Source organism: Diorhabda sublineata, chromosome 2, assembly GCF_026230105.1.
Source record: "Diorhabda sublineata isolate icDioSubl1.1 chromosome 2, icDioSubl1.1, whole genome shotgun sequence".
NCBI lineage: Eukaryota > Metazoa > Arthropoda > Insecta > Coleoptera > Chrysomelidae > Diorhabda > Diorhabda sublineata.
In genome coordinates this window covers 13,403,288-13,529,187 of record NC_079475.1, presented here as the reverse complement: position 1 = coordinate 13,529,187, position 125,900 = coordinate 13,403,288, and the positions used below count along the sequence as shown (strand labels likewise).

General features: G+C 32.6%; 4 protein-coding genes across 8 annotated transcripts; 3 read left to right on the top strand and 1 right to left on the bottom strand.

Moving 5' to 3' along the window:
• Nucleotides 1-4,141: 4,141 nt before the first annotated feature.
• LOC130440579 (beta-1,3-glucan-binding protein-like) lies at nucleotides 4,142-19,078 on the bottom strand. Its single transcript, XM_056773833.1, has 8 exons — nucleotides 18,866-19,078; nucleotides 16,419-16,649; nucleotides 15,607-15,767; nucleotides 12,688-12,815; nucleotides 12,335-12,492; nucleotides 11,331-11,558; nucleotides 5,507-5,601; nucleotides 4,142-4,423 (listed from the first exon to the last, which is right to left on the bottom strand). Exons 1-8 carry the CDS (start codon nucleotides 19,023-19,025, stop codon nucleotides 4,223-4,225), a joined length of 1,362 nt encoding a protein of 453 aa, XP_056629811.1. The 5' UTR covers nucleotides 19,026-19,078; the 3' UTR covers nucleotides 4,142-4,222.
• A 9,395-nt stretch (nucleotides 19,079-28,473) lies between these two features.
• LOC130440512 (PRKCA-binding protein) lies at nucleotides 28,474-67,567 on the top strand. Of its 5 annotated transcripts, none has more exons than XM_056773735.1 (9): nucleotides 28,580-28,626; nucleotides 30,957-31,027; nucleotides 33,904-34,032; nucleotides 48,092-48,332; nucleotides 56,155-56,397; nucleotides 61,885-62,049; nucleotides 62,702-62,895; nucleotides 64,980-65,232; nucleotides 67,210-67,561. In XM_056773735.1, the coding sequence occupies exons 2-9, from the start codon at nucleotides 30,996-30,998 to the stop codon at nucleotides 67,462-67,464; spliced, it is 1,512 nt and encodes a 503-aa protein (XP_056629713.1). In that variant the 5' UTR covers nucleotides 28,580-28,626; nucleotides 30,957-30,995; the 3' UTR covers nucleotides 67,465-67,561. The 5 variants fall into 5 exon arrangements, with proteins under 5 accessions (XP_056629716.1, XP_056629715.1, XP_056629713.1 ...); XM_056773736.1 differs by lacking the exon at nucleotides 28,580-28,626 and adding an exon at nucleotides 29,236-30,901; XM_056773737.1 differs by lacking the exons at nucleotides 30,957-31,027; nucleotides 33,904-34,032 and adding an exon at nucleotides 29,121-29,219 and having other exon boundaries at nucleotides 28,502-28,626.
• A 19,893-nt stretch (nucleotides 67,568-87,460) lies between these two features.
• Nucleotides 87,461-101,596, top strand: LOC130440515 (uncharacterized). The gene is made up of 2 exons (XM_056773741.1): nucleotides 87,461-87,792; nucleotides 100,932-101,596. The coding sequence occupies exons 1-2, from the start codon at nucleotides 87,698-87,700 to the stop codon at nucleotides 101,197-101,199; spliced, it is 363 nt and encodes a 120-aa protein (XP_056629719.1). The 5' UTR covers nucleotides 87,461-87,697; the 3' UTR covers nucleotides 101,200-101,596.
• An 8,554-nt stretch (nucleotides 101,597-110,150) lies between these two features.
• LOC130452833 (palmitoyl-protein thioesterase 1) lies at nucleotides 110,151-125,679 on the top strand. The gene is made up of 5 exons (XM_056792308.1): nucleotides 110,151-110,345; nucleotides 118,194-118,431; nucleotides 122,636-122,794; nucleotides 123,229-123,505; nucleotides 125,471-125,679. The coding sequence occupies exons 1-5, from the start codon at nucleotides 110,258-110,260 to the stop codon at nucleotides 125,594-125,596; spliced, it is 888 nt and encodes a 295-aa protein (XP_056648286.1). The 5' UTR covers nucleotides 110,151-110,257; the 3' UTR covers nucleotides 125,597-125,679.
• The last annotated feature ends 221 nt before the right edge of the window (nucleotides 125,680-125,900 follow it).

Sequence of the window (125,900 nt, the reverse complement as noted above, 5' to 3'; positions counted from 1 at the left end):
AATTGAGGGTTGTACCTTTGAGGGTTAATTTATAGAGATCAGTATCAATTTGTAGCTCAACTAACACGCGTTTCCATATTTTTTATTATATACAGTAATTGTAATAATGAATTTATTCTATTTGAATTTATAACATTGTGTATAGTACAGTGTTTCTCAGAAAGTTATTTTGTTCCTCAAATACAACATTTCTAGTAATTATTAGTATAAACAGATCTTAATTGAATCCTTTTGTATTCGAAATTATCTTTAACATAAAGCTCGATCTCAGCTTCACATTTATTTTTAATGTTTTCATCCCCTTGTATAGAACTTTCTGGATCGCACTATAATCTAAAATCGAGCTTTTTAATTGACATGTTTAGCGAATTGTATGATTATTAAAATTAGGCTTTAATGTATTTTCGCCTCCAATAAATCAATTGAAAATATACTGTTTTACTTATTAATCGATCCCTTAATATACGTGGTCTCATAGAATTTGATCCGTACCGGTACATTTGAATTTCGCGCGTAAATCGAATGTGTAGATTAGATTAAATGATATAGGACCGAAGGGCACGACCCTGGTAAACTGTTCACCTTCATTCTCTGAAGACGATAACTTGTTTATCGAAACGCACTTCGGTAGTGTAATTGTTAGAGTTGGTGTAAACAGTGTGTTCAGTATGAATATCACCAACGGTTCCAGAAATTCCAACTCAACTGTTGCCCAACGAAAGTACAACCAGCACCTGGCACACACTTTGTACGTACTCATTCCTTGCAAACCTGACACTGAACCTTTGTTTGTCCTGATAAACTTTCCGTTGTTTTCCTCATTTGACTGGAGTACTTTTTCAAGAAACTTTCTTCTTTGCCTCAATTTTCTTCTGATTCTATTAGTTTCGATTGCTTTGCTAAGGCATGCTTTTAGGTTTGGTCGAACAATTGCTTGTACCAGGTTCGGGTTCAGGTAAAAAGAGTGGTTCAATGTCGGACATTATAGCTTGCTTTACCTGTTTGATTCTTTTGCAGCTTTATTCGCACTTTTCCTTCATCATTGACCGCCTTTGCCCCATCTCGTCAAAATTTTGTTACCTTGATCTAATTCGTACCCCGACTGTTCACCTGTCTGGAGGCTATGCGTTTTATCTCTTCTGGTTTGAATATAAGTCGTAGTCTTTGTCTATGGACATTTTGGCATTTACAGAGAAAAAATTTCCTTTGGTTTCATGCAGGAATAAAGGGGTCATGATCTTCAGATGGTAGATTATCGGACAGTGTCCAGTAAATATAACAGTAAATCTCCTTAGCTCGTCTTTGTTCAATGAAAATGTCTTTTGAGACCAGTTGGTTCTACATTGATGATCTTCAGAAAATCACTAAATAAACTTGTAATATATTTACCGCTACTTTCTTTGTCGTTGAAGATTTTTTCTTTCCCTAGTATATAGACACTTAGAATGTCTTTGATGAGTTGAATGTTAACTAGATATGAAATAAAATTTCTGTTTAATAATCAATATTTCATTTATAGTATTTTAAAGAGAAAATAACTAAAAAGTAAATTTCTTTCTCAATAATAAACTAGAAATAGAATCAATAAATCATCAACGTATTTTAATCACAGTTTTGGAATTAGTTTCGGTTTTTTTTGATCAAATTCTCAAACTTAAATATTATTAGTCTATAAAAAAGTTGATAACGTTTTTTTTGTGCAATACTTATGTTTTTGGATGTGCTGAATCCGACAATAACTTTTCTGACAATATAGGTTTTTACGTTAAACAAGTTATCATTTTAAAATGAAAGATAATTGCATAATAAAATTTATTTTTAATCTGAAATACAATCGTTAGTGAGCACTAAACACTTTTCTTTCTCCCAGAAAAACTCCTTTTGGTACATTTTCGCTTGTAGGAAGCATCTGGAAGGTTTCTCGGAAGCATCCAATAGTAGTCTGCCATCAGTGAGACGCTCAATTTTTCCTAGTATCTTTTTCCTATCTTCTTAATATCCAAATGAAATCATTCACCGTGCTCTCCATCCAATTTCCTAAATTTTCTGGAAAATAGTCGAAGTCGGAATGAAGAAAATGAAACTCATTAGGCAACCTAAAGCTTGAAATGCTGTTAACATTCTTTTGATGATTTTTTTGTAGTTAGGCTCTTTATTATTACGTAATGACCTCTTCAAAGGCAATCCACTCTTCTCTTTGAGGATCCGTCATGGTTGTGATGAATTGTAGATAAACCATAAGCCATAATATCTAGTTCCAAGAAAACACCTTCTTTCAATTTCCATCTCATGGAAGTGACATCACAAATTGCTTCATCAATCAATTCTGCAGAAGGACTTTATGAAAAGGTATCAAAGTTAAGCTTCCTAGGAAGCCAACACTTTTTGGTCCAGTGATTTGTTCGTTCTCTATCCTATAGACAAAAAAAGCAAGGGAATTCGGTAAACTCAGATTGTTCTACGAGCAACATGCCCAAGATTTTAAAATCACCGTACACTTGCCAATCGTGGTGTTTAAATTTTAATTTGCAAAGAACCAATTCTAAGTTCTTGTATGTTTCCTTGAGGTGTACGGAATGACCGATAGGAATGGAAGCATAGAAACCGCCATTGTGAAGGAGAACTACTTTAAGGCTTCTTCTTGAAGAATCTATTAAAATACGTCTCTGTGCTGGGTTGTATGAGATCTTATATGTATTCATCAAACCTTCAATATTGGTACAATGAACCAACTCGTCATTTTGGACGAAGTACCATGAGGAAGACACTCCCGGCAAAAGTAAGATTTTGATCCTTGATCCAAGAAGATTCTTGTCTCTTACCAAATGATTTAGCTCGTTCTGGGAAAGCACTTTCGGACTGCCGTCATCTTCAAATTCAAAGTCAGACACCGAACACACGCAGACCTGTGGGTAGACCCTCTAAGAGGTGGTACGAGAGTTAGAGTTCAGCTTCTCAGGAAGATCCAGAGGAGAGCCAAACGTACAGGATTGAACAGGACCTGGTCCTATTGAAAGAGGAAGAAGAAGGATTCAGGTACAACACTATCAACAGCGCGAAGAAACCAACAAATCTGAAACCGCACAAAATGTTGATGATATTATTTTTTTAACGTACCTTTCTAGAAAACCAAATATTTTCTACACCTTCTATGTGCTTGCATACTCTGTTACATGTAGTAGATATCACCATCTACCGATCTAATTTTGGTGTCATTTTTCCTTGATTGGAAGCTTGGCGTTGAATTTCCTATCAAGTACATACATCCACAAGGATTTTATTGGGGATATTGAGCCCTTTCGGTCTTTCTTTTTCTCGAAATGTATCCTGTATCTAGTACGGTGTCTTGGCAGAGTCTTGTAGTACCACTAGAATGGTTTTTTGGACATTCCTTTTCTTTTAGACCAGCATAAGTTCAGTCTGTGTTTTTAAATAATATCGAATATCAACTTCATAATCCCAGCTGACTTCAATGGCCTGTTATGATAGACACGTAAGGCATCTAAACCTCCTGTCCAGATATTCATACTCCTTCCTGCGCTGTAGTTTTATTCTGTTTATAATCGGTGTGAAAGCTCTAATCTCGATTTTCTTAGGATTGACTGGAATTTGTGTGTTTTTGCAGCTGGTCTCTACTATTTTTATATATCTCCGAGTGATTTGTAGTAGGGAATTAAGAGGGGGTCTACGGGCGATAAAGATCTTTAGCGTAGCAAACTACATCACACTCTACTTCCTTTATTTCCTCCAGTAGTTCTTTTACTACTAAATTCCATGGCAACGAAGATAAAACAAAAGCTTGTAAGCGAGTTGACTGCCTCCACTGGTGATTTTACCCTAGTGTTTGCTATCGTTAGTCTAGACATGGTGTCTAATTATTTTTTTATAGATGGATTGATTATTTGTGTTCTATTTAGGGAGCTTTTAAAAGTGAAATTGTTGAATCAACTCTGTATAAAAATTTCTACTGTAAAGTTTCAGTTTCCATCTATGTCTTTAACAGATATACTATTCATACTTTTATATGATTGCATTTTTCATTTTCTTCCTCTTATCTTATCGAAAGGCACTTTTAACTCCTTATTTTGAAATTCATGTATTTTAATTATTGGCAAATGCTAATGAAAAAAAATCATTGGAATTCGTCTTGAAAAAGTATAATAATATAATAAAAAATATATATTGCGAGGTGAAATTGTACAAAATTAGTCTTTTCTCAACTTTATATGGCTTTAACCTTAATGTAATCCACAATAAGTTGTCCACCATTATTCCAGCTAGGCAACCATTGACTTCTGCTCTCATAGAACATTTTTACTTGCACATTATTTCGATTTTTCCAAGGTTTTAGAACATCTCCAGACTTGAAATCATTTGGAAAATCGTTGATGCCACCCACTCCGATACCGATTACTAAATGAGCCTGAAAATAAAGTCAATTATCACTCAATATATCTAGGAGTCAGTTATCACTTACAACTCTATACATATAATCGTAAAAATTGAAGTTCTCATAAACTTAAATACAAACCAGTGATTTGGTCAATATACAAAGATTGCTACTAAGCTTCGGAATATGGCAACACTGATGTGAATATGTCAAATCTGACATCGCCATCATAAAGTTTGACATGGTGAACGTACTGTGAACGTGTTGTCAGACGACAGATATTTGATACATTCATCTTGGTCAAAAAATGGATTCAAATAGCCGCTTTTGACGTGGATTGAATCAACAACAGTGTGCCGATTTACTCGGTTCGACTTTTGTTGATGAAGCATCATCTCGAGCCACCTTGTTTTCCTAATTCTATTGTGTCCGTACTTCGATACAGGATGAATTTCGTGAAGGTTGTCCAAAATCGACTGTTGTGCCAGACAACATCGATGCTGTTGGTAAACTCATATTGCAGGATCTTCATTCGACATACCTTGATATTGAGACATACTTGGGTATTAGTTCCACTCCTAATTTGTTACCGCGTAATTTCACAATCGCTCAAAAAGCTCGTGGCTATTGATGCGAAGAAATGCTGAAAAAATTCAAAAGACGTCTCTAGACTAAGCAAGAAACTAAACAACAATGGACTGTTTATGACTTTCAAGACGAGCCAAATCCAACACGAAGCACTTCGAAGTTAATGGTTACATGTTTTTTAAGAATAACTGGACATGTCACCATCGTTTATCATTAAATGGTACATCAGCATTTTTTTGCTAAAAGTGTTTGTAAAAATCCACGAAAATGCGAGCTGTCATACATCAGTTCACACGCTTTTGAAAAGTCAAAACATGGAATATTTTATCGGAATGGCCATATCAAATTATAAATATTTAGTTTTATTTATGTCCAAACTTGAGTAGCAACCCTCGTATAACAAAGTCATTTCTTCTAAGACCGAAAGTAAACTAAAGAAGATATTGATGAATTTCTGTGCAGTTAATTCAAACACATTTATTTCTTGATAATGATTTTTAATTAGAAAATTATTTGATTTTCACTTACGCGAACTGGTGGTTTACTTGTATAGCCAAAAGATGGAATGTCTGTAGAGTTTATAGCGCCATATCTTTGTCCATCTATGAATAGTTCAATTTTTTCTAAAATAGTTTTAGTATTCATTTTTTTGTACAGAATTTCATATATTTGAAATTATTTTGTTATATCTCAAATTTCTCGTTAAATTGAAAAAACTCCGACTTAGTACTATAAATTGTTGTAAGACGCCTATGGGGACAATCTCTATCTCGTGTGCGTGTTTTTGAGTGATGTAAGCACTTTAGTGAGGGCTAAGAGAGCACTGAAGATGACCAGCGCCCAGGTCGCCCTATGATTGTTCCAACTCCGGAAACAGTGACCAAATTGTGGGTACAGATATTCGAATGAGTATTCGGATAATTACAGAGGCTGTAAAAACTGATAAAGAAACGGTTAGAAAAATTTTATACGAGGAATTACTCATGACAAAAATCTGTGCTAAGTTGGTGCCAACAAATCTGACCAAAATCGCTTACGTCAAAGTTTGTGCTCAGATTTCCTTGAAAGGTTAGAGAGGTTGAAAAAGATTTGCTATGTAAGGGACCCGATTTGAGTCGATGGAAGCGGTAAAGCAAATAACGGCAGAACTCCTAAAGGCATTCACCAAAGAAGACTTTCAGCACTACTTCGATCAATGGAATAAACGTATGGAAAGATGTGTGGCGATGGAAGGGGAGTACATTGAAGGGGAGCATTCGAATGTATAGGAATTTTCATAATAAAACCCTTTTTCGTAACCAGTCTCGTTATTTAATAGCCTGACCTCGTATTGCAATAAATTAGTGATCCTTTACTTATGAATTTTAAAAACATGTTTACATAAAATCAAACCTTAAGTTATTTGAATATAAAAAAATTGTAAATTATAATATTATAAAATATACTAAACATGGATGTTAATGAAGGAATTAAATCTCCTAAAAAAATACAGAGGTATATATCGCAAATTATACTTAAGAAATAGTAAATGCTGAAATAGAATTATTGACCAAAGAAACAGCTGAAATAAATGACATTAATGGAATTAAATAAAAAAATGAATGGTATTGAACAAACATTTTTCACGATTCTGCCGAAACTACTGACAACATTAAAATGAAATTTTCTCTGTACCACGGTGGTAAGAACGCATCTTTTGCACCTATTTCGAAGCTATATGCTAATATGATAAAAATGGATGTGAATGGAGGAATTGAATCTCTCAAAAGCAAATACAGAGATGTATATTTCACAAACTATACATAAAAAATCAAAATGACCAAACCTAAGAACACCTGGATTACAAAAAGTATAATAATATCATGTGAAACAAAATAAAATCTTTATAAATCATGTAGGGAAGATGGAAATAACGAATCATCCAATATTGAATACAAAAAAAAAATATTAGATAGGCTAACCGGTATGCTGACATGGAATTTGTGACCAACGAAACAGTTAAAATCAATGACACTAATGGAATTAAATAAAAAAGTAAAAAAACAAATGCAAAACTCATAATACTCATATAGCTCACGCTCACAGAACTGTCACATTAGCCTCGGAAACTGGACGGAGCATTGACGACGACACGGCACGAAAACGGAAAAAACGAGTATGGAAAGAGAACATAGTAAGACTCGGAAATTGGAACATTACATCATGGAGCAACAAAGGCTATGAGGTGGTCTTAGAAATAGAGAAAAACAAAATAGATTTCTGCGCACTTTCAGAGACCAAGAAGAAAGGCAATGGCAGTCAAAGGTACCAAAACTACATACTGTTTTATAGTGGAGTCGACAAGAACTTGCGAGCACGGGGAGGAATAGGGTTACTAGTGAATAAAAAACTTGAAAAAGATATTAAGGAAGTACAGTATATAAGTCATAGCGTCATACAGATAACAGTAGAGCTGGCCAACGAAAGAACACACCTACTAAGTATATATGCACCGGATGTAAGCAAACCGAAAGAAGAAAGGGAAGCTTTTTTTGATGCCTTGCAAGCTACGTTAGACAAAATACCCAGTAAAGACAAAGTGTTTATTATGGCCGACTTTAACTCAAGAATTGGAAACACAGTTATCCCAGGAATCATGCATAGTTTCAACGAAGAAGCAGTGAATGATAACGGAGATATATTGATAGATGTATGCGCCCTCAACGAATTACGTATCAACAACACATATTTTGATCATAAGGAACAACAAAAGTACACCTTCGCTAACACGAGAGGCCAAAAATCAACTATTGACTACATAATTACAAACAGAAAAGTCCACCCCTCCCAGATACTTGACGTACGGGTATTAACATTGGCAAATATCGGCACACAACACGGTTTAGTATTGTGTAAATACCGCGTATCCCACATAATAAAGAAAAGAAAAACACCCAACTACGTATCGAAATTTAATATAGAGTCGCTTAAGGATGAAAGCATTAAAAACCTCTATCAAAACAGACTCCGCGAAAAAATTGTCCAAAACCCTATAAAAGAAACCGACAACGTAGAAGTCGCCTGGGAGAAACTAAAGAATAACATAAAGAACGGCGCAAAGGAATCCCTAGGAGAAAGAACAATAGACACGAATAGAACACACAATAAACCCTGGTTCACTCTAGAAATTAAGGAGCTGGCAAATGAAAAAAAGAAAGCGTACATAAAATACATTACCAATAGAACACAGGAAGAATACGAAGTCTATAAAAGAGTGAGAAATAGAACAACCAACACAATAAAAGAACTGAAAAAAACATACTGGGAAAATTTCTCAGTGGAAATGGAACATGATTTGTACGGAGGCCAGAAAAAAATATGGAACATGATACGAAAAAGGAAGAAACCAATCAACGAGGAGGTAGTGATAAATGTTATAAATCAGGAAACATGGGCAGCACATTTTAAGATCCTATATGATAACAACGGAAGCAGGGACGAAGAAGAAGAAGAAGTCGCAAACCCGCCATCCCCAAACGATCAGGAAGAAACCATCACATTAGAAGAAGTACAAACAACCATAAAGAAACTAAAGAATAGAAAATCACCAGGTACAGACAATATCCCAAATGAACTACTGAAGAACGGGGGCCCAGAAAACGAAAAAGAATTAATAAAACTGTACAATAAAATAGAAAGAACTGGAGTAATACCCGAAGAATGGAGAACTAGTATAACTATACCTATATACAAGAAAGGTTTAAAATCAGATCCGAAGAATTACAGAGGCATAACGCTACTTAGTAGTGTGTTAAAGTTATTTACCAAGATACTTGCAAATAAGATAACTGCTAAGGTAGGCATCTCAGAAGAGCAACAAGGCTTCCGCCCAAACAGATCCACTATAGACGCAATATTTATATTACGCCAGTTGATAGAGAAATCCATAGAATACAATAAACCCATGTACACATGTTTCGTAGATCTAAAGCAAGCATTCGATAGAGTAAAACTCAACGACTAAATCCACCGACTAAACCAAAAAGGCGTCAAGAAGCATTATACAAATCTAGTAAGGCAACTTAACATCAACACCAAAACAAGAATAAAAACAGACTGTGGGCTAACAAGAGAACTCAAAGTCTCATCCGGCATAAGACAGGGAGATAGCCTCAGCCCATGCCTTTTCAACGTAATAATGGACCAAATAATTGAGAGCGTAAACGAAGTTAATGCAGGATTCGAAATGAATAACCGTCGCCTGAAAATCCTTTGCTACGCAGATGACGCTGTACTTATAGCTGAAAATGAAGACGATCTACAACGCCTCCTTCATAAATTTAACCTGACGGCACAGAGACTTAACATGCAAATCTCATGCGAGAAAACACAAAGCATGGTAATATCCAAAGACCCAATAAGATGCAAGTTGGTAGTAAATGAGCGCATTATAAAGCAAGTAATGAATTTCAACTACTTGGGCGTAGAAACAACGAGCAGCAGAAACATAACGGACGAGGTAGATAAGCAGATCAAGAAAGCAACTAGAATATCGGGATATTTACGGGACATTATATGGAGAAATGAATATATGAGCATAGAAAGTAAGACGCGAATCTACAAGACCTGTATCAGACCCATACTAACCTATGCCGCAGAAACAAGGGCAGACACAACACAAACAAAGAGAAAAATGAGAACAGCAGAGATGAAGATATTACGAACAATAAAGCGTACCACACTCTACGATAGAATACCCAACACAGATACCTTAAGAGAACTGTGAGTACAAGATGTCGTTAGATGGGTAAGAGCAAGACGCCGACAATGGAGAGGCCATGTAGAACGAATGGCTCCAGAACGGATTTCCAAATGGGCCAAAACACAGAAACCAGACACAAGACGCCCAATCGGTAGGCTCCCAAAACGCTGGTACGATAGTTGGACATCGGCTTCACAAGAGGGCAGATGACAGACCTGACAGGACCTCGTCCTACTACAAGAAGAAGAAGAAGAAGATAATACTCATATAAACTATACAGGGTGTTTCAATTAAAAGTGAACCCGTCTCAAAGGTAGCTAGAAAACTGAAAAATAATTGGGTTGTGGTTAGTAAAAAATTTTCTTAACGCCGCCCGTATTCAAAGTAAAGAATATTGAACAAAAATGTTCACACATTTTTCACGATTCTGCCGAAACTACTGGCAGCATTAAAATGAAATTTTTTTTTATACCATGGTGGAAAGAACGCACCTAAGATTTCGAAGATTTAAGCATTGGTGAAGGCTTAATCTTTTCGTCTCCAGATAACAAACAAAACAATATTTTAATCCATTAATAGTCTCGAACGAATAACGAAAAAGAAATTATAAAAGTTTCACACTATTTTTTGTACTTCAGAGTATAACCCTAAGTTAGTCTAACATCTTGAAATATTGGGGTTCACTACAGCATACAAATTCTTAATTAGAAATTTCATATCTTTGGAAATAGTCGGTGAAGCATAGCACACAATTTTTTCACGTGCTCATATAAACAGAAATTCTTCAAAGCCAGTTCTGGGAATCTGTATGGCCAGCTCGATGGTCCTCTCTCTCAATTCTCTCAAACTTTTTACAGTCCTTATGTAAGAATTGATTTATATCGAAGTAACCGCTTGCTTAAAATATGTGATACTACGCATTTCAATTTTATAAGTACTTCGTTATTAATTCCATCGTGAGAGAAATCATTAAATCACCACTACCTATATTTATAATTGTTATAAAATTTTTGAACAAAAGAACTGGTTGAACCGCGCTGAAATTTTGACAATTCCCGACGTTTCCGCTTCCACTTTGAAGCCATTATCAAGAGGGGGATGGGGGTAGAGTAGTTATTGGTTCATTTGCAAGAAATGAACAAATTCCGAGTTCTTCATCTGCTTAGTCCACGCATGAATCACTCCTTTTTTTGTTGATTCCAAGACCTCAATCTTCCCACACCTTGGAATTTCATCAAGAAAATGGAAAGCATCAAGAACACGTGGACAGTACTATCAGTGATGGTTTTGAGCTAACTTATGAGCTAGTCGCCTGGACCTCATAATTATATGGGACTTAGCGGGTTTTGTCTTTATGATGCTTGTTGGAAGTATATTATTGTACTGTAGTGAAAAAATAACTTCAACTTTCGATAACTTTTCAAAAAATATGTTTCTGTTGGAAGTAATCTATAGGAATGTTAACCATTGATAGTTCAGAAGTTTCCTTTTGTTCTCAATTGTCAACCCTATTAACTAACAAAAGTATCAGTAAAAGCTGGATATTGCTTTTTATGTATGAAATAAAATATATTATTGTTATTGTTAATAAAGAAAACTTTTTTGTTCTACCTGGAGTCCATCTCAATCTATAAATGTGAAAATCATCACTTAACGGACCAGTTTTGCGTCTATAGGAGCTCAACTTCTTACTACGGGTCGGTTCAATTGGACTCAGCATTGGGCCTCCGAATAACAAAGATCCTCCAATATCTGTTCCATCGTTTCCAGTAAAAATTTTATTGCCTCGAGAATAAGCGATAACTAATCTATTGTAATTTTCATCTTCTAAATATATTTCTGTAAAGGAAATAAGAAATAGGTAGACTCCTAAGAATTTCTATCTACTTTCACTATGACTCGTTAAATGAATGGTCAGCTCAGCACTCAAAGGCCATGGATGCTAAATGCACCTAGTGCAGGGCATACGTTCTTCCACTGCTCCAGATGGGAAGAAGTGCGAAATTTTTGTACCCAGAGATTAAGTTTTAATATTGTCAATATAATGGGATGCTTGTTTGAATCACAGGAGTCCTGGAAGTACACCAAAATATAGAGGAAGAGAGCAGGAACTAGACATAACGAAGGACAGCTTTTGCAACAAAGCAATGCGAGAGCGGATACCATTGCAAAATGAGGGAGCCCAGGGGGGTTCACTTGATAAGAGTTTGACACTACCTGACAACAACGTCGGGGATCAATGAGGATTTCCCCTCCTACAGGAAAAAAATGAAAGTGTACTTTTGAATCTTCTTCCGATAACTATAATGATACGATTGAGACGATTTGAAAATGTAGCAAAATGTACGGTGGCCATTGCAGTTTAAAGATTTTGTGTCTTAGCCTCAGTTGTTCAAACAGTAGTTTCATTTTCCAATGAAGGGAGCTCAAGCTTGAGGTTTAGCTTAAAGTCTGATCATCAGATGCTCCTTCAAATTGTGTTGGGAGTCAGGTATCTGGAGGTTATTCAATGTATTGTCTCTAACCTATATTGAACTAGTCAAATGCTTAATTACTTTTCTCTATAATAATTTTGTAAAAAAACTCTAGAATGGGGACCGTTTTGTTTGACTCACCCGGGTACATCCATTCTCCAGAAGGAAGCTTTGCTTTAACTTCGAAATCTGCATAAGAAAATGTTATTTTAGAAACAAGTCTTCCGGAAATTACAGGGTTATGAAGTAGATATATTCTACCTTTGCACCGTGCTTGTTTTGATACTGCCCTAGTACACCTAAAATAATTTGGAATGACAGGAACAGGAACAGCTTATAGTGAGAATATGTCAACTATTTTTAAAAATCGCTAATTTTAACAGAACATTTCAGAAACTAATTCGATTCAACATTTAACAAAAACATTTTCCAACGATTGAGAGTCGAGTGTTCATTCTTTGGAAAAGTCAATACTTTTAATAGTTTCATCATACCCATCTGATATATCTATAGTGTTTTCAAATATGTCCTTCTCATCTTGAAGTTTTGGTTTAATTATCAATTGATTATTTCTTATTTGGACCACCTCCTTATCCTTTTTATATATAACAAATTCATAATCCTGAAAAGTAAAAGAAAAAAATATTTATTAACATTCAGCTAAAAGGAAGAATTAAAAACGCATAAAATTCCGTTTTCATCAGCTTTCAGCTTTCATCGAGGGCTGCAGACTTGCAGAAGTGAATGAGAAAAGTTATTCCATTTCAAAAAAATGAGGTCTTCCAAAGGTCTAAGAAATGAGAAATATATATAAGCGTTTTCTTATCGGGAACGTGGCAATGAAACACCAAAGAATACTCATTTTAATATATTTTCCGAGCTTTCGAATACTTATATATTCATCGTCTGAGGAATAATTAATTGAGATCTGGAGTGGCTTTAAGTTGTATAAATTCTTGTGAAAAAGCCACCGCAAATCTCAATTAATTATTTCCCAGACGATGAATATATAAATATTCGAAAGCTCGGAAAATATATTAAAATTATTCTACTTTGGTATTACATTGCCACGTTCCCAATATGATAACGCTCATAATATAGCTGCAGCAAATTTTGGAAAATGAGAACTCTTTATTAAAGTAATAATCCAAGCTTTTGGGAAGTGTGGTTTCCAATATAAGTAGAAAATTAAATGAAAATTCAAACCATATGTGTTAAATATGTAATATTTGAAATGTTTTCAATTTGAGGAATAATTCTTAGGTGTTTTCTTAACGAAGTAAGTAATAGCAAAAGATTAAGGAGCTGGGTTTTACATTGACTGTACATGTTATAATTCTTAAATACGTGAAAATATTTACTTAAAATTGATTTGATCATCAAGTAATGCACATATTTACACAAAATACCACATGATGTCAATTATTAAAACCGATAATTCAAGATATACATGTGTAATATTTACCGTTTTATCTCTAGCCCGGGTTGGAAAGCAAAGGACCGGCCGGAAATGTATTAGTTGACAATAGACCATCTTTTGTGTGATTTATGATAACTAATTTCAATCAATTATTAGGTGCGATTGAAAAAGATTGGTCATTGTCATGGCCGCCACGGGGTAACTCACTAACCTAACGGAGAGGATTCTCTAATGGTCTGATAGCATTATCTGCTATTATGCACCAGAATATCATTGGAACACCATCCACAGGAGGCCTTATTGGCTTATGGCTTGAAGTTTGTCTACTACTTATCTTCAATCCTTTTTGTTCACGGCTGCATTGCGACAGTTCGCTATCCCTAACTTCCTTCTATGCATCTAGCCATTTTAAATGTGGACGTCCTCTTCTTTTTTTGTACCGTCTCCACTTGTGAAGGCTCTTTTCACGGAGTATTTATGTCCTTACTATATAGCCTTTTAATTCTCTCCATTTATCTTGTTCCACTATTAATCCTCCAAAAATTTTTCTTAACAATTCTTTCTCCCATCTCCCATTTAGCCTGGTTTCCATTTAAGAGGTAAGCAGATTTACTAAGATATGCTTAATACCCTTGGTGATCAATGTCCTTTGTATGCGACCCTGAAAAATTGGACTGCAACTTCAAATTAAGTAAATTTTCCATTGAAGATGATGACCGATCGGGAAGGTCATTTCTGTGTCAGTCCCCGAAAATATCGATGCATCGATCGAAGCGTTCATCATATAGTTCACGTCAATTTGGACATAAGAAAATTGCTGCAAAATGGATCCCCAAATTTTTGAATGTTTTGACCAAAAGCGGGCAAGGGTAGAAGCGTCGCGTTCAATCTGTGCTCGATTTGAAAACGATGTAGACTTCTTAAACCGAATTGTTACTATGGATGAGACTTGGGTACATCTCTATAATCCAGAAACAAAGCAACAATCGATGGAATGGCGTCACTCTGGTTCTCCAAGACCTAAGAAGTTTCGTGTCCAGAAATCTGCTGGAAAAGTTCTTGCTTCAGTTTTTTTGGATTACTGACCACTATATGGGAGAAAATTAAAGAGAAAAGACGCGGAGAGCTATCCAAAGGTGTTTTGTTTTTGTAGGACAACACCGCTGCACACAAATTTCATGTTGCCATGCAAAAAATTCGTGATTTAGGGTTTGAATTACTAGAAACACCCCCTTATTCACCAGATTTGACATTGAAATTTTATTTGCTTCTATATAAGGCTAAGAATTTTTCAATATATCCTCCTATGTTTTCGATTTTGTTTACTGTCATTTCCACCAATAGTATCAACTCTTTAGGAATTCCAAGTTTCGCCAGAGCTTGGTACAGGTGTTTGCTCAATATTAAATCATATGCCTGTTCAAAGTCGATAAGTAATAGCTTCAAATTCAGTCCCTGTTCATTCTGTATTCTTTTTAACACGAAAATTTGATCGCAATTCGATTCTTTTGAACCCGCCTTGATGCTCTCCTACTAGTTCGTTCAAGTATTAATATTTATATATACTCTTTCCATTAGATATATTCAATATTTAAGATACCTAATGGAAAGAATATAGGAATCAGAAACAATATCGATAAATAATTCTACTGGAATCATTATACCAATAATGACGAAACGAAATTCTAATATATGTGGCAATTATAGAGAAATCAATTTGCTTAATACCATGTATAAAATACTTACAAAAATAATAAATGAAGAACCGAAAAAGTGGAACTAGAATTACGGTAACATCAACAAGGCCTTGGAGAAGGAAAATCAACAGAAGATGCCATTCATATTAATTAATAGAAATTACAAATTATGTCTTTACTGAAAACTTTCTACCCATTGTCGATTTATTATTTTCATACCTATCGACGCCATCTTGTCTACTTTCGATTTATAAAACGTGGAACTTAAATTAGATAATAACAAAATTTATATTTACGGGTTCATCTGGAATATACTGCTCCACCAACCATTTATCCTCATTTACTGAGCTGCTCTTGAAATCGTCTTCAAAAACTGTTGAATCCTTACATATTAATACTGAACCGCTTACAAGGGATATACTATTTTCACAAGTTGATGTTTGTGTTTTCAAAAGTTCTAAAAATATATAAGAATAAAATAATTTCGCCAGATTAGCATCGAGGAAAAATAATAACAAATACTTCGAAAGATAGAAAAAAGTTTGTTTCGGCTGCATAATTTTTTCTCGCATTTCTAGATAACTTCTTTTCTAAAGAGACACTAGCTAGAGCTCCAAACGTTTAATTCCACTAAAATATAGTTTATTTCATGATATTGACTGGTAGCTATTTGTATTCAAATGCTATATACTATGTCAACTATCAGCTATAGACATCCTGTAAACTTTATGTACTGTGCTAGGAAAAGCTGTAAAGATCCAAGCACGTCGAACGATCTGCATTTTGAAGATATAGATACTAAATGTGAAATACACAAAACTCGACTGACACCCTCGTACAAATAAAGATTAATTTACTTCGCTCCATGTAATCGGCTTTCCAGCACCAAGTTCGACTTCTTGATCTATACCCGAGCTTTCCACAAACCGTTGTCATAAGATACAGAGAAGAGGAATGTACCTCTAGATACCAGAAATTATCTTTATCAAACTGTTGGATTTCGTTTTCAAACAAGACATGAAAATGATTTCCTAGTAGAAACCTAGTCTTTCTCTATAAAATTGTTCTCTTTCACATGTAAAATTGTTCAGCATATTTATGTAATTACCTTTGACAACCCACGATCGATCATTTTTTTTATAACCTAGATTATCATGTTGAACATATACAGTGTAATGTATTTCATCTCCCACGTTTAACGCTAAACTCGGATTATCGTAAACAAAATAGCCCCTCGTTTTCTTCTTGATTTCTCCACTAAACTCTCCCGGCTCATTTTCTGCTAGTGGATCAATTCCCTTTTTCCCGTTGAATACAAACAATTGGTCTAATTCATCAGCTGAAACGAAGAAATAAATAAGTCCTGAAAATCGATTATGTGAGAGGTGTGCCTAGAAGTTCGATAAATGATCCTATATCTTAACGGAAATATGTAGTACGCGCACGCGCTTGCATATGACAATCTAGAGAGGGAGTGCCACATAGCAGAAGACTTGCCCGTTATCGATAATCAAACGTAGTCAGTATGAGAGGTGTCATCGTGCAATGTTGCAAGATCTGTTACATGGAAAAGGCTACAAGGACACATTATATGTTTGTGAAAGTGTACAGAATGGAAGCCGCGAGCAGAAAATGTATTTACAATTGATTCAAACGTTTTAGTCATAGCTAGGAAACGACTGAAGCATTAGCAAGGACATGATTTGTACCATCGTTCGCGCCGATTTGGGTGAGAGAAATATGTGTTCTCAATTTGTTCTGCGCGTTCAAAAAGCCGTTGGAGATTTCATTACCAAGTATGATCCGGATCCATCCTTACTGCGAACCATCATTACAGTGGATAAGACCTGGTGCTACCAGTGCGATGCTGATTCGATGGAATGGCGTCGTTCCCACAGTCTAAAAAATCCAAAGTCAGACAATATTGATCGCCTTTTTCGACAAAGATAGAATCATCCATAAAGAATTCGTTCTTTGGCTAAAATCGAGAAAGACACAATTTTGACTATGACCAATCCGGCGTGTTCGGCCATAGTTGAGCAAGATTGAGTAGTCGGTGCTGCTGCATAATAAGATGACCGCTCACTTTATAATCCACGTGCGCCAATACTTTTTGTGGACTTGGCGTTCATCCAAGGACGTGAGACCTTCGTTCCGAGATGGATTCCAAAAGATTTCATTTTCTGATAGCTTTCAGAAGTATTGTAAACGTTGTCAAAAGTGAGCTATGTACAATAGCGACTAGTTTGAAAGCAATTAAAGGTAATTTATTTGTACCTTTCGTTTCCTTATTTCTCTAACACCATTTACCGAACTTCTTAGACACACCTCGCATATAGTGATCTCTACCGTTTCAAACTAGTGGAGTTTGTTGAAGCTACCTTTGGCAAATAAATTTTTGAAATCTTTTAAAACGATATTATATATATAATATTATAAATATTCTCAATACACTATTGATATTTGTATGCGAAAGATCATTTATGATTGTTTTTCTTTAATGTTTGTAAAGTAATAAAAATGAGAATTGTTTTGCAAACAATAAATAAAACTAATAACAATGTCGCAATCGCATTTCTAGGTTATATTCGTGACATCTCTGTACGTTCTAATTGCTCTGGTTGAATTTTGTTTAAAAAGAAAAAGATGGAATCATGTTTATACACGTTCTTTGTCATTTTTTATCAAATAATCCGTATTTTGTGTTGAATAGTCCATCACGAATGATAGTCATATACTTTTTCCTTAAATCTTTGAAAAGATAACTTCGATTATGGGGGAATAGTCCGATCAGAATTTCTTCCAAAAGGAAAAACTAAATTTAAAACGAATGTTCGCGAAACAATATACAAAGAAAGAAACCCGGAAAATCGGAAAATAGTACTTTTCACACCCTCACGTTATGAGGCAAGTGATGACAAGTTTAAACCCTTTGCAGTGTCTGTCAAGAAGCATAAATATTGAACAACGCGTGAACATCCAGTTGAAATTGAGAAAGAAAAGTGCATGAGAAATGTTGAAATTTGTCAAAGACTATGATTCTAAAAAACAAATTCAGAATTTTCAATGGAGAATTAGTGACTCGACTCGCCTTGAAAAGGCCCATCAGTATTTTCGATTATGGGGGAATATTCCGATCAGAATTCTTGCGAAACGATATGCTAAGAAAAAAACCTGAAAAATGGACAAACGGCTTCTTATTTCACAAGTCACTTTTCATTCGTCAGTTTTTGGCTTCTAAAAAAAATTTAGTATTACGTGATCTCTTGCTCGTACCGAAAGTGGAAAATATGCGAAAAGAAAAATATATAGACTATAAATCTTAAGTTGATATGGCCCCTACAGAGCAGATATCAAAATAAACTAGATGAATTTAGTTTTAATATAATTTAATAAAGTAATTCATTGTAGTGTATTATGAGAATTAAAACCCAATGATAAGAATTTAAAACCAATTCTAAATTCAAAATTATTTCATCAGATATAGTTTTGATGAAATGTCGACCAGTTGCCAACTGATCGTAACTTATAGTGAAAGTACAATTTATGATTCACCTGGCATCGAGGCCCTAAATCCTTTTGGAGAAAAGGCTTCCAATTTCAATTCCGGCACAACATATTGACCATTCACTTCTACTATGATAAAAAAACACAGCCAAGGAAGAAACTTCATATTTTCTAACCTTACAGAATACTTATAAACTCGGGTTATCATTCAGTAGTCTTGGTTTTGATATGTGTTCTTTTATTTTTGAATGACCTCGCGATGGACGTAAATACCAGTGGCGGGCGCTGCTCCATAATATAATTATTATTTCAAATAATTAACATGTGAATAAACGATAATATCAATAAATAAAATATTGAATCGTCCGTTCATTTCACTGATTGTAATGGAAGAGGTGGCTAATCTAACTTCCGTTACGTTGATTTAAAAACCACATTTATTTTTGTATGTAATGGAATTTGTACAGTTTCACTCTTTATGTACATCCAAAATAAATTACTGATAGTAAATTCATATATCCTTGTTTATATTTTTGTATCCATTTAAGTTATTTCATCCTCATACTAGCTGAAGGGCGATAGTGATAACAGGTGACATAATGTGATATTTGAAATCTTTATTATTCAGTCGTATTGGTAAGAAATTTCAATAAATACTATATATTCATATTTCACACCTATCTAGTATATTTCTAGTTTATTTCTATGGTAAACTCTCAATTCTGTCTCTTATGTCTACACCAGAGATATCGGGTACCTTTGTGTCAGTATTTAACATATCTAACTGCTGAACTAAAAAGCTAATGATTGATTAAAAAAAAATTCTGTAATTGCTTTTGAATATTAATCGCAAACTAATTTATGGCATTATCTTCATGATTTTATATGTTTTTAAAGACACAAATATAACATGATCTGACAACAATTTTTCGTCCAGTGGAATTTCTTGTATGTAGACTTAGTTGGGGTTTGCAGAATTTATAGATTTTCAATAAGTGCAATTAGCGTCTTGAAATTTTTTATAGTTTGAATATTTATTTTAAAATCTTGCTTCAATCCTTGCCATATATAATTCTTCATAAAAAAAGTGAACTAGAATTAGTTGCACCTGAGAATTACCATTAGCACGTGTAGAACTTTTGATTAATTAATTTTTCAGCATTCGTTTTTCCGTAGAAGAGAGAGGGAGAGATAGAGAGAAGGAGAAAGAGGGAAATTCCTTATTGTCAAAACTTGTTTACAATTTGTAGACAAAAGCTTGTAAAGAACTAAGAAACAAACATACATATAACTGAATACAAAGACACAAATAAGATGAATCTAAATATAAAATATACACCAGAAAACTAAAATGAATAACGAAATTAGTTTTTCAAATGTACATATGAAAATTTTTATACAGAAATCGGCATAAATCAGGCAACGCTCTCGATAAGTCGGCAGATATCTATGCGGGAGGTCTCGTGGATCCGTTTTATTTTGAGGGTCACTTGACATGTCAAAGTTATCTGGAAATCCTCAGAAGATTTACGTTGGCAATTGAACAACGATCAAAGTCTCGCGAATATCTGTCATTTTATGAAGGATGGAGCTTCGCCTCACTACGCGTTATGTGTGCGGGAGTATCTCAATGTTCATTTTTGATAATGGATATTCAGACGAAGATTCGTTAACTTACCCGCACCGACATGTGACATAGCACCCTTTGATTTTTTCCTGTGGGGCCTACTCAAGAACCGCGTTATTGCCAGGGGACCACGCACTCTTCCCGGCCTCCAGACTGCAATTGAAGAAGAATTTGAAACTCCTCGCATAGGGAAAAGTTGATTAAGATGGGCTTCAATTTGAACAGTTAAAGTAACCCTTTTTCAAATCTTTGTATTTGATTTTAATAAATTCATGTTGAAGCCGCATTTTTGTCTCTTAATGCAAATTTGTTGCCCCACTTATCCTAACCTCTGCGTAGCATGCTCCGAATTAAATATTAGTATTAGAATAACAGTCGTTTATAGAGTACAAGACACTTTGCAGTGAATGTTCCTTCAAATTATTGTGAAATGCGAGAAAAGAAGGCAAATTATTGTGCATTTTTTTACGTTGTAAATTATTGAGCCCTGAATTAATTCTGGAGTAGGTAGGTAAAGGACGTGCTCCGCTTTTATATTTGAATAGCTGCTCAATGATCTTTCTAAAATTGGAGAAGCGTGCTTACGAATTAAGCATTAGGAGTTTTATTGTGATATGAATACTATAACTCACTATAATAAACCGGGATTCTTGAAATTATCTACAAAGCCAATTCCAAGATGGCTCTGTACTTCTATTCAAGATGATTGTCCAAAAAGGAAGACTACAATATTGTTCTTGGGGAGAGCAATATGACGATTGTAAATTGAGTTCATAGTTTTGTGCTGAGCCACTTCTAGAAATAAGACAAGAAGCTGATGTTACCATACAGAATTTATTGCCTGACAATTTCAGAAACAGAAATAAAGGTATAAATAAAATAAAGGTATAAACAAAAGTTATCAAAATTCTCTAAATAAATAATGGAATCAATATAGGGATATATTTAGAATTTTATGCATGTCTTAACCCTTAACTACTGACAAATAAAAATATGTTACAATATTAATATTATTGTGACTTTTCTGTCAACATTGTGAATATTCATTTTAAAGTCCTTTTCTCATTAAAAAATTCTTCCAACTTTACTTCATTTATGTATATCGTATTATCTAAAAATGTCATTTTAATAGCAGTTTATTTTGGTATTTCCGGTCACCACTGTTTCCGTATCAACAGTTTATTATTTTTTCATTTCATTCATTTAAAATTTTTAATTGACTTATTATTACTAAAAAAAGACTAGAGCGCCATGTGGGAAAAAACTGCATAAATGATTTATACTGGGCCTTTCCAAAAGTTCGCATGCGAATTATATCACTGCATTAAGCGGAAAAAAATTAACAATTAAAAACAATTAAAATTAACAATAAGTTTTAAGTCAATCAAAGCTTGTGGAATGTTTAAGTTCTTCCCTATCGAGCGGACGAGAGAACCATAACCCTTAATTTGGCAAGAATCTTATTTATTGATTAGATTTTTTTTATTAAAATTGTTTTTTAAGGTCTAAATAAAATAATTTTATAGTTTCAAAAATTTGGGTTCATTTTAGATGAGATATGCAATATGTATCTTGTAGGATACATTGCCAAATAAGCTGGCTTAAGTTAAACTCACATAAATTTAAGTAATAAAACCTTTTATTAATACATAAATATTACAATAATATCTTAAGCTAATTAAAATTAATAATAAAATATGTTGATTTTATGGTTTGTAGTTGATGTCTCCGAGAAGGAGTTGCTCCAGACGGATGTGAGGTGGTAGCTAGATTATCATTGAGTGTTGCTGGCTCGTTCTGCTGATCAATTGTGCTTACAGATGGACAAAAATCTCTCATTAGGAGATCTGTACAATTCATCTACCGGTACCGGTTCTTCAGCAATCGACCCATCCATCATTGTTTCATCTTTTGATACTTCTGGAGCTTGTGGTGATGTGATGATAAAGTAATACATCTTCATCCTCCAAGTCTTCTTTCTCATCTTCAGAGTCCGCCTTTGGCTTAGGAAATAATGAAGCTGACTTTTGAAGTAAACTGTTTACTTTGAAAAAGAAAAAAAAATGAGGTTGAGAAGACAGAAATGCCAACAAATTCATGAATAAAATTAATACCAAAATAATAAAACTAAATAAATTTCGAATTGAGGTGAAATAAATTTGAAATTGTTTGAATCATACTCGATTGTTTGAAATTAATATGATTTTTGAAAAAATAACACGTGAATTTAGTATAGTTATTGAAGCTATCCTAAAAACCATCAGTCGAATTGGCAATGTATCCTACAGGATACAGATGGTAAAAGGTAATTTTCTAGGTCAATATCAATTGAAATGATTCAGTTTTTGTTCAAAACAGATGTTTTTATATCAATACAGGTGAATCATAATTTTAATAAGCTGAATTCAGATGATAAATAATAGTAAATTGACTGAAAACTTACCCAACAGGAGGTCGATGCCATTTCTTTGGATGAGGCTGATTTCACTGTTCCAATTTGCAAAATAAACAAACTTTCACTCCAAGTGTGTGTTGGAAACTGATGGAAGTTACTGCACAAGGCCTAAAGTAACGATGCGGTAGATAATGGAACTAAAATAAACGCGCTAAATTTAAACAAAAAATCAGGGAAAGTCATGTATCTTGCAAAATACACTGTCAAATTAAGGGCTAAAAGTATTTAGCTGCTCCCGCATTTTTGAACTTACTTTCAAGGTCTATAATTATTTATCAACAAAAGTACTTGATTCATGAAATAGGGTTTGGCATACGTTTTAACTTGTAAAAAAAAAGAATAGCTATTATTGAGTGTAAATACTTGTATTAAATTTTTTAGAATCTTTTAAATAAAAGGGTTTTCAAATAAATTTGTCATAGAGATTATTTTTCATTTCATACTGAATTGCTGTTTTCATCGTCGTGATAATTATTTCGTTACGACTTTTGCCACTGCTCGTGCGATCGATTATAATATGCGACTAAAAACTTTCGAGTAGGTTTTAGAAACAAAGGTATTTCAAAAAATACGGCAGCAGCTAAATAGTTTTATGGCTCTCTGGTTCACTCTCTAGGGAGGAACTTGAATGATTGTGTGGTGATTTTTAATCGATTTTTTTCGTTTAATTCAGTTATATAAGTCGCATATTAAAGTTTTGAAAGACCCTGTATAACATTTCAATACAAAACTTATTTTTGTTTCTATCTATAATCTATTGAAAATATACTGTTCTGGAACGTCAAAGAAAAAAATGCTTGGATTACAATAAAAATCAATCAACGTATTGCATAAAATTCTTACTCGACTAATTACTAAATAATAATAATAATAATAATAATAATAATAATAATAATAATAATAACCTACATTCTTTCCTAGCAATTTATAATTAACACAAATGATAATGTCACACTAGCTGACCCGACAAACGTTGTTCTGCCATATAAATTATGTCCAAAAAATATTTTTCCACTTCAATAAAAATAACTAACATTACCGATGTATGAGGTACGAATTTAATATTAATATTTTCCGATGACGTTTTAATATCCAAGAAATGATCTTGTCCGAAAAATTACTTGAATTGGTTTTTTACTGAATCGCTGTAAGAAGTTATGTAGAAAAAATTGAAGATATAAATATATCTAAACCTTCCAGGCTTTTTCCTTTTTCTATTTAACTATGCAGTTTATCTACGTTGGAATTTCTGGAACCGTTGGTGATATTCATACTGAACTAAACACACTGTTTACAGCACTATTTCTGACTTTACCTTCAGTCTCTGAAAACGATAACTTGGTTATCAAAATACGCCTAATGGTGACTGTTAGTGTAGTGGTGGTGTAAACATTGTGTTCACTATGCAGTTCATCCATTTCCTGAATCTATTTTGTGTGTTATTTTCTTGATCTGTGAGAACTCCTTCAGAAAATTCTTCAAAATAAACTATATAACGAAGGTTCTGCTCCACGGAAAACAAGAGTCCCACTAAAGTTATATTTTTTAGATATTTCGAATGTCAACCAAAACTTTTTGACGGGAGCAATGAAGGGAGAAGCTTGAAGCAACGTCTATTCCCTTTTGACCAAACGTATCTTCTGACCATTTAGCACAGATTCCCGTTTGCTCACGTTGATGTTAGATGTCGAATTTTAGGTAGAGTTATTTTTTTTACACAATAAAACATTAGATTGTGAGAGAGTAATAACTCCAAAAAAATTAAGTACGCATTTTGTATCTTAAACAGATGCAGGAGTTGTTTTAAGTCAGTGTGAATTGGAAATTTATATAAAAAGAATAAAATAATTCTCACCTTGTGAACTGACTTTTTGTTTTATGATTGAAACGAAATAATACACACAATTTAAAATTCATATCCAAAGATATAAGATTCAAGTGAAACAAAACTTTTAATCTTAAATATATGAGGTCTGGCTATTAAATAATGAGACTAATTAGGAAAAAGGGTGTTATTATAAAAATTATTCTACATTCGAATGCTCCTCTTCAATATACTCCACTCCCCTCGCCACACACCTTTCCATACATTTTTTCAATTGATCGAAGCAGTGCTGGAAGTCTTCTTTGGTGAGTGTCTGGTCAGGTCAGGTCAGGAGTCAGATTTTTGGTATAAAATTTTTTTAGCCGTTCCTTTATTGACGTTTACAGTCTCGGCAATCATCCGGATGCTCATTCGACGATCTGCATGCACAATTTGGTTAATTGTGTCATTTTTTCCGGAGTTGAAACAGTCACAGTGCGACCTGGGCGCTGGTCATCTTCAGTGTTCTCTCGGTCCTCACTAAAGCGCTCACACCACTCAAAAACACGCGCACGAGATAGAGAATTGTCCCCATAGGCCTCTTTCAACAATTTATCGCACTCAGTCGAAGTTTTTTTCAATCTATAAAAAATTTGAGATTGATACGTTGCTCCTGGTGCGTATCGGGTAGATCTGAGAATCGCACAACATCCATTTTCCATCCACCTAATTGTTAAGGGTAGCCTACCCCCATTTTTTATTTGTTAATTATAAACTTCAATTTTTTTGGCAAGATTTTTATTTTGTCATTTTTTATTTTTCCATCGCGATTTTTACTTTTTTTATTTTATCCGCAATATATATAATAATTATAGTACGATAAATTCTTATTTATAATTTCAATTTCCTTTTTGTATCGATCGTATCAGTGACTGTTATACGTATCATATTGATTTTTCTATGCAACTCTCATGTTAGTTTTACTCTCACCGTAAATCTATCATTAAGTTTCATTCCAATTATTATTTATTCATAATTTATTAATAAACACGTGTTGGGAGCTCCCGCTAACAACAACCTTATCGTACCTGTACATATTGTACTTAACATTTTTTGAAAATAGTTTTAAATCAAAACTGTTTTAGTGTTTTATTATTGTGAAAGGTAAATCAAATAATAAGCAAACGAATACAATATTAAGTCACTGTTTAAGTATTTCAACTTAATTTATTTATTGGTTATATGTACAGTCAGCAATGCCAGTAAGACTTAAAGGGACCAAATTAAGTCGTCGAACTATCAAATCTAGAGTCATGCCAGATATAAGAGCACGAAGATCAGGCAAGTTACGTGGATCACAAGATCGTGCAAGAGATGAATAAAATCAACAGAGACAATTGGAACGAAGGGAAGCGCGCTGATTCATAGTAAACAGATGTAGGGGAATTGACAAACAATGCCAATAAGTTCTTCGAGCATTTACATCAATATTTATTATTTCTAGCATTCCAGTATGAACCTGATGTTGAATATTAGGCTCATTTCAAAGCGGTTATCGGACAACTATATGTGGCATATTCTCGTACAATTAATAGTAAAAATATGGATAATTATTTTTGATGTCTAAATAGCTATCAAGAATTTTAATTTAAAATATATTCGTTACTGTGAACCTAAATAAAGCATACTTCCATTGTTTATAGAACGCTTTCAATTATAAGTTCCTATATATACACTTACAGTAAATTAGTTATTTTTATTGAAGTGGAAAAATATTTTTTGGATATAATTTATACGGCAGAACAACGTTTGCCGGTTCAGCTAGTGTGTATATTATTAGTTCATTATCGTTCACAAAAATTATCGGAACGTCATAAGCAACACGTAGTGTGAATATATTTGATGTGCGTTTCCAAGCACTACTCCAGTATAATAACTTGAGCACTTGCCATGTTTATTATTATTTAATTTTTTAACATAACCAAAAATCTATATTATATATCATTATATTGAACGTTGGTAATTTTGTGAAGAAATACTAAATGATTTTGTTTGCATCACATTGAGAGTCTAAGTCTTTTGTCTGTCCTGTACACCACTGTCGGTATCTTTCAATTTAGAAACGGGGATTTTTACTACAAAACCACAATTTTCTTATTGCACGTTTCTCGTAAATCAAGTTTTAGAACTTATTTAATAATAATAACCAGTTGGTATAATATAAAAAAATTACCAGTTATTTTTTTAGTAATAGGGCTGCCATCTAGTGTCAACAGCTAATTTAAAATACAGTTTCCAATATTTTATTCCATTTGTATTTATAATTATTACATCAATTACTGGATGATCTACTAAATGAACATTGAAACCAGTTTATCAACCACGTACATTTTATCCTTAATTAACATTGTTTAAATCAGATTTTTTTTTATATCCATGTTGTAGTTGATCTATTTCGGATTATATTAGTTCAAATAAACCATTCAAATTTTAACACTTGTTTACACAACATCAAAACTTAAGTGAATATGGTCTGACCTGTAGATGACGGTATCTGCTTAAAAATCACCAATGTATCAGAAAGTAAACAATCTATACAGTATATGTTTCAAGTTTGATTAGGCGAGGTTGTTTAGTATTTGTTTGAGAGCCATCAATAATGAACGCTTAAAGTGAATTTGTAAACAAGGAAAGAATTGGTAATCGTAATTTTATTCTGGATGAGACTACTCCTTCATTATCAACAGTAAAAGATTGTGTAGCTGAGTTTAAACGAGACCGTACGACCTGCGAAGACCAAGATCGCATTGATCAACCAAATGAGGTGAGGACTCTAGAAACGTTGAAGAAAATCTACTCATCTACTCTACACCTCTACTGGATGATCGTCGACTAAAAGACCGCGACGTTATAGTAGCTTCAAAAATGCTACAGTTGATACAGACCTAGAAGAAAAGGGGAAGGCCCAGATTAAAGTGCTTAAAAGGAATATGGGAGGACTTGAGTAGAATGGGACTTGGAATGGGTTTTTCGCAGTGTTTCACAAAAATAGAACCGAAAACAACAACCAAAAGGAGAGAAGAATCGGCTCCAAAGAAGGAAAAGACCATTCCATATGCAGGTAAGGTCATGGCATCGGTTTTTGGAATACGTGTGGGATAATTTTCATTGACAATCTTGATAAAAAAAACTAGGTAAGTTTATGCGAACTTATTGCAACGTTTGAGCAAAGAAATCAAGCAAAAATTGACGCATTTGGCTATGAAGAAAGTGTTGTTTTATCAAAACAATGCACCAGCTCACAAATCCGTTATTGCAATGGCCAAAATTCATGAATAAAATTGCTACCTCATTCCTATTAGCCAAATTTAGCCCTCTCGAATTATTTTCTGTTCCTAGACTTGAAAAAATGCCTTGGTGGTCAACGATTTTTTAAAAATGAAGAAGTGATATGGTTATTCTGAGGAGCTTGACGATTCTTGACGTGTATGGAGGTAAAAGGAGAAGGATAAGAGAAAATAAATATATTTTCTTTCCAAAATTTTTGTGCCGTCTTTGTGGGACCAGGTACTTCAGGAACCATCCTTGTAACAAATTATTCATTTGCATATGCTCTATTAATATTCGTTATTCACCAGGATGACATTTCTCAAATCTTCCACTAGGTGGTTCACTATAAATAACACTCCAAAGATGTCGCCCTATATGTGAAACTTAAATGAAAATCAATAAAGACGTCTACGTCTCGACGCATGACGTTTTCTGTCATTAACCACATATGATAATCGAGTATTTATCAGACATTCGTTAGTTTTTTTATTTTCTACCTATTTATATGTATTATTGATCATTTTTACGTAAAAGTATTTTGGCTAAAATATGTTTGATCTGGAATTAGATTATTTTTTCGAAGAGGACAAAATGTAAGTAGATATTTTCCGTATACGTGGATTATATTGACTAGTTATATATGTATAAATTCAATTAAAATAATGCGTTAAATAACCTGAAGGGAATGTTAAGCAGCGTTGTGCTGATAACAAGTTATTATCAGGAAAAAAATATCCATATCCGTTCCTGTATAATCACAACATTTTAGTTCCTATGTGAATGAAAGTTTGAAGTTTGATTTATATGATATTCTGTGAGTTCCTTGTGTTTGATGAATTTTTAAAAACAAACGAGTATTTTAGGACTACCAGCATAGATTTTATGTTGATAAATTTGATATTATTATATTGCTAAGAATATAACACTCATTTAATTTGCTATATACTAACTACTACATTGAAAACTTAGTGGTATTTAAATTTATTTTAATAAGTCAGGTACAACGAACCTTCAGTTTATTTAGTCTATTATATTGTAAACCAAGCGCTTATGAACACAGTGTTTTAACTTATTTTTTTTTCTGCAGTGCCTAAACTATTGAAAATAAGTGTTTTGTTTCACGTGCGAAAATGAATCATTCTCCATATTATTCTATCTACCAAACATACTTCCATGAGGATCGCATGTAATGTAGTTTTTTTTTTCAAATTTATTTTCCGCTTTTATGTAAATATCGTCCTGACGCTTATTAACAACTTTATTTTTGTATATATACAATTTAGCATGAAATCTAGCCGTTCTCGTGCGAATAATACATTGCTTTTCATCGAATTATATTCCTCTACCAACAATTTGTGTGACCGATAGAACGATATCTCTAAAATATGTTCGTTTGATCTTTAATTAAAGATTAAACCATTAAACGCTTATTCATTTTCAGGAGTTTCACTACAAAAAATAACTAACGCAAAAAGTCAAAAATAATTTTAAATTTCTCCAGGTTTTTATAGTATTGTCCAAAGCTTATAAAATCCTGATGAAAACGTCCTTTTTAACATGTGTATGTGATTTCAATAACATCCTGCAGCTCATGGCTTAACATTTTTTAGCATATCCTCAAACTTTTGCAGTCTTTTCTTTATTATTTCCTAAAAATCCACAAAACCACAAATTGTTTCATTAACCCTAACATTATGTGCAAATACTTTTTCCACTCTAACAGTCAGTTCAAATTTCACATTATATATTCCAACACAAATTTTTCGACTTTGGAACATAAAATTTAGGTATTTCATATGACATGAAGAGGTTTGCTTTTGGATCCAAGTGACCCATAGAACGATATTCTTCAAAATTTGTGTGTTTTATCTTTAATTGAAGATAAAACCATTAAATGAACGCTTATTCATTTTCGGGAGTTGGACTATAGAAAATAATCAACACAAAAAGTCAATAATTTTAAATTTCAAGTTTTTACTTTCTTTTTGATGCTCATAAGTATTTTCTTTCAATAAACTCCAGGTTTTTATAACGATAACGTTGGCCAAAGCTTATAAAATTCCCATGAAAATGTTCTTCTCAATACGTATATGTGATTTCAATAACAGCCTGCAGCCAATGGTTCAACATTTTTTAGCATATCCTCAAACTTCTGCAGTCTTCTCTTTATTATTTCCTGAAAATCGTCAAAACCTTGATTCTAATATCCAAAAGTTTCATAAAATTCTTTAACAATATAAATTTTCACTCAAACAATCAGTTAATATTTCACGTTATGTTTTGCAGTACAAATTTCTGATCTTACAGGTCATGATCCTCGTATATGGTGTTCAGCATTTGCTCTGCTACCCCATAAGCACTGATAACATGGATATTGTATATCCATTTTGTGGTCCCATGAAAAATACCATCATTTCAAAATCTTCAGTCAGCTGTTGTAATTTACAGATTCAAACACTGTCATAGTTTTCTTTGAGTTATACTGAATATGAGATATACTTACATCGTTTAGAAGCTTTATGTTTTCAGAAGAATTGGTTTTAAATTACGATATTCATTCATTCGCATCTGAATGTTTTTTATTTTCAATTATTTCACCTCTAGAGACTATGTAAAAATATTTTTGGAAATGTTATTTACTTCATTAACTCTCATGACAATATCAATCTAAAAGTTTGTCCGTGGAAGCAAATATTTTGAATCTGTTGAGTCAGAACCAGAAACTATTGATTGAGATAGTACTACGTCAGCAAAACATTGCCAAGTGAAACTAGTGCTTAGTAAAGTGAGAAAGTTTTTATAGTTCAAAATAGATTTACGAATATATCGGCTTTCAATTTAGTTGTTTTTTTATATTTTTTTATTATGGTAAGTTTGTTATAAAATTAGTATTATAATAAGAGAAAAATAAACTATTTTTTAGATAAAAAAGAAACTGATTAATTAGAAAATTCTAATCAACATGGAATGTGCTGAAGAAGATTTATTGAAATTGTAAGTTCAATTTAATATTCGTCAATTTTCACTAATTCTTTAATACCATTCATATGTATGATTTGTTCGAACCTAGTTCGGCATGTATAAGTCCACCAACGCTCATAAGTCTAGCAACGCTGTCAAAAAAGGTTGAAACAAACCATGTCGTACTTCAGACAATTGTGTCTATGTCACGATAACACGTGCTCGTGGAATAGTCGTGTTTTCAGAATGAATAACCGATATAGTTCACTTTTGACCTCGCCGCTACCAAATCGTTCAATAGTGTGGAAGACGTACCAGAAATTTTTATAAACGGGCTCTGTTGCGGACGCGTCACGTTCTGGACAACCGGTATATTTAACAAATAATGAAAATATGGAAACAGTGGCGTTGGCACTAGTTGAGCAGCCGAACCAATCCGCAATTTTCATTGAAGAAGAATCAAACCTGCCTGGTGTGTGTGTGAGTGTGTGTGTGGGCAGGTATCTATGTGGTAGGTCTCGTGGAGTCGTACTTTTTTGATGGTCGCGAGATGGGCCAAAGTTATCTGGAAATTGCTCTAACATTTACTTGGGCAAATGGACAACGATCCAACACCCACGAAAATCCGTTATTTCATGAAAGTTAGAGCTTCGTCGCACTACGCGTTATGAGTGCTAGAATACCTTAATGTTTATTTTAAAGAATGGATGGGCAGACTAGGATTTGTTGTGTGGCCCGTAATAATTTTAACATAGTGTAGTTCATTGAAGCTCTCTAATCTTTTCAACTCTTTGAAATAATAGTTTCTGTATTTCTCCTAAAAATAGGCGTTTACTATGATGGAAACCTCTCTTCGGTAAGTGAACCTTTGATGTAAGGATACGGAAAAAATGTTGTTTCACCCCTTTGAGCACAATCTCATGAATATTCCAAAAAAGGTCGTCATCAATTCTTCAGCAGCTGAAACCATCTTTGCTTTTTGCGAGCAGCCCAATGCCTAGACTGTTTTTTCGTTTCAGAACTGTAGTGATGGATTTATGTTTCAACTACAGTTGTGAATAGATGAAAAAAATCAGACTTATTTTGATTGAATACCGTCAATAAGGCTTAATAAATGTTCATCCGATGCTCTTCTTGACCAGAGTGAGCAAACGCGGCACCCAAGGCGCGAATAAATTATCTTAATCCGAAGGCCGTCGAGTACCACTTGGTGAAGTTTTTTGAAGATATCTCTGGTTGTCGCAGCAGAGCTGATATTTTACGGTTTAAAAGGATGATGCAGTCTCCATTCAATCTACAACTTTATACTCTCTTCCTATATCCAATTTTTCCATTAAAAAAATTCACAACGACTCACCACTACACCAACACCTACTACACTGACGCGCGTTTCTATAACCAAGTTATCAACTTCAGAGACTAAAGGTAAACTAGAATCTTATTACTTAACTTATCTGTTTTATACTAAATTTTTTCACCGATAAACCTTCTCCCGCGAAGTAGTATTAAACAGTATAAAAGTCAAGTCATTAGAATTTAGTTTACCTTCAGTTTCTGTGGATGTGTCAACACATGCGTAAATATAATTTCTATTTTACATTGATTCTGACATCTTCAGATATTTACTGGTTCTTGCTCAATTTTCCAAACATTATCAACCCATCCAACATTGGTCGTAGAAAAAATTGTTTATTAAAATAAATTATGAGAATTTTATTGTCTAGAGCCACAGAAACACAACTCCACTTCTGTCCAACCCAACTCACAGAGCTGGTAAACCCTAACAGTAAAACTTGGTTCATGGAGGACGGTATGGAATCATTTCTAGCCTTCATTCATGGCTTGTCCAGGAGTTAATAGAAAGTGTGAACAATTAGTCAAATTTATGGTCAGATATGATGTTGATGTGAATTTTTATACTTTAAACAATTTCTAAACTTACCAAAATCAATCATAAATATCACCTTGCTGCCCATACACATATGGAAGTCGGCGAAAAGCACAGCATCATAGAAAGGAACAAAAAAAGAATCAGAAGTTCCACTTAGCTTTAAGAAGAACTCATTCATCGTACAAAGAATGTATATAACAGACTTTCTCGATTTTTCATCTTTCACAATAACTAGATACTTTATCACTAATGAAGAGCCCTTTTTTATATTAATAACTATGTGGCTTCAATTGCGGGAAGAGAGTATTGTAGTACTGGTCTACCAAACCTGTTTTGGATATTTTAAATGTGTTGAACGCATACCACGAAACGGATTCATTTCTTTATCGCAATCCATTCCTCCCATTTAAATAATAATGGAGAAATAATTAGGAATAAATATGAAGATCTTATGACACTACTCTAATGGTAGGGTAGCAGATGAGTACAAGCAATAATTTACGATTATTTTACTTATCTAGATAGATATCACTATCTACATTGTTTGCGACTTCTGAAAAGAGAGTTTCGAGTGCTTTGGAGCTTCCTCTCCTTATCATCATCAGTAGTGCTACATCCTTAGAGGGGGGCTCGATTTTCTCTAACCACGAAGACAATCTTTCGGGTCTCTTGCAAGGACCATCCAGATTGCTGCATCTTCAGAGACCCCGTCTCTCCATCTTAGTCTTGGTCTCCCTTTGCCTTTTGGTATCACCTTAAAGTTCTTTTAAGTGGGCACGCTGTTGTCGAGAAGTTTCTTGTAAAGTTGGTTATTTTTGACTTACGTTTCATTAGTTTTCAAGGACAGATTTGAAAAAACAAATTTGAATCTAGTTATGGAATAATAGATAGTAGATAACTCAGTAGGTTCCGATATACTTATCTAATTAGCTCATCGTGATATTCGTAGCATTATAGTAAAAAGGAAATTTGCTTTAAACTTTATCTTATTGAACCTTTGTGTGTTGGAACCCATTAGATTGGATAATCAAAATGAAATATCACCAACATCAAAGAAAACTTCAGTGGATGATTCTTTGACTCCAGATTTAGAAGTAATTCAGTTTGACTTGTATCCTGTCGAGAAATACCATAGGGAAAACTCTATGTAAGTACGATTTTTGCTATGGGTAATCCTGAAAAAGGAAATTTGACAACTGATTTTATATTCATTCGAAGAAAATAATTGTGAATTATATTTCAATATTAATATACAGAGTTTTCCGGGACTTGATGCAAAAAGTTCGAGAGTGAGTAGATGAGGTAAAAATATTGCTGCAACATAAAAAAATTTTCCAATACGACCCCTCATTTCTGAGTTTAGCCTTTGAGGCTACGAAATCAGAACATCACAGAACATATACTAGCATAAGGAATAACTTATTTTTCATCTAGTAGGCTACTGTCAAATAAGTGATTTTGGCTTAAAAATTGCAAGCGGCTTAATTTTTTAATGTCTGTTCGCTGTCAATCTTTTCAAAACCTGTCATCAATAATTATCTTGAAGTTTCAATATGGTAGAATTTTTCTTCAGTGAATATACCGACATGCATTTGATATATAGTTTGGCTTCTAGTTACTCGTCAAAAGCCAGAAGGTTCTACACTGAACGCTTTCCGGGCAGAATTATACACGACTATAGAACTTTTGTTTGGGCTTACAAGAAACAAGTTTTTTCTACATAAATAAAAAAACTCGTTTCCATGTCAACCCCGGATATGTATAGAAGTGTATGGTGCCCACTGCGAACATTTATAGTAGTTTTTTTGTTTCTATTTTGATAAGTTGGAGGCTAACCAACAAAATTTTGTATGCAGTTCAATTAGAAATGTTTGATTGCGTTTTAATACTTTCTGTAAATATTTTCAGTAAATAATAACAATTTATGATATTTTTTTTCAGAATGTCTCTTTATGACGAACGTGTACAACGATCTAAATAGTAGCTTTTTGTTACAAAATCGATTGAGAAATCTTTAGATTGTACAAGTTGTCCCTGTAAAAGTTACGGATTGTTAACTATTGGGCATGAATCGCTCCTGGTCTTCAGATAGTAGTGGAATTATTAACTTACTACATGGGCGTACGTAATCCTCCATTAAAAATTCATAATGTTCGAATATATAATTTAGAAAGTACTTATATATAAGTACTGATTTCGCAGCTTCAAAGTCCTATAACTAATAGACGAGGGGTCGTATGAGAATTTTTTTATGTCACAGAATTATTTTCACGTCACCTATTCACTCTCGAATTTTTTGAAGTCAAGTCCAGGAACACTCTGTATATAATCAACGACGCAAGTCCACAATTTGGACCACAGTGATTTTCATGTCATCTGCTCCCAAATTTTTTCCATTAAGTTCCGGAACACTCTGTATATTTAAGTTATAGCCGCATTTTTTGTATAAATTTTCATTGAAAAGGAGATTTTTCAGAGCTTCAGTGCTTTATTATGTTTCAATGGCACGGAAATATCACTTCTTCTTGTTTAAGTACACAAATGTTAAATTTGACGGATGAAAATAAGGCAAAACATCTCAAAAACTTAGATTCGGTAGATTCGAGAACTTTGAAAGTGACATTTAAAACAAGTAGAAGCAGTAAACTATTTCACGATATAAGGAAAATATGTTATATTACCAAATGTCACATTATTCAATATCTATATTAAGAGTGCCCATAGAAACTTCTTAATGAAAATTTACTTCAGGCCTTGTACGAGTTTCTCGTCATTTCCTAACAACATTTGGTGAGTTTAGGAATAGAGAGTAATTGGAGGGATCCAGATCAGGTGAATATGGCGGATGGAGCAATAATCATAATGCTGTGCGGTTAATTTTTCTGAAACAAATTAGCAAATGCATGGAATAATGCTCTTTTACAACAAATACTGTCGTTTTTTATCTAGTTCGACATAAAAAAATGTCAGCAAATACTATAATATTTGTTTTTGTAAATAATAATTGAAACAGATCGGAATCAGAATTGACCGTTCTACGTTGCTCTAATGAAACAGTGGCGAGATGTCCAATTATTCCGAAAAGCGGGCGATTTGCTTCGAAGTGCTTCGGGTGCTAACAATTTTTGCTTGATTTGCCCCGTCTTAAAAGATCCATACAGTCAATTACTGTTCACTTTCGTATTTATAAGCATTCCTCATTTGTTGCCTGTCATTTGTTGAAATTTTCAGCATTTCTTTGCATCAACCGACACGAGCTATTTTAAGAGATTATCAAATTATGGGGTATCCAGTTCGAAATAAATCTTTTTGACATCCAAATGTTCATGAATTTATGCGAGTGGAACGCAAGTATGCCTCAATCTCAAGGTATGTCTTATGACGATCTTGCAATATCATTTTACGTAAAGCATCAATGTTTTCTGGCATAATAACCGATTTTGGACGACCTTTTCTGATAAAATGAATGTTTCGAGTTTCTGTAAGCAACTGAAATAGCACTCGTATGGCAACACATTCTGCGTACGTTCACCGATAAAAATATCAAATTTAACAAATTCACATCAGTGTTGCTATATCTCAAAAGTTGAATAACAAACCTCGTATCGTGGACTTACAACTAGAAGTGACCAAGTGAAAAATTAAGGTTTTTCTTAAATTGGAATAAAAGTTTAGACGTAGTACAATCTTCATAAATATAGAAAAAATAGTAGTTCGTAATGAATATTATAATTATTATAAGATGATTAAAAAAATCAAGTATCGTTATTTATCAACGCAAGTAATTTTTTTGAGCTCCATAAACCGCAAGAAGAAAGCGTATTCTTTCTGTAATTATTGTTTGAGGTGTGGAATCAATTTATGTAAATACTTTAGCGCAGTCAGTGAAATCTTTTTTTTTTTTCGAATAATTTAAGTTCTGACATTTTGCCCCTTCTGTACATTGCTGACGAAGTGTCGCAGCCAGTTATCGCATGTAAAAATAGAATATAGTTTTGGCATTTGAGTTAAGCAGATAAACTTTTTGAAGAATATATTTCTGTTTGCTGTTGAGATCTTCTAGGTTTCAGAAAATGAACATCTTCACCAACTAGAATTGTTGTGTTTATTGCATTGAATTGTTCTATTGCTATTTTAACTATGAGGACATGAGCTTGTTTCACAGCAATTTTCCGACCACAATCTTACCAGCACATTTCTCGACTGTATATTTATTTCTGGGGTATAATGATGTACCCAATCTTCATTTATCTAAATGAGATTCAATTAATACTTGTACTTATCTAATTATCTTCTTCTTATGTGTATTAGGCGTAGTCGCCTGTTTTATCTTCGACATCCTTGCCTCACATCCTGCTTCAAGGTTGTCGCTCCATCTTTTTCTGGGTCGGCCGGTACTCCTTCGGCCCAATGGGGATTTATCGCACGCTATCTTGACCAGTCTGTTGTTATCCATACGACATAATATGTACTTATTCCATTCTTTCTTTCTTGATAGAACCCATTCGTTGACGCCATATATTTTGCACAATCTTCTGATGTTCTCACTTTTTTCCCTGTCCAACAGGGTTCTACCGGCTATCATGCGTAGCATTTTCATCTCTACTGTTTTCATCATTCTTTTGGTTTTCGCCGTTTCTGGCCGTGTCTCTTCGGTGTAGGTCATTATGGCCTTGTATATACTCGATTTGGCACATATTCCGATATATTTATTTCGCCATATGGTTTCGTTGAAACATGCTGCTATTCTTAAGGCTTTAGTTGTTTGCTTACTTCGTTTTCTACGTCTCCAAATCCTGAAATCTCGATTCCTAGATATTTGATTTCATTACTTGGTAAATTATCTAGCTTACATCTTACCGGAGTTTTGGATTTATATGTGCAGTTAAACACATGTAAAAGCCTCTTAATATCATCCTAATTTTTTGCGACTAGCATCATCATCTATACATAATATTGTAATATTTCGGACCCCCATCTGTTACCCCCTTTGCTTTCTTACTTTCTTGATTATTTCGTCCACAATGATATTGAAAAGGAAGGAGCAGCTCAAGGAGTCTCCCTTTGTGTACTGATACTTGCTCCTTTAGCACTCCGTTCACTTTGGCTTGGATTTTGCTGTCCATGTATATATTTTCAATGATTTTTATTAAGTCATTTGTTTATCGTATAGTAAATGTACTATGTCTTTTAGTTGTACTCGATCGAATGTTTTTTGTAGATCTATAAAGCACATAAATGCTGGTCTGTTGTACTCAATCGATTTTTCTATGATCTGCCTGATGACGAATCTATTTATCAGATTTATATAAAATTATGTCAGATGACGTCAACAACATAGCCGTGGCGAAAATATTTTCAGCATTTTTGAAAATCAATTAAAAATTAAAAATTTTTCGTGTATTTGTTGTATCCCTTCGGGAAAAAGGATGAGATTTGAATCCCGAGATAACCCGTGAAAAGTAGAAGCTCATCTTGATCTGTTGTATACTTAAATACTTTTTGAAAAATTTCATAATCTAAATGTTGAAAAAGCAATCACGTTGAGTGTCGTTCGGAAACTCCACCAAATTATAGTGGAATTGCCTATGATGGCATCCTTTCTTTAAGTGGGTGGATGCCATCAGCTAACACGAAAATAAGGATTTTCTGTTAAATCTCTGTGTCATCGAAAATCAAATAAAACCTGAAAAATATGGGAAATGAACGTACTAATGAAAGTAATAGAAATTAGAGACTTTTATAATTTCTATTTCAAATTCGAAATTTCCACCTAAAATGGAACGTGGTGTTCGGAAAGTAATCAAAATCAAAAATAAGAATGTAAAAATAAAAACGATTTAGGCACGTTCCGTGGCGTGGCCATCGACCTATTAAATTTTTCGTCATATTTTATTCTAATTTTATCATTAATTATTGTGAAGTACAAATATAGATTATGTGAGACCTTTCAAGCATACCAAGCATCTGATTTCGAAGTGATTTTATAGAAATTTTAGAAACGGAACGGGATAACCCCTGTAACAGACTAGGAAGGTTCATATAGTTCAAAGCTTTAGTATTTTTTCTTCAACGTTTTTAATTCAAACAAAATCAGTTGTCAAATTGTTTTTTTTTTCAGTTTTTATTAGAATATTTTAGCGTCTACTGCTTTCAGCACGGTGCACTCACACCTGTAGTACGAAATAGATCATTATGAATAGTTGATAATAAAGTACCAAGATAAAACGAAGAAAATTTTGTATTGGTAAGAATTCGTGATCATGATTTAAAAGGTATAGAAAATTGAATAAATAATAGTGACGCGATCCTATTATTGAAAAAATCGGACTAAGGGTATAATACTTTTTATAAAACGTTTATATTGGTTTCAATAGTTCTTGAACATAATTTTCAATAATTCTGGGCTCAAATTAGGAATAAAAATTTCTCGATAAAAATTCGCTTCGATTAGTGCAATTTCGTTACAAATTTGCTATTCCGTCTTGATACAAACTGATCCAAAATAAATTTGTTGAAAATTGATTTTTATAAGTTCAATTCTGTCAAAAATTTAAACTTATAAATTTAATTTCATCAAAACTTAAGTTTTTCAAATATAATTTGATAAGAAATATGTTTTTAGTTAATTAAGTGTATTATAAGGTTTTATAAAACTAATTTCTTCAAAAATAGGTTTAATTGAGTTCGATTGTGTCAAAAATTCTAATTCATGAATTTAATTTCCACAAAAATTCAGTTTTCCAAATATATTTTGATAGAAAATTTGTTTTTATTTTGGTTCGTGATTTGGTTTTACAAAATTAATTTTTTTAAAATTGGTTTTTTTCAACCGAATTGTGTCAATAATTTGTTCAAAAATTGATTTTTGCAAGTATAGTTTGATGAAAAATTCGTTCAGTTTGATCACAAATTAGCTTTTCCATGTTCAAAAATGTCAATAATTTGCTTTTCAAAATTAATTTGATCACAAATGGGTTTTTCTTAGATCAATTTGCTTAAAAATTCAATGTTATGAGTTTCATTTGACCGAAAAATTATCCTTTTCAAGTATATTTTGATCAACCCAAGCCTAACCTAACCTAACCTAAGCTAATCTAACCAAAAATTATCCTTTTCGAGTTTATTTTGATCAACCCAAGCCTAACCTAACCTAACCTAAGCTAATCTAACCAAAAATTATCCTTTTCGAGTTTATTTTTATCAACCCAAGCCTAACCTAACCTAACCTAAGCTAATCTAACCAAAATTATCCTTTTCAAGTATATTTTGATCAACCCAAGCCTAACCTAACCTAACCTAAGCTAATCTAACCAAAAATTATCCTTTTCGAGTTTATTTTGATCAACCCAAGCCTAACCTAACCTAACCTAAGCTAATCTAACCAAAAATTATCCTTTTCGAGTTTATTTTGATCAACCCAAGCCTAACCTAACCTAACCTAAGCTAATCTAACCAAAAATTATCCTTTTCGAGTTTATTTTGATCAACCCATACCTAACTTAACCTAACGTAAGATAAGCTAATCAAAAATTATCCTTTTCAAGTATATTTCGATCAACCCAAACCTAAACTAACTTAACACCTAAGCTAAGCTTACCAAAAACTATCCTTTTAAAGTATATTTCGATCAAAAATTTTACAATTTCAATCTCATGAAATTTTTTTATTCACGTGAAATTTTGTAAAAACGGTTTTCCTGAATATAATCACACGTCTAGTACTCGATTTGATCGATTAATTACACTCACAAATACGAGGTGTCGTTATTAAATAACGAGAATGGTGATACAAACAATTTTATTTAGATAGTTTTTTTCTGTCAGTTCGTTCAAGACGCGCGCAGGTTTTTCGGATTCAACAAACTCAAATCTTGTTCCGATTGTGAGGATTTTAGGTACCAATTTTTCCCACTCTTTTTGATTGTCCTTCTGGAAGGTCTCGTACTTCATCGATATGTTGAGAAGTTAAGGGCTGAGGCACAAGAGCAGGTTTACATTAAATTTACCTGTGTCTTTGAATAGATTTCTTCTGCGTCCATATACTCTAATAAGGCCTATTGGAATACTCGCAAGTATGTTGCCAAAATTATTAAAGATCGTTATATAGAATCTTCTCACTAACATCTTGTAAGTACAACTATTACTCCTACGTTCAATTTTTTTTGGTGTTTGAATGTTTTGTTGGAGTGGTGCTTGTGGTGGTGACTCAAATAATTGCGTAGTCTCTAGAGTTTATGTATTTTTGAACATTAACAAACATAAAAAACCTTTATAGAAAACTCCAAACGTTTGTCATCTTATTTTAAACACAAAGGGTTGAAATTTTTTTGGACATATTTTCAAATTATGCTGCCTATAGAACTGACTTGGGTTAATCAGACAGTCCTTGACTGGGCATGAGAAAAAAACGCAAACCTAAAATAAGTACAATATAATCAACTAACACTCTCTATTATATATAAATAAAATATAGATGTGTAAATATTTATATCTTTACATTTTAGTTGTCTGACCACATTTTAACACTAAACACTTTTAGGTTTGAAAATAACTCTGTACGTGAATAAACCGAAAACGCTTCTTCACGATTGAGCACATGATACTCGTATAATGAGATTAACAAATTGCTGTTGCTAGACATCCAACCCAGATCAACTACGCATCCACTATATTATGTCAAATGTCAATGCTGTTCTGTGTTTGTTTGGACATTCCTTCCCGCACCAGCCAGTTTCAGTACCATGCTTCAGGCTAAACAGCTGACATTCGTTAACCTTTGGCACCTGCGTAGTTTTTCTGTAGTAACATTAGTCTCGTTATTTAATAACCAAACCTCGTACACCGATTTATCATCTTCATACACCGAATTCATTAAAACAGATTTGTAAACCTGGGAAAATGTAGTTTTTTTACGTTAAAAAATTGAAAAGTAATTGAATATATGAAATATTTTGTAGGACTTACTAAACGCACATCACAGTTCACAAGATCATAATTTTGAATGGCTTTAGATGCTTAGTACAAAATATTATATAGTTTATATGTAGATGGGATATTCAGAATTAGCAATATATAATTATACTAATTAATCTGTTTGATTGTGTGTTTTCCTACTTTCTACAACAACCCATCATATTATTCTTTATAGCACAGCAATCCGATGAAAGAATGAAAAAGTCAAGGAGGAAAAAGTGAACGTAGTTAGATTTCAATTTCAATAGTCGATACCATGAGCGTAGAAATGCTTGGAAAAATCTAGCTAGAATATGAAAACATGAATATTTTTCATATACAGGATGTCCCACGACGAGTTAAAACTATCTGTTTATGGCAAAATACTTATAGTGAAATCATGAAAATTTCTACGTTTGGGTTTTCAGGTACGGTATTTTTAACTAAAATATTTTCAAAAATGGTCGACTGTAACCTCGATATTTTGAATGGAACACCCTGTATATTAATACATTTTTGGAATCTACCTAAAATTTTAGTATACTTTTGTCTAGAAACTTTTTTCCAAAAATGCATACTTGCTCATAATGAGTTATTGATTTTTTTTAAAATTTGACCGTTGCAGACGCTTATAAATTATTTTTTTTATGAGGATAACCTTAAAGATATGGAAATGGTTTTTATTCGGTTGCTCTTAGCAAGGTCAGACGTATTTGAATCTATGTTGAAAAATTTTAGATTTTATACATGGTGTGTATAAAAAGTTTTCAAGTTTAACTTCATAAATATCAAGTTTATTTATGTTTTTAAATAGACCACCCGGTTTTTTCCATTTTAATGCATTCAGTGGTAAAAAATAAGGCAACTTCATGTATATTTTCTCATACCTAAGCCTTACCGTTATTCAGATATTAAATGTTTTGTTAAAATTTTTAGAGATGCAAGTGTGGTCTAAATTTTAATTTGACCCGTTGATTCGAGCACTTAGAAATAAAAAATTATTTTTTTTATCTGGTTAAGGTCTGTAAAAAAAATCAAATCAAATTGTGTTTACTAATCCTATTCCAACTTTTTGTCGTTTCCGAAATATTTGAGGTTTTAAATTATTATTGTATTTTTGAACAAGTTTTAATTTTTTTATGTATACTTTTAGTAGGCTATGTAATAAATGACACTTATTTAACTGCCATTAGTCGATAGTTGATACTTTAGAAAATCGTTAAAATGGGTGGTTCTCAGTTTAATAACGAATAAATAAAATTTATACTACACCTGCAACAAAAATTTACAAAAAACATTTAATATCTGGTAAAGTTTGGGTATAGGTAAGTATAGATGAATTTGCCTTATTTTTCACCTCTGAATGCATTAAAATAGGAAAAACCGGGTGGTTCTATTAAAAAAAATAAATTCGATATTTATGAAGTTAAACTTTGAACACTTTTATTTGCACCTTGTATAAAATGAAAAATGTTTCAACATAGATTCAAATACGTCTAACGTTGCTAAAATCAACCGAATAGAAATCATTTTCATATCTGTATTCTCGTAAAAAAATAATTTATAAGGGTCTGCAACGGCCAAATTTTTTACAAAAAAATGAATAACTCAAAAAGTACGCATTTTTCGAAAAAAGTTTTCAGTCAAAAGTATACTAAAATTACACGTAGATTTCAAAAAACTATTAATATACAATGTTCCATTTGAAATAACAAAGTTACAGTCGACTTTCGGTAGAACCGTCGTGGGACATCCTGTATAAAAACAATTTTGTTTATGCTTCAAATATAATTCCAAAATATGAGTGGAATGATAGTGAGTTAGTGAAAGTACACAAGTTGATATGGATTGTTGATCTTAAAAAAAATAATGTTCGTGTGGTTATCAAAGAAAAAGGTTACGAACCAAATAAAGAAATATTTGTTAATAATAAAAAAAATTAATACGCATACATTCTTATTTAACCAGTTATCCGAATATAGAATCAACCTGTTCAACCCATCATGGTAGAAATCAGATACCTGTTAATTGAGTTAGGTTTTGGCTGATATTTCCACATTCCTATCTGAAGAGAATCGTGTATTGGATAGAAACGGGGAAAATGGAGGGTGATTTGTGCAGCTTTGGGAGCCAGACAATCTTGGAAGAAATTAATACTTTTACTCAATATTCGCAGTCAGTTTCGTCATAGTAACTATCAAGATAGCATTATAATATCATAAGCACATAATAAGCTTACAATGGAATTGGTATTTTGGTGTGTTCCAAATTTTTAGTTCCGGTTTTGCTTAATGATAGAACATGCTGAAGCTCTATAAAGATGTGATCCATGATATGCTAGTGGTAACGCTGAAGAAACTTGAGACTGCTCATCATTGGCGTGATTTTGTTTAGTTTCAGCACGTAAAACCCATTTATGAACGATATGGTGAACACTACCATAACTATGCTTTAGCTTTGACGTGGCTTCACGTAGTTAAGAGTTAACTTTCGATCTTGTGAATCATTTCTTTAATTCGTACCGAGTTTATTTCGTTCTTCGTCTGTAGTTTACTGTAAATATACACACTAGAACTCTCTTCTAATATATCTACTATTATAATCATCCTGAATCGACTGAAAACCTTTACTAGCTATCATCACTTCAGCTGTATGAGAAGTATCTTCATCTATCGTAATTATAGAGAGATAAATTTATTCATTATCGGCTGGCTTTTCATACTAGTTAAAATCAATAAATGTTAATCAATAATTCGCGTTGATTTAAAACAAATAATGAAAATAAGTGTCTTGAGTAAAAATCATCTAAATTGATTCCCATAATGTTATCTGTACGAAAAGAAACAACAAAATTAATCATTCGAAGTCAACAAATATGATTTCATTAATTCCTGTCAAACTTGTCAATAATATCGTAAGAAAAATATGAAATCGTCAGGTTAACATACCCAAAATGTGACTTATGAATCCCTTCACAATTTCCAACGGTTTTCATTTGTGAATAGCTAGATCTAAAGGTACTACATTTATCATTGCATATTTTACAATGAAAGATAAGTTTATTTATTGAAATCTTGATACACAATTTCACTAATACGATTATCAAACAGAACCTGAGCGTCCGAAATCACTCAAAATTTAGTGAGAATTTCTCAACGCATACGCAATTATTTCCCAACTTATATTGAGTGCTGACAACTTTAGGTTGAGGACGTAAACTTTTCAGACAACCCTCAAATGAAGTATCATCAACGGTTTTTCCATTAAATTATTTGTTTCAACATAAAATATTTCTTATCCAAGCAATTCGAAAATTTTAGATAACAGCTGTCTAAATACGGCTTTTGCACTATCACATGAAGATGCTGCGGCTAGTAACCTTTTTTTCTGATCCTTTTTATGTAATGAGTATCTTATGCAGAACAAATAGAATAGTCGAAACTTCAGCTAGATATTATCTAAACTGTATATATAGTAAACATTTTTCTTTGTAATAATTCGATTATCTTTCTCGAATAGAAATTTTTTTTGTTGAAAACTGTTGATATTTGCATTCATTTCATCCTCACACATACAGATGAAAGAAAAGTGCTTTCAAAATTTTCTAAAACGGTTTTCAAAAGAAAATTTTCTATTGCTTAATTAGTGAGGAGCTTTAGTAGTCAGATCGCTTTGAATAGCTTATTAACTGCTTTTTTCTCTAGTCCCAAGATTTGAAAGCTCAACTATCATAAAATATTTTAATGTATATTTAACTTTGTGAAGAAGTTCGTTTCGACTGGGAAAAAGCATAGATCTCAATAATAAATAAATAATTCCTTGTCGTTATGAAAAGTAGAAAATACTTCTACGTCCTTTAGAAAAAATGCATTACAACATGATCTTAGTATTCAAAAAAAGTATTTCTCTATTACCGAAGGGGATAAATACTCGTTTTGACATAAATATCATTCTTATGTCGGTATGATATGAAATTGATAGTTTTCGAATTTTTTCTGTTTAATTTTATAGTTTGTTTGATAGTTCATTATTCAAAGAGCGATTATGTAGGTAACAACTCACATAAACGAAGCTTGCAACATGTTGATAGTTACCTATGAAAAATTGAGTTGTAACTACTAATTTTGGGTAAAAATAAAACTGTTTTAGAAGCCAGTAAAGTAAATACGCGGAAGTGAATTATGCAAGTTTCCTTTCATAGTGGTCTCATATGTATATTAATTTTAGACGACGCCATCTGAAAGTTAATCGTTCTGTATTTATTTACATACTGAAATCTGCGTTTTGAGTGTTCCATGTAGTGAAAAGGATAGTTCCGTACTGCAAAGCACTTTCGGGATGCTCTGGAGTAGACAACTTTAACACATTCCTCAAATGTGACTCTAGCCACTTCAAAGTTGACATTTGACAGTTTCACTTCGATAATTTTGCATAACCTTGAATTTTTAATTTTCTGAAATTATTTGCTTTATCCGAAGTTTTATCTAAATTAATGAATAAAAATGAATGATGTTGAAAAAGAAAACATCAGCGATGAAGAGCTACTGGAATCCACGCCACCTGACCTCGCCGAAGAAAGTAATGCGGTCGGACAAATAACTATTGATGTACTTGCTGTCTAAAGGGTTATAGGATTATATATTCTATGTGCAGTATCTGCCTCATTGTTTTCGGAATCATCAACGTATTTCTCAGCCACCGCTAAGGTGTGCTCACTGCTCTGTTACAATTAAACAGTCCAAAGTATGAGGGTTAAGACAATTACCAATTTAATTTTTTTAATATCAAATTAAACTGACCAAATATCCATATAAACTGACCAATTATAAGCGAATGTTTCTCGGCCGAGCGTAGGTGGAGTTTTTCGCGAATAAAGTGCTTGCCCTAGCCCTAGCCCTGATCAATTAATGAGAACAACTGACATTTTATAATTTATTTCCAACTTTTCAAATGGTATAATTGGTTAAACGAAATTTCTCTCATGAGGTGCTAAGATCGCGTAGCTAATAGTTGGAATTTCTGGAACCTTTAGTGATATTCATACTGAAGGCACAGTTGACACAATCACCTTTTGCTTTTGTACGATTAGTTCGATAAGTGGACTCTATTTAACTGGGTTTTTATTCTTTTCTTTATGATTATTGATAACTGTATGAGACTCGTTTTATTGGATATTAAAGAACGTTGATTGATGTTCACTATACGTTCAAAGAATTACTACTGCCTAGTCAGCTATGATACCGAGCATTATTTACCCCTAAATAAAATACAGTATAATAATCCCCCATATAAAAATCGACAAGACTAACCCTCACACTTACACTTTCTAACTTCAGAGACTGAAGACTTACCTGTTTTGTGCTAAATTATCCCAAAAATAAACCTTCTTAGCCACTCTTACATTTAGCAATTCCAAACGCATCCAACAACGTATTATTGGATACATTTTCTAACGATTTTACTCTATTTATATTTATTTTATGATTAAGACTGGCAGGGTGATCGGCAATATTCGATTTTTAGGTCTGTCCATATTTCAAAGGAGCCATGTGCTCTTTAAACCAGACAATAAAGAATCTCTCTCTCTGTCCAATATACTTTCCATCACAATCACCACATCTAAATTCATATATACCACCCTTTTGCAAATTTGTTTTTTTTCCTTAGGATTGCCCATTAATAGATTGTTGGATGCTTTTGGAAGCATTGAAATAGTGACGAAGGGCCAATTCATTACAGCCCACTCAATAGTTTAGTGGTCAAGGAGTAAATGTGAAGATACTCGCTGGAATTAATTTTCGCTAGAGAAGGTTTATATTGGTAGGAAAATTTAGTATAAAACAGGTAAGTGAAGTTAAACGGTTTTAGTTTACTTTCAGTTTCTGAAGACGATAACTTGGTTATCGAAACGCGCGTCAGACAGTGTAATTGCGAGTGTTGGTGTGAACAGATTTTTCAATAATAATGGGTTTTTCACAGTATCCATTTGAATTCTATTAAATAATTTCATTAAATTCATTATTACATCTAGCTCCCACGGTTCAAAAAGGTCATGCGTTCAAATTTGATTTGACTATCTTGCATAAATCACTTCAGTCAAATTAATATACTAGTTGGGTTAGAAATGAAGAATAACTGATCTAAATGTGGAATTAATATTATTCAGATAAGATACCTTGAAAATTGTATCTCAAATCTTGGGGCTACTTTGTGAACTAAATTGAGCTCATTTTCACGATTATTTTTTTGAAGGGGTCTAACTGTGACTTCTGGCAGTGTGACAATAAGAAAAGATGATAATAATTTGATTGGAATTAGTATCGGAGGTGGATCGCCGTTGTGTCCTTGTTTGTATATAGTTCAAATATTCGACAATACAGCAGCTGCTAGAGATGGAACATTACAATCAGGAGATGAGCTCGTCTCAGTTAATGGTCAATCAGTTAAGGGAAAAACGAAAGTGGAAGTCGCCAAAATGATTCAGTCCGCAAAGGTATGTTACTATTTTTATAAGAAATTGGTTCTAATCTTATATATTAAAAAAATTGATGATTTCCATTCCGAGTCCGATCAGGCGTTCTACCCAACCGATTTGCTTAATTTTTTTTTTTCAATGAAAGGTATTGATACCCAGATCAGCTATCAACCATCGGATTTCATCTAATTTTCACCATTCTCAAGTTATACTCAAATGCGATTTCCTCCTGTACATTACTTATGGGAGTTTTTCACCTACACACGTTCTATCCTCAATATCTCAGGTTCTATTAAAGACAGAGACTTCGTTTTGGTTTAAGAACACTCGCTAAAACACCTTCTTTCTTTTGAGTTTTTAAACACTTAAATTGGTTGAGTTGGAGATGAGCTAGGCGCGGACATTCAATGTGGAGTTATGGATTTTTGATCTATATCTCAGGTTCTAGTATAGCTACAGAGTTCGTTCTTTTCTATTATAATGATTTCTGATACTTAATGGATACTTAATGGATTCGATGCGAGCGAAGCCGCGGGTAAAAGCTAGTTGTTTCTTATATACAACTATTAAACACATTCTGTGAATAAAACAGAATGATATAGTTAAAATATTAGCAACTACTATCAGTCAGTGGATCAGTATTTGGAAGATATTGGAGCAATTCTAGGAATTTCCAAATTACCTTTTGTTTATATTCTTTATACAATGGTCAACTATTTTAGTTAGATGTTAAAAAATTTCCCATTATTTAAGAATGAAGAATTTTTTTGTCATTTGCAGACCATTATTGACAAATATGTTCTGAAATATCCTAATTATAAGTAAAAATTTATATAGCACTGATTTAATCTAAGCAAAGAGAAGAGTAGTAGTAAAAGAGAAAGAGCAATTCATGTCCAATGGAAAAGGTATTCTAATAACTATTTTGAACTATTTAATATTTAAGCTACCGTCAGCTGGGGTAATATTGGCCCAAATCTAAAGCTATGTTATGGTTTTATCAGCTCCATATTTTTTGACATTGATTATATCAATGTATCTTAATGTGTAAGCAAACATTATATCATCAAATTAAAACCATATTGAGACCCCTCAATTATTTTGCAATATTATACTGAATTTTTTTAATCTTTGGGCCAAAGTTGGTTTGAATTGGGAAAACTTTGTCCCATACTTTCAAACCATATAAAACCTTTGTTTAGTATTAGTTGGGCTAAAGTCAAATAAGTTAAAATATATTAGTTTGTGTTTTTACCTGCTTTTACTTCAAAAACATCTATTAAATGATGAGAAATGGGAATAAATGAAACGGACATCATATTATTGAAAAAAATTGTATTGTACAAAAAAAGATATCGATTTACATCATATTTACATACATATATTTACATACTAATTGACCAGTTCTGACACATGGACCTGGTTCCTCTTTGAAGCTATTTTTGGAGGATTGATCTCCTGACAAATATCCATCCAGTCGTAAGTCAGGCAATCTTGTGTTACTGACCAGCGCCATAACTTGAGTCTTTTTTCCATGCATGTGTTTTCTTTGAAGCACTGGTAGAAGGATTGTTTGCTACTTCTAAGATGGCTGCTTCAACCTCTTCAAATGCAATACTCTTGCCAGCAGACACTTGCAATTTTTTCTGCCGTCTTCTCGGGCCATTTTTAGATAGAAAATTAAGCTCTTTTCTTCTCCAACTGTCCCATCAAAGCTTCTCCTATAGACTCTTTATCCACGGGCTGGTTTTCTGGAAGACGGTCTAGTAGTCTTTGTTTGATTAAGGGATGGATTCCACATTTGGCAAATCCAGCCGTCAAATTGTCTCTTCGTTTTTCTTCCAAACTTGCCATTAGTTCTTTTAGCAATCGGGGAAACAAATCTTTAGGGATCGTTGCAAATTTGGATCCTGAATCTGACTCGTTCCACTTGCGAAAGACGTCACGTCACGATCTTTTCATTGGTCCAAAGAAGGCAACGTATAATGGTTGCATTAGATGTGTTGAATTCGGAGAGAGATAAATGAACTTTATATTATTCTCTTCAGAGAGCTTAATCACATGCAAACTGACGTGAGAAGATAAGTTATCTCCAATGATAACTTTAGGACCATCTAGATTTTTAACATCTGATAACAATGTTGACTGGAACCAATCTTCGAAGCATACTGCATCAAACCACCAACTTTTAGAGCGATTATATCGAGTTCCTTTAGGAGCATTCTCAGTCCATGTGAACCACAAGTGCTCAGCTCTATAGACAACATATGGAAACAAGAGGTTGCCTGCAGCATTCCCAGCCATCATTATTGATGTTGCACTTTTGTTGAAATTGCAAATGTTCTCCACGTATTTTGCTCCTCTCTTACAGATAACCTTTTTGTTCCCAGGGTCGTCAGTAAGGTTCGTGTCATCGTAATTGAATATATTATTTAGGGGAACATCTTTAACCCCTTCTTTGAGGTTATCAATGTAATTTTCGATGAAAGAAGCATCTACTTCGGCTCTGACCTTTTTGATATTGGAACTTATCCTACGAGTCAGATTCTCATGTCTTTTTTAGAAGGCTTTTGTTAATTCATAGCCAGGGAAATTGTTTTTGAACTGACAAATGTAGACACCTCTTTTGTCCAAATAGCTTTTGACAACATAACGAAAATCCATTTCAACTACAGGGAATCCATAGTCTGACATTTTAATTAAAAGTTGTTCGAAAACATGCTCCTCTTCATCACTAAAGATCTTTTGTATGAGTCCCTTTAAGTTTGCTCTTTATCGTAGATCTAGGTATATTATACCTTTTTTCTGCAGCTCTTTGGGTTAAGTCACCTGACCTAATAGCCTCTAAGCACTCCTCTAACACTTCTGGTTTGCAATTGGCGTAATTTCTTGTTCCAAGAGGTTTTATTCAATTTCTTGGCATATTTCCTGCAAAAAAAATTCAAAAATTAGTGCTTACAATTGTAATAAAAATATTATAAGTGGTTTTGTGTAAGAAACTGCTTATAAAATACTACTCAAGTATTATACCTATCGATAATATGAGTCTTGGGATAACTTTGGCCCAGTCACCATCTTGGGCCAAAGCTACCCCAACTACTACGCTAAAGTTATCCCAACTCTGGGCCAAAGATGTCATGAAATAGTAAAATCGAATTATTTTGTATATAACAAAGGTAACAGCATTATTACACCAAAAATACTTGAAACAATTGAATATATAATATTATTATACACTTGCCTGCTAGTAGCTCTTCAGGAATTAGCGTTCACGAGTAAAAGTTGGGAGACAACAAATTTCACCACTTTCTCACAGTAAAGATGGGGCAACACTGGAGTGGTTGTGAGATATGGAACTAATCTCTCACTTCATCAACAGGTGGGCTGTGGTGCTACCTATCCAATAATGGGTAAACTAGGTCGATAACACATCATATGATTACAATACAGCACAGCAAAACTTTTTCTAACTTTGGGCCAATGTTCCCCTAAAAGTCCAATGTTACCCCAACAGACGGTAACGATTAGGACCTAGTTTATTTAAGATGAACAAATCAACAAATTAATACAAATTCAAAGCAGTTTAGCAGTTTGCAAAGTCAAAAAATGTCTACTACTATCGAAGCCAATAGCGATACTAACAACAAACTGATTACTGATGGTTTCCAACCCACCTAACCCAAAATTCAACGATACAACTTCAAATAATAATAATTAGTACTGTACTATTTGTCACGTGATATTGGTCACATTGACGTAACTTTAGAAGCAGGTAGTGCGTGATTTTTATTGAAGCTATTTTAAATACAGCGCTGAAACGAACATCTATTTTCGTAAAGGAAAGAAATCTTCTGTGGCTCACAAAGAAATATGTTGAGTTTATATTTGAGTTTTTATTACTTAACAGAGCACATGTGTCACAATTGGTATGAAAAATTTCGTTCTGGAGATTGTTCCCCCAAATATGAGCAACGTTCTGGTCGGCCTACTGAAGTTGATGATGACCAAATTGAAAGATATTAATTTAACGCAAAGAATCACCATTTGCTATTTAAACGAAATAAAACCGACCCTTTCTTGAAAAGAATCATCACTGGTGGTGAGAAATGAGTCCTGAACAGTAGCATAAATTCGAAAACGATCATGGAGCTAACTCGATGAACCAGCAGAAACCGCATTGAAGGCTTTGGTAGGATTACAAAGATGTTGTGTTTCTTGAGCTGCTTCCAAGGAATCAAACGATCAATTCTGATGTTTACCATCAACAATTAATTGAACGGGATGAAGCAATAAAAAACGGCCAAATGGTCAAACATTCACAAATAACGATGACCTTCGATCGTACTCAGTTCAGTTTTTGGCTGATAAGGACCAGAAACTTTATGAGCACGGAGTCATGAAGCTGAAATAAATCTTCTTATCACATCCTCTCGAACAAAATGATAAAATTAAAAACCTTTTGGAACCGGTTGGTGTAGATAAAATCCCAGTTCTACTAATTAAAAATAAATTGTATGAACAAATGGCTTCACCATTATACTTATCATTTCATAAATCAATAACAAAAGGTTTTAATAGTATTTTTAAAAGCTGTACTAAATATTTAGTTAAAAATTATCGTCCTATTTCTATAATTATCCATGTTGATTGTTTATGATTAGTTGATCACAGATTACAAGCACATTATTAATAAGAAGCATTAAGCAGGGTCCACACTATGCCGGGCGGATACGTTCGGGCCGGCACGACGTCCACACCGAAAACGAAGCCGACCGGGTTATTTCTACCTACATTATAGTTTAATTGTAACTGAAGCCGCTCGGGGCCGCTCGGCACGTCCCCACTCTATATTTTTGTTCGGCTCGGCTCGGCTTCCTTTGATCTGTACCTACTTTATGCGGGTTGGGATCGGCATAAATGATATTAAACTCTTATGTTAAATTGTTCATAACCTCATTGATTACCAGTCTTCCATATTTTAAAGTTTTTATTACTAATTATACTGTTATAAATTATTATCAAAATTATTTCTTGTATAAGTGTTATACATCCCTCAACTCAGTTTCTAAGCATGTCGATATTAATTTATTTCATAATAGACTTTTTCTAATAAGTTGAAAAACCATAATTCAAAAATTACATTTCAATCAGATAGTTAGACAGATATGTACTATTATTTTCTTCTTAATTATATTTAAAAAACGTGGTAATTGACTTTACACAAATATCAAGAATAAACCCTCGGCCAGTTAATTATATACATTTTATTTTCCTAGCTAGTTTTCAATTCAAATTATAATTATAGATGTTCATCAATCGTTCGTGAAGGAATTTATGTACAGAACATATTATTCTGAACAAACCATGCACAACGGACGTGTCCATAATATATTTAGAATACGTTCGGTTTCATTCCCTTTCCATATAAATAAATCGATGAGATTTCAAATGATTACTGTCATTAATCAATATTGAATTGACACCAAAGATACATTTTTATCTTGCATAAACAAATTTAAAAATAGAACATTTTCTAAAAATAAACTCCTAATTTCGTTCCTGATTGAAATAACTTTCAATATGTTGTTTGAATGTCGCAAATAGCATAATCAGAAACAATTGAAATTATTGCTTTTATTTAAAACTACTATCATGATCTTTGAGCGTGTTAGAAAAATTAGCACGGATGATGAGAAAAAATATTTTTGACTTCTTCAATGATGTAAATAAAAAATACATGTTAAACTACCAATATATTTATTATGAGGGTGATTCGATATATAAACGGGAGTTGTGCTATAAAAAATTTTATTATTAAGCTACGGAGCTGAAATTTTTTACAGTTTTTGTCCTCGTCACACTCCACATAATTTGTATTGTGTAGTAGTATAGTTCTTCCAATATCAATTGCAGATTATAAAAACCCTCGCCGACAGTTTTGTAGGCGTAGATACCTCATTTTATAAATTTATTATTTTAATAAATACTTTTAGAAATATGTATACCTTATGCGAGAAAGTATTCGTTAAAAAGCAATCGAATCATTATAAATGGGACGGTATTATAAGCCTTTATTTAGACAGAGTAAGGGCGTTTGGTTTAAATAGGGTACCAGACATGAACTGAGTCCTTTTTGTACCTCATTCGTTTTTTTATGGAAAACGAAATTTCAAAGCAAAAACCATGAAGGAAAATAAATTCTTTGCAAATAAATCAGAAGAAAAAAACATTTTCATTCTAAAGTATCTTTATAAATAATAATTGTAGTCAGAATCGTCTGAACTAGCGTCATAATTTGATTGAATTATGGTTGTAATGGGGATGATACCACATACTCATCTTTCTCTTTGATAACATATTTAACACAGTTTTTTCAAAGCTCCTGGTGGTCTGCTGCTAGAACTTTCTTCACGAGTTCCATCAAACGTCTTTATTCAGTTCTGGAGACTGATTACATTTTCGTAATTTTGATTTTACGTTCGCCCATATTAACTCTATATATATGAAACATATATTCCGAATTTAAATTTTATGGGCGCATTAAAATTGACACACCAGGCGCTAGTTTTGAATTTCCTCGAATTTTTATTGTATATCCAACTATTTTCAAATGATTCGAAATCATTTGATGATTGCTACCCAGTGCATCCCCGATGTTTTGACATTTTACATTCCAATCTATGTCGAACAGAGGCAATATTTCATCGGATTTTTAAGTTAGAAGACGTCTGAACACAACTCTATGCACGGAAAACAGCACAAATTTATTTCGAAGTCTGTAATGCGTTGTACACTTTTTTTATAAAGAGAGAGCATTATATAGCGTTTTTTTTTAATTCCAATTTTTTTTGAATGATAATAACATAAAAACTACTCACTCTCATCATATAATCTACTACTATAATAGGAAAATACTTTTTAGATCAAAAATAGATTTGTAATGGCAAACGATTTGAACAATTGTATGTTATTTATAATAATAGTAAAAACTTATTTATTAATTTGTTTTCCCCTTCAATGTAATTCCTGTGTGCAGTGATATACCGGCGGAATCGTTGAACCATTTCTTGCCAGCAGTGATAGAACTCCTCAACTGTTGTAACTTTGAAGAAAGAAATTTGATTGGCTCGTAAAGTTCCAAAATAACATTCTAATGACATATGTTTCAATATCAGGAAACAGAAGAAGTTGCAGGGACTCGAACTGGGATTCAAGTTTATAACAATCTACTCGAGTTTATCAATGGATAGGTTTATCTTTTGAACGTCCAAATCGTTTCGTTTAATATGTTATATGTTATGTTAAATATTTGAATTTAACTGTTTACACATCATCCTTATTATTAAACGACTAATCTGATTCCTCACAAAATCAACGTTTCTTTAATTTTTGAAATTTGTGGCTTCCTCAGAAATATCGTCTCAATCTTCTAAAGATGCTTTGTCCCTGCATGAAACTTGTGTTCTCCATAAATATCTTTCTGTATGTTAACTTTTCAAAAGTTACATTCGGGGATTTACCAGTTCTTATATAAAACTTGGCTGGAAATTATGATGCCAGATTTTGTAACATTCAGCGAAAACAATTTGAAGCGGTAGTTGTCAGTTTCATTACTTTCAATTCATACAGTGAATACGTTTGTAAGGATCGACTTTATTGATCTATCTCATATCTATTTTTTGAGTCCAAAGCTATTGCTTAATCTGTTTTCGTTAATCAACATTAAATCTGAAAAGTCTACAACTGGAACTTATCATATTATGAAAAATCAATTAATTTCGATAAATTAGGGTACCAAACATATGAAATATTCATATTTATCTATATTCCCTGTATTTAGGATGAAGTTATCATTAACTACAATAAATTGCACGCTGATCCTGGACAAGGCAAAAGTTTGGATATCGTTCTAAAGAAAATGAAGCACCGATTAGTAGAAAATATGAGTTCTTCTACTGCTGACGCTCTGGGACTTTCGAGAGCAATTTTATGCAATGATACTTTGGTAAAGAAAATGCAGGAATTACAGGACACCGAAGTTATGTATAGAGGGCTGGTGGAACACTGCAAAAGGATGTTACAAGTAAGTTATGTATGAGATATGAAAATAATATTAGCTATACATATCAATACTTCTCTTATGAGATTTATACCCTGAGAAATCTCTTGTAAAATTAGAAAGAAAAAGCATTTCAATTACTCTAAGTGTATTTGTTACAATTTTTTTTATCTCTACTATAAATAACTTTGAAAAACACAAAAAAACTAAAGGGGATAAATAAATATTTTCAGTCATGTTATTTAGTAGTCAACTAACCTGTAAAGTTTTAGAATTCACTGGATTTACCGGGAATGTCATCACATAATTTGCGATTGGAGATTGGCTCACTTATAATTTTCCTTCGAAATTTGAAGGCTCCGAAATTGTGTCATGGGACGCGATTGGTTGTAAAAAAATCATGGGTAACATTCTTGAAGCCACTATTACAAGTGGAAAATTTCAAAGCGAAGTTGTCCTTCTACCACGGATCCCAATGATTCTTTCAGATTCACCTATACGATTCAAAAGTTTACAATTTCCAATCCGCTTGGCATTTGCTATAACTATAAATAAATCACCAGGTCAAACAATGAGGATTTGTTGCCTAGATCTACAAAAACCATGCTTTGCTCACGGTCGATTATATTTTGCGTGTTCCAGAGTTAGAAAACCATCAAATTTATTTGTCCATACCCCTCGAAGATTAACCAAAAATAATTTACATCCAATGGCATTACCATAAATTAAGGTTTTGTATAATTTAATAAATACACATGTTATAAAATAGTTTGAGTTTCAACAAGTTTAATTTTTTTATTCACACAGCCTCTAAATTCAACTTCCCTCGTAGAATACACATACTCACACGCTGACGATTGGTCGAATTGTGATATGTAATGACGTTAGATATTTTTTTGAATTTAAGAGGTGTGTAGAAGACAACACAAATAATACAAACTTTAAATTAAAAATTCATTAATACATACGTTAATTTCATAATTCCTGACCTGATAATATTCAATTATAACCAAAACTGTTTTTATTTCTAATAAATGATTTACTCTTGAAATTAAAAGTTGGGTACGTCATGCTAACTTATATAAGACCATAATATTATGAATGATATTTATTTCTGAAATTCCGTTCTACATCATTCAGGTTATCGGCGTTTTAATATTTTATTGACATCATCAAATGCTGCGCGTCGAAGGATACAGATTGCTCTAAATAATTATGCAACTAATCACTTTTCCAAATATTTATTGCTGTTATTAATAAAAGAAAATTAAACAAAAAAAGTGAATTTGAAGGGTTCTAAGAAAAAAAAACATATATCAAAATTCTTTTAGTACTTCAACAATTTCAGAAGATAAGGAATATACATATTTTTGGCAAAATTTTTTAGTTGGATTATTGGTTTAGTTAAATATTTACTTGAGAATAAAAGTGAATAGTTTATAAAGCAAGTAAATGTAACGTTGTAAATTATGCTTAACTGTATTAAAATCTGAGCTGAAAGGATGTTGAGTCGTTGTAGAACTGAATCTTTACACATAGTTTGAACTTGCTACATCGATTCATTTTCGATCAGATACGTACATTATTAAAATTACGTATATTATAATTAACAAGTTCAAAAATGTGAAAAATAGAGATAAATATCCTGAAAATATTATCTATACCTCATTCGATTCAAAATCAACTCCAGAAAAATGTTTTTGAAGGATTCTGGTGCAGGTAAAAAATTGACAAATATTATTAACAATATAAGATGAATAAAGTATTTCGTTTTTCATTAATAACTCGGAAAATATTAATATAGGAAAAAATAACTTTTTTATAACATAAAATGTCATTTTCAAAATTTGAGAAAATTCTACTATCTTCTTAACATTTGAAAAAATCGATTCCTGTAGAAAAAAATAGTTTAATTCCTATTATTCAATTGTTAACCAACAAATTTTTTGCCAATATCCGTTGACCTAAATAATGGAATAAAATGTATAAATAATTGGCCTGTGAATTGGCCTATGAATTTGAAACTTTGTGGAGCCCTTTTGATATACATACTTCATAAGATCTTGCGATAAATTTCCATAAAAGATTATTAATTTGTTAATTAAATACCTAAATAATGTTGATGAATTTTTTTCAACTAAGATTTAGCTATGCCAATGAACAATGGCAATAACTTACATGGGTAATGAATTTTTTTCTTAGTTTGTTTTTAAAATGGTTTTAAACACACATAAATTGATAATTTTTGAGATTTTTTTTTACTATTTTGTTATCCACTGAAAAACCTGATTTCTTGGAAAAAATTTTTTCGTAATTTTAATTTTTAATTCTTTATTAGATTTTTTATCTATTGTTTAAATAAATAGTTAAGAAATAATTTTGCTTCTAAGAATCATAATTTACACCTTTAAATAGATTGGCAAAAAAAATTTATTGATTATTTAATTGTTATTAGCTTAATAATTTGTTATGAACAAATATTTACCAATAGTACATACAAAAATGCAAATGTGAGATAGAGTTCCGGGAATCAAAACTTTTTTGTCGGATATTTCTTTCTCTTTAACGAGCTTGCTTCAAAATTTCTCAAATATTAGTATTTTTTGAGTTATTAACGAAAAATTAGATACCATTTTTTTTTCCTTTTTTTGTTAATAACAATTTGAATTTTTTTCACACCAAAGCCCTTCAGATATATTTTTCTAGAGGTGTTTCCGATCGCTTATATTTTTAGGACCTTTATTTCTACATTTCACATTTTCGAACTTGTTGACTAGAGTAGTAAGATATAGATATAGATCTTCCAATATCAATTGCAGATTGTAAAAACCCTTGCCGACAATGTTGTTTGATCTACCTTATGCGAGAAAGTATTCATTAAAAGGCAATCGAATCATTTTATATTGGACGGCATTGTAAGCCGTTATTTTTACAATTTCACTAAATTGTAGCCATTATTATACCTCGTTAACTTGCTATAACTATATCAAATTAAAAAAATAGATAGACGAGTAAAATGTTTCTGCCCGTAAGGGAGTTTGGCTTAAACAGGGTACCAGACGTGAACTGAGATCTTTTTATACTGTTCCCTTTACATAAACTATAAATTGCCCTATGTATAAAATCTTGACTAGCTTTGTCAACTGATTTCAGTTCTTCTTCACATTTTTTTCGGTTTTGTGCATAATCCACAGCAACCTCTTTCGTGACTACTCGATAAATGGAAAATTTATTCACCCTAGTTAATTCGGCAATTCTTATTATGATATTTTCCTCTTTTAAACATTATAATATATTTAAAATAAGTTGCTGTGTTAAATGAATCTCACAAAACGACGCCACTGCTTATCGCAGACTCTCTGATAGGAATATTTCGAAGAAATTGTATATATACGCCTTCCTACAGCTATGGCTAATAGAAATGCATTGATGCTTACGATTTGATGTTTTCATTGGTAAACAATTGAGATAATGGGTCCACGTGGACTGACGGTTTGTTACATGTTTGATTTTTGTTTGTTGCTGGATTTTGTTTGCATTTGTTTGCATAACTGTCTTCTGAAATTGATATTTGAAGAACTATACTACCTATCAATAACTGTCCATGCAAAAGTACGAGTAAATCCCCATTTATTTTCATGGTCTCCGCTACCATAGGTATCAAGCAACGAGTACATCAACCTTGTCCCTATTCTTTATCTCTACTATTAACCTCGTGTTTTATTTCTATAAGTACAACGAATTTCTTCACTGTTAGCTTTGTAAACAAAATGTGTATATAAAGAATATCAAAACTAGTATGGAATGGAATCTTTGAATATTCTAATATTCACTAATACGAATATTTGATTCTTATTGGGTATAAGCTTTTCTCTGATCATTTCTAAATTTTTTTATATATAGTTTCTATTATAATAATACTTTATTCACGAGTGTATAATGGAAGTTATTATTCACGAGGGGAAGTTTACTGCCACGAGTGCTGGCTAGTGGAATGAAACACCTAGTGAATAATAACTCATTATATGCGAGTAGAATACCATACTTTATCTACGACTATTATCTAAACAGTATTTATTCATAGTTATTAATAACCCCTGTTACCAGTTGAAAATGAATACACCATATTATATACTTTCCTTTTCCTTTCCGGCAATAAATTTGATTTAGCAACTTCAGGGGCTTCTCTAATTTCTGGTGGTGTGAAAGAACAGTTACTTTCGTTTTTTATATCCATTTTTAGTTTTACGTAAAATATTAAACACTGAGAAATCTGAACACAAAATAAAGTCAAATTTATTTTGATTCAAAAGCAATTTCAATTTATAAATTTTTCACAAACCATGGTACGTTAAGAAACAGATAGACGTCAAACACATTCATGTCGCTGACAGCTCATTATGAATATTTCATGCCTCCTCCTCGAATTCGGTCTGGGAAATTGTTTTTTATTATGTGTACAAAACTAAATTGAAAATATTTAGTATTGCTTCACATGCTAAAATTTTGAAAACCTATTTGTTGCTTAGAAGCAATATAACTAATATAACTAAATCAAGAAAGCATCTGACATCTGTGTATTATTAAGGTCGTCAAGTAGACGTATAATTATTACATTATACAACAGTCGTGGATAAACTAAAAGTGTTTGTTTCACTGACATAGCTATAAATCTTATAATATGAATACGTATTTTTTCCAATTCCACATGCAATCTACAGAAGAATAAATTTCTGAAGAGTTTGAGTTTTGATGAGTATTAATAATGATTATTTCCACCACATTTTAGGGGTTATAATTGACTATACTGGCAGGCAGGAATTAGAAATCATTTCACGAATTGATAAAGTCATTAAATGTTATTATACAATGAATAACAAATTTATCAACAGAAAGGAAATATCTAGGACAACAAAAATGAAAGTGTAGCACTCCATATACAGATCTATACTCACATTCGGGTGCGAGACATGGGTCATAAACGACAGACAGCAGAGTAAGATACAGGCAACGGAGATGAAATATCTAAGACGAGTGAAAGGGATAACCAGGAATGATCGTATTAGAAACGAGACAGTAAGAGCTGTGTTAAAAGTAGAGCTTATATTGGATTTTATAAAAAAGAATGGAGGCTGGTGGAGCACTTCCACAGAATAAAGAATACGAGAGAAGTAGAACAAGTATGGCAGGGGCAAGACAATTGCAAAATTCTTTAAAGAGAGAAATGATACACAAGAAAAAGCAAAAAAAATGGTGGAAATTCGTACAAGGATAAGAGGAAAATACCTCCCAACACCACACGATATATATATATATATATATATATATATATATATATATATATATATATATATATATATATATATATATCCACCACATAAAAACCACACTAATTCTACAAGAAACAAAAGTAATTGGGACACCTTTAATTGAATTCTTGTGATTATAAGAACTGAAAGAAAAACCTTGTTCTTTTTTCTAAGCCTCTAAGTAACCTTATTATATTTTCAGGCTCAAATGGATTTACAGCAGGCCATTAAAGCTATGGGTGATGTATTTTCGGGTATAGCCGTAAGGGAGCCTCAAGCTCGTGCTAGTGAAGCATTCAGATTATTTGGAGAACAGCATAGAAACATCGAAAAAGTTGGTTTAGAGATGGTTAAGAAAGTGAAACCGGTACGTATCATGTAACATCTTTTGATTCTTCACCATTTAAGAGAATTTAACTACTTCTTATTTTGTGATATTCACTTAGCTATTCCGATAAAAAAATAATAATCAATTGTCTATCGACATTTTCTGCATATGATACTTATACTTTTAGGTCCTCAGATCACATATTTGCGTATATAAGTAATTGGTTTCTATTACCTGTATCATACTCTTATAAGGATCTTCTTCAGTATTTTTCATAGACTTATTCTGCCAACAAGTCAGTACACCTTTCGATTTTATACCTATTTGTTGATATATATATTTTCAACATTTCTTAGTTATCAAGATATGTAAAGAGGTAATCAACAATCCAATCATTCAATCTTGATTTGTCGCTTTACTTTGCATAATTTTATTTGCTGCCCAGGGAAGTTGTCCTGGTTAAAGTTGACTAATATTTTTCATACTATAACGTGGTGTCCTGTATTTTTCTCAGGATTTTGACGAATAGTAAAAACTGGTCAATTGTAAACATCTATTTTGAAGACCTTCTTAATGTAATCTTGGAAATATGATCTTAAAAGACGATTCGCTACGATGTCAAAGTACCCATATCTTAAAATTATCTTTTTTTATAATAATTATAAAAAATATGACGATAGAATTGTTGCAGGTACTATCAGATGTCGGAACATATTTGTACAAAGCCATTCCAGATACAAGACTCACAGTTAAAAAATACGCAGATGCCAAATTTGAATATTTGGCGTATTGCTTGAAAGTAAAAGAAATGGACGACGAAGAATGTAGTTATGCAGCTTTACAAGAACCGTTATATAGAGTGGAAACTGGAAATTACGAATATAGGTGAGGGATTATGAATTATTTTAATTATTGTAATACACAATTTTGATGAAAGTACTAAGAAACAAAGTCAAAAAATTGTACAGTCGAAACTCGATTAACTGGACTAATTTCGGATAATCGAATGTATGAAGAAAAACAGGTTTTGTGAAATAAAATAAGTATAATAATAGTAATATTAATCAATAAGTAATAATATTATTAATAAAAAATAGTAATAATTTGATAATAAGTTTAATTTGGTTTAAAATATTTGGTAATTGACATTTGACGTTAACTAGTTTTTCTCTCCATTGATGTTATATTACGAATTCATTTCAGCTGTAGTATCACTCTCTGTTTGTTTTTCAAACAATTTAAAAACTGTTTCCAGAGCCTGAAGTGCTTCATCAAGAGATGGTCCTACATCATTTTCCACGTTTAGATTTTCTTCTGTGTCATCTTCTTGTATCTCCTGTTGCTCATTTATCTGCAATATGTTTTCTACGATTTCATCATACGACATAATCTGAAAGCCTTGATCATCACTGTCACAAGTGACCCATTTTGAAATCATCATAATTACAATCCTGGCATATTTGTATCTTTAATATTAACCAAATCAAATCCTCCAAAATAAAATCATCCGTATTGGTTATTGAATTTTCATTCTTCCGATTAAGTACTCTATTCAAAGGCTTGTTTTAAGTTTTCCTTTCAATCAAATCTACTAACTAACTTTATATTTATTCCCTTAAAAAATGATAAAACGACCTCTACATCATCCTCATCAACAGATAACAATCTACGTAAAAGTTGTTTTCTATAATACTTCGTTCCATTAGTTGTATCATTAGGAGGCAAAGATTTGATTTTAATTTTTCCAATTTCTCTCTCTAACAATTTGTCGGTCCTTCTCCTTCGTCTGCATTTTCTTCAGTTAAAATTTTTTCGTATAACTTCTTCTATAATATGATCTAAATTGTCAGTGTCAGCTGACGGCGGGAGTGATTGAGAATTTAGAAGCGGAACTGGATACTTCTGGAATAACTACACGTTTTGCTGAAGTTTTCAAAGTTTTCAAACTCACTGTTTGAACTGCAACTTTCGGTGAAATAGAAAGTCTAATTTTCTTCCTTGTCCTTTCGGGATCCTCTTTTGAACTAGATAAATCACTATCCGATGGTTCATATTCACTCACATCGGGCGAAAAATCGTCGTCACTAGCTGATAAAACATCTTATAACATAATTTTTTCAACTTCCCTGCTCTTCCTCGTAACTTCCCATTCTAAACATAATACAGAATCCAAATCATGTCAATATAGAGAGTCGGTATAAATCCTAAGCTGCAATCGCTAGCAAGACACGTAAACGACGTGAATTCCACCAAAGTCAGAACAAATACTAAGCAGCCAAGGCGCCAAACAACACAGAAATCAACAAGAATACGTGTCAGCTTATAAAATATATCAGACGCTTGAGGTCGTGCAATCCGACGACGAAAAAGGTCGTTCTTTTGGAAAATAACTTGAATATTTCACTGTATTCAATATTTTTATTATTATTTGACTAAAAATGAAGTAATACAATAAAAAAAACTTTGGCCAAAAGACATCAATATTTGTGTTTTCATTATGGCACTGTGCAGGTTAAGCGATAACACCACTCTCTTACGCTTTGACATTTTCAAATATTTAAACGCGACACGTACATCAGAGCGAAGTAACTAACTAAATCAATAACGAAACGCGTGGGGCTGCGATCCCGTGGGGCGCGGGCGGGATAATACCAGTTCCGACTGGTTCATGCTTGCATACATTGGATTCTTAGTATATATGTTAAACATTTTGTAGCTTGGCGCAATATTACTTAATTACTTTAATTGGTCGCAGTTGATAGTCCGGATAATCGCGAATCCGTATAACTGAGAGCCGGATAATCAAGTTTCTACTGTTTACACGGAAAGAAAATACTAAAACAAAATTATAAAACAAATGCTTTAAACATATATCTTCTAGTATGGGCATTTCTATTCGTATTCCAGCGCTATTACAACCGAATGTCTGCTACGAGTTCTCTTGAATCATATTATTACGTAATTTGTAGATTGATTCTTCGATGTCGTCAATTAGCACGAAGTAGGTTTGCGAAATTGAGAGCAGATGTATTGGTAAAAATGGAATTGCTAGACAACAAACATATACAATCTCTAGGCGGTCATTTGGTTAAAATAATTAACGGCCTAGCAGAACTACATACTAAAACATTGCAACTTTTCGAAGGACCAGCTTTGTTTCCCGTAGAAGTGGATTTAACTAATACTGCCTTCCAATATAAATCGACAACTCCATTACCACAGGTAAGTTAATGATGAACATTGATCACATTTCTTATAACTTATCTGTATTTGGAAAAAATTTGAAAATCCACAAGCTAAGAATCTGTTATACAGGGTGTCACAAGACGAGATAAAACTATCTGTATATGGTAAAATACATATAGTAAAATCATGAAAATTTCTACGTTTGGGTTTTCGGATATGGTATTTTTAAAAACTTCTTTCGAACAATTAATACTTTTTGAGTTATAAATTTTTTTGTAAAAAATTTGACCCTTGGAGACCGTTGCTTATAAATTATTTTTTTACGAGGATAACCTCAGAGATATGAGAATGGTTTATGTTTAGTTGCTTTTAGCAAGGCTAGACATATTTTAATCTGTACTTAAAAATGTTTGATTTTATACAGGGTGTGTATAAAAAGTGTTCAAAGCTTAACTTCATAAATATCAAATTTCTTCATTTTTTTAATGAATTCAGGGGTAAAAAATAAGGATTAGTAAATACAATTTGATTTGATTTTTTTACAGACATTGAAAGATGAAGAAAAATACTTTTTTATTTCCTAGTGCTTGTATCAACCGGTCAAAATAAAATTTAAACCACACCTGCATATCTAAAAATTTAGAGAAAACAATCAATATCTGTATAACGTTAAGGTTTAGGTATAGGAAAGTATACATGAACTTGCCTTATTTTTTACCCCTGAATGCATTGAAATAGAAAAAATCGGGTGGTTCCACTTTTTATATACACCCTGTATAAAATGACAAATTTTTCAACATAGATTCAAATATCTCTGACCTTGCTAAAAGCAACCGCATAGAAACCATTTTCATATCTTCCAGGGTATCCTTATTAGGTCAAATAAGGGTCTGCAACGGTCAAATATTTTACAAAAAAAATAATAACTCAAAGAGTATGTATTTTTCGAAAATGGTTTTTTGACAAAAGTATACTAAAATTTTACGTAAATTTCAAAAATGTATTAATATATAGGGTATTCTATTTAAAATGACAAAGTTACAGTCGACTTCCGGTAGAACCGAAAGTAGGCCATCTTTGAAAATATTTTAGTTAAAAAGATCGTATCCGAATATGCCAACTCGGAATCCAATTTTTCATATACTTGTAAGCCTCGGCTGGGAATACCTTCAACAAATTACTTTTTATAGCACATTACCCGAAAACGTATTTTGAGTTTCGAAAAGAGGAAGCCAAAATTAATGACTGAGCGATGAATCTCTTGTTTGGCCAAAAAATCAGTCGCAATCTTGCAGGAATTTGAACGCCCATTATCGTGGTGAATAATCCATGAATGTTTTTCCACAAATTCAATCGTTTAGGACTAATTCTTTCTCAAAATACTTAAGTTGTACCCTTTTGAAATGAATTCATGGTGAACCTCGTATTTGCAGTCCAGGGTACGGACCAGGTAATTTTTTTATAGTATGTACCCGTTCTATTATGGCAAATGATGCCGGCGGTAGTCGTCAATCCCGAGGGAACTTCAAATTTATGAATTGGTTGAATCTGAAAACGTTCTACTTGTGATTTTATGAGAAATGTATCACGATTCTGAATTCAGTGAGTTGCCTATTTGACGCACTAATTGAGGTTAAATTATGTAACCTTTTCACACACCAGAGGTTTCTTCATTTTATATACGACGTAAGACAATAATTAAGTATCAGACTGATTTTGGTTGCCCCTAGAACAACGAAAATAATCCAATTTTCTATATTTTCTTCATAAGAACTTTACGAATCACCTTATCCATATCCATATGATATTTATTACGGTTACTACCCCCTGCCAGACGGGCCTAAACTTTAATATACTATTATTCAGTTATAGTATAAAAACTGAATTTTATATATATATTACTTAGGAACCTATTAAACAATGTTTTACTGTGCTAAAGTTCTTGTATCCTTCTGTCGAATTTACTTATTATACATTGCCAATAACATTTATGTGGTTATTAATTTATTTCAGGAGAATGAAGAAGATTATAGAGAAGTAGAAGAAGCTGAAGAAATATTGAACATGAACAATGATCAATTGATATCGGATCTTTCAAAACCTATCGAGAAAAATGATCACAACAATCATTCCGATCTTCTTTTGCCCGATCTTCCCAATGATATTCAAAATGAACCGAACTATGACGATATGGACAATTGGGCATTGTTATCTTCTTTATGCTTAGACAGTCCCCAACATAAACCACTACTATCAGGATTAGATTAATTTTATTGAAATCTAGAAAAATTATAATTATATATTAATAATAGTTTTTTATATTATTTTGATTGCAAAAAATTCAAATTAATAAATATATTTAACTAAACCATTATATGTCTCATTTCTAATAAAAACAGTTGCCCCAATTTTAAATAATAGAAAAATATGGAAGCTCATGGATAACTTGAACCATAGTAATGCAAAGATAATAAGTAGAAGTGATGTCCTGCATAAAATATATTTTTCCTTAAAATTCGTACTAAAACTGAGAATACAAATCGAGGTGTCCTTGACTTGAAGCAAGGTTCTTCCACTAGATAATTTCTACGATTTTCTTTCCTGTGATTATAGTTGCGCTGGCTGTTTATCGTTAACTCGCCTCTATTTTGCCGCAGTATTCTGATGCACAGTCTGAGAGGTTTGTCTCACTTATGAAAGTTTCGCCTTGTTTCAGCCTTATAACTGCATCCATGCATATTTGTTTTTTTCCTTTTCCACAATTTAAAATATTCTTAAACCACTGCAAATTTGGACCCAGATACCCAGATAGAAGTGTGGTTAGCCAAAGGTTAGCCAGTTCTTTGGATATATTATTGCCCGCGACTCTCTCATATCCAGCGATCAAAACCAGCCCGATCTTCAGCTAGCTCAATGATTGTCCTCCAACATTCCAGACTCAGCTTTGATTCGGTGGTACTTCCAATGCCTATAAATTGTGTGTTTTTATTTGAATTATGAGTAGTCATTTTATATAATAAATTGATATTTGAGGAATAATTTTCCAGCGCTAATAAATACAGATATGAATGATTATTCAGCTTGACTGAGGTAAAGTTCAATTTTTTAATAAGAAAATAACTCTACTAACCATAGATGCCAGGATTGTCAAATTGGCATTGACTTTCAACTCAATGTGGACCCTTCAGATTATTCGATTGATTGATATGACTTGTTTTTCTTTAATTGAATTAGTTAATAGATTGGACGAAGTAGTTGATAATGCAAAAGTTAGGAAAGTTCAATTATTTTCACGAATGTGGAAAAACAAAAGTGAGGAATGTACTTTCCCCACATTCATGCTCTTCAGTAAATTCTTTCTCCGTTATATTAATTTCCTGACTCCATTTCAGTTCAGAGTTCGACTGGTTTTTCAATAGAAGCGACGATTCTATGAGAAACGTTAATTTTATTTTCAGTGGAAACTCTGATCTTCTGCCAAGGCACTTATTTACCAACATCCATGGCGCTTTTCTATTAATGTATCTTCTGCATTCACTAAAATTGTTCCCGAATAACTTTTGAAGCAATGACTCTGTATAAAGATGAGGGTTTTCTAATTTGAAAAAAATTACAATTGTCTGACCATACTATCAAATTTGTTAATGCCAACTACCTATCTAGCACATTTTCCGTGCTGGTAATTTGACAAAAAAAAAAACGTTTTTCTGGCAAATCAATCAGTTGAACACCACCATTTAATACAAGAGTTGCTACATAAGTTTGAAGATAAATAATTATAATTAGATATGGCTTTCTTGTTTTTCAAAACATTCTCCATTCAGAACAATTCACTTTTGAACAAACTTTAAAAGCACTTTTTCTATTCCGATTTAGATACAAGTGATTTGAACAACAACAACAACCGCTTCTTCATGTGTAGAAAAACTTTGACTTCGCAATTTATTTTTGATCTGCGGGAATGAGAAGAAATCATTAGGTTTCATGACACATCAATTCGATGTTTTAAATGTTCAAAAACGTTTTTGTTTGAACTGGTGTATGAAAGCTCGCATTGTCGTGGTGGAAAATTCTGCGATTTGTTTTCTCAATTTTTTTGAACACTTCTGACAAAGAAATTCTGAATTGGCCTATTTGCTTCGAAGTTAGTCGCGAGCGGAAAACTTTTGTTGCATCTGATCGTCTTGAAATAATCAACACGAACAAATCTTTTTGATAGCTCATACAATATTGAATATATGCAAGTGGAACTAATGCCCAAGTATGCCTCAATCTCACGGTATGTCAAATGACGATTTTGCCCTAAATTTGCGGGGAAAATCCCTAAGTTTAGAACCTGAAGTCGAATTCCCAATCAGTTTAGTGCGCATTGTGCGCAAATGATTCGGAATTATCTCACCACTCCTGATGGGATGTTAATCGTATATATAAATATATATATATATATATATATATATATATATATATAAAAGTGTCCCTTATTTTACCCTTCATTAACGAATCCTCTAAGATTACCTAATTGTGAAGAAACATAAATTTTCCTACCTAATTTCTAGTTATTATTATATTCGTTGAGATTTAAAGTACATGGACCGTTCCTAATGGGAACCAATGTCACAGTTCAGTGATCCCTAGTGTCCCTTAGACACTTGAAGTTCCATCAACGTATTAAATTACTGGGTTCTTAATAGTTTGCCATCCGGGATTAGTAGTCAGATTATTAAAACCACTTTATTTATTTAAATTTTTTTTTCTTGATAAATAATTTTTTTTCAAACTTCAATAAAGTAATTTCAATTTCGACTATCAAATACACCTTTTTCTCAATATAAGGTATTGAAGAAATTGCTGGAGAATTGATAAAAATATCCATTTTGTTCCATTTATAAAAAATTAAATCACTAATTTAACGCATGCTAACAAATATTTTACATGGCTCAGTACCTACTTGATAAAAAGTTTCACAATGACTAGACTTTTCGGTGCACGTGCACCAAATTGCTGCTGAACGACCCCGTTAAAAAACATTTATGAGTATGAAAATCAATCCAAAATTAATTGTTCCTTGAAGGTTGTTTTGAGTGAAATCATTCGAATAAAAATTTTTATGACACTTGTACGAATTCGTAATAGTTTTATTTCCTGTTTTTTTTTCTCACTTATACAAACCTGTTGACGCCGCTTATTGAAAATTTGTAAATGTCAAGGTTGAAAAAATTAGAATAGGTACAAATATTTAAGTCGCAATGGGTTAATATCGATTCAGACCTCTTAAATAATTTTGTAAACAAGATTTTTAGAATTAATATTTATAGAAGTTTTAACAATATTTTAACAGAAAAACACATCGTAATACATAACAATATATCGTACTTCAAATAAATCAAAAAATTAGAAAATATCTTTCACTCTGCTTTTGATGCTAAAAACTTGAAAATCTTATCTCTAATAATGTCACTTAAATAGTTATAGTTCTTGAAATATCAATTGCAGATTATAAAAACTAGTGCGAAGCACTTGCCGACACTTTTGTTTGATCTACCAAAAGTGTAGATACCTCATTTTATATGCGTGAAAGTATTCGTTAAAAGACAATCTAATCATTATAACTTGTAGTTCTACTTCGAACTTATCATTCTTATACCTCGTTAACCTCCTACAATGAATATTAAAGTATAAAACGACAATAGACGAGTAATATGTACATGTCTGTAAGGGCGTTTGGTTAAAACAGGGTATCAGACGTGAACTGAGCCCTTTTTGTGCCTCATTCGTTTTTTTTTCTGGAAAACGAAATTCCAAAGCAAAGACCATAAAAAAGAAAAATGATTTCTTTGCAAAGACAACAAATGAAAAACATCAATTCCTAAGTATCTTCATAAATAATCATGGTAGTCAGAATCGTCTGAGTCATCATACGATTGAATTATGAAGGATTGTAAAGAGGTTGATACCACATACTCATTTTCTTTGATAGCATGTTCAACACAGCTTTATTAATTAAATGGATCTCACCAAACGACGCCACTGCTTATCACAGACTGTCTGGTAAGAATGTTTCAAAGAAATTGTATACATACGCTTTCCAGCATTATTTTTCATGAGTGCCGTGCGTATGTATGTTCCTCGAATAACTGTCTAATGGCGAGATTTTCCAGTTTGGAGAAGACAAAGGAGTCAGAGGGAACCAAATCGCGAATATACTGTCTGAGTGATGACTTTTGTTTTATGTTTGAACAAAAAATCAGTCACAACCATACTGGAATATGACGTCGCATTAACGTGTTAAAAAAACCAAGAATTGCTTGTCCAAAAAAACATTCAGGTCTTTTGGTAGGAGTATAGAAGCGTTTCATATCCAAATCATTGATCAAATATGCAGAATCGATTTATAAAAGGTATTAAGAGCCTAGTCAATTTATTTGATGTTCTCGTACTTAATGGAGGAGGATGATGACCTCACGACCTTTAGTTAATACGTTCTGCTACATTTTTAACGATTCCGTAGCCGTAATTCCACTGGAAATACAAAATTTCGAGAAAAATCATTTTTCTATCATAGAAATAATTGTCCTAAACAAGCAGCTGTTAAACACTCACCAATTGAGATGTGGCGCTCCAAACCCCACACGGACATCAAAGAAGTTGAACTTTCTTGTTGATATCATATTTAGAAGAATATGAGCGGAAAATATATTTGAAATCACACTTCATCTGAAATACACAATAAAAATGAAATTTTCATAATATGATAATAGATACAGAAGAAGAAAAAATTGAAAATATTGTGGACATATAAGTACAGAAATATAAAGGAAAGTCTGTCATATACAAGTTTTACTTTTTGATAATATATTATCTGAAAAATCCGTTATGGAGTAAAGTTAGGATTCAATATCATAGATACTAATTTACAAAGTTAAATTTATTAAAATGTGGTTGTAATGTATAAAATAATAGTAAAAGAGTAAATATATTACCAAATTACCAAAATTTCAAAATTTTCAATGAAGTTTAGTTGCAAAAATATGTTTTACTTAATTATCAAATGTAGTAGATATAACCATCGTGTTGGTAAATTTTGTTGCTGTATTTACTTACTTTTGATTGTGGACGGTTTATAGATACAAAGAAGGAAAGATTGCGTTAATAGTGACATCGTCATCATAGGCATAACTTTATGAGGAGTTTTGAGAATAATCAATTTAATTAGTAACAGTGTGTTTACGGAATTGATTGATAACAAAAATATCGGAAATCTATTCAAAAGTAAACACACAGTGAACTTATTTTCAAGAAATGCAATTCTAGGTATACAATATAAGATAATATGTCAATATATGTCAATACTTAAACTATTTAAATTTTTCGACACGAGTAATTGATCGAAATAGAAGAGGAAAATAAATTTGTTTACTCTTTTATTCAAGATATTTTCGTGGTACATAGTGACTAATAACTAGTAAAATTTTCCATTCAATGAGGTAATTAAAGACGAAATAACAATTTTATGTGACTACCTATTAATTTAAAAAAATAATATTCGACAAATTAAGAATTATATAATTATTTTTGCGTCTAATTGAATTTAAAAAGAAATTATAATGGTTGAAAATAAATATTGATTTTTAATTTAGAAACTACTCACTTAATCATGTTATTGAATTTCAATGATGTAGATTTTATGAATGCATCTATTGAATTCCGGGTTCATGAAAATGACGCGTTTCATGAAACAAAGAGAAATCTTAGAGTAGAATTACACACGCAATTAAGTCTACCTTGTAACAATTGACAAAGAAATAGCGTCGAGAAAGAATACATAGACGTAAAGTTAACTCGAGGAAACAAACAGACAGGAAAAATAAACAAAATACTAATATCTAGGAACATGTTTCAAAAAATAAGCTACATTTATATTAATCATCGTCAGCAGGCTGACAATACTTTATGCAAGCAAGCATGTTTTCTTCCCCACATTATTCATCACAACTTTTGCTCTTTTTATGTTTTGCAGTCCTTAGTATTATTTTAGCAGCCTCTTTCTTTATGGTTTTTATTCGTTGTTTATTATATTGAAGCTCTTTACTTGAGTTAGTATTTTCTTCTTCTGCATATCTTGCTTTCATTTCATTTTTCATTTTGGATCACTGTGTTTTATGCTAGCAACAAGTTCCATATCTGCTACAAAGTTAATTAATTTTTTCCCACTCTCAGTCGTTTCTTTACATTCACTCTGTTTTGCAATTACTGGGGTGTACATGTCCCCATTGTCAATTTCCGCGTTAGCGTCTGCTATAACTATTTTTATGTCCTTAATTTCCTTATCCTCACTTGCAACTTGTATTTTCAAAATTGTTGAGTTCTCCTTTTTTACATTGATTCGGAGGTAGCACTTCCTTTTTGATATTGCCTTAAAAACTATTGGTGGATCCTCTTTGGGGAATATGAGTCCTGTTCTTTCGCTACTAAAAATATATGGTTGTCGATTTTAGTTGTGAATTCATCAGTTTGTTTCGTTTTTTGCAATATTGTTTCAATGCTCCCTTCACATATGTAATTCTCACATTCCATTGTCCTAAGTTTATCGTTTTTTCCCTTATTTGCAGTTTGTTATCTTCTTTAGAATGTTTATGCTAATTTCCTTCGTATCCTGCTACATTGTCTGGTCCAATTTACATCTATTAATGTATCCATTTATACTTGTAGCTGTCAATTTTGAATTTATGTCTTTATTTCGTTTCCCAACTTCCCTTTTCCATCCTCCTCTATTCTTTATTGATAAATAACTTTTGATACCTGATCTTCATATTATTTCTTTAATTCTTATTGGTTTTTATACCTTTCTGTCCTTTTGAGATAGATTGTATCGGACGTAAAGTCTTTTATAGGTTAATAGTCTTAACTTTTCTCTTCCCTTCTCTCCTTTTGCTAATTTCACTAAGCAAACTCTGTTTCCCAACTTTATTACACTTTCTCCTACTATTTTAACTTGTAATTCTTTTCCCATTGCGTTTTTTTTTTCAAGGGGATATCCTGTGCGTATTTGTGTCCCTCGAAACCACGGCTTTTTTTCCATTTTTTAAAAGCTTCATTCTAATGATTAACTTTCATTAATTGGCGCACATTAAATTCGTTTATAAATCAAAAGAAATTTGCACAGATAAGCTATATTTTTTTGTGAAAACAAACTGAAAAATCTGATAAAAAGTAGCTGAAAATATAGTCGTGACGTAACCAGGTTAATAGAAAAAGAGGCCACGAACAGCAATCTAGACTTAAAGTAAAATAAACAGGAAGGCAGCTAAACATTTTTTCTTGTCAGTTTCCTATTTACAATTACACAACTTTCACTTTATAAATAATTTTCAAATAAAGTTATTAAAAAAAGAAATTTTTTAGTTTAGTCTTCATAGACAATTTATTCGGTGTTACTATCGGTATTGTCATTAGATAAGGCTACGGTAAAACTAATATAAAATAGCTATAGTCGCTTTCAAGGTTGTATAATAAAAACTTGAGTGCACTTGTACCGAAGTAGATATTATTTTAATGTATATGCTGGCAGTAGAGATAAAAATAAAATCGTTAGTCTGTGGGCTATACTCTAAAACCATGACCACCAGCCGGATAATGTTAATTTTAGAACATTCATTTTAAAGTCCCGTCTACAATAAAATGATGAATATAATGCCACAGCCAAAGAATATATTAAAGCTTGATAGAAAAGAAGTCCAATGCCATTATAACAGATTTATGATGTACATAATACACAATCGTCTCTTTAACTGCCACTGAAGCCACTGATTATTCTCTCTGGAAAAGCGACAGAGAAACTGAAAACAATTTTACCCTCTAGTACGATATAGCAACAGAAAATGGTCAAGGAATGACATAGAAAATGCTATTGCTAATTAACTGGGGAAAGTATTTGATCCAAAGGAAGCAGACCCCACTATGGATTATAAAGAGATTAATGATTTTTTGGGCAATCCTCTGCAAATGGTCTATATACTTAATATACTTAAGAAAAACTTAAATCTAAGGAAGGTATGATGTTGTGACTGGTAAAATATTACAAGAACTTTCAAGTAAAGGTCTCAAAATGCTACAGCAGATCTTCAATGCACTTTTAAGGACTGTTCACTATCCCGCTCAATGGAAAGTCTCGCAGATCATCATGGTACGAACAAGTGGAAAAAAACCAGAAGAGTTAACATCATATAAGCTTACCACCTATAATTTCGAAGGTATCAAAAAGCTACTTCTAACTCGACTAACACCAGTTCTAGAGAACAAAAAACTTATTCCAGATCATCAATTTGGCTTTAGAGCAAAACATGGTGCAATAGAGCAATGGGTCGTTTACAGTGTCCTCTTTAAGCTTTGATAGCTCTTCAAAGTGTCGTGGATCAAGATACCTCAAAGAATATTGATAACAAGATTCAGACTAAGCATAGAACAGTCGCGGATCTAGGGATTATTGTCGATGGCCACACCTCCTAAGTTTGAGGTCAAAAATGTGCTTTCTCTTGTGCATCAACGATCTACAAATCTCTAGAAGCAGCGTAGCTCCGCAAAGATGTAGGCGTTCGAGAACTGCTTGTCTAGCTGTCCCGAGACCGAATAAGTTTCTACTCGTTTCAAAAAATCTCGCCTGGGTTAGTGTAAGTGTGTTGGTTTCTCCTAAAACGTGTACCAGATATATCGTATAGGATGCTATAAGGAAATTTACAACGTTATAAAAGAGAAGAGACTTTGAATTTCCAAAAGAAGGTAACTTGAACTTGGAATTCGTTGGGTCAGGTATCAGTAAGATAGGGGTGGAAGAATTATTTTTTTATTGAGGAAGTTATTCGGGGACGTGTGTAGTACTGATTTAATGATAAGCAAATTATCCTAATTTGATTAATTCTAGCTGTAATATCAAAATGATTACATGAATTATAGTATTAATCGTATATCATTTATCCAGTCATGAAAATAATATGTGCGATAATGTTAAGTTTACGTTATTCTATATTACCACAAATGAATTAATCTTAATTGGATATTCAAAGACTAATATTTATGTATTAGACTCATAAACAAGATTTAGTTGTTGCTTAACAACGATTAGTTTCCTTGTTTTTAACAAATTACACAAAACAACATTACTGCGAAGTATGAGGTTTACAAAATGAAAATAAAAGTATCCAATAAACACTATCAATTTTTCATCGTCGACATTTTAAGTATCTCATTAAACAGCCGTATAATTTATAAACAAAATTATAGAACTGTTTAAATTATGTAATACCATTGAAAATTATAAGAAAAAAACAACAAAATATAAGTAAACATATATGCAACTAAAGCATTTTTTTGCATCAACCGCGCAGGATTATTAGCGAGGTAATTGAGGCTGAAACGTTGTAACAAGTTCGCATAATACTCGTCGTTGGTAGTTTTTCGTTTTTCAAGATAACCTATGGAAATTATCCCACGCGCATCCCAAAAAACCGACGCCATGACCTTGCCTGCAGATAGAACGATTTTTGCCTCTTTTGGGTCTCCCTTTTCAGTCCATTGTTTTGATTGTTCTTTTGTTTCGGGTGTAAAATGATAGACCCATGCTTCATCCTTGGTTATGTCTGTTAACTCACGCACTTTCAGACGACGTTAATCCAGTACCGCTTTATACATTTTCTTCAACATTTTTGGAGTCGTTACCTTATTTGGTCGACCACAGCGATGCTGGTCTTCACAGGTCGAACGACCTGGTTTAAACTCTGCTACCCAATATTTTATTGTTGATAACAAAGAAGCAGACTCATCATATAACGATGACCAATTTTTATTATTAGACGGAAGAAGAACTTCTACTTACATTGTTAAAGTTATAGTCGTAATAATTTTTAACGGTTTCGTAAGAATGATAATCCTAGAATTTGGACTAGTAGAAAAACCGAATGATTTGTTGATTCAAGAGAAATCTTCATTAGCTGGGGCAACTAAAGGAACTGGAAAAGGATTACCCGGGAAACTAGTATCGACAAGGCCCTTTCATTATTAATATTAGTACGGTATGCAAAAGTACAAATTTGAGAAATTATTGTATGTATATTTTAGTGTTAATGTGTTAGTGAGTGTATAAGCTGATTAAAGTGTTTTGAAGAAAATATTCAATTATTGCTTGTTTTGCTTTCAACTTTGGCACTGGAATGTTGGCCTTGGAAAATCGGTTATTTTGACCCGCGTCAAAGGAGTACCCAATAGTGGAATGAAGCTGAAACCAACAGTTCTTGCCGTGCTACGTGTTTTGTATAAAAAACCAGAGTTGCCAGTATCATCCATGCTATACGCTATTAATCACTTTTGCCACGGTTTCAATTCTTTAGGTGCGTTTAGGTCAGCCTTCACCTACCAACCAACACTGGACGCATCGTGTAGTACCGGCTTTACCCGTACTATTTGTATCAAATCCTTCGACTAATTTCAATCAACTAACCCATTAATCAATCTACTACCACGTCTAGTAGGTAAGCTTAATCTGCATATTTATCATAAGCAATATAAAATGTTGTTTACAAGGTATTTGAATATATGACTCATTTGTTCCAATAATTTTAAAAAGGAATGGTTGTTTTATCTTAGCAGAATGAAAACACGATTATATAGCTATTTTTATTGATAAAATTCGATTTAACTTGTTTTTATTTTATAAATACATGTTTTTTTAAATATACTCAGTGACATTAAAAGTGTTGGATCCAGAAGTGATAACATTTGACTACATAATAAGCATTTAACATTTTTTAGACGACGCCATCTGAAAGTTGTTCGTTCTGTATTCATTTACTTATAGAAAGTTGCGTTTTGAGTGTTCCATGTAGTGGACAGTGATAGATCCGTACTGCAAAACACTTTCGGAACGCTCTGGAGTAGATAACTCTAACATCCTTAAATGTGACTCTAGCCATTTCAATGTTGACAGTTGACATCTAGTAGAGATATACATAATCCATCTGCATCCAATCCAATAAATATTAATAATTATACTAGAGGTACAATCAACATTACTTTTTGCAAATAATTTATAAATTAATATTGACATTTCTAGTATCATTAAGTATATTATATTGTTCAATAAATAAAATGTTCATAATTCTCTATTATTTATTTTGTTTCCTCAGTGTAATTGAAAAGTTTTGGATCTCATGCGTCGTCTAAAAAATGTTGTGTACGCCACAGCTGAAATACTACTTTGTTGGATTCGTCCAACAAAGTGACACTTTCAGTCTTTGGCATACAAATAACTATTACTGCCCTATATAAATAAGAGTTATAAAGTTTTGTTGTTTCAGCGAGACAACATACGTCAAATTTCATTTAAGAAGTTAGCGTTGTGCCTTGGATTTCCTAATCATTAGATTTAAATGCCAGTTAAAGTTAGTTGGTACAAGTAGACAGCTTCAGGGTTGCCAGCTCCTGTTGAAAGAAATCCGGAGCACTTCCTTTTCTATTAATATTTTTTTTGCTACTTGCAGTTCAACCCATCTTTGAAATTATGAGAAGTTCCTCTCTTATTATCGCTGCAGTGGTTTCTAGACTTCTTCCATTTGAACTGCATGTGAGGAAACATACTCTCGACTTAGGTATACTCATTATGCAGCATACAAAGGTTTTTATGGCATCCAAATTACCTTCTTTGGCACTAGCGAAAATCTAATCCCTTTCTGTCAAGCTGAACGCTTGCTAATTTCATAAAAAAAGCTAGTTTTACAATAGAAATATTGCACTATAGATGATTTATAAAGATTATGTCGATGCCCAGCGCAGTGGCAGCTTCAGAAAGGTCTTCAAAACAGATATCCTCTGTAATGGATACACGAGTATTGGGCTGTTCTAAATATTTGCTTTTGAAAGACAATACACCAACGTGAATTAAAGAGGAGTTCAGTTCTGCATAACCGTTTATGACTGTGAAATTTGAGGCAAATGAAATCAAATGTATCCATATCAGCTTGACTAACGACTAGGGGATGGCAAAAACTGCAATAACCTGCAATATACTGCTAAAGAATCGAACATGAGTAAGCTATATGCGGGTTGAGTGTTGCATTTGACTTTGAACCAAACCGCAATCAAATGAACATTTCCCGGGCATAACTGACGAGGCTTAAGCAAAATAGGTCGACTTTTTTGCGTTAAATCATAACTATAGATGAAACCTGGATCCACCTTTAAAGACCTGAAACGACAACATAGTCATGACAGTGGATTTCAAAGGGGAACCTGCTGAGGTCGGAAAAGTGGTGGCGACTGTTTTTGGGGTAGTCAAGGGATTGTGTTCATCGACAATCTTTGAAAGTGTAAAATAATAACAGGAGAGTATCAAGCATCATTGTTTGATAAGGTAGAGGGAGAAATTGCAAAAAGCGACCGTATCCGAAGAAAAAAAGTACTTTTCAATCATAATAACGCAACTTCTTACTCTTCTGTAATCGCCATGGCTAAAACTCACGAATTGCACCTCCTGTATTTACTAGATTTGGCCTAAAAAACTTTCTTTTTTCTAACCTCAAAGTTTTCATTTCAAGAGAGATATTTTCATCAGACGAGTACGTTACCCCATACGAAAACGCCTATTTTAATTTGAAAGACGGCAACTATTATTTGGAATGATTAAAAAATTTAGATCATCGTTGGAAAAATTGTATGGACTTAAAAGGAGATTATGCTTTTTTGTTATATTGTAAACTTTTCAGACATTCGTCGTATATACACACATATTTCAATTCGATATTCAAATCGTGCAGAAAATAGCAAGTAAGAACTTAATACCAATTTATTGCGTATAGGAGAATAGATGGAGAACGAACCAACTGTTTTCTAAAAGATCCACTTTAAAAGATGATGCTAATTCTTAGTCAAAGGTTACTTTACATTGTTTCTCAAGTTGACGCTTATATCTCTGCTCTAGTTGTTTGCCTTAATGAGTTCTGTATTTGTTGTAGTTTTTAATAATTACCATGAATTCCGTTTGTGTTAGATTAGTTAGTAACAGTACATTATTAGTTTAATTTTGTTATAATTTTTATCAAAATAATAAGATATGGTACAGATTATATCTAGCACCTTGATCTATTCGAACTTGATTCACTTAAGATTGTTACTAAGCATATAGACTTGAATATGATAGTTATCGTAGTGGGATTGTGGAAAAATTAAACACAAAGTATATTTCGGTGGATTCTAATACTTTTATATTGGTCGTCTGGGAATTAATTAGTTAAAAATTTCAATTCATGAATTTAATGTTTTTTTTTATTGAGGAAACAACGAAATTTAATAGTGTTTAGTTTTGCCACAAACACATTACGACAACGCTTATAATCTAGCTGACAAAAACTTTGTTCTAATTAATAAACTCGAATATATACAAATGTTCTAAAAACATGCATCTTTTACAAATAATGTGAAAATACAGTATTTCTTTATGTTCTCAACATTCTTGACGTGTGCGTGATTTTTTGAAATTCTCAGGTTTGTGCAAATATTACGTATTGATACGTTAATTGCCATATTATACATTTTTTCATAGATTGGCGTGAAATGTAATTGAATGGAGATTCTCTGCTATGATTCATCAGTTCAATCCGCTGCGGCACCCACAGAGAAATAAAAAAAAATTACAGTTATATTAGTTCTGATTTTTCTATACAATATAAACAAAAAGTTCACAATAAACTCATCTTCTTCTAGCGCAGACATCCTTCTTCATTTTATTACCTCTCCACTAATTACAGGGTCAACACAAAAATTGACTTTGACCTTACAGCATACGATGTTGATATTTTAAGTTATAATTAGAAAAACAAATGATTATAAGATTTGAGAAAATTTGATTTTGTATTTAGAAGACCACTGAACGATTTTTTTCAAATCGTCTGCTTTTAATTTTTTATCAAAGATAGAACCATAAATATTATTTTTATTTTTACTATGAAATTTTTATCACCAAAAATTTGCGGATCAACAAAAACTCTAGCTTATAACTTTGGAAAAAACCTTTACTATCCAAAAGCTTCTGAAGTCATATTCAGTTTTTAACAACTTGTTTCATCAACTCTAGTCCAAGATGCAGAGGTGGCGTTCCGCTTCGACCATCGGCTTAAATTTTTCTTTCCAAACAAAAAGATTTGTTCTTACAGGCCATTACCGTTGAATACAGTGCTTAGTATCAGCTCTGCTATTCCCTAGGCATATATAACATAGATACATTGTATATCCTGTTCTGTAATCCCTTTAGAACTCCTATCATTTTGAAATCTTAATGCCAGTTATATTCGTGGAACAGATTCCTAGATTTTGATACTGTCATAATTTTCTGTTGTTGTATTCAGTGACTGTTTGGAAGGATTGGGAATTTATTTCCGTTGTGTATTAAAACAGATTGTTGTTGTACTGTTAATACATTTTTTAAAACGGGCTAAAAATTAGTACTTGCTAGAAAATTATTGTGATAGTCCCGTAAAAGCTTTTACCGGACTCATTTTTATTTACTTTCCGACCTAACTTTAATAAAATAAATAATAAAATAGTTAGTCTAAGATAGTGGTCAATTGGTTTCTATAGTAAACGAGTTTTGTATTATTTGAAACTATAAAATAACTTGACATATTTTGACGTTTAGTTGAAAACATGACATTTATTATAAAATGGATATTCAAAATGTAAGACTGAATAATATGAAGTTTATGGTACAACAATCCCCGTTTAAAAAAAATTGTACGTAATACTTCCCGAAAGTGGTCTTTTACTGGAAGAGTGGGCAAATTGCAGGGCGAGCCGCTAGTCGTAAGCTACTATTTTTAGACGACACCATCTGAAAGTTGTTCGTTCTGTATTCATTTACATACCGAAAGTTGCGTTCTAAGTGTTCCATGTAGTAAAAGTGACTGTATTGCAAAACACTTTCGGTACGCTCTGGAGTAGAAAACTTTAATTTCCTCAAATGTGACTCTAGCCACTTCAATGTTGACAGCTGACAGTTTTACTTCTATGATTTTGCATGAGTTTCTTCAACCACAAATACGAATCCATCAACAAATTCTATCGAAGACACAAACATATCTACAAATTGTATCGAAATCACAAACACATCTACAGAGATTCCATCTCTTGGACTCGTTTTCAGGCTCGTCCAACAAAGTAGCACTTTCAATCCTTGGCATACAAATAACTATTGTTAGGAACACATCGAATATCAATTTCTTCGTACACATCTTTTATGTCATTACAAAAACAAATCCATCTTCTTATGTAAAAAACGTTTCATGTCTAGTTCACTGATCCGTGATATTGACATCATCTAGCAAAATTCTACTGATTCAAGCTAAATCTTTGATTTATTGTTTGGAAAATTTATGTCGTTAAAATCTTCTGTAGTATTGAGATTGTGTTTTGGTTGTCCTTATCGGAATTACTTCTATTTGTATCGACAAATGATCTACTTCTTTGCGATAATTTGTCGGTGACTCAGGTACTGGTCGTGTTAGATCGTATATGTTAGATCAGGATAGATTTTGCATTTTTTCTGGCAAAAGTAGCATTTGGTCTTTTGATTCTTGGCAGATCCTTGGTATTGCAAACTTCTCACCTCATATTCCATTCATTGTTTAATTAAGAGCTGCTTGCCTTTCAAATATCTTTCACGATAATCACAAGCAACACGTGGGGCACAATATTCCACTTTTTGATTACATTAAAATTAGTACAAATATACCAAAAAAGGTATTTCCATCTCGATTTGTGTGAAAAAATGAGCAAAAATTAAACATTGGGAAAAAGAACAAGAATGTAAAATCGTGTTTTAAAGAAAATTGTGTACCTGTGAGGAAGTTTTTCCTAATAGTATTTCTATAAACGTTAGAAAAACTGTATTATCAAAAGATGTGAGGCAAACATGACTGAATTACAAACAAATAAAAGCTCTTATCTTGGCCTTATTCATTTTATATTAAAATTTACTAAAGTAAATTCCTCAGAAGCCTTCAGTTTATCAAATTGGAACTAAAAACAAAAAAATACGAATTTTAAATGAAGTCGGTGTTAAAGAACAACGTTATTCTCACACGCATTTTTTTGTGTGAATGGACATCATTTTTAAAAGATTTTAGGTAATTTTCTATAGTCAGTTGGTGTCCCTGAATAACTGTTTCATGTTGACAGCTGAAGGGACGATGCATAATATTTAACAAATCATTTACGTTTAATTTAACGTGGAATAAGTCAGGTACATTGTTAAGTATTTATAACTTCTACTGATGGCATCAAAAAAAGCAATTAACACATATTCTGTGATAATATCCAAAAAACAAGCCATAAATTTTTCATATTTTTTTTATTCAACAAGTAGTAAATTATTTATGGCGGTATAGGCCACGCCTTGCAATTCTGGTTGTATAAATGAAGTTTACAGGATGAGTTTTTTTGAATAAAACAAAATTTCAAATTCAAATAATATTTCAAGTTAACTGTCAAACATGAATCAGTGCTACCAACCGACTACCTACATTACGATGTAATTTCTCTAATGTATATTTTTAACAATTTTTCTATAAATAAATAATGTGAATACAAGCCGAAATAGAGAAAATATTATGAAAAAGTCATTCCCGTATCCGTTCCTACGGCACCTGGCTCTACGCGCTCGTTTGTTGACATAATAGCTTTTAGCTGTTTCGCTTCTAATGTTCTCCAATATTTATAAAAATATTTTCTTATTTATCTTGCTATTAATTTCCATTCATTTCTTGTTTGCTTACGCAAAATTCTAGTCGAAGTCTGTAAAATTAATTATATTTTCCAAATACTAATTCAAATCTAAAAGCTCAAGATCAATATCCTAAGGCATCTCCACACCACATGAACTACTTATTTTGTAAAAAGATTCAACCTCTCCAGTTTGCACCCGTGAATTAATTAACGTTAATTTTTATATGAAACAAAATATTGAGGAACCGAATTTAACTAAAATATTGCACTGAAAAGAACAGAGAATATTCATAATTTCATCAAAAGATTTCTCTACTCTCCAATTGGAATACGGAGTAGGTTTCGACCACGAGAGTTGGAGTGACCATTTAGATCCAGAATGAGAAAATATATCAAAGAAGAAACAGGCGTTAGACCTATTATGGAAGAAGGTGAAGGTTTCTTCACTAAAAGTAAATTAATTAAGAAAATGAAAATAATGGCATGAGTGTGACAGCCCCGCGTTCTTTTATCGCCAAGTTCTTCCGTGTATACCGCTGAATCTTTTGCTTCTTTCCCTCATTTTGCATTGTCTAATCTTTTTTGATATATTTTTTCAACCTAGTCAATTAAGCTATTTCGCCTTTAGGAGTAATGTTCCTTAACATTTACTAAATCATTTTCATATTTACCTATCCATTCATTTCCATTGGATTCTTTGTGATATGATATATTCGTTGCTTTTATCATAGTATTTATTTCCAAGATATTGTTTACGCAATATTCTAGTCGAAATCTGTTTCTACTTCATTATACGTATTCTCTAACTTATAATTCAAATGTTGATTGAAAGATAAGATCTGAAATTAACATTGTTATATAACTATAGTCACAGCATCCTCTCTTGTGATCAGTATCTTCACAAAGTGACTTTCAATATTTATCCGTGATATCCGTCGCGAGTACTAATCTAAAAAACTAGATTGGTACTAAAGAAAATCCTAGAGAATCATCGAAAAAGTTACGTTTAATTGGCTATTCTGAACTATGTAATGTTATCTTACGGTTTTATGTTAAGTGAAAGATTAATTTACTGAATTTAGGAACAGAATTGATTTAGTAAAAGTAGCAAATCAAATGTTCAACTATCTAGTTTAACTATTAGAGTTAAATTGTATGGAAAGATGTTCGTGAACCAGTTTTATATGAAAGATACACAACCTCTACACGAAATTCCTAAACAGTTACCTCTATTTATATCTGAAACAAAGGGTGACGAAGAGTGAATACAGAAGAGGTTTTATTACTGGTTTCGTGGTCGATTATTATGAAAAAAACTTTATTCAAAACATCGAAGGAGATCTAATTGTTATTGGAATTATTTTATTATTTAATTTTAATAGTCGTAGTTAAAAAGAACTTTGGAATGGAAAACATCGCACTTTCTAATTTGAAATTTTCTATAAGAATATTTAATTATTATTAACATTTAAATTATCATGAATACATAACCAGTATTAGCTTAGGAATAAGTGAATGGAATAGATCTAGAATAACTTTGCATCAGGAGACACGGATTCTATTCCGCCCACGGAAATATTTTTGAATTATTATTGAATTATAAAGTATATTCAAAAACCAGTATGAATCACCATTGCACTATTCACACTATGCACTTCTCAAAGAGAAATTTCACAACAATTTAGATCCATTCACATGATTTGAAATATTGTATTTCACCAAGAACCTACTGATTATATCGAGAAGTTTACATAAAAATTCATATTCTTCAAATGTTACATTAGATTATTTTATATTCATTTTTTGATGCAGCTTGTTACCTCAATAATTTCATTCAACAAAACATTATTTGTTCTAAAGCTACTCCATTGGATGTATCAAATTTGTTACCACCATAGTTTATTTTCACCAACTCAGTTAGTTTATCTGATTAGATGAAATTTTCAAACTTCCAATTAACAATAACATTTTTTTTACTTTGTATAATAAACCATGAATGCAGAATTTTGGGCAATCGTTCTTGACATTATGAAACCTATCGACGGGTCTGGCATGCAACCTTCTAAATAAATTAAGACCATATGGTTTGTAATCTTCGCTTAGTACTCTCCCAAAAATGTATCTTATCATTTACATTTTTTCTCTTGCATATCATTGATCTAATCTACAAAACTGCCAACAGGATCTTTAACCTCGCCGTCGATAACATCTTACTATCAATAGCGATATTGAAAACATTCTAGAATCAGGTAGAACCAATTTGATTGAGTTTAAGGCTAATGTTTTTACAAGTAAGGCTGGTGCTGCGGTTCGGGATTTGGTCCTGTCTAGACATAAAATATCACGTTCAACGTAAATTCGCCTGTTGGAGGATTTATAAGTCCTGGCATATTCATGTGGCCAAAATAATTAAGGCATCTTCATAAATATTTGTAGTCCTCATTAAGAACTAAAGATCAGACAAGAACCATTTGACTTATAGACGATCCAGAGTGAATCCGAAACTTGGACAGTTTAAAGCATAGAAGAAAAGTCGTCGATACTATCACATCACTGTTCAACAAAATCTCGCTTATAGCGTTGACATGGTAGACGTGGAACGCACATGAACATCAAGTTTACCTGCAGACGCCTGGAATGTCAATTCATCAGGACTCTTTCTTATGAAGGAGTACAAGTAAAATCAACAATCAAGGCACACTTTTTCTAATACTAGAAGCTCAATATCCACACGAGTCGAACTACTCATTTTGTCACAGGACTCACCGTCTTTTGATTGCTTTATACAAAGCAAAAATCGCGTGAATTGATTAACGTTAAGTTTTATTTGAAACAGAATATTAAGGAATCGAATTTCACTAAAATATTGTACTGAGAGGAACAGACAAGATTCATAATTTCATCAAAAATTTCTTTACTCTCCAATTGGAACACGGAGTAGATGTCGACTACGAAAGAGGTGGAATGAACATCTAGATCCAGGATGAGAAAAGATATCAAAGAAGAAACAGGCGTTAGACCTATTATTAAAGAAAGAGGAAAAAGGAGAAGATTTCCAAAGTAAATTAATGAAGAAGATGAAAACAATGAAAATAATTAATTATATTAATAACATTGTTATTATTATATAAATTAAATACTATTTCATGTATGAATTTTATTTAAAAAATACTTTGATGGTTGCGTGACTGGGATGTTACCTTATAATCAAATAATCGTGGACTCAAGTTGGATAGATATGTCATTCTATAACAGTATTTTCAATGGAATTAAATTTGTTATTTGATTAAAAAGAATGATTTCTATGACTAAGTATTTTCGGAGTGATAATTTCCTACTCAAATATTCTCTAGAACGCTAGTAGTTGTTATTGACCGTTTATTTCATACATATTTTCCACTAATAGAAGTTTATCAGATTTAATTTCTATCCTATTACCCCTATTAACTCCATTGTAGACACAGTTCATGTGTACTTGCTCTCGGCCCACGTACTAAAACTTGTTGGCGTGGAATGGTGTTAGCAACACAATCAGATATGTACTAAAACCACAATCTGCGCTTGTTAGTCCGATTTAAATAATCATCGTTGGTGCTGTCAAACTCATTCTTACCTTAGATCGCGAACGAAACGCAAACATTGATAAACTGTCAATATTTTTGTCGTTTTTTTTTAATTTCTGCACTGGAGCCTCCGAAAAAATTTCTTATTGTGTCAAATTGGTTAGATGTAAATCGAAATGAATTTTTTAGTGAAAGTGATGGACGGCATAATCTTGCAAATTTTGTGGATTGGTTATGTCATTTACAAGAGTTTGTGCCCAGAGAAAAAGATGTGAGTAGTTTTTTTTTCAAATTTTACGAATTATTCATTAATATCGGACACTTGTCCGTCTAACCGAAATAGTTTAAAATTAGTTTGAATAAATTTGGAAACAAGAATAGTTTGATTGTGGGAGAGAAAATTCAACAAACACAACTGATTTTAACAGGTTTTTTTTTCTAAATTAAATTTAATGTTCTACCTACCGATCTAATAAATACTTTTCTTGGAAATAAGTTATTAGGTGGGTTTTATGATTTTACTATCCAACAAAGAATTTTTTTATCAAATTTCTTAATTTGGTTTATTGATTTTTGGAATGATATTGATCGCAAACTCCTTTACTATAATAGGAGTCTATTAAAAATGAGTGAATCAAAATTCGAATTCTGGTTCGATATTAATAAACGTCATATTCATTTCAATTTTTTCGAATACCATGTTAATTTCATTTTAATATATTTTGAACTCTATTAATTAATTTTGTAATTCTCGTTGTCCTGTCTACTTCTCAAGTTATTTAGTTCTTTATTTTAAACAATACTAAATAACTAAAAATACTATTTTTGTAAAGATTATGATAGAGAGACGCATCGTTTTAAAATATATGAAAAAGTCCACCTCAGAAGACCTGTTCAGGATCTTAGATAGATGTTATTTTCAATTTCATGTACCTTTCCAAAAAAACAGAAACAGAAAAGAATATAATGGATATCGTGGACATGCTGAATAGTGAAAACTTTGTAAAATTCCAAAGTCTGTATTTGTTTGAACTTGAAACAGAAAATGAGAGAAATCAAAACACCAAAAAAATCCTAAAAGCAAAAATATTTGCTACAATTAAAGAGGTTGGTAGGAATAATTGTGATTTATTGAGGAATTGACTCTGGAATTCATCGGTTGGAGGAAAAAGGTAAAGAATAGCATTGGTTGAAGCCTAAATCTTCAAAAAAGACGGAATAGATTGAAGATACATTTTTGGTATTTCTTTTGGAAATTTTGGATCTCTACAGGTATTTCGTAGCTGGATAATAATTACATCAATTGCCAATATTCCTGATAGTGTTCTGTATCTAAAACATAGTTATTTCACCAAAATTTTTGTTTTTTTGTTATGCCGTAACTACGCAGGTACTTTGCCTGTATGTTGTCTTTCAATTGAATACAATGGACACTACACCGACATATCGAGCTTCTCATCATAAACAAAATACTTTTTTAATAACTTTGTGTATATCCTCTAAGATTCTGTGAAATATATTCTCAAGAAACTACAGAACTTTTCACCACTTCTAATGTGAAGAAATGTTTTCTATCTAAATATTTTACAAATCCGTGACAGCTTCTTTAGCTAGTCCGTCTTAAATTTCGTTGTCCTATTGAAACTGTACTAATTATCTCACTGATCAGAAGCTAATGGATCCTCAGAAAGGTTTTTTAAAACGGTAAAAAGACTGTCCTGACTGCTGTTGTGAAAAAGAGAAACTAGTCAGTAAAGTTGGATGCGTATTTTATGAACTACCGCACAACTCCTTATACAACCATCGGCGTCACCTCTGCAAGTCTGATTTTCAATTACCATTTATCAATTAGCTACCTGCCAACTATTGAGCCAGCAGTCTGTAACTTGGGAGTAGAATTTCAAGACGCGGTTAATAAATACAAATTGGACGAATATGCGCCTTGTTCTCCATAGTTTACTACCATCATATGTCGTTCTTGTAAAACAGCCAACAAGTTCTTATCCTGTTTTGAACTAAACCCTTATGAGATCGTGTTAGTTCGTTTTTCAAATGCATAGACGCTATGACGATATTTGAGGAGCTGGAAGTGGTTTCATAAACTGAGGAAAGCGTATCCTCAGCCGAATCCACTGAAACCAATGAAGGAAATCGACCCTGTAGTCGTTTCAAGACCTTTAAAGTCTGTAAAGCTTCCAGGTCGATTGTTTACTTTGAGATATAATATAATAATAATAAGAATACTACAGAAATGTTTTATTTTTGTTTAGTTTCGATTTTAATCGTGTAAGAGTCAAGTGATGGTAAGAACTTTTGATAGTTGTATCCGTTATTAAGAGCTAGAGAGATCACATTCAAATCTGGACCTAATCTTAAGGCTTTTGAGTTTATCTGTATATATGAATGTTAAATATGATGAATACGAAGTCTAAATTTAGTATGGATGTTCTTCGCACATGCTACCTCAATACTTGTATGTATACTAAAATGTACCGAAAACCCCATAAGTCAGAAACTCATTTAATATAATAAGAATATCTTGGGAACGTAATGCGTAATAAGAGCCATTACGTATTGATACATAGGATCCCTGAAGGCCAATATGAACACACTGTTTACACTACTAGTAATGTGTTCAGTGAATATCCTAACCAACGGTTCCAGAAATTCCAACTAAGGTGTGCTAGCAGGAAAAGAATATTGTGATTAGAAAATTTAAGAACGTAGCTGAACCAATCTGCAACTCTGCTATTCCAAACACCACGCAGGCAAACATGTTTATACCTGTATACTTAATTTTCAAAATTACTGATAAATAACATTTATCATCTCGTAATGAATATGATCTAAATCAATCAATTTCATGGCGTTCTCAAGAGTTGGTCATCGCAAGACCACTTTATGGCGAATTTTGCGTAAGGATCTTACTTTACACCCATACAAGATCAGGCTCACTCAAGAATCAAAGTCGATGGACCATTCAAAGCGACGTACGTTCTCCGATTGGGCTGTGGAAAAGCAAAATCATCTTCAGTGACGAAGCTCATTTCTGGCTCAATGGGTTTGTCAATAAACAAAATATGCGGTATCTTTTTTGATTGGAAACTTGAGTAATTATTTTGTTTCATGGAATTTATAGATAAAAGGTTATAGGTTCAAGGTTATAGTTGTTCAACCAATACCTTCTGTATCTTCTTCTAAAACAATTACTCTTAGTAGGTCTACACAAATAATATTGACAGAAACAGCGTTTTTTAAGTTTGTGTATTTTAAATTATGACCATTTTTATCGCGAATTACTATCCGATTTGACGTCATGTATGAATATTTTGCTTAGTAAAAATTTCGTCTCAAAAATTCAATTTTATCATCAAAAAATCTATTCCTTAAACTTTGTTATGATTTAATTTGCATGAGTTGCCAAAATACTGGCTTGTGACCACACAAAATATGTAACATTTTTGAATTTATGATACTTGCGATGTCTTCGCCAGAAAAAAATTCCGGAATTAGATTCTGAGTTTAATTGAATGGTTATATCAGGTGACCATTCACTAAAAGTATTTTCCAACATTGAAATATCTACAAAAATGTTTTTTTTATTCCTTTATTTGTTATTGAAAGAAGTATATGTCGTTATATAGGACGATGTTATACTAAATGATCTTCATTCGACCTTTAAACAGCTGAAGTTATAAATAAATATTCGACTTGTTTCAATATTTCAAAAAATTATAGATTACAGAAAACTTCTGATAATAACGTTTTGATTAATATGATAATTCTAAACAGTATATATGGAATAATTATGAGAACTTTAGCCTACCGATTATATATAACTCGTTCAAGAAAGTGTTGGTCAATGTCTTAAGGTCGAAAGAACCAGCAAGGAAGTATTTGTACAAAAAAAGGATAAAAGTATAATAACAGATTAATAAGTCGACATAGTAGGTTTTTGCACATATCTAGATACCGTAATATCATACAAGGATGAATCTAGTGAAGAAAAAGAAGATAAATCCAATTAAATACTATATGGAAAAGTCAGTGCTGGACTCGAGTGAATTCTTATGCTGCCGTCGGGTTATAACGAGAATTTATGTATGATATCGATCAAACAACCAAGGAGTAATAAGCTAAAACGAAACTTCATTTGAGAAATATGAACTTCAATACAACACACTTTATTCAAAATGCACTAAAAAACTAGATTATGAAGGAAGAGATGCTGATGATGACAATGTTGGAAAAGTATATTGTGAAGATAGAGGTGCAGAAATGTAAAGGAAAATTGCTCATGTAGTAACTAGCTTGTCGGATTATAATAGTGGAAAAACCAAGTGAGCCTTCAAACGAGCTATTATCTTATAGATCTATTAGCCTGCTACCTACAGTAAGCAAATCACTGAGCAACTTCTGCTAAAAAGAATATACATGGAACAAACATCCCAAAATCCCAAACTTCGTGTAGGAGCGCCACGTCGGATTCCGAGAATATCACCTCCCAACGCACCAATAAATGATATATTTCTCAATCCTTCCACAAGGTGTATCTTCTTCTCAAATCTTATAAAACAGACAATTTTGAGCTCTATTTTCAGACTAGCAATTTGAGTCAAGAATTAAGTAGCGAATACAGATCAACAACAACGTGTTTGTCCACGATATAAACCACCCACGATTTCCAATCGCTCGAGAAACTCACATGAAGAAAACATATAGAGAATTAAAGAAGACGATTAGACTCTAAGTTTCGTCAAATGTATTAGATCATTGGACAAAAATAGAAACCAACAAATTGTTTATCTATAAAGCTACCCTAAATACTCATAGGGAATCCAACTTAGGCGATGTCAATCTAAGGTACTGAAGATTTAGCAAATTCCTCCTGATTCTTCATCAATCTTATCAACACTCCCTATGTATGTGTATCTGAACATAACCGAATAATAGAACGAACAAATAGGAAACCAAGACAACGTACTAATAGCAAAAGTGGTCACCAAAGTTTCAGATATAAGATGATTATATACAAGAATGCAAAATTAGTCAATAAGAAGTAATATCAATGGAGCTACCTTTCCAAGCCTATGTGCAAATATTTGATTTAATAGCATTTAGTAACTATTACTTCCTAATAATTAATCGAATGGAGAAGAGCGAATACTTTGTATTATTTTGCAAACGAATAAAAAAATAATCAAAAAAAATTGTCAAAAATATCAGGACCTACATGTTATGAGTTGTTGCATCCGATGCAAACTTACTTAAGACATAAAGACACACATTTAGGATTATCAGTGACACCTGAAGAAAGGCTCTTAATTACTATAAGTATGTTTTTAACATTAAATAAGTACACAATACAAAACGGGAAAGACCGTGGTCATGAACATAATTGTCGAGGGTGCTTAATAGAATGCACCAAGAGTGAGTTGAATAAATAGTGCGGTAATTTCTGTAGCAGTCATTTACCACAAACATCTTATAATAGTCTTAGTTAGACGTTAGTTAGAAGTACGGATTTCAAGAAAGAAATTAATCGATGCTAGATGGAATTTACTATTTTTAAATTACTATACATATATATATAACCATTATTTTTAGTTCATAAATTCAGATTGAACTAATATCGAATGATGACGTCGCAAATGCAGACGGAAATAGATATTAGGAAATTGAAATAAAAATTAATGAGACAGTTTCTTCAAGTACAAGGATCATTCCGCTATATTAAAATAACCAGGATAATATTTATAGATATTGAATATCTCAATTTTACAAATTAACAGAAAATTGTGATTAGATTTAGATACATTTTTTGTTTATAAATTTATTACATAAAAATTAGTATGTTCTCATATTGTTTCTTTTTTAAGTAACGCTTTTTTGACGTCAGACTTGATCAAATAATAGATTACATATATCTGAGACAATTAGAATGTAATTGCTACAAAAAACGTCTGGTAAACAACCACACATTCATAATTTATCACATGTTTCTCAATTTCTAGTTTCTTTAAAAAATAAACAAGTTGCTTAATGAAGCGATTATGATTCGTATTTTGTGAAAGTTGTATCATTTCTTTCTCTGGTTGTTCATATCTATAATTAATTCAATTACACTTATAAAAAAATGAACGAGCAATATTTTAAGTGACAGGTGGACTAAAAAGTTCTTAGGCCCACATAGAAAAACCCTTTTTTTGACAGATTTTATTTTTCAATAAAAACTATTGGAGAAGTCATCTCCATCGCGAGCATCCTCTTGAGGCCTGAAAACGATAAAAAATCGCTGGAAGCCAGATCTGGAGAATAGTGTAGATGAGGAAGTCATTTGAAGCCCAAGCCATGCAATCTTGCCATCGTTTCCATAGATTTGTAATAAGGTGGTTTTAGTTTCCCTGAAGAGTCTTTGCCTGTCTCATCAATTATTGGGACAACCTATAAAGGTAAAAACTCCGAGAAACTATAACCAGAGTTGATCTGTTGAATGTATGAACCCACCTAAGAACAATCTACGAATACTAATAGGAGTTCTATAGGGGCACTGTCACAGACAATGCGGCGTGCAGGTTTTGTTGTACAGAGGACGAAACCTCCATCCACATTCTCTCGAAGTGTGAAACACAGAAAAACTTCAGAGTACTAAACCTGGGTGTGTATGGAATAGAAGACGAAGTTATCTGGCAATTAAAGCCATCCCACATTCTAGACTTTTCAAAAGGATTGGGATTGATGGATCTGCTGTAAAAACAGGGCTCTGCAGTATCGCAGCGAGAAAGGAGGGAACTATAAAAATTCTGCCAGGTCAGTCAAGCGATGAACCGGATGAACATGACTATATCCACCGAAAAAATGAAAAGCATAACCTTTGCTAAAGAGCTACGAAGTAAGCTGGTAGTTCAGGACAAAATCATCGAACAAGTCTCACAATTTAAATACCTGGGTATGGACCTGTCGAGTTATCACGACCCAGTGAAGGTCATAAGAAGTCAGATCAACAAAATGACTGCCATATCGGGCTGCTTAAGGCATACAATATGGGTGAATGAATACATGCGAAAGGATAGCAAGGTTAGGATCTATAAGACTTGTATCAGGCCAATCATGACATACGGAATAGAAACAAGAGAGAAAGCGAGACAAAACGAAAAGCATGCATCGGGTAGTCGAAATGAAAACGCTCAGGACTATAGTGGGTAAAACAAGAGACAAAGAAAAAGATACTGGTACGCCCACGTGAGAAGAATGAAGGAGGAAGGAAAAAGAGAACCCGGACGACAACCTAAGAGGTGGATAGACAGCTGGCAGTCCACCTCCCAGGAACTGATACAGAGGAACCTGCGAAACTAACAGATCGTGAGATCTTAAAAATGAATAAGAAGAAGAAGAACAATTCCCTTTTTCCCACCGACAATTATCCTGATTTTCTCAATATTCAAACATATAAAACATTAATAAATATCAATGAGTCATAGACAAAGCTTATAGTTGTGTTCCTAACGCAGCGCCGCTTAAATTCGATTTTATGTATCTATGATGTAACTGATTAATTTCACATTTAGTTTGTTTACATTAACGTAGATATATCATAGTTTGTGAATTTGTGTTTTTCTTCCCTCTTAACATCCTTATTTTGCTCTATTACGATAATTATATTTTTTCCATTATTACATTGCTCATATCTTGATTGTTTTGGTTCTTCACTTGGAGCCCAGGTACAAATCTCGAGGATTCGATACGTTATGAAATGTGTGAATCAATAGGTGATGTCACGAAATGTATACACATAATAGGTGAACAATTTGCAAACAATGCCACCAATTGAGAATATAATTATTATTACTTTACAAAAATTCCAATAACTAATTGTACTAATTTTGTTGTCCTTGACAACAAAAGGTCACAAAAACTAAGTGGTAATTAATAATAAACTAGCTTTTACCCGCGGCTTCGCTCGCATCGAATCCATTAAATAAGTATCAGAAATCATTATAATAGAAAAGAACGAACTCTGTAGCAATATTAGAACCTGAGATATAGATCTTTGAATGTAGAAAAATTGCCAAAAACCTACAAAAATCCATAACTCCACATTGAATGTCCGCGCCTAGCTCTTCTCCAACTCAACCGATTTAAGTGTTCAAAAACTCAAAAGAAAGAGGATGTTTCAGCGAGTGTTCTTAAACCAAAACGAAGTCTCTATCTTGAATAGAACCCTACTCCCATAATTAATGTACAGGGGGAAATCGCATTTGAGTATAACATGGGAATGGTGAAAATTAGTTGAAATCCGATGGTTGATAGCTGATCTGTGTATCAATACCTTTCATTGAAAAAAAAAAATTAAGCAAATCGGTTGGGTAGAACGCCTGAACGGACTCGGAATGGAAATCATCAATTTTTTTAATATATAAGATCTAATTCTTTTGATAATTTAAGTATGTAAATATTTTAAGAGGTATTTAGGTAATTATCTATTCAGTATCTTGGATGATAGCAAATATGCCTCATATATTCAGTGATGGATTGAGAAGGCGCAGTGTCCCTAGCAAATTCTTTCAACGACCCGTTAAGATACTATGTGTTCTAAATTACGTTATAGTAAAAAACAATTCAGTACTTAAAACATTCATTTGCCATCTACAGGGCAATTAATAGCCAGACTTGTATAAAATTATCTGCGCAACCGAAAATAAAAAAAAGTATCTCCAAGCTCGCATTAAAAGAAAAGTTCTATTTAAAAATGGAGTTCACATAGATTCACATAGGGGCGAATTTAATTTCATCAGTTTATCCACTGATATTATCCAATTTTTAATGTTGTAACCACGTCCTACAAATGCCAGTCAGTAGGTACTTTTGCCTTGTTTAACGAAAAATTTTGATATGTACTCTACAACAATACTGTCATATTTAGTTGGCAGAGGTCCATTTACCGAAATCATCATCTCATGAAGAATTAGTTCAAAATAAGAGTTTGAATTCATTTTAAGGCATATGCATAGTTATTTCTTCTAATTTATGAAAAAATGTCCTATATTGAAACTGCAGCAGATCAGTATCAACATGTTTCATCTCAAACACAAGCTATGTTGATATCTGTGCTTGCCGATATTTATTTTCTTCACACGTTAAATTGACCAAATTTTTCCGCAAAAAATCAAAAGTTTCCTTGCACATCCAACTCTGTTAATTATAGTGAATTACTATGGGCCCTGTTAGGCTGTAACAAGTTCAAGAAGCCAGAAATGAAATTTGCGGGCGATTGGGGATAATTTTAAAAGAAACTAATGATTGAAAACCGATACTATACAGATAATTATTTAGTTTTATTTCAATAAAAAGTATATCATATTTTTACAAAGATATACTCTAACTCTATGAATATTTATCAATTTTTAAAAGTAACTTTTTTAGATTCCATATGGGGAAAATTCGTAGTCTATACTTATCAAAGCGAGATGCTTGATTTGATTCATAGTGTTCCTTAACTCATTTTTAAGAGCGTTAATGTCGAAAATGAACTTTCCATGATGTCTACGTTGTCTTTCAAATCATTTTCATCTGCACTGACTCTGACACTGATAGGTGTTTTATGCAAACTCTCTTATGCTCTAATAAATTTTAGCTAAAGCAGATTGTGAGTTATCAATAAATAACAACATTTTTGAACTACTTACCAGTTATTTCTTTCTTAATATATTTCGAATGTACTTGCTAGAAAATTACCACTTACCACACTATTAGAAAGTACACAATCTATACAACAGAAGTTCCAAGTTTGAGTTTAGTATTTGCTTCGAAACCATCAATAGTGAAGGTTTTCAGTGAATTTGTAAACATGAAAAAAATTGGTCATCGTTATGTTATACTATACTTTTATTTTAAAGGCCTTAGCTCAACCAATATAAAAGCTGAAGTAGATTCTACTTTGGGTGATACTACTCCTTCATTATCACCAGTAACATATAGGGTAGCATAGTTTAAACGAGTCCATACGACCCGTGAAGACGACTCTTGAAATGTTGAAGAAAACCCACAAGGCGGTACTGGATGATCGTCAACTAGCGCGAGCTAGCAGACATAGTAGGCATTTCAAAAAGTGCGGTAAATCGCTTATTGACTTAACAATTTATACATGAGAAAGATGTGCGAAAGATGATTGCCGCGTTTGCTCACAATGGAACAAAAACATCGTCATGAAGGTCTTTCCATCGTTTTATAACCATAGATAAAACTTGGGTCCATCACTTCACACCCGAAACAAAAGAACAATCAAAACAATGGACTGAAAAGGGAGATCCAAAAGAGGCAAAGACCGTTCCATCTGCAGGCAAGATGCGTAAGATAATTATCATTGACTATCTCAAAAAAGGAAATACTATCAATGGCGAGCAGCATGCGAACTTATTGCAACATTGGAGCTAATAAATCAAGTAAAAACGACCGCCTTTGGTTCCTGAAGAAAAAGTTGTTTCATCAAGACAATGCCCCAGCTCACACATTCCTTATTTGGTGAATTTGGTTTGAATTGCTACCTCATGCACTCGATTCGACAGATTTAGCCCCCTCGAATTATTTTCTGTCCTCAGACTTGAAAAAATAGCTCGACGGTCAAAGATTTTCCAACAATGTAGAGGTGGTGTCGGATTCAAATGACTATTTTGAGGAGCTTGGCGATTCTTATTAAAAAAATGTCTAGGAAACATCTAAAGGTAAAAGGACAAGACCATCCTCGTAACTTTGTATGTTACATGTATTCAAGATCATGGTAACTTCTTTGTACGTATTTATTTACTTTTTCGTAATATGTATTTTTAATTATACGCAATTTATTGAAAACAAAGAAATTGTGATGAAATTATAGCTTTCTAGTCGATTAACAATCTCATATAAAAACAATAATTTCCTTTAGTTTTAGTAATAATCAAATTTATGTTAAAATAACTTGGTTAAAAAACAAAAGTGATCAATTTAAATTTATTCCTCACAGACCCCATAATGTCTGAATGTGTCACGGTCGTCTACCCGTGGATGGACGACCGAGAGTAAATACGTAATTAATTTTAGATTTAAAATACACCGGAAGTGTCAGATAAGATTATTGGAGAATATGTTTCAAAACAATCTTTGGTAAACTACGTACTAGCGAGGAAATTTAACAGATTTTACAATCTACTTTTCTACTCATGATATGATTAGTTGATTCACTGGAAATGTATTTCAATTTATTATAACCAGAGAAGGTTGACTCACGTCATACGGTAATTATTCGAAATAACATAGCTATTTTCAAATTAAAGCAAGCAGAGAATATCTATGTCAATCTAGAGTATCGGTTTTATGTATAACATATATCAGAAAAAAGGGAAGGAAACTTTAGGTACGTTTACAAATTTTCTAATAAAGGAGAACATTTAGCGCAAACTAGGTTTGAAAATGAAGTAAGGAGATTGATGCTGTAAAAATCATTCGAAAGAAAAATTTTCAGAAGAATATACGAATTAGAATAAACGAGGCAGATTGGTGACACCGAAATAATAGAGAAATATATGAAATACAAGGTAATAAAAACATGGTTCGATTCATTAAAACCGATAGGTTGAGATGGTTTGGACACATGTAAGAAATGGAGTGATCATTAATGCCACAATATACAGCAGTATAAAAAGAAATAGACCCCGTATCAGATAGACCGATCAAGTTCACGAAAACTTACAAACAATGAATGTGAAAGGATGGATAACGTTGGTGACGAGAATATCAGTTTGTAGGCGATTTTTCGAGGAAGCCAAAACTGTTGTGCCAATTGGTAAGGTATGAAATTATTCGGTGACAACATTATTTCGTTCGAAGTTATTCCCTTCCAACTCCTGCGAGTTTTTCAAGTGTTGGAACAATACTGGAATGTAATCCCCGTCAGCATCTTCGTCAGAATTGATTGTATTTAAAACTTCTTCTAAACAGAAATACGAATAAACTAACAGAGCTAAAAAAGTATTGTAAAAATCAGAACATATATTTTTTTATTATTTTGTCATATCTGAAATATTTTTGTTTATATTTCCAAACCAAATTGTTTTATTAACACTTTAACCGTATCACCGGGTCTCTGAGTCCAGATGGGAAATTTGACTCTTCGAAATTGGCATCCCTTATAGTTCATCCGTTTCCTCTCGCTCAGTAGCTGTAGTTTCCCGTCAATTGTTATTTGTAACCTTCAGTTGGCTGTGAACTGTCGCATAACGTATTTTATTGTTTATGGTATTGTGTATGTTGATGTCCTTGGAGATCGATCACTAACATATGTTGGTACTATGAAAAAAATAGAAGGGAAATACCTCCTGAATTCTTACCATCTCCAAACAGAAAAGTGGGATCAACCTTATATGAATTTGCTTTCTGTTGTGCATAAAAAGATGCACCACAGGGGTCAGAAGAAAAAACAAAACTGATTTGGTTTGTTACTACAATAAAACGAAAGCAGGGGTGGACTTGCTAGATATGAAATATGCGATATATTCGTCCAGTCTCATTTTTTACCCCCGAATGCATTAAAATAGAAAAAGCCGGGTAGTTCTACTTAAAAAAATAAAGAAATTTGATATTTATGATGTTAAACTTTGAACACTTTTTATACACACCCTGTATAAAATGAAAAAATTTCCAACATAGATTCAAATATGTCTCACTTTGCTTAAGCAGCCGAACAGAAAACCATATCTTTAACGGTATACTCCTGAAAAAAAGGGTCTGCGACGGTCAAATTGTTAACAATAAAATTGATAACTCAAAAGTATGTATTTTTCGAAAAAAGTATACTAAAAATTTACGTAGATTTCAAAAATGTATTAATAGACATATAACAAAGTTCTAGTCGACTATTTTAGTTAAAAAGGCGTAGAAATTTTCCATATTTTGCCATATAAAGTAAGTTGTACTTCGATAATTCCATTTAGAAATAAAAACAAATTCAAACATTCAAAAATAATATGTTTGAGAAGCGGCAACTATGTGAATGTGGCATTGTAGCAAAATTGAACACCAAAGTGTACTAATTCTAATATATTGTCAAGCTTTCGTTCATCCTCAGGGAATTAATTACCTCTCTTAATAACCTCCTTAGAACTATAGAATCGATTTTCCAAACTCAAATCTATGATAATTGGCTACAACTGGACTATTGGTTATCATTAACTAAAAATATGCGTGTTTCTTTACGCCCCCTTGGAACTGTTACATCAGGGCTAATCTATGTCATGAACGGTACTACTTAGTTTACTTAACTTAACTATTATTCAAAAAAGTCACTTCCTCTTAAACTACTCCTGATATATCTATGGTGCTGTAAAATTAGTTGTTTTCGGCATTAGAAGTTTATAATGATTTTCTTTTTGGTTACAGTGAACGGTCCACGTGTCTACCGCAAGGTGATGGCAAAGACAAACGACATTTTATCCATCTTTATACTACCATATCCACGAATGGAAAACCTGTGTGTTACATGGATGTCTATAAGATTTATTCCGCATCCGAAGAGGAACACCTGAGAAGCGTTTGTTCCAAAGGCGTCCCCAATAAAACCTATTTCAAGCACAAACAAAGACTGTTAGCTAACGATAAATCATGTATACCCGAAGAATGGAAAGATTATTCCATAATGGCTATTTGAACAAAACAATATGACACGGAACTTGTATCTCTTCTTGAATGAGTAGGTTGCAATAATATGAATACTATAATCGCATAAGTTTATGTACGGAATGTTTATCGTACAAAAAATTGTATTTTTGCGAAGTATGCAAGCGTTAAATAACGCCACATTAAAAAATGAATAACAAAGTCAATTGAAAATGAAAGTAGATATTAAATTGAAGTTGAAACTAACAATTTGCTTGTAAACTTCTCAAAAATTGTGCTAAGTAACCTCGAATCTTCGTTACACCATTTTGACAATGCTTATCAATCACGAGGAAACGGCGAATATGTAAATAGTTTATTATTAAAACGTGACTGATTAGTGATAACCATGACTCTGTTTTTATATAAAATATATTTATAAAAAAGACCATCTGCTTTTCATTTAATAATTACCCGCATTCTTAATTTTATCTTGAAAAGCACGCACGTGTGAAGCACAGGCAACAGGACCTATAACTATATATAAAATGAATATTGGATGGTTATAAATGAATATCAGAAAACTAACACTTATAATATTTAATATTAAACTTACACTTATAAATGATATCAGTAATCTGTCTAATAAAGAGAGGCTCAAAAATTTGCGCACTCGTGACAACCAGTTACGGAGATGTCGAGAATGAGGATGCCTCAACAGCACTCTTTGGATTAATAAACATCTTAAAAAAGAAACAGAAAGCAGAATATATAAAACAACAATTAGACCTATAATGACATACACAGCAGAGACAAGACCTGATACAACTAAGACAAAAAACTACTAGAGACTGAAAGTACTTAGGAAAATAGCAGGGAAACACTTTTAAATAGAGAAAGAAGTGAAATCATAAGATATACGTGCAATTTAGAAAATGTAATTGACTGGGTACTAAAACGAAAACAAGAATGGAATAGTCACATCAGCAGAATGACAAGCGAAAGACTAATGCGTATCGCAAGGGATAAATCGCAAACAGGCAGAAGAAGTATTGGCGACCGAGAAAGAGATGGTGTGACAATATGGATCCAGGAGGCCGAAACTGAACAAGAAGCAGGTTTTAAACCTACCATATAAGAAAGAAGAAGAAGAAGTGACAACCAGTCCTGGTAGCGCATGTGCACGCAATGTTTGCGCTGCAATCTCCCAAAACAGCAACATCCCATATTAAGTTTATTTGTAATGATCAGTTTGAAGACACCGGCTGCCCCTGTAAAGGGAAGTGCACGGGACGAACAAGAGTTAATGAAGAGGCTGTTGAACGAGATTCGTTTAATTGCAGTCCAAAGAAACTATTTAAGTAGGCTAGTCGTGAATCAGTGATTTCAGTGACGACTGTTTGGATAGTTTTGAGACTACAGATTACATAGCAACTTCGCTATTGAAATTTTACGTGACGATGAAGATTTTATCGGTCTTGTTTAATATGGTGATGAATCAATTTTTCACATAAGTGAATATAGTAACATGCTTAATGCTCGAATTTGGGGCTTAGAAAATCCTCTGGAGATGGTACAGGTGCTACGAAATTATAAAATGAATATTTTTTGTGCAATAACCCCGCGCAAAGTATACCGGTCTTTCTTTATTGATGAAACAACTGCAGCTGGGACTTCTTGCCTTGATACACTACCTCACTTGCTCTTCCCTTGGTTGGAAGAATATGACTACAAAACAGAATTTTCCAGCAAGAACAGCATCGTTATTGGTTGAAGATTATTGTATCTGAAAGTTGGATTGGTCGCAAAAGTCCTAATGACAAAGCCTTCGCTACTAGCTAACATTACCTAGTTAAGAAATAGGATAGAAGCAGATGTTGCAACAATTATTGAAGAAAAACTAGGTTATAGGCTTGGTGTTAGCCGTATAATGAAAGCTGCTCCCATTGAACACTTTTAAGCTTCTCGGTGAAACTATTCAAGTTACTCTTTCATTTGACATTTCATTTATAACTATAAGTGTATTATAATATTTATTATGAAGCGTTAGACCCCCAATATCCATTTATAAATACCGGGTGTACTAGAAATGTTTTTTAGACGACGCCATCTGAAAGTTGTTCGTTCTGTATTCATTTACATACCGAAAGTTGCGTTTCGCGTTTTCCGTGTAGTTCTGTACAACAAAACACACACTTTGGAGTGACTCTAGCCACTTTAATGTTGACAGTTGACAGTTTCACTTCGATGATTTTGCTTCCACCACAAATACGAATCAATCAACAAATTCTACCGAAAACACAAACACATCTACAAATTGTATCGAAATCACAAATACATCTACAGAGATTCCATCAACATCTAGTAGAGATGGAATATGTATATTCCATCTGCATCCATTTCAATAAAATATCAATAATTGTCCTGGAGGTACAATCAACATTACTTTTTGCAAATAATAAATTAATATTGACATTGCAAATATCATTAAGTTTGTAGCATTTTCAGTTCTTGGCATACAAATATCTATTTAAAATCATTCGTGAATTAATGGAAACTATGATATATGTTATGTTTTCTTTTGAACGCTCTAGGAAGCATTGTATTTTGGTAAATAAAGAAGAGAGAAGACGTAGACACTTAGGGTGGAAAATTTAGCATCAAAATACCAAAAAAAAAGACTGTGGAGAATATTCTCAGATTTCCATAACTTTCGTCATATAACGTAATTAACAAAATATTCAGAATGAATCTTTTGCTTGGCTAAAGTGTTGTTAAATGGTCAATGGAGAATAATTCGTCGTTCATCGTTGCACTTGATAAACAAAAAACATTTGTTTTTTATCAGTTCGATGACTTCTTACACAAACTAATCATTAATATGTCACATAGAGATTACGAAGAAGAGATTATACTGCAATAATTCAGGTACCCTTACAGAAGTCCTCTTAGTTGGTATATAGGGTTATATTTAGCTTAACACTGGAAAACCACATCGGTCCATGGCTATTCCTTTAGTTAACTCATCTTTGTTCATTTAGAATCTGTCTTTTCTATGATTTACTAGCGTTGGTCCAAGAGTGCCTGTGCTAATTAATCCTGGACACAGAATTGTGATACATAACTTTAACCACTAAATAATAAACTAGGAATTGTCCTAGACTACAAAATCCAGCTTTGGAAATTGAAGGATGAACTGAGTTTGGTTCCAAATTAGATCTCGTCACAGCTGTGGTGTCCTATTCTTCCATTTTTTATTACTAAAGTTAATATTATAATATCATTCAATATATATATATATATATATATATATACAGTGCTTTTCAGATAAAAGTATCCACCTTTAATAACTTTTGTAATACTGGTATTTAGAAAAAATCCAAAAACACGTCAATTTATGTTGGAAGGGGCAAGCATTATGGCTTATTTAAACTTACTGGAAAAGCCACCCCCTCACCCCTAGCAGCATCCTCTTTATTTTTTTAAATTACTTTTCATATTTTTTATGTAAAATTTGGATACTCCTCTTTGAGCTGATTTCAAAAATGTATAATACTTGTAGGTTAAAGTGGTTAGTTTATGAAATAAACAATTTTTCTGTTAAGAGCACAAATTTTACTTATTATTTACTTTCACCTTATTTGCCTGTACTAAAATGGGTTGTACAACAGTTCAAACTCTTTAATCTTTTTAACTGTGCTATTTATTCTACTTAAAAAATCCAAACAACAAAAAACTCTACTTTTTATTAAAGTTTGTCATTGTCAACTAGAATTTGTAGTCACTATTGATAGTGTAATTTGATACATTATTTATTTTGTTTCTTTGAAATGGTTTACTCTTTGCAAGAAAGAATTGAAATTGTAGGTTTATACTACCAAAATAATAATTGTGCAAGAGCTGCTGCTAGAATATTTAACGATTTACATGACGGAAGACATGCAACTCATAAGTGTGTAATTCAACTGATGGAGAAATTTACCACAACAGGGTCTGTTTGCAATAAAGTGCATAAGCGGGAGGGACTCGTAAATAACGAAGCAATCCAAGTGGCAATTTTAGGGCAAGTCAGCTTAGAGGCTCAACAACCCCAATCGTTGTCAACAATAAGTAGAGCGATCGGTGTTTCATCTTCTACAGTTTTCCGAGTTCTACATAAATTCAAGTACCACCCATACAAAGTTAAGTTGGTGCACGAGTTGAATGAAGATGATTTTGATCGTCGTCTAGAGTTTTGCGAATCAATGACGCAAATTATCAATAACAATCCACAATTGTTAAACAATATTTGCTTTTCTGATGAATGCTCATGGTCATTAAATGGCTTAGTAAGTAGGCATAATTGTAGATATTGGGCTGAAAGTGATCCACATATTATGCGTGAATTCCATACACAACATCCCCAAAAGTTAAACGTTTGGTGTGGTATCCTAGGTGACCACATTGTCGGACCTTTCTTCATCAACGGAAATTTAAATGGTGAATGATATCATAAGTTACTCAGGGAAGGGGTTGACCCACGTATTACAACAATAATAGAAAATGATGATAACCTTTCCGAAGATTTACTGGTATTTCAACAAGACGGAGCTCCCCCACACTATGCTATGCCTGTCCGACAATTTTTAAACGAAACATTCCCCGCTCGTTGGATAGGTAGAAGGGGGCAGATGATGGAGTGGCCACCTAGGTCACCGGATTTAACACCCCTAGACTTCTTTTTATGGGGGTATTTAAAAACAAAAGTTTATGCTACCCAACCAGAATATCTGGATGATTTACGAGAGAGGATAGAAAATGAATGTCGACAATTAAATCCAGCCGTATTAAGCAATGTCAGAGAGGCATTTCAAAATAGATTATACCATTGTATGGAAGTGAATGGTACTCATTTTGAACACTTATTGTAACTTCATAATAGATAGCACAGTTAAAAAGATTAAAGAGTTTGAACTGTTGTACAACCCATTTTAGTACAGGCAAATAAGGTGAAAGTAAATAATAAGTAAAATTTGTGCTCTTAAAAGAAAAATTGTTTATCTCATAAACTAACCACTTTAACCTACAAGTATTATACATTTTTGAAATCAGCTCAAAGAGGAGTATCCAAATTTTACATAAAAAATATGAAAAGTAATTTAAAAAAATAAAGGGGATGCTGCTAGGGGTGAGGGGGTGGCTTTTCCAGTAAGTTTAAATAAGCCATAATGCTTGCCCCTTCCAACATAAATTGACGTGTTTTTGGATTTTTTCTAAATACCAGTATTACAAAAGTTATTAAAGGTGGATACTTTTATCTGAAAAGCACTGTATACATATATATATATATATATATATATATATATATATATATATATATATATATAAGCGTAAATTTCTTTTAGTAGTTATTTAAACGATAACAGTGATTGTGGTAGTATCCTTAATTTTATGGGGACTTGGAAATGTGTAAAAATATTGGCAAGCAAGAGTAAATCCAAACGACAATGAAATCAGGCCTAGGTTCGATAATCAGCAGATTTTTGCGAAGATTGGCAAGTTGAGCCAAAGATGAACCAAACTTGGGTTTGTCGTACTTTCCTTTTTTTAAGAGCAATTTCTTTGGAATTGCAATACTTAAAACTACATTACTTGATTACTTACTTACGTAATTACGTAAAATTACTTGGAATTACTTAAAATTACTGAAATTATTTACTCAATATTACTTAATTACTTTAAATTCACTTACTTTAAATGTGAACACTGCAGTGTCTTGACCGCTTTCTTCCTTATCTTTAGATTTTTCTTCTCTAGCTTCATTTTTTTTCTTATGTGAATATTGTATTCACCTTCAGAAACACAACCTTGTCTATAGGAACAACATAAATCGCATTGGTCTTTCTTAGGAGAAAAAAGTGTCAAATTTATTGGCTCGAAAACTTCATGAAATGTAAAAGAGGATTCAACCAAGTTTTCCTTTCTCTCTGATGTACAATATAATTTGTACTCTCGAAATAATTGTGCTTTCAATTACTAAAACGGTTCTAGATACAGCTTTGTGGTATCCTTTCGACAAAAATGTGACTCTAATTTTGGGAGGAGTTCCAGAAATTGATTTATAAGCTTCCAGACAACCTTGTTCTGATTGTTCTGTTTTGTTTTTTGAGTATTATCAGTTTCTTTAATTGTTTGATCATTTCTGCTCAGATTTCTCCCATTTAGCCCTTCACGTTGGTTTTTCAACACCCAATCTCGAATCGTCCATTCACCCAGGCCAAAAGAGTTTAAAAACATTTTTTTGTACACTCGAATTCTGACTCCGTTTTTATTTTGCTTCAGGTAATATTCTAAGGAATTACTTCATCTTAATTCGGTTCTGGGTACAGTTGTCTGATGGACATGTGTCCAAATGACAAGGTTGTTTACTTCAATCTTTCTTTGTACCCAATCTAGGTATCAAAAATATTGAAAAAGTTCCTTTCTTCTGTGATAAGTATACATTTGAACTTATTTCTTTTAGTTATTTTACAAGAACATCGTGGTTTTAACTGCCTATTTTGTCGTTCAACGTCAAAAACAGTTTTTACATCTTCATTCTTTCTTCGTCCATTGTATTATTCTCCTTCCATTCTTTTTATTTTGTTACTGACAGCTACCCATAAGTTCTTATTGGCTTTTCCCCGTCTGGCTCGTTTTCGTTTTTGATCACCCTCGCTCGAATTCAATCCATCGGTGTCGTCAATTATATTCCAAGTATCCTTTCCTTCATTTTCGTCCATATCGCATTCACTTGAACTTGGTTCATAGGTTCGGTCATTTTTTTCTTCAAGTTTAGACTCTTCACTCAGCTCTAAGCCAGGGCCCATTTGTATGTGGCGAATTCCCTGATGGCGCCTGTAATGCTTCTTGCAAAATTACATTAAAATTGTCCGACGGACTGAAGATCAGGTCTGTATCTAGAAACAAATCGAGTTGTTGACTAGCCTCAACTTGAATCAATATGTCTATATCAAATTCTGTTTCGTCTATATCAAAAAAAATTTTTCCATCTTCATTATTTCTTTGTCCTTTGGATTCTTCTTCTTTTATTGTTTTGATTTTGTTAATGAAAGCTACCCATGAATTCTCATTTGCTTTTCCCTTTTTGGCCCGTTTGCGTTTTCGACAAATTTCTTTGGTATAATTTTCATCTTGATCACACTCGCTCGAATACAATCCATTGGTGTCGTCAATTATATTCCAAGGATCCTTTCCTTCATTTTCGACCAGATCGCATTCACTTGAACTTGGTTCATACGTTCGGTCATTTTTTTCTTGAAGATCATCTCTTAGCCGTGGCACTCATTTGTATGTGGCGAATATCCTGATGGTGCCTGGAATGTTTCTTGTAAAATTACATTTAAAATGACGGAAGGACTGGAGATCAGTTCTGTATTTACAGATTTACAAATCGAGTTTTTGAGTAGCCTCATCTTGAGTCAATCTGTCTATATCAAATTCTGATCAAATTTTCTGATATGCTATAAGTTCCCTCTGCGTCTGCTGGTACGACAATAACAATGGGGTCGCTGGTTTCTTCTTGAGACTGACGGTGTTGAAGTTATGGCTTTGTGACATTTTCCACCTGGAAATGTTATTTAACATGAGAAAAGTACACAAGAAATAATACAAAACACATTCATACAAATTTCTCACTAACATTTTTCTTTAGCTTCTCGCTTTGAGTTTGTTTCAGAGCTAAATCCACTAACCCACTGCCTCTTGAATTGTATTTTTTATCTGCTATCTGTAAAAGATTATAGAATGGATATAGTATTTTACTAGGTATAGCTGTAAAAGAGTTAAAAATAAGTTTAATAATGTTAAATGTAGAAATATCAGTAAATAGCGCTCTAGAACTTTAGTACACTTTTTCTCAATTACATAAAATCTGCATAAAAAATGATTCCAAAAACATGGCACGAAGACAAGCCTTTTCCAATAAAAGTTAATGTAGTGTATCCTAGATTAATATTCATTATATTATGATTGATGAAATAGGTCTTATCATTAAAAAAATTCAAACGTAATGTTCACATACAGTGTAAAGAAGCTTCCTGATACCAAGAACGTGAAAAATCCTTGTAACTCAATGGTAAAATGCTGTCAGTTAGGGGGCTATGGATCTTTTAATGTGAAAATCTACTATCATTGACTTACGAGTATTTCACACTATGGCATGGCCAATTAAACGAGGTTTTCCTTGGTAAACCCTAACTTGGACTAACAAAAACTTTCTTGATTTAGAGGAAATATTTTATTAGTCAATATTATAGAACAGAAATTATACTTATCTGATCACAATTCAACTGCTCATAGGTCTATTTGACAAAGGAGATTCACTATCATAAGGTTTGTTGATCACTGAACCTACTGAATGGCTACTGAGAAAGATGACTACTGAGAGAAAGGTTAGATGTTTCTTCGATAGAGCGCAGCACGATTGAGATTATTTTTTTTATCTCTTCAATATTGTGAGTTACGAGATTATCCGTCTAATGACGTGTAAAAGTTATTTTAGCTATTTTTTGAGATACGAAGTTTTTATTCTAGGCCATCGGTATGTTTCTCTTGTAATTTTCAACTGATCTTGACTAATGTTTTTCAATCAGAATCTGTATTGATAGACCACGGACGAATAGGGCTCGGGTCTGGAAACACATTTTTCGCATATTTTTAGACCACTGCCAAATGGCTTATTTGAAAAGATACAATCAAAAAATCTTATTTTCTCCAGCAACTGACATAACTCTTCATACATATATTCCCGTATTTGAATAATTCTGTTTATTTTTTACGAGTCCAGGTTCTTTCAATGTTTTTTCAAAAAACATTCAAAATAAGTTTTCGTACTTAACTGTATTTTTGATTGAAAATTTGACAAAACTGGACGTTTTTTGCAGTAAGCCCTACGATATACAAGTGCACAAAATTGTTTTTTTACCCGCCTCTGATTTAATAATAAATGAAATAAACATCCAAAGTTCTCTTCATGCACTTGACATCGAGACTGCGCAAATTGATGTTCTCATTAAGTACATACTTATTGATAATAAATTGTTTAATTCAGAAAAGAGTAATATATCAAGATGAATACTTTATATTTCTTTTTACTCGTTGTATTATCTAATGGCGTTTTAAGTGAAAATACCCCTATTGTTTTATGGCATGGAATGGGTAAGTTATAGGTTAAGTTCGCTTATGGGGGTTATGTTGTTGAATCACATTATGTTAGAATAAGACACCTAAGTACATTAAGAACGTATTATTAATCAAGGAATGAGTAGCTTCAATAATAACAAACGCAACTACCTCATATATAATGATTAATGGCATCCTTAAGAGATTAACTTATTGTAAACATACATAGTCGGTACATACAAACGATAATAAGGGTTTAATCTTCCTTTTTTCCTCATTTCAATACAATGTAGCGCTGCTTATAAATTCATATATGTAAAACACATTTTATTTTGCAAGAAAAGGATAATCGCTTATGAAAAATAACATGAAAATTTCAAATTCGAATATCACTGCGTCTTCAGAGACTGAATGAACCTCTTCACGTGAAAAACTGATTAACTATTCGTCTCTATTTGAAGAATTTCTATATTTTTCAAATGCATCCAGCAATTTATTGTAGGCAATAACAGACTTTCCTGTCCATTCACAATGAGCTAGGTGCTGTTTGAACCAGACATTAACAGACCTCTTAGTTTGCCCAACATATTTGTTGTCACAATCATTACAGCAAAAATCACAAATCACATCAAGTACTTTTATGGTTATGTTGTAATTGTGCAATCGGAAATACATGAATTTGTTGCAATATTCAAGGCAACAAAAAATAGTAAATTACGCACCTAGGGAGAAAATTAGGGCATTCTCGTCCGCGATTTTTGTCACCCTTTGTCACTCCACTTTTAAAATTAATAATACATTTTATCCATTGTTTTCTTATTTGGTGTAGCACTTATAATTATTTATGATAATTTGTTTAATTTTGCAACTATTGAACGTTACAAATGAAAAATCGAGTATTATGGAATCGATTATTTCATTCTCAATTTTACTTCTTATAGCTAGTCCTTTCTCTTCCAAGTTTCTCAGAACTTCTTATAATTCACTATCACCAGGATAGTCCAAATTAGTTTTTTTGTAGTTTCAATTGTGTATTTTTACAATAAAATAATTAATGTACTAGTAACAAAGTAATGAGAAACGATAGCAACGTTTTATTATGGGCGATGTAACCAAGTAGGCAGAAAATGTCATTTAATTTTTATTTCATTTAATGTTTGTCAGTTTTGAACTCCGCTTGAGGAAAAAATAGTATGTCACTTGGAGCAGAAGACCCACTACATGTTTCGTCCAGTTTATGGGCTCAACAATATTTTCTTTTCCCCTCAGGCGTATTTAAAATAAGCTAAATAAACCCTGGTTTACTAAAGGTTTACGCATATCTATAAAGAACATGCGATCTTCATTTCACCTAAGGAAATTCTCGGATTGTGTCTTCTTCAAAAATTACGCGAAACTGTACAGAAAAATTTATCATAAGACAATAAAAGCTACCAAAACATGGTCCATTGTGATTGATCTAAGAAATAAGGCTCTACATACATACATAAAAAATGTTTTCGAGTTTGCCTGATTGCACATTAAATCACCTTACCACTTTAATTAACTTTCCGTTTCAAAATGGTACTTTTCCTAATTGCCTTAAGACGGCTACTTATTGCCCATCAATTTGGGTTTATAAGTAACAAATGCACCAATTATACTATATTGTCCCTTCTGAATAATTTCTTCTTCTTCTTCTCATGCCATCTTTTCATTTAAGGTTGGCGACCACGTTTATAAATGCGTCTCTGTCCCTTGCAACATAAAACAATTCACCGAAACTGAGAGGTATTTGTCGTTGTGTAAGATGTGTCCAATGTAAGATGTTTTTCTTATCTTAATAATTGTCAACAGCTTTCTTTTGCGACCATTGCGTCTTAGTACTTCGTCGTTGGTGATTTTGTCAGTCCAGGGTATCTTCAGGATGCGTCTATAGAGCCACACCTCAGTGTCTATAGAGCCACATTTCAAAGGACTCAAGTTTTTTTATCATCTGAGCTTTCAAGGTACAGGTTTCCACTCCGTACAGCAGTACTGACCACACATAATATTCCCTGAATTCTAGATTTCTGTTTGTAACCATTGCGGAGTACTTGACAAATGCTTTTCGAGTAATGTTCTGATCTTGATTTGTTCGTCTGGATCCATTTGAGCGTTTATGACTGAACCAAGATACTTGCATTTTTGCACCCATTCTATTTGTTTTCCATTCAGTGTGAGAATAGGGTTAATATTGATATTTTGATTTTTACCTATAACCATAAGATAAGTTTTTTCAATATTTATAGTAAGTCCTACATTTTCTCATTCTCGGCTGATTCTCTCTAATAGGATTCGATGTCTACTCTAGCTTAAACAGCCATCACTGTAACAACTTTTTGTGATTTTTCTAAGGCTTTCGATTGTGTTAATCATGATATTTTAATCAACAAATTGCAGTACTACGGTTTTTGAGGAACACTTCACGCATGGTTCAAGTCAGACCTTACCAACAGAAGTCAGCTTATAAGGATTGATACAACGATGTCTCCTTGCAAGTCAATAGAATGAGGAGTGCCCCAAAGCTCAGTACTAGGCCCTATTTTGATTCTTCTGTTTATAAACGACATCCAGACATCAGTGGTAAAATATTTCTATCTGCAGACGATACTAGTTTCTTTTGGAGCAGCACTGATGTCACGGCACTTCATAGGACCATATCTAGTGACTTAATCACCTTAAATCATGGTGCGATGCTGATCTACTCTGTCTCAACGTTTTTTGTTAAACAACAACACCATTGACCTCGTTGAATCTGGAAAATTCTTAGAGCTTGTTGTGGACAAGGAGCTAAATATTGCCGCCTTATCTGAAAGTTCCTTCTGTTTTGCGCTGGGATCAGTTTCCAAAGAACTGAACTTATCCTTAACAGTCTATTATGCCCTTATTGAGTCGCATCTCAAATATGCCCTGACCTTCCGTAGGTGTGGTGCGACTCAATTTGAGCGAATCTTCAAACTACAAATTAGAAAGAAAAACAGCAGGGCTCAATGCAAGGACAATTCTGACTGACTAACAATCGATTTTGGGGGAAATTAAAGATAAGCCCTTTTGAGTTAACACTTAAAAGTTACTTATAACGCTACTTTCTAATAGATTTTGAAAGTAATCAACTCCATTGACACATTTGTTTTTCAGTTATTGTTTTCTTGTCATGCCAATTAGAATGAAGCTTTGATTCGTACAGTGCATTCCTATGATGTCAAATATATTTGTTATTTTATTTGTGCAGCTGTTTTTGTTTGAAAAAAGTGAATCATCAAGAAGAAAGTAAACAATAAAATTCGATGAATAATGTATATGTTGTTTGCAGGATAACTGTCAAAATAATTTTGAAAATGATCTTTCTGAGAAAAATATTTTTATCAACTGTATATTAATCTTTGTTGTGATACGGTTCACATATTTGGTTTTTAATAACGCAATTAATCTGTTTTTCTATATTTGATTTATAACAAGAAATAAGCACAAAATCAAATTATTCCAAGGAATTCGCTTCCTTTTTAATGACGTCTGTATAAAAGTTATTTTTACGAGGCAATAGGTACTGAAAATATTTACTATGGGAAACAGAAGCTACATTGAAATTATTTTTCAATTTATATTCCAAAATGCATGTTTATTATGGGAACATTATTGGAAATACGGGATGAATTAGAAATTGTTAGCAAAACGAGCTGCTTTGATTTGATATCCGGGTGATTTGATTAGGTGTGGAGCCTGATGAATTGAAGCAAGAAATTTAGTTGAAATTTGTTGCTTTTCCTTTTAAAAGGCATCTCAAAACTTTTTTGCACCATGTATTCTTTTTTCAAAGTCTCTAATCCAACATGGACAATCAAATAACTAATCTGTCTAGGTAATCATAATCATAATCAAATCTCTGCACTATTTATCTTGACTAATCTTATAATTATTTTTTATATTACTATACCCACTCGTTCCACTTAGTGAACAAAATAATTGTAATATCGATTTATTTAGTCTAGAGTAAGTTCGACCACCTTATTTTTTGAAATTATTGAAATTACTTGTTTTTGAGATAATTTTTAATTGTTGTAGCAATACCTAGAATGTTTACAGACTAATAAATTGCAATTTTCTTGAAAATTGGTATGAAGGTAGTATTTATAATCTTCTTTAAAATCTACCCTGTGCCGAACGATGCCCTGGGGATGCCCTTTTGCCCTGGGGAATCTTGGAGATGAAATTTTATTTTATCAAAATAATCTCGTCGTTAGATTGACTAATTCTAAGCAACTTTTACTCCACAAAGTTTTTTTCTAAAATTGGTACGCTTAGATTTATTAACGATAGAAATTGCTAATTTGTCATTGAAAATAGGCATATTTTTTTACCGTTTTTCTTGAATAACTTAAAAAGTTTTCATTTTATCAGCAAAATTATCACAAACAAAAATGTAGCTAATAAAAAAACAAAGAGATTCGTTTCTTAATGACCCATGTAAATTCAATATTAACTGAGTTACTGCTTGTTGAAGGATGGCTATTTTTGGGCAACCCCGAAATTGGAAACCTTTAACCACAAATAACTTGATGAAATTTTTGGAAAACTCATGAGAGCTTCATCAAAGCAAAAAAAAACTTTTAAAATGAGCACACTCAAAAGTGCATAAGAGTTGACTGATTTATAATAAAAATAAGGTTTCTTCCTTTTTATTTTTGGAAAAAATGTAATTATACCCTTGGCATTACCACCCCAATTGAAATTTATCGTAATCCACTTGTAAATAACTTTATTCATATATTATTGATATGATCCATGAGATTTGACCGGTTTTGAATACTTATTTTCGAAAAAATAATTGCTTAAATTGAACACTGCATTTCCGTTATCTTAAAGAAAAAAGAAATTTTCTCAAATAAACTAAAAACTATTCATGTTATGAGAAAATGTTTCCGATATTAATTGTAAGATTTTTCATGCCAAAAATTTTGAAAGTTTTTAAATCTATGTATCATAAAAATTGAAGGAGATACGCTAGTTCAAAGTTTGCAATCGTGTACCAAATGTGGCTTATGCACCCCTTTCTAAACCGGGTGTTGAAAAAAGTTTTAATTGATATGACGTTGAAGTACTTGAAATCCCCTATAAAATCCTTTTATAAAAAAGTTTCTATCTTGAAAATTGAGCAATTTATTATCGAAAAACCAATTGCTGCTTTTTCAAAATTTCGGATCACGAATTTTGGACCATTATAGTGTGTGTGTGTGTGTGTATGTGTGAATCACTTCTTAAAAATACGAAAATCATTGGAACAAAAATTAGTATATATCGTCTAGTGTATTTTCATGGAAATTTAAAACAATCTTAATTCCTTTCCCATTAAGAGCCTTTTTATTTTTTCCGATAATTGCTTCCAACTTCTTTCTATGCTTTCTATTCTTCGGCTGTTCGAACTTCTCTTTCATTTTCAAAAATTACTTCTTCTGAATTCTGTCAAAATTTGAATGAAATATTCCAAATTGTTTTCACTGCTCTTTCTTTTCGCCCAACTTTCAGTATATCTGTTAGTTTTCAATTAAAAACTGCGTAAACTATTTTCAAACCAACTTAAGCCGGTACCACACGAGGCGTCCAACATTTGCGACAACATTCGCCTTCCAAAGTTTGCTAAACATTTGACGAAGGCTGGAATCTTACCTAAACTTATCTAAAAAAATGAAAACGTGGCAAAGTGATGAACGTCATACAATAGATATAAATTCTTCTAAAATAAACTGGAAGATACTAGCAGCAGACAAGTGTGTTTAGTTCTACAAGTGTTGGTTCCAACTTATTTCCAATGTTAGGTACTCCTGTGGTGCGTATCAAAAAAACCGAATTTCCATGGCCAACGTTGGAAGAAAAACATTTATCGAATGACATGCGCATTACGACCACACGTTGCGACTCGTTATTTACAGTGAGTTATCTCAAACTTCTTGACGATGACGTGTTATTATTAAGTTGTAACATTACGTTTGTGAACTTTTTAATTGAAATTAATAAATTTTTGGCTGTAAAATGGGACTCCAAAGCCTTTCATGAGTTAATTAGTGGCAGATATTTCGTCTTTGTTGAAAAATACAACAGTATAAATAATTTTAAATTACACTGTATCTTGTAATGTATATTATTTTTTATGTATTGATTTGTACTGGAACTTTTCCAATAATTCTAATAAAAATATGCCACAAATATGATAGCAAAACAAATGTCTGGTGTTCGTAAAATCCTACTTAGGGAAAAACAATACATGTATAAAAATAAAATACCTTAAGCCGAGTTTACACGTGTCAAGTACCTAAAGTAAGTTAAGTTACTAAATTAAGTAGCTAAATTTTGTTACTTGTATAGTGAGAACAACTTGATTTAGTACTTGCGCAAGTACCTAATTTAGTAAATTGCTTAGTCAATTGAATAAAAATAATTTCTATTTACTTGAGCAAGTAGTTTCTCCCTCTGTTTTTCGGCAATTAAAACGCCGACTAAACGAGTGTAGATAAGTTGGTTTAGTCTAATTCATTAGTACAGAGTGAGGGGATTATTTTTATTTGATTTGGTAGCGTGTTAAAATGTCTCGTTAGAGTGAAAAGACAACATTAAAGTTTGTAGAAGATTATAGCGAGAGACTATGCCTATGGGACACAAGGGCTTATAAAAATAAACAAGCTCGGGATTCGGCGTTTAAAAAAATTGAGGAGATCATGCTTTTGACACATGAAATAACCTCTGCAACGTTCTATAACTATTTCCTCTGGCCAAATAGGACAATGTAATTTCCAGTTTTATCCTGAAATAGCCGATCTCATTACGATGTTGTTTTTCATAATTTGGGGAGCAATTTGAGCCAGTAGTATTTCAAATCGTTCCTTACTCATCCTCAACCGATTTCTATATTCTGGTGCGTTTTCAGCAGCTAATTCTCTTAACAAAGTTGAAGAAGCACCATATACATCTCTTCGACTCATCCATTTTCGTACCCAACAACGCTTATTTTTATTTTTCTTCATTTCTTCTGCGTTTCTGATACATCACCACATATGTCCAAGATACAATGCCGTATTGATGCACGTATTTTTTCAGCCATATTTAATTCCACATTACTAAATGACAAATAAACCGGAATTCTTATCAAAATGTAGACACTCGCTAAAAAACCGGACTTAAATTTTAGTTACTGGCTTTAGTAACTTGCTTTAGCTACTTGATACGTGTAAACTCGGCATTAGTTTTAAATCATTTGATGTCAGAGATAAACGTGTTTTTGGGTTGATTCCTTGTTATTCAACGTTTTCACAATTAAATTTGTTATCAGCAAATTCTAATTCTAATATAAAATTCATAATAATGTGATTAAACAACAGAATGTTATTTAGAATTGATTTGTTCGAAGTGGGTCAAAGATAGATTTCACATATTTACCTTGTGGTCTATTCCACTGCCACCTTGCCAGATATTCTCCAACATTAATCTTCTTACGAAGATGAGAGGTTATGTTAACTCTTCAGTCCTCTTCGTCAATTCAAGATTACTATTGAGCATGCAATGCTCTGTCATCAGACTCACAATTGTTTCAAATGTTTTTCTGTCTTAATTAACATTCAAACGTTCGTTTTATTATAAAATGTTAGTTTTAACTGATAAATTCCTTCTCCATTATTGTTTTGTAAAGAAGAAGGAAGATGCTGTTCCACAAATGTCATTAGCGCAGCTGGTTCAGCCATTTCACTTGCCTTTTTGTTACATTTTGAATTATATTAAAGTTTATTATTTTTTATTATAATCATCCCCTCTATCTACTGCTGTTGTGGTGGTGTTATTGTCTCAATCGAACGTCAAAGTGAAAATTTCTTACAGGAGATAGTTGCTGTTTTTCATTCAGTCTAGGAGCTTTTCAAAAGAAATTGAACGAATCACTAGGAGGTGTTTACATTTATTCTATTCAAATCGGCGACAATATCATTGAAGATGTCGAGAACAGTTTTTTCAAATATCCTCTAGATCAACTCAACGAAACTTGCGAGACACTCAGTGCTGATCCTGCATTGGTAAATGGGTTCAATGCAATTGGATTTTCCCAAGGAGGGCAGTTCTTGTAAGTATTTTCATAGTTTGAAGAGAATTAGTAGGAAACTTGCAGTAATGATATGATGTATGAATTATATTATGTAATTTCTACACTTCCCAGTTCGATATTCAGTAATATGAAGTCATTTTCGTAGCTTGTTTGCGGTTATAATATAGTTAAAAAATCCTACTGTTTGTTCTGATAACTGCTAATTCTGCTGTTACAATTTGGCATTGACTTTTTTCTTTCAAATGCTTATAAAAGTAACATTTGGGTTGGTGAACGATGCTTTCACCAAGAATCATATAAAAACACTCGAAAATATCTTCATATTGATGTAGAATCTGACTATATAGTATCTACATCCACTTTTATTTGGTTAATCGTATTGCCTTTCAAAAATATTATAAGTGTTCAAAATTTCTCTATTTATAAAAGGGTCAGGAGCAGTGCAAAGGGATCAGTCTACGTATGAAAAACTGCGATTGATAGGTTGACAGCACTTTTGGTATAGTGACTATATTGTTAGTGTCTCCCATGTTTTTGATTCCTTCTATCCGAATATGATAGATGAATATAGCTACTCGAAATCCGTGCTCTTGTATTTTAAATATTCCAACCGGACGGAACTGCAGGTTTTTGAAATATTAAACAACTTTCTGCTAGGTATATAATACGATCAAAAGCTGGCTAGGATCTATATATCTATAGATATGTTTCAGAGGAAACAATGGACTTGATCCGGAGAACGTGCTAACAAGATAACCAATAACTCATGGTCACAGTTATTTGGGAATCCAAAGCTGTCATCTTTGTTGAATGATTAGAAAAAAAGAAAACGGCTACTGGCTAATATTAAAATGATTTGCTGACATGTGTTTTTGCCAAATTCATTGAAAGGAAACATCACCATCAATTTGGTTTTCGGCAAACACACTCAACAACTCAACAGTGACATCGAATTGCGCATTAAAATATATGTAGCACTTAAAGAACAGACAGATTCTTTTGAACAAAAATAAAAGACGAAACCTGCCATTAAATCTGTAGTTCCACAAGGCAGCATTCTCTCGACCCACGAGGATTCTATAATAACATCTAGCAAATCTACATGAACATTTATTCAAAGTAGAGGAAAGGCTCACAAGGTGAAAAATGAATATTGAAGAAAGTATATCGCAACACATAACTTTTACCCTAAAGAAAAAGGAAAATGTCCTTCAATATACATTAAAAACGAAGGAATGCACCTATACTCTAAATTAAATTGGAGAGAATCAAAATGTCATTAGAAAATAAAAATTTATTGTACAAGACTGTTGTTATTCCAATCTGGAATTACGGTACAGAGCTGTGGGGATGGTGTCAGCAAATCGAGTATAGCCATTATAGCAATGGAACAATCTAAGATTCTGCGAGCAATTGTCGATGCTCTCTGATATATTTCAAATCAAATCATGCATGAAGACCTTTCAATTGAAGCAGTATAAAAAAACAACACTACAGAGAAGCCACAAGCATCACCAAAGGCTGACGGTTGATGCAAGGAAGAGTCGACTGTAGACTGAATAGACTAAAAAGAAACTGACCAACGGACCTAAAATAAGGTATATAGAAGATCTTCGAACTAATCTTATCAAGATATATGTGAGATTTTTTATTATTGTACCTCAAAGTCAAGAAAATAACCCATAGAATTGTAAATTCTGATTCTTCAAATTCAAAAACTCTAATATAATTGATTAATTCTAATGAAATTATTATTGGTAATATTGTGCGTTTCTTCTAAGATCTCTCTTAGAAATAAAAATAAATAATGGAAAACACTCTACACGGAAGATGAATCTCTTGATTTAATTTTTTGGATACTCAACTATCCCAATCGTTGATTTTTCTTGTTTACGAGAAATGACTACCACATTCCTTTTTTTTCCTCCTAAAGTAATATCTTCCTGGTCAAGCAGCAAGATCAAAATACCTCACTATATTCCATTATAGCTGGCGTACCGCAAAGAAGCGTCCTGGGAGCTATCCTCTACCTTTTACATACTGCAGACCTTACTTCAAAGCAAATGAAACCAAGTCTGTTGATGAAATGTTCACAATGAAGAGAGAAGATTGTCCACCAGGTATACTTACACTAACTAAAGCTATCGATTCAAAATATCTAGGCATTCATCTTGACTCCTAACCTGGCAAAAACATATATTTACCAAAAGAAAGCAACTGGGAATTATATTCAGGCAGATCTACTGGTTAATTTGTAGACATTAACCATTGAAATCAAGTTGCTGGTATATAAGACTATCCTCAAGCCAGTGTAAACATATGGTACACAGTTATGGGGAACTGCGAGCAATTCCAATATCGGTATTTTACAACGCTTCCAAAACAAAGTTTTATGATCCATAGTCAACGCCCCCTGGTACTTTACATCATCATCAGTAGAAAAAAACAAATGCATCCAATTAAGACGAAATAAAACGTTACAGTGAAAAATATAGTGATCGAATAAGTGAACTCTCTAATATTCTAGCAAACCAATTATTTAATAACGCATATAAAGTGCGACGACTAAAACGCTGTAAACCTAATGATCTGGTTGACAAATTAACACTTTTAGTGATAATAATTTCGATCTCTAATTTTTAATTACGAGAATGTATTGATATCTAGTTAGCCTAGACCAGTTCCATGCAAAAACAAAATATTGCGTTACCATAGCAACGAACAATAAGTTATTAGAAGTGTCAGTGTAAAGTTTGACGTCAAAAAAGTAAAACAGAGTTACACAATAAATTAAAAAAGAAAAAATATGTCCACCGAAATTGTGAAAATCGAAAAATTGGAGTATCGAGCCATCATCAAATACCTAAAAGGGTTACGAGGTAAGCACATTTACGAAGATGTGCTTAATACTCTTGGTGATCAATTTCCTTCGTATTCGACCGTGAAAAATTGGACTGCAACTTCAAAAGAGGTAAATTTTCTATTGGAGATGATGACCGAACGGGGAGGCCAGTTTCTGTGTCAGTCCCCGAAAATATCGATGCAGTTCATGACATGATTTTATCAGACCGTCGAATTGGGCTAAAACGGATATCTGAAGCACGGAATATTTCATACGAACGCGTTCATCATATAGTTGACGCCAATTTGGACATGAGAAAAATTGCTGCAAAATGGATCCCCAAGTGTTTCAATGTTGATCAAATGCGTGCAAGGGTATCGCGTTTGATCTGTGCTCGATGTAGACTTCTTAAACCGAATTGTTACTATGGATGAGACTTGAGTACATTTTTACGATCCAGAAAAAAAGCAACAATCGATGGAATGGCGACACTCTGGTTCTCCAAGACCTAAGAAGTTTCGTGCCTGGAAAAGTTTTTGCTTCAGTTTTTTGGGATTGCCATGAAGTAATCATGATTGATTTTATGGATAAGGGTAGAACGATAACTGGAGATTACTATTCGACATTACTGATCACTCTACGGGAAAAAATTAAAGAGAAAAGACGCGGAAAGCTATCCAAAGGAGTTTTGTTTTTGCAGGACAACGGCCCTTCGTGATTTAGGGTTTGAATTACTAGAATACCTCCCTTATGCACCAGATCTGGCTCTGTCCAACTATCATCTCTTTCCTTAGCTGAAAAAAAGTTCAAAAGGTGGTAAATTTCCTACCAACGAGGATGTAATAAAAGCTGTGGAGGTCTGGTTTGGTTTGCTATAATAACTTGATCCAATCAAGAGGAGAATATGTTAAGTAATAAAATATTTTGACATTGAAATTTTGTTTGGTTCTATAGTAGGGTGAGTATTTTTCAATATATCCTCGTATATTTAGCTTTATGTTTTATATCACTGCGTCATGTTAACTTTGTAACTGGTTTATACTATTTATACTATTTATATTTATACTATTTAAAAAAATTGAGACAGAGTAACAGTTATAGCTAAATACTGGAAGGAGTTTCTTCCCTGGAAGATTTGTTTTTAGTCATTCAAATTACTAATTATCCTCATTCTATTGGATATATTGTAATTAGATGGGAGAAAGAAAAAGAATTATAGAAAAAAATCGATTTATTAATACTACCATTACTAGTTCTATGAAGTGAATCATAGATGTTGTAAGAATTAACGTGGCTTACGAATCTAGAGGAAATTGGAATTTATATAGGCCACTTTTGTTAGAAAATAATAATTAAAATTGTAACTTTATTTTATTTTAGACGTGGTTTAGTGCAAAGATGCCCAACAATAAAAATGAAAAACCTCATAACTTTGGGAGCTCAACATCAAGGAGTTTACGGTTTACCAAGATGTGGTGCATTACCTTTTGAAATTTGCAATTCCCTCAGGAAAATACTAAGTCAATTTGCATATAATCGGTTAGTTTGAAAATTATGTTTGATGTCTTTATAATCCTAAACTTATTCTTTTCATGATTTCCCAGTGCCATTGCATATTTTTATTTCTTTGAAAATCCTCGCTGATATTATTAGATTTGAACATCCTCTTTTCCTTTTTCCAATAAGCTTCGACTGCCATACCTTGATTACCATTCTTCAATCGGGTATTTCTTGCATGTCATCCCAGAAATTTTATTTTAATATTTTTATTTAGTCTGTCACAGATTCTATAGATTCTTCCATCATGTCTTGATTTTTATATGGATTTTATGCATTTCTATTCCTCCTTCAACTTTTCATTTTAATTTAAACACGTTCGGCTCCTTTTTCCTTGAGATCTTTTTTCTATTAAAAATTCATCTTCCTTAACAATAATACATGATAAATCTGCTTCGTTTTCTTCACTTTTCCAGTTATGTACAAGATATATTGGTCCAAGCAACTTATTGGCACGATCCTATCAATGAAGAAACCTATAAACATGAAAGTGCCTACTTAGGGGAGATAAATAACGAAAGAAATATTAACCAGGATTATATAGAACGACTTCAATCATTGGAAAATTTAGTGATGGTTAAATTTATTAATGATACTATGGTTCAACCGGTAGAAAGCGAATGGTTTGGATTCTACAAGCCAGGGCAAGCACTTGAAACAGAAACTTTGCAACAATCAAGTTTGTATACAGATGTAAGCTCGAAACTTTGGGGTATCTTTCTGACAAATTGTGGAATTTATAATTTTTTTTGTGTCTATTGAATTCAAATCATATTCAATCATATTGCTCAAATCAGATCTTATGCTCCAACCGATCCTTACATTTTAAAATATTTTCTTATCATCAAGATTTTCTCTTTTTCGTTTTCTCGAATTTCAGATTGAATATTCATTAATTTTGATATTAAAACGACTAAGTTGGAATTTCTATGTCTATGTCTTTCGCAAATTTATCGTCCTTAGAGACTTTTGGTAAATGATAACTTATCTAAACACGCGTCAGACAGTGTAATTTTGTGTATTGGAGTGTGTGGTAGTAATAAACAGTGGGTTCAGTATATCTAAGTAAACCATAATAAACTCTTGAAGGGTAGGCTACAAGGAACTATATAAGGCAGTAGAAGATCCAAAAGTTAACAAACCGGAAACTGAATGTAATATGATTAAAGCGGAAATCTTGGCAATAGGGTAAACTCGCTAAAGTAAGCCTCTACTGGATATCTGAACAATATGAAGTAGAAAGTAGGCTTGTTGAAAGTGGGAAGAAGAGAGAGGATGCTGAAGAAACAGTTACAGCTCTACTAACAATGGAGTTGTTGAATTATGTTCTTTGGACAGGAATCAGAGCAGACGTTGAAATAATATATGGTCAAACAGAAGTGATTGCACTGAAGCACGTCGATTTTAATTCTAGGATACTCAAATTTCTACGGGACACATATTTCTGACGCCCTAGACGTGTTAATTGAAAAAAACTCCAACTAAGTCCTATAAATTGTTGCAAGAGGCCTATGAGGATAATTCTATAACTCGTTCGCGTGTTTTTTAATGGTATAAGCGTTTTAGTGAGGGCTGAAAGAGCAAATGAAAATTCAAAGCAAAGTTGATCTTTATGTTCAACATTATCGGTATCGTGACAACTGAATGGGATCCAGAGGTGCAGACTGTAAACCAGATTCACTATTTGTCAGTTTTGGCAACACTCCTAGAACGAGTTCGTAAAAACGACCCGAGTTGTGGAAGAACAACTCGTAGATTTTGCACCAGGACAACGCACCTGTCCATGACGTGCTATCTGTGAAGCAGTATTTGGCCAGTAAGCGCGCTCCAGTACTCGAACACCCGATGTACTCTCTAGATTTGGTACCTTGCGGCTTTTTCTTGTTTCCGAAAATAGAATCTGCTTTGAAAAGGACCCGATTTGAATCGATGGAAGCGGTAAAGCAAAAAACGGCAGAGCTCCTAAAGGCACTCAACAGAGAAGACATCCAGCACTGTTTCGATCAATGGAAAAAACGTATGGAAAGGTGTGTGGCGAGGGGAGGGGAGTATATTGAAGGGAAGCATTCGAATGTAGAATAATTTTTATAATAAAATATTTTTTCGTAAACAGTCTTATTATTTAATAGCTAGACCTCATATATATCTTGTGTGCCACAATCTTAGAAAAATATCTGGATGGCATTACGATATTTATACCCTATTTGCAAAATTTCTAAATTCATTTTTACACCTTGTAAAAATAAGATACAACGTCCATAGTTTGTCCATGTGAAGTTTATTATTTTGATGCTATTGATTATTTCTAGAAACAGGGTGTTTCAAAAAAAAGGTGATCCTGTCTCTATGATAGATGAAACTCCTAGGTTTGCTCAGTAAAAACTTTTCGTAACGCAATCAGTACTCAAGATAAATGGCGTGAGGTATCAAGTTTTATCAGTAAACGATGTTTATGTTCACTTAAAACTTGGCTACAATGTTGCCAGTAGTTGCGGCAAAATCATAAAAAATGTTTTTACTGAGCAAACCCCAAATATTTTCAGTTTTCTATCTATCCGAGAGACGGAATAACCGTTTTTTGAATCAACCTATAGATAGATAAGTAAAATAATACGTTATTAATAAAATTAGAAATCAACTAATCATTTGCTATTTTAGGATCGTTTGGGACTGAAGAAAATGGATGAAGAATCTAAATTACATTTTCTTGAAGTTGAAGGAGATCATTTGAGATTTCCATGGATATGGTTCGAAGAAAATATTATTGAGAAGTTTTTAAAATAAAACAAATATTGTAAACCTTCTCATATGATTCCTGATATCAAAAAAACTGTACAGTTTAATTAAAATTATTCGCAAAACAAAAACTTTGTTTTATTAATCGAATATTATGGTCAAAAATCAGTCGTGATAGTATTGAAATTTGCATTTACTATGTGATTTGAGAAGTTTTAGTATGATAACACTCAAGTTTGTCTAAATTTGCTTCTAAATAAATGAATGTATCGTCTGAAATGTGTGTTGCCTACAAGTAAACGTCACTGAAAAGGAAACTAAAATACCATATAATACACTCATTTAGTACAGT

What these genes read in the sequence shown, in the direction of transcription:
- LOC130440515 (XM_056773741.1), top strand. Translation starts at nt 87,698, where the DNA reads ATGAATTTTTTAGTGAAAGTGATGGACGGCATAATCTTGCAAATTTTG. An exon ending in TTGTGCCCAGAGAAAAAGAT is followed by an intron (nt 87,793 to 100,931) that starts GTGAGTAGTTTT and finishes TTTTGGTTACAG; the next exon opens with TGAACGGTCCACGTGTCTAC.
- LOC130440512 (XM_056773735.1), top strand. Translation starts at nt 30,996, where the DNA reads ATGGAATGTGCTGAAGAAGATTTATTGAAATT. An exon ending in GAAGAAGATTTATTGAAATT is followed by an intron (nt 31,028 to 33,903) that starts GTAAGTTCAATT and finishes GGAACCCATTAG; the next exon opens with ATTGGATAATCAAAATGAAA. An exon ending in ACTGGAAATTACGAATATAG is followed by an intron (nt 62,896 to 64,979) that starts GTGAGGGATTAT and finishes CGTAATTTGTAG; the next exon opens with ATTGATTCTTCGATGTCGTC.
- LOC130440579 (XM_056773833.1), bottom strand. Translation starts at nt 19,025, where the DNA reads ATGATAACCCGAGTTTATAAGTATTCTGTAAGGTTAGAAAATATGAAG. An exon ending in TCGATCGTGGGTTGTCAAAG is followed by an intron (nt 15,768 to 16,418) that starts GTAATTACATAA and finishes ATATATTTTTAG; the next exon opens with AACTTTTGAAAACACAAACA. An exon ending in TGGAGAATGGATGTACCCGG is followed by an intron (nt 11,559 to 12,334) that starts GTGAGTCAAACA and finishes TTTCCTTTACAG; the next exon opens with AAATATATTTAGAAGATGAA.
- LOC130452833 (XM_056792308.1), top strand. Translation starts at nt 110,258, where the DNA reads ATGAATACTTTATATTTCTTTTTACTCGTTGTATTATCTAATGGCGTT. An exon ending in TCCCAAGGAGGGCAGTTCTT is followed by an intron (nt 118,432 to 122,635) that starts GTAAGTATTTTC and finishes ATTTTATTTTAG; the next exon opens with ACGTGGTTTAGTGCAAAGAT. An exon ending in AATCAAGTTTGTATACAGAT is followed by an intron (nt 123,506 to 125,470) that starts GTAAGCTCGAAA and finishes TTGCTATTTTAG; the next exon opens with GATCGTTTGGGACTGAAGAA.